Source organism: Quercus robur, chromosome 3 (genome assembly GCF_932294415.1).
Source record: "Quercus robur chromosome 3, dhQueRobu3.1, whole genome shotgun sequence".
Lineage (NCBI taxonomy): Eukaryota > Viridiplantae > Streptophyta > Magnoliopsida > Fagales > Fagaceae > Quercus > Quercus robur.
Genome location: NC_065536.1, coordinates 9,910,805 through 10,031,318, shown reverse-complemented (window position 1 = coordinate 10,031,318; position 120,514 = coordinate 9,910,805). Strand labels below are relative to the sequence as shown.

At 35.8% G+C, this 120,514-nt stretch overlaps 5 protein-coding genes and 1 pseudogene across 61 annotated transcripts; 5 read left to right on the top strand and 1 right to left on the bottom strand.

The window, feature by feature from the left end:
* The first annotated feature begins 1,290 nt into the window (after positions 1-1,290).
* Positions 1,291-105,213, top strand: LOC126716982 (putative disease resistance protein RGA1). 50 transcript variants are annotated; one of them, XM_050418099.1, is made up of 35 exons: positions 1,292-4,514; positions 4,668-4,724; positions 4,869-4,940; positions 5,013-5,084; positions 5,157-5,228; positions 5,301-5,596; positions 5,682-5,773; positions 6,630-6,722; positions 6,839-6,894; positions 7,018-7,198; positions 8,044-8,388; positions 8,502-8,605; positions 9,894-9,956; positions 10,064-10,862; positions 11,423-11,488; positions 11,646-11,774; positions 12,564-13,252; positions 13,338-13,441; positions 13,868-13,954; positions 15,528-15,631; positions 15,751-15,810; positions 16,612-16,923; positions 17,527-17,618; positions 17,741-17,800; positions 17,917-18,041; positions 18,168-18,230; positions 18,337-18,522; positions 19,480-19,558; positions 19,916-19,995; positions 20,116-20,178; positions 20,294-20,482; positions 21,274-21,744; positions 100,336-102,365; positions 102,484-102,795; positions 104,914-105,213. In XM_050418099.1, exons 1-6 carry the CDS (start codon positions 1,443-1,445, stop codon positions 5,556-5,558), a joined length of 3,603 nt encoding a protein of 1,200 aa, XP_050274056.1. In that variant the 5' UTR covers positions 1,292-1,442; the 3' UTR covers positions 5,559-5,596; positions 5,682-5,773; positions 6,630-6,722; positions 6,839-6,894; positions 7,018-7,198; positions 8,044-8,388; positions 8,502-8,605; positions 9,894-9,956; positions 10,064-10,862; positions 11,423-11,488; positions 11,646-11,774; positions 12,564-13,252; positions 13,338-13,441; positions 13,868-13,954; positions 15,528-15,631; positions 15,751-15,810; positions 16,612-16,923; positions 17,527-17,618; positions 17,741-17,800; positions 17,917-18,041; positions 18,168-18,230; positions 18,337-18,522; positions 19,480-19,558; positions 19,916-19,995; positions 20,116-20,178; positions 20,294-20,482; positions 21,274-21,744; positions 100,336-102,365; positions 102,484-102,795; positions 104,914-105,213. The 50 variants fall into 50 exon arrangements, with proteins under 50 accessions (XP_050274058.1, XP_050274057.1, XP_050274048.1 ...); XM_050418089.1 differs by having other exon boundaries at positions 4,668-4,796; XM_050418101.1 differs by lacking the exon at positions 4,869-4,940 and having other exon boundaries at positions 1,291-4,514; positions 4,941-5,084.
* On the top strand, positions 45,618-84,872 carry LOC126716986 (L10-interacting MYB domain-containing protein-like). Of its 8 annotated transcripts, XR_007652353.1 has the most exons (8): positions 73,242-75,475; positions 75,728-75,823; positions 82,001-82,181; positions 83,026-83,270; positions 83,389-83,498; positions 84,351-84,453; positions 84,578-84,637; positions 84,758-84,872. XR_007652353.1 is itself a non-coding variant. In XM_050418124.1 (4 exons), the coding sequence occupies exons 3-4, from the start codon at positions 76,823-76,825 to the stop codon at positions 77,584-77,586; spliced, it is 675 nt and encodes a 224-aa protein (XP_050274081.1). In that variant the 5' UTR covers positions 45,618-45,686; positions 49,123-49,319; positions 76,431-76,822; the 3' UTR covers positions 77,587-78,096. The 8 variants fall into 8 exon arrangements, 2 of the variants coding, with proteins under 2 accessions (XP_050274081.1, XP_050274080.1); XR_007652352.1 differs by lacking the exons at positions 84,578-84,637; positions 84,758-84,872 and having other exon boundaries at positions 84,351-84,548; XR_007652354.1 differs by lacking the exons at positions 84,351-84,453; positions 84,578-84,637; positions 84,758-84,872 and having other exon boundaries at positions 71,967-75,475; positions 83,389-84,189.
* LOC126719224 (protein SRC2 homolog) lies at positions 54,781-55,692 on the top strand (annotated as a pseudogene).
* Positions 67,093-68,165, bottom strand: LOC126719222 (uncharacterized). The gene is made up of 2 exons (XM_050421803.1): positions 68,043-68,165; positions 67,093-67,929 (listed from the first exon to the last, which is right to left on the bottom strand). Exons 1-2 carry the CDS (start codon positions 68,163-68,165, stop codon positions 67,093-67,095), a joined length of 960 nt encoding a protein of 319 aa, XP_050277760.1.
* On the top strand, positions 80,127-81,445 carry LOC126716987 (protein ALP1-like). Its single transcript, XM_050418125.1, has 3 exons — positions 80,127-80,580; positions 80,664-80,895; positions 80,974-81,445. The coding sequence occupies exons 1-3, from the start codon at positions 80,218-80,220 to the stop codon at positions 81,423-81,425; spliced, it is 1,047 nt and encodes a 348-aa protein (XP_050274082.1). The 5' UTR covers positions 80,127-80,217; the 3' UTR covers positions 81,426-81,445.
* On the top strand, positions 96,399-100,311 carry LOC126716985 (putative disease resistance protein RGA3). The gene is made up of 4 exons (XM_050418121.1): positions 96,399-98,565; positions 98,692-98,794; positions 98,953-99,012; positions 100,009-100,311. The coding sequence occupies exon 1, from the start codon at positions 96,409-96,411 to the stop codon at positions 98,503-98,505; it is 2,097 nt and encodes a 698-aa protein (XP_050274078.1). The 5' UTR covers positions 96,399-96,408; the 3' UTR covers positions 98,506-98,565; positions 98,692-98,794; positions 98,953-99,012; positions 100,009-100,311.
* Positions 105,214-120,514: the final 15,301 nt, after the last annotated feature.

Sequence of the window (120,514 nt, the reverse complement as noted above, 5' to 3'; positions counted from 1 at the left end):
TTTTCTACCATTCTAAATATTTCATGGGTCCAGTTAATGTGTGCCTTTAAGATGCACATTAATAAAATCCATGTTTCATGATGAGAAAAGGTTGAATCTCTAAATCATCACCTCATTCCTTTCCAAACATATCCTGATTAGATTGATTTTGAACTTGTGTGGATTATTTATGAGATTGCAGGAAATTACTTATCAGATTATAGGATTCAAGTCGAATTTCATTCTTCCCAACCAATGAATTTTCTTAGCAACACGGACCCCCTTCCATTCCAGTTTTTTTTTTTTTTTGAGTAAAAAAACAAAACGGAGAAAAAACAACGGAAAAAATAAAACTTTATGTCAACATTTCACATGCATATGTCGCTGAAAGTGTGGACATGTTCTCTATAGTCTTCACGCGGAGTCAAATAATTGCAGCTGTGAAGCTTTTTTCTCAAGTGGAATCATTATTGATCAGTGGGGGGCCCTTTTTCATCTTTGGTAAAGCCCAACCTTCTCTCAGAGCAACTTCAAACTTATATGTTATTCCTTCTCTCACGTACTTAAGAATTGCTTCGAAAAAACAAGGAATGAATATAACTAAACGATATATAATTTAACATATTTCTACTCAATCATTGTTTCTATTAAAAGAATATATATATAGAATAATTGTTTCTTAACATATTTCTACCCAATTATTTGTGATCGATCTATTAAAATGTAACTAAACAATAATTTAAATTGCTACAATCATCTATAATTAATTCTGTAATTTCCCATTTTATGTATAAAATTAAAAATATCATTATAAAATCATATTTTATTTTGTTGCAATGTCTAGTCTTTGAATTTTGACACCATTAATTATTGAAAATATTTGTTTTGTAATTACAGTAAAAATTAGAAAAGTAAATAGAAGTAAAAAAAATATATAGATATTCAATATAATTATATATCCAATATTATTCTTATTAAAAAAATTAATTAGTGTCGTTAAATAATTTTTAAAACTGTTAGGAACCATATTTTAATCCCTTTCAATTACTCTAAAAATAAACTTGTGAGGTATGATGTTAAGAAAGTGTGTTTTCCTGTAACTAATTGATTTTTAAATAGAAGGACACAACTTGCGTTGGAGATGCTATCAGAGTCAATTTCAACAATCTTAAAAAAAAAAAATACACAGACAGAAAAGTAAAATGAACTTGAACAAAATGACAAGAACGAAAAAGTGACACTGCCACGTTCACGCGGAGTTGAATGGTGAAGCTTTTTCTCAGGTAGAATCATTATTAAGCTTTGTAGTGGGGTCCCTTTTATGAATACTTGTGAACCTGAGCAACTTCCAAGCCTTTGATTCCTTCTCACACATTTGGCATTTCAACTTCAACCACTACTGCTTTCTGCTCTCTTGTGATCTAATCTATCTTTCACTGTTTTCTTTCGCTTACCAAGAAGAAATGGCCGAAGCAATCCTGTATGGCGTTGCGCAGACGATCATTGAAAATTTGGGCTCTATGGTTTTCGCAGAGATTGGATCCATGTGGGGTGTCGAAGATGAGTTCGAAAAATTGAAGGATACTGTTTCCGCTGTTCAAGCTGTACTTCTGGATGCTGAGGAGCAGCAGGTCAAGAACTATCAAGTCAAGCACTGGCTCGTGAGGCTCAGGGACGCAGTCTATGATGCGGATGACTTGCTGACCGAATTCTACACTGAAGATATGCGTCTAAGGGTGATAGGGGATGATGAAATGACAAAGACGGTACGTACTTATCAGTCTAATCCTATTACTGCTTTCTTTACAAGTTCAAGCCAACTTCCTTTTTGTCATGATATGGCTAAAAAAATAACAGCGATGAGGGAGAGATTTGATGCAATAGCAAATGATATGAATAAGTTTCAGTTTGTAGTACATCCATCAGAAACAAGGGTCGTGACTAGGGAAAGGGGTCAAACTTGCTCATTTGTATGTGAAGAAGAAGTTATAGGGAGAGAAGAGGATAAGAAGGCCATTATAGATCTATTATTGGACTATGATGTGCAAGAGAATGTTTCGTTTATATCCATAGTGGGGATTGGGGGGCTGGGGAAGACCACACTTGCTCAATATGTATTCAACGATGAGAAAGTGAAGAATTATTTTGACTTGCGCATGTGGGTGTCTGTCTCTGATGTCTTTGATGTAAAAACAATTGCTGAAAAGATAATTAGATGTGCAGATGTTTCGAAACATGAAAACCTTGACATGGAGCAAGTACAAAATAAACTTCGTGAAACACTCAACCAAAAGAAGTATTTACTTGTGTTGGATGATGTGTGGAACGAGGATGAGGAAAAGTGGTGTAATTTGAAAAGACTTTTGATACGTGGCTCAAAGGGAAGTAAGGTGGTGATAACAACACGGACTAAATTGGTTGCAGCGATTACTAGCACAATCTTACCGTCGTATCATCTAAAAGGCCTCTCGGAAAACCAATCTTGGTCTCTATTTAAGCAAATGGCATTTAGAAAAGTGCAAGAGATGATTAATCCTAATCTTGAAGCAATTGGAAGGGATATTGTACAAAAATGTTGTGGAGTGCCTCTTGCTATTAAGGCAATAGGCAGAATATTATTCTTCAAAAAGACAGAGGATGAATGGTTATATATCAAGAATAAAGAACTTACAAATGTAACTCAAGAAGAAAATAATAGTGGTATTTTACCGATTCTAAAATTGAGTTATGATCATCTCCCATCACATTTAAAGTGTTGTTTCGCTTATTGTTCATTATTTCCTAAAGATCATGAGATTTCAAAGTTTTCATTGATAAATCTATGGATAGCACAAGGATTTATCCAATTATCAAACGAAAAGCTACATATGGAGGATGTTGCTAATGATTACTGTATGGATCTACTTTGGAGGTCCTTCTTCCAAGAAGCTAGAGAAGATAGTTTTGGGAATGTAATTAGTTTTAAAATGCATGATTTAATCCATGATCTTGCACAATCAATCTCAAGAGTTGAGTGCACATATATTGATTCAAATATAGAAAATGTCAAAAAGAATGTTCGTCACCTATCAATTGCATCTCACAATGTGCTTAAGAAGGATTTAAGCTCATTATTCAAAGCAAAGAAGATACGCACGTTGATTTTAATAACTGGTGAGAAAGAATCAAGTTGTCAAAAACCACCTCTTGAAATACTTTTTTCTAGTTTAAGATGCTTGCGTGCATTAAGCCTACGTGGCTCAGATATTATTTACGTGCCAAATTCCATAGAAGAGTTGACATATTTAAAGTATCTTGATCTTTCTAGGAATAAAATTAGAGTTCTCCCTATTTCTATTACTAGATTGTTGAATTTGCAAACATTAAACCTTAGTTATTGTGGTAAGCTTAAAGAACTACCGGGAAACGTTCAAAATTTGTTCAACCTCCGGAATCTTGAGTTAGAAGGTTGTGACAGTTTGACTTACATGCCACCTGGATTAGGACAGTTGACTTCTCTTCAAGTATTACCGTTGTTTATTGTAAACGAGGGACTTACTTGCGGTGGTCTTCCGGAATTGAACAAGCTAAATAACTTGAGAGGAGAACTAAGAATAGAAATTAAGGTACGGGTGGAAGATGCCACCTCTAAAGCCAAGGCTGCGAATTTGAAGGACAAGCAGCATCTTAGAAAATTGGTATTAATATGGGATGAGGAGCTGGGTAACGATGTCGCAGGTGTTTGTGAAGATGAAAATTTAATGGAAGGTCTCCAGCCACACCGGAATTTAAAAAAGTTGAAGGTGGAAGGGTACCAGGGTGTGAGATTTCCGAGTTGGCTTCGTTCTCTGACTGGTCTTGTGATGTTAAAAATATCAAATTCGATGTGCCAATATCTATCGCCAATGTATCAACTCCCAAATCTCCGAGATCTATCTCTAGAACATATGGATGGCCTGGAATACATATCAGACCGGGAAATCACTGAAGGGATCTCTGCTTCATCAACATTTTTCCCATCCCTAGAGTCACTCAAATTGCAGAATTGCCCTAATCTAAAGGGATGGTGGAGGAGGGCTACAGTGGGTGTGGCAACATCAAGTCAACAATACCAGCAGCATGTATCTTTTCCTCGTCTTTTACAGTTGGAAATTAGGGGTTGCAAAAACCTGACTTGCATGCCGTTGTTTCCAAATCTTGAAAAACCGCTACGACTGACAGAATGCAGTTGCAATCCATTGCAACAAACAATGAATATGAAAGCAATCTCTTTGGTTCCCTCTGCTTCGAACTCCTCCCCTCCTCTCTCCAAATTAAAGATTCTATCTTTGTCTGGGATTGAGGACATAGAGTTTCTGCCAGAGCAGTGGTTGCAAAACCTGGCTTCTCTCGAGGAGCTACGGATAGAGAAATGCGATAGACTAAAATCTCTATCTCTGTCTCTATTTATGCAACATCTCACCTCCCTCAAGACGCTGTTTATTAGCGAGTGCAAGGAGGTTGATCTATTCTGTGATGAAGACACACAATCTGTTGGTGTCAGTCCTCAAATTACGGTACTTGAAAACCTTAAAATTTTTAGTTGCTTCAATCTCATATCACTCCCCGAAGGGATTGGCAACCTTACTGCACTTCAGAATCTTAGAATTTTCGATTTGCCCTGTCTGGTATCACTCCCCGAAGGGATTGGCAACCTTACTGCACTTCAGGATCTTGAAATTTTCGATTTGCCCCGTCTGGTATCACTCCCCGAAGGGATTGGCAACCTTACTGCACTTCAGGATCTTGAAATTTTCGATTTGCCCCGTCTGGTATCACTCCCCGAAGGGATTGGCAACCTTACTGCACTTCAGGATCTTGCAATTTCCGATTTGCCCTGTCTGGTATCACTCCCCGAAGGGATTGGCAACCTTACTGCACTTCAGAATCTTCAAATTTCCAATTTGCCCTGTCTGGTATCACTCCCCGAAGGGATTGGCAACCTTACTGCACTTCCGAATCTTGAAATTTCCGATTTGCCCTGTCTGGTATCACTCCCAGAAGGGATTGGCAACCTTACTGCACTTCCGAATCTTAGAATTTCCGATTTGCCCTGTCTGGTATCACTCCCCGAAGGGATTGGCAACCTTACTGCACTTCAGGATCTTGCAATTTCCGATTTGCCCTGTCTGGTATCACTCCCCGAAGGGATTGGCAACCTTACTGCACTTCAGGATCTTGAAATTTCCGATTTGCCCTGTCTGGTATCACTCCCCGAAGGGATTGGCAACCTTACTGCACTTCAGAAACTTCAAATTTCCAATTTGCCCCGTCTGCTATCACTCCCCGAAGAGATTGGCAACCTTACTGCACTTCAGAATCTTGAAATTTCCGATTTGCCCTGTCTGATATCACTCCCCGAAGGGATTAGAAGTCTCACATCACTCAAAAGATTTCACGTCCGTTCATGCGCCAATCTGACATCGCTTCCATCAGGAATGCATCGGCTCTCCTCTTTAGAAACCCTGATAATCAGTAAGTGTCCCCACTTGAAAGAAAGATACCAGAAGGGAATTGGCGAGATTGCTCATGTCCCATATTTTCAATATTATGATGATTAAATTCTTGTTCGGCAACCAATATCCTTCGGCTTCTTCGGGTAAGAACTACAACTTGTAACATTTGTTTTCTTTTTTTGCCAACTTCTTTGTCTTCTTCCAATTTATTTGCAATTTAATATGCAGATTTATTCAAAGCACTGTACAAACAACTGAAAGGATGCAAAGGAAACATGGGACGATAGCCTAAAATTGCTCACTGATGAACCCAATTCTTGGTATGCCCAAAAACATTTGCATTTATTTCATATGTTGATTTTTTTTGTTTTTTTGGCTATGTGAACTATGAAGTATAAGGATTAATTAAACCCACCAGGAAGGGTGTGGATGCCACGGGTACCACTGCTCTCATATGCAAAAGCAATTGAATCATAGAAAAAGTCCCAATGTTGTACTTTTTTTTTTTTGTTTAAAAACTTTTGGGCACTGCAATTGTGCGAAAAGTCAACAACTAGGAGGTGAGTACCTTCTTTTTCTTTTGTTTTCTTCTCTCACAAAATTTGTCATTTGAGATAATGACCTCTTGCCATACCAGTAGGTGAAAAGAAGAAATTAAGGCAGATATATAAACCCAAGTAATTTCTATTGTATCTCAAAATATATGTTGTTAAAGTGATATACTTGATTTGTTTTTATTGATTTAGGTGCATAAAAAGATTGGAAAGTCCCACTTATTGGATTGATATTGTTCGGGAAGATCAACTTGTATAGCTAAACAGGTATTTAGATGCTGAAATTCATTTTTATGTATAAGCTTCTACCATGCTATTTTTTGCTGAAATTTTAAGATATTTTAACACATAAATCTCAATGCGTTCTTGAATTATAGTTGTGTAGCATGATTGGATTAAAAGCACAGCTTGAAATTTTTAGCTTAGAAATGCACTAGATTTTTTATGGATTCCACTTTAACTGAAATATTAAATTTTGAATAAATTACTCTTTGGAATTGGGGAAACCAAAACCCAAGTGAATTCAAGCAAAAAAATTAGTGTTTTTCTGTAAACCAGCATAAAACATAGAGTTGGAAACTTTCTAGTATTTTATTTGCCTTACTTGACAGCTTCATGCTAGGTGGAAATAGGTGTGGACTACTCCAATACTGCTCAATTATCCATGAGATTTGAATTGATTTTTGAAGGATCATACACTCCACTATTTCTAAAGGTTCATACATCTCCTTTAAGATTCAATCCTTTTGTGTTAATCAAATACCCAACTTTCTCTTGTTTTCTTTTGTTTAAATTTAGTTAAGGTTCTCAATAATTTGATTCTGTATCCAGATATGAGACAAGGTTTGAACTCTAAATTAGCTAGAGTCGGTGTTTCTTCAAAAAAGGTTGGTACTACTTTTGCATCTACAAGCAAAACAATGAGTCTTAATTATCTCAATCCTTATCTTGTAATAGCTTTCGTAAAAGTCAGATTAAGAATCCTTATCTTGTTTTCTTTCCATTGGCAGATTTAGTTAATCAAAATACAAATCCTCAATTTGCACGCAAGATGCTACGGATGTTAGTCTACCATACCAATACCTTTTTAAGGATAGCTTCAGTTTTTGTCAATTGCTAGTTGCTACGTGGGATGTTCTATGCCTACCCTTGGAGCATCAATTTTTTTCTTCATACCAGAATATTACAGGGGTAATCACTTCACTTTTTACTTCCTATTTTTGTTTTGCAAGTGAAAACTGTAAAATGTGTTGCCTATGAGAGTCAATATGATGCATTACTTCTATAACTCTATTCCACCTACACAAATAACAATATTCATAAAGCCTATGTTTGAATTTCTTAGTTACAACAACTATTGAGAAAAAATATTTTATCCTGGTTAAACAGGTGACTTATAATATTAACAGGTTGTGAAGTTGATTTATATTTTCTATACCTTTATATTTTGGCATATTCTATAAAAATATGGGTACATATTAGTTTGTAAACAAAGCCATCAAAAGCATAATTACCAAGCTTGTACCTTTGGATTAAAAGCATAATTCGTTAATTCAACAAACTAGGAAGAATAGATGGATTATTACCAATCTTATGTTTCATAGACTGAGTAGCTGTTGTCCTGCACAAATATTCCGTTAAGATGATTATCAAAAGTTGAGACATCATAAGAGCTTTGTATAGAATATGGTTTTCACTTACATAACATGAATTTCCTTTCATTTTTGATGTAGTCTTGAATTCTTAGGGCTGCTTAACTAACCATAAAGGCATAAAGTTTTAATCCAGCCTTTGTTTGACATCTAAAAAAAAACATATAAATTGGAATCTTGAATGTGCTATGTCTAGGAAATCATTTTTACCAAACAAAAATAATTAAGTTGAATGCTTAATAGAAACAAATAAAATAACAAATAGATAGCAGTCAAGGAAAAAACATATAGTTGTAAAGAAATGTGAACCCTGAGTGCAATTCTAGTGTAACCAAGTTCCTTGTTTTATACTAATTTCTTATTTTTGATATCTATTATTCCTAGGAAATTTGGAGTGCCCTAGAAAGAAATGTTGTTGCATTGGGGAAATAATTTGGCAAGGAAAAACTGAACACCTATGCTTTCTCATAACCTGGCTTCTCTCTAGAATCTCTGGATTCAGAAATGCCGTAAACTAAAATCCTTGTCCATGTCTCTATCCATACAACATCTCACCTCCCTTAAGTCGCTAGAGATTAGGGGCTGCAAGGAGATTGATCTATTTAGTGATGATGGCACGCAATGTGTTAGTGTTATCACTCTGCAAAGCCTTATAATTTCAAAAGTTCCCTGCTTGATTACATTACATCACTTCAAATACAACCAATATGCTTCTGCTTCTTTGGATAGGTACTACAACTCTTCTTGTACTTTCTATGCAATAAAAAATACAATCTTTTTTTCCCTTCTATGCCGACTTCTTTGTCTTCAATATTGATGTTTGTGGTGGATTTAATTTGCAGATATTTTCAAAGCACTATACAAACAACTGAAAGGGTGCAAAGGAGTCATGGGAGGATTGCCTAAAATTGCTCACGTGGATGAACCCGATTCTTCAAATTTTCAGGTAACAGTAGTCCCAATTCTTTCTTTTCTTTGGGTCTTTCTACTGAAATACGTTTGCATTTATATATAAGGAATTAAACCCAATAGGAAAGGGGGCATGCTACTGGTACCACTGCTCTCAATGCAAAAGCAATTGAATCATAGAAAAAGTCCCAATGCTGTACTTTTGCTTGCTTAAAAATTTTTGGGCTTTGCAATTGTTTGAATAGTCAACAACTAGGTGGGTTGATACCTTCTTTTTCCTTTATTTTCTTCTCTCTAAAAATTTGTCCTGAAAGTGTTGTACATAAACCTATCTTTTCCTTCTTCATCCAAATAATTTCTATTGTATCTCATAAATAAGTTGTTAAGGTGATACACTTGGCTTATTGATTTAGGTGCATAAGCAGATTGAAAAGTGCTGATATTGGAGTGATATTGTTGTTGAAGATCAACTTAGATAACTAATTCAATACCAGTATTTAGTTGCTGAGATTCATTTTTATGTATAAGCTTCTACCATGCCATGTTTTGCTCAAATTTTAAGATATTTTTACACAAAGATCTATATGCTTTCTTGAATTATTGTTGTTACTTGTGTAGTGTGATTGGATTAAAAGCACAGCTTGATTTTGCGCATAGAAATGCACTAGATTTCGGATAGATTCCACTTTATGCATTTTATTACCACAAAAAAAGGATGACATGAAATACTAAATTTTGAATGATTTATTCTTTGAAATTGGAGATAACAAAACCCAAGTGATTCAAACAAATAATTAGTAGTGCTTTTCTGTAAACCGGCATAAAACATAGCGTTAAAAAATTTCTAGTATTTTCTTCTCCTTGTCAGCTTGATGCTAGGTGGAAAAGGTGGGAACTTCTCCAACAATGCTCAATTAACCTTGAGATTGGAATTGGTTTTCGAAGGATCATACACTCCACTATTTCTAAAGGTTCATACTCATACATCTCCCTCATAAAAGTCAGGATTAAGAATCCTTATCTTGTTTTCTTTCCTTTGGCAGATTTAGTTAATCAAAATACAAATCTTTTTGAGGATAGCTTCAATTTTAGGCAATTGCTACTTGGGATGTTCTACCACTACCTAATGGACCATCGGGTTTTTTTAGGAATCAGAATATTACAAAGTTAATCGCTTCAATTTTTCCTCCTTATGTTTGTTTTGTGTGAAAACTGTGAAATGGGTTGCCTATGAGAGTCAATTTGATACATTTTTCTATTTCACTCTCTTCTACATAAGAAAATAACAATATTCATAAAGCCTTTTGAATTTCTTGTCCTCACAGGGTGTGATAAGGAATTCCCCCACTTCGATGAAGGATTCACAGGCCCAGATTATGCAAACTGTGGTAATGCTATCAAAAATCACATTTTTGTTTGTTGTCACTGAAAAGTTTTCCCAAAATATATAATGATAAGAGTGGAAGCTGATTGTCAACTTGTGTATATGAATTAGTTCTATTCAATACAGAAAATTGGATTTTGAAGAATTTTGTGCGGCTGCCTTAAGTTTGCATTAGCTGGAAGGAATGGAGTGCTGGGAACAACACGCAAGGCATGCCTATGAGCTGTTTGAGAAGGATGTCAACAAGCCAATTATGTTTGAAGGAACTTGCCTTTGTATTCTCGTCAGTTTCAAATGGAAAATTGATTTTGGTTTCTTTTTAATGTTTGAAGATAAAGTTTAATGATATGTGCACGTTTAAACTTTAATGTTTTCATATTATTGTTATTTGCAATCAAAGTCGTATTATCCAGTCAGTCTTTTCTTTTTTGATAGGTAACGAAAAAATTTTAATAAGAAAAAACTAGCCAACCCAAGTACATTGGGGATGTACTGTGGGGGCAAAAATCAAGATCCAAAATTACAATGATCAAGTCAGTCATACACTCGTACTACAAATTCAATGTAAACTCCATCAAAAGAAGGGTTTGTCTTCTTTAACTCTGTCCTACTGTGCTTCTTTTAAACGATCCCACCCATTGACAAACTCCATCTGCCTATACTAATAGTTGTAGAACTTCAAGTTCTCAACTTTATTTTTTTCCCTAATTGTAAACCAACCTCCTCTCATCTCTATTAACTACCCTCCTTATAATTCTAATCATCACTGCACATAAAGTATCTCAAAATCAAGTTGGTTAGGTGATATACTTGGTTTATTTATTGGTTAGGTGCATGAACAAATTCGAAAGTCACACTTGCTGATATTGAAGTAACACTGTGTTCTTACGTTATTTCAAAAAGTAATCAGGTATTTTGTTGCTTAAATTATTTCTATTTGTGTAGGGCTTTTACCAAGTTTTGTTATATTTGTAGGAGATTTTAATGCAGAAATCTCTATGCTTTCTTAAATGGTCGTTCTTTAGCTTCATTGATTAAAAGCATAGCTTGAAATATAGAGTTTAGAAATGCAGTCAATTTCAGATGGTTTATGCATTATGTATTTAATTATAAAAAATGGCTGAATTGAAATATAAAATTTTCAACAATTGGAATTGGGGATACCAAAATTAATCAGGAGTGTCTTTTTGTAAAGTGGCATAAAACATGGAATTGGAAACTTTGTAGTATGTTCTTTCCCTTACTCTTTAACATGATGCCTAGTGGAAATAGTTTGGGATTGCTCTAATCCTTGAGATTTGAGTTGATTTTTAAAGGATCATACAGTCCATGATTTTGAAAGTTTCTCACAACTCGTTTAAGATTCAATCTTTTTCTGTTAAGCAAATACCCAAGTTTCTCTTGTTTTCTTTTATTTATTTATTATGTTTAATTTGGTTAAGTTTCTCAATGATTTGATTCTGTATGCAGATATGAGACAAGGTCAGAATTCTAAACTAGACAAGAGCAGTGTTTTCTACCAAAAAAAAAAAACTGGTACTACTTTTGCATCTACAAGAAAGAAATTTGAGTCTTACTTCTCTCAATCCTTATGTTGTAATAGCCTTCCTAAAAATGAGATTAAGAATCCTTTCTATTATCTCTCCATTGGCAAATTTTGTTTAATACAAGAAATATTCAATTTGCATTCAAGATGCTACAAATGTCACAAGTTTCATCTTCTACCAGTGCCTTCTTGAGGATATCTTCAACTTTAGGGTAACTGTTCTACTTCTACTTGGGATGTTCTACCAGTATTTCGTTCATATCAAAATATTGAAAGGTAGTAACTTTACACTTTCCTCCCTATAGTTGCTATGCTAGTGAAACAGATTGCCTATGAGAATCAGTTTTATGCATTTTCTCTATAATTATTTTACCTATAAAAATAACAATATTCGAAAAGCTTATATGTGTTTGGAGTTTCTTATTCACAACAACAATTAAGAAAAATATTTATCCAGTAGGTGACTTATTGTACAACAGGTTGTAAAGTAAATTTATATTTTTTGTAACTTCAGCTTTTTGTATATTCCAGAAGAGTATGGATGCATATTTGTATACAAAAGCATAGTTTGTTTATTCAATATACTAGGAATAATAAATGGATTATTACCAATTTTATGTTTCATATTTTGAGTGGCTGTAGTCCTGGGAAAATTTTTGGTTGTTTCATTAGGATGGATCTTTAGAGTTGAGAGTTAAGACATCATTAAAGCCATGTATGGAAACTGGTTTTGAACTATGAATTTCCTTTCATCTTTGATGTAGTCTTGGAATTATTATGGCGCTTAACATACCATAAAGACATGGAGGTATAATCCTGTCTTTGTTTGAGATCTATAAAAATCATATAAATTTGGAATTTTGTAAGTGCTGGTCTAGGACTTAATATTAATTAAAAAAAAAAAAATTGAATTGAATGCTTGTTGGTAACAGATAAAATAACATTGGCTAGCAGTCAAGCAAGAAACAAATGGTTATAAAGAAATACAAGACATTAGTTTATTTCTATTGAAATCAAGTTCCTTGGTTTCTACTAATGTCTTATTTTGATATCTGCTATTGCTAGGAGCAAGTGCCCCTTGTAGAAAATATTGTTACATTGAGGAAATAATTTGGCAAGGAAGAATTGCACACCAAAGCTTTCTCAGAACAATGTTCTCTAGAAGAAGTCATTCAGAACTCAGCAAAAGATGACATTTCCATATTGCCCTCAAAATTTGAAATCAGTCTTCATTGATTAACTAGAGCATTGGAGAAAGGTTCAATGTTCTCAAACCACTCCCCGAAGGGATTGGCAACCTTACTGCACTTCAAATACTTGAAATTCGTGACTGCAACTTTCTCAGATCACTCCCCAACGGGATTGGCAACCTTACTGCACTTCAAATACTTGCAATTTGCAAATGTCCCTTTCTCAGATCACTCCCCGAAAGGATTGGCAACCTTACTGCACTTCAAAAACTTGAAATTTTCTATTGGCCCAATCTGATATCACTCCCCGAAGGGATTGGAAGTCTCACATCACTCGAAAAATTTGAAGTCCGTTCATGCCACAATCTGACATCACTTCCATTAGGAATGCATCAGCTCTCCTTTTTACAAACCCTGATAATCACTGACTGTCCCCACCTGAAAGAAAGATACCAGAAGGGAATTGGCGAGATTGCTCATGTCTCAGATTTTCAATATCGTGATTCTTATTATTTTTAAGGATTAAATTCTTGTTCGGCAACCAATATCCATCGGCTTCTTTGGGTAAGAACTACAACTTGTACTATTTCTTTTCCTTTTGCGTCGACTTCTTTATCTTCTTCCAATTTATTTGCAATTTAATATGCAGATTTATTCAAAGCACTGTACAGACAACTGAAAGAATGGCAAGGAAACATGGGACAATTGCCAAAAATTGCTCACTGATGAACCCAATGGGTAACCCAATTCTTGGTATGTCCAAAAACATTCGTATTTATTTCATATGTCAAATTTTTTTTTTTTTTGTTTTTTTGGCTATGTGAACTATGAAGTATAAGGATTAATTAAACCCACCAGGAAGGGTGTGGATGCCACAGGTACCACTGCTCTCATATGCAAAAGCAATTGAATCATAGAAAAAGCCCCAATGTTGTACTTTTTCTTGTTTAAAAACTTTTGGGCACTGCAATCATGCGAAAAGTCAACAACTAGGAAGTGAGTACCTTCTTTTTCTTTTGTTTTCTTCACTCACAAAATTTGTCATTCAAGATATGACCTCTTGCCATACCAGTACGAGAAAAAAAGAAATTAAGGCAGATACATAAACCCAAGTAATTTCTATTGTATCTCAAAATATAAGTTGTTAAGGTGATATACTTGATTTGTTTATTGATTTAGGTGCATAAATTGATTGGAAAGTCCCACTTGCTGATATTGGATTGATATTGTTGGGGAAGACCAACTTGGATAACTATGCAAAAGCAGGTATTTAGACGCTGAAATCATTTCTATGTATAAGCTTCTACAATGCCATGTTTTAATCAAATTTTAAGTTATTTTAACACATAAATCTCTATGCTTTCTTGGAATATATTGTAGCATGATTGGATTAAAAATGTAAAAGCACAGCTTGAAATTTTGAGCTTAGAAATGCACTAGATTTCTGATGCATTCCACTTTAATTGAAATATTAAATTTTGAATAAATTATTCTTTGGAATTGGGGAAACCAAAACCCAAGTGAATTCAAGCAAAAAATCGGAGTGCTTTTTTGTAAACCAGCATAAAACAGAGTGTTGGAAACTTTCTAGTGTTTTCTTCTCCTTACTTGACAGCTTGGTGCCAAGTGGAAATAGGTGTGGACTACTCCAACACAGCTCAATCATCCATGAGATTTAAATTAATCCACTATTTCTATAGGTTCATACATCTCCTTTAGGATTCGATCCTTTTGTGTTAATCAAATACCCAACTTTCTCTTGTTTTCTTTTGTTCAAATTCAGTTAAGGTTCTCAATAATTTGATTCTGTATCCAGATATGAGACTTGGTCAAAATTCTAAATCAACTAGAGTCGGTGTTTCTTCGAAAAAGGCTGGTACTACTTTTGCATCTACAAGCAAAACATTTGAGTCTTAATTATCTCAATCTTTATCTTGTAATAGCTTTCATAAAAGTCAGATTAAGAATCATTATCTTGTTTTCTTTCCGTTGTCAAATTTAGTTAATGAAAATACAAATCCTTAATTTGCACGCAAAATGCTATGGATGTTAGTTTCATCTTCTATTTGAGGATAGCCTTAGTTTTAGGCAATTACTACTTGGGATGTTCTACACTTATCCTATGGAGCATCATTTTTTTTTCTTCATATCAGAATATTACAAGGGTAATCACTTCACTTTTTCCTTCCTATATTTATTTTGGTAATGAAAACTGTAAAATGTGTTTCCTATGAGAGTCAATATGATGCATTACTTCTATAACTCTCTTCTACCTACACAAATAAACAATATTCATAAAGCCTATGTTTGAATTTCTTAATTACAACAGCTATTGAGAAAAAATATTTTATCCAAGTTAAACAGGTGACTCATAATATTAAAAGGTTGTGAAGTTAATTTATATTTCTGTACCTTTCGATTTTTGTATATTCTATAAAAATATGGTTGCATATTAGTTTGTAAAAAAGGCTATCAACTTGTATAGCTAAACAGGTACTTAGATGTTGAAATTCATTTTTATGTATAAGCTTCTACCATGCTCTTTTTTGCTCAAATTTTAAGATATTTTAACACATAAATCTCTATGCTTTCTTGAATTATAGTTGTGTAGCACGATTGGATTAAAAGCACAGCTTGAAATTTTGAGCTTAGAAATGCACTAGATTTCTGATGGATTCCACTTTAACTGAAATATTAAATTTTGAATAAATTATTCTTTGGAATTGGGGAAACTAAAACCCAAGTGAATTCAAGCAAAAAAATCAGAGTGTTTTTCTGTTAACCAGCATAAAATATAGAGTTGGAAACTTTCTAGTGTTTTATTCTCCTTACTTGACAGCTTCATGCCAGGTGGAAATAAGTGTGGACTACTCCAATACTGCTCAATTATCCATGAGATTTGAATTGATTTTTGAAGGATCGTACACTCCACTATTTCTAAAGGTTCATACATTTCCTTTAAGATTCAATCCTTTTGTGTTAATCAAATACCCAACTTTCTCTTGTTTTTTTTTTTTGTTTAAATTCAGTTAAGGTTCTCAACAATTTGATTTTCTATCCAGATATGAGACAAGGCCAGAATTCTAAATCAGCTAGAGTTGGTGTTTCCTCAAAAAAGGCTGGTACTACTTTTGTATCTACAAGCAAAACATTGAGTCTTAATTATCTCAATCCTTATCTTGTAAATTTGTAATAGCTTTTGTAAAAGTCAGACTAAGAATCATTATCTCAATCCTCAATTTGCACGCAAGATGCTACGGATGTTAGTTTCATCTTCTACTAATACCTTTTTGAGGATAGCTTCAGTTTTAGGCAATTGCTAGTTGCTACTTGGGATGTTCTACACCTACCCTATGTAGCATCAGTTTTTTTTGTTCATTCAGAATTTTACAAGGTTAATCACTTCACTTTTTCCTTCCTATATTTTTTTTGCTAGTGAAAACTGTAAAATGTGTTGCCTATGAGAGTCAGTATGATGGATTACTTCTATAAATCTCTTCTACCTACGCAAATAACAATATTCATAAAGTCTATGTTTGAATTTCTTAATTACAACAACTATTTAGAAAACAAAATTTTATCTAGGTTAAACAGGTGTCTTTATAATATTAACAGATTGTGAAGTTGATTTATATTTTCTGTACATTTGGACTTTTTGTATATTTTATAAAAATATGGGTGCATATTAGTTTGTAAACAAACCCTCAGGTTGATGGATTAAAAGCATAATTCGTTGATTCAACAAACTAGGAAGAATAAATGGATTATTACCAATCTTATGTTTCATTGACTAAGCAGCTGTTGTCCTGCACAAATATTCCATTAAGATGGATATCAAAAGTTCAGACATCATAAGAGCTTTGTATAGAAAGTGGTTTTGCACTTACATAACATGAATTTTCTTTCATCTTTGATTTTCAAAGCACTATACAAACAACTGAAAGGGAGCAAAGGAATCATGGGAGGATTGCCTAAAATTGCTCACGTGGATGAACCCAATTCTTCAAATTTTCAGGTATGAGTAGTCCCAATTCTTTCTTTTCTTTGGGTCTTTCTACTAAAAGACATTTGCATTTATATATAAGGAATTAAACCCAATAGGAAAGGGGGCATGCTACTGGTACCACTGCTCTCATATGCAAAAGCAATTGAATCATCCAAAAATTCCCAATGTTGTACTTTTGCTTGTTTAAAAACTTTTGGGCTCTGCAATTGTGCAAATAGTCAACAACTAGGTGGGTTGGTACCTTCTTTTTCCTGAAAGTGTTGTACATAAACCTATCTTTTGCTTCTTCATCCAAATAATTTCTATTGTATGTCATAAATAAGTTGTTAACGTGATATACTTGGCTTATTGATTTAGGTGCATAAAAAGATTGAAAAGTTCTGATATTGGAGTGATGTGTTGTTGAAGATCAACTTAGATAACTAATCCAGTACCAGTATTTAGTTGCTGAAATTCATTTTTATGTATAAGTTTCTAACATGCCATGTTTTGTTCAAATTTTAAGATATTTTAACATAGAGATCTCTATGCTTTCTTGAATTATTGTTGTGTTACTTGTGTAGTGAGATTGGATTAAATGCACAGCTTGAAATTTAGAGCGTAGAAATGCACTAGATTTTGGATAGATTCTACTTTATGCATTTTGTTACCCAAAAAAAAAATGAATGAAGTCAAATACTAAATTTTGAATGATTTATTTTTGAAATTGGAGGGTAAAATGCAAGTGATTCAAACAAATAAACAGGAGTGTTTTTTCTATAATCCAGCATAAAACATAGTGTTAAAAAACTTTCTAGTATTTTCTTCTCCTTACTTGTCATCTTGATGCTAGGTGGAAAAGGTGGGAACTACTCCAACAATGCTCAATTATCCTTGAGATTGGAATTGAGTTTTGGAGGATCATACAATCCACTGTTTCTAAAGGTTCATAATCATACATCTCCTTCAAGATTCAATCCTTTTGTGTTAATCAAATACCCCACTTTCTCTTGTTTTCTTTTGTTTAATTTCAGTTAAGGTCCTCAATTATTTGATTCTGTATGCAGATGTGAGACAAGATTGGAATTCTAAAATAGCTGGAGTTGGTTTTCCCTCAAAAAAGGCTGGTACTACTTATGCATCTACAAACAAAAACTTGAGTCTTAATTATCTCAATCCTTATCTTGTAATAGCTTTCGTGAAAGTATTAGGAATTCTTATCTTGTTTTCTTTTCATTGGCAGATTTAGTTAATAAAAATAAAAATCTTTTTGAGGATAGCTTCAGTTTTAGGCAACTCCTACTTGGGATGTTCTACACTACCTAATGGAGCATCAGGTTTTTTTATTAAAATCAGAATACTACATAGGTAATCACTTCAATTTTTCCTCCTTATATTTGTTTTGCTAGTGAAAACTGTGAAACGGGCTGCCTATTTGATGCCTAAGAAAATATTATATTCATAAAGCCTTTTGAAATTTCCTGTTTTCTCAAGGTGTGATAAGGAATTCCCCTTAATTGATGAAGGATTCACAGGCCCTAGATTATGCAAACCATGGTAATGCTGTCAAAAATCACATTTTTGTATGCTGTCACTGAAAATTTTTCCCAAAAAAGTAATGATAAGAGTGGAAGCTGATTGTCAACTTGTGTATGTGAATTAGTTCTATTCAATACAGAAAATTGGATTTTGAAGAATTTTGTGTAGCTGCCATAAGTTTGCATCAACTGGAAGGAATGGAGAGCTGGGAACAACATGCAAGGCATGCCTATGAGCTGTTTGAGATGGATGTCAACAAGCCAATTATGTTTGAAGGAACTTGCCTTTGTATTCTTGTCAGTTTCAAATGGTAAATTTTGATTCAACTGTTTAGGCACGCATTCACTATTAACTAATAATGTTTCTATGGTTATATATTCCTCATGTCATCGCATGATGACTTGGTTGATATGATGGTTTTTGGAAATTCTTTTGCTAGGATTTTGGGTTAGTCTCCAATTGAGATACTTGGAAGTACTTTTAGTTTTCCTGGCCTCAAGTAATATGAACAAAAATGAAGGATCTTTTGCGATGTCACTATGTCAGTATGATACATGAATCGTGATAAAATGTGTCATACTCACTAATCGCAAGATGGTAAAGTTGGCTTGTTGCACTGATTTTTATTTTTATTTTTTAATTTTATTTTGGGGAAAATTTGTGTCTTTTTTAAAAAAAAATAATAGTCCCTTTGTGTATCATGAGTCTTCAGCTAGTTAAGCATAGTCTCAAATCTGCCACAGAAATGGTATTTTTATCAGAAATTAATTGTTAAAGTACACAACTCTCTCCTGTATTGTTGAAGTGTTAAACATATAGTTTAAATATTACCATTCCCTTAAGCATATATTTGTTTCTATTTTTCATTTGCTTTTTAATGTTTGAACTCTGAAGATAAATCTTTAACAATAGGTAAGCATTTAAACATAATTATTTTCAAATTATCTGCATTCTAATTCATAGTATCCAGTTAGTCATACACTCAAAATACAAATTCAACATAAACCCCACCAAAAGAAGGGTTTGTCTTCTTTAAATCTATCCTGTAGTGTCACACTTCAACAATCCCACACATTGACAAACTCCATCTGCCTAGATTAACTTATGCAAAACTTCAACTTCTCATTTCTATTATATTCCTTAAATGGGAAAAAGCCTCCTCTCATCTGGGTCAACTGCCCTCCTTAAATTTCTAATCATCACTGCACATAAAGTATCTCAAAATCAAGTTGGTAAAGTGATATACTTGGTATGTTTATCGATTTAGGTACTTAAACAGGTCGGAAAGTCTCACTTGCTGATATTGGAGTAACTCTGTGTTGTGAGATCATTTAAAAAGTAATAAGGTAATTTGTTGATAAATCATTTATTAGTTTTATTTATTTATATATATTTTTTGTATAAGTTTCTACCATCTTTTGCTTGGTTTGTATCAACTTTCTTGAATGATTGTTTTGTAGCTTCATTAGATTAAAAGCACTGCTTGAAAAATATAGTTTAGAAAAGCACTTGATTTTAGATGGATTACACAGTATGCATATAATAATATAAAATGGATGAATTGAAATTATACTTTTAAATAACTGGAATTGTAGATACCAAAATTAATGAGTTTTTTTTTTTTTTTTTCTTCTTCTATAAACCGCCTTATAACATTGAAACTTTGTAGTATGTTCTTTCCTTAATCTTTAACATGATGCCAGGTGGAAATAGGTTGGGATTGCTCTAATCCATGAGATTTGAATTGATTTTTGAAAGACCATACAATCCAGGATTTTGAAAGGTTCATACAACTCCCTTAACATTCTCAATCCTTTTCTGTTGAGCAAATACCCAACTTTCTCTTGTGTTCCTATTTGTTTGAATTTGGTTAAGTTTCTCAATGGTTTGACTCTGTATGCAGAAATGAGACAATGTCAGAATTCTAAATCAGACAAGAGCGGTGTTTCTTCGGAAAAAAAATCTGGTACTACTTATGCACCTACAAGGAAAAAATCGACTTACTTCTCTCAATCCTTATATTGTAATAGTCTTCCTAAAAGTCAAATTAAGAATCCTTTTTGTTCTTTCTCCGTTGGCAGATTTTGTTTAATACAAGAAATATTCAATTTGCATTCAAGAATTTGCTATGAATGGAACAAGTTTCATCATCTACCAGTACCTTTTTGAGGATATCTTCAGCTTTAGGGCATCTGGACAGTAGCTACTTGGGATATTCTACCAGTATCTTCTGGTGCTTCAGTATTTTGTTTATATCAGAATTTTGAAAGGTAGTAACTTCACACTTTCCTCCCTAAAGTTGCTTTGCTAGTGAAACGATTGCCTATGAGAATTCAGTTAGATACATTTTCTCTATAGTTCTTTTATATATGAAAATAACAATATTCATACAGCCTATATATGTTTGGAATTTCTTATTCACGATAACTATTAAGAAAAATGTTTATCCAGTAGGTGACTTATTGTATAACAGGTTGTAAAGTAAATTATATTTTCTGTTGCTTTGTTTTTCTGTATATTCAAGAAAAATATGGATGCATATTTGTATATGAAAGCATAGGTTGTTGATTCAACATACTAGGAATAATAAATGGATTATTACTAGTTTTATGTTTCATATACTGAGTAGCTGTAGTCCTGGACAAAATTTTGGTTGTTTTATTATGATGGATCTTTAAATTTAAGACATCATTAAAGCCTTGTATGGAAATTGGAAAGTGGTTTTGAACTTACATAACATGAATTTCCTTTCATCTTTGATGTGGTCTTGGAATTATCATGGTGCTTAACATACCATAAAGACATAGAGGTACAATCCAGCCTTTGTTTGAGATCTATAAAAATCATTTAAATTTGGATTTTTGTAGGTGCTGGTCCAGAAATTCATTTTAATAATAAAAAAGGTTTTTGAATTGAATGCTTGTTGGTAACAAATTAGATAACAATGGCTAGCAGTCAAGCAAGAAACAAATGGTTATAAGGAAATATGAGGCATTAGTTCATTTCTATTGAAATCATGTTCCTTTGGTTTCTAATATTGTCTTGTTCTGCTATTGCCTAGGATCAAGTGCCCCTAGCAGAAAATATTGTTACATTGAGGAAATAATTTGGCAAGGAAGATGATACAAACACATGGGTAGAACTCGCCCTTGAGATCTGGCTTGCAAGTGGAGGCTACCCAAGAGTTTAGATACACACTTATAAGTTTACACTTCATCCATATTAGACACTAGGATCATAATAGAAGAACTGCACGCCAAAGCTTTCTCACAACAATGTTCTCTAGAAGAAGTCATCTAGACTCAGCAAAAGATGAGCTTTTGTGTTCAAACAGATTGTGAGATTTCCATTTTGTTATCAGGATTTGAAATCGGTCTCCATTGGTTAATTACACCATTGATAAAAAGCTTCAATTTTATTCTTTTTCCCAAGCGTGTTCCATTGATCAACCTGCTTAATTTGTATAATTAAAATCTTTGATTCAGTTTTTGTACTCACTTGTCATTGGGTCTTGAAATCAAAGTTCATATGGGTGTTTGAGAATATTTATGTTCACCCATCTGAATTTTGAATTGTATCTTAAGTAAATTATGGTGAACATTATGTCAAAATTCTATTTGATGTAGTATTAATGTTGCTTCAGTCCTTGTTTCTTTGTTTTGGATGCCCCTTGATCCCCTTGCTTATTGTTTCTTTTCTACAAATGATGAAATATGTGATTATTTTGAAGAATATCTTCAGCAGTACACACACCTATTGGCTGGTTATGAATTTTTCAATAGGTCTAGGCAAGGACAAAGCAAATTCTTTAATTTCACAACTGGAAATGCTTTTGTTTATTTGGTATTCAGTCTCTGAAGGCAAATGCCAAAATGAAAATGAATTGATTGATTCCTTTAAATGGACTTGTTTATCTCGTTGCCCAAGTCAACGAGCTTTGGGGTCGATTTCATCAAACTGTGGGCCAGTTTAATGGCCTTTGAAAAGGAATCTGTGGGCCCATCTTAATTGCTCCCAAATGTTTTTTGGGTCAGCCACATAGAAAATTTCAAGTGCTAATTCGAAACCATGTGGACCAAGTCTACGTGAGTGTTTTCGATGGGCTACGGCCTTAAATGACATTTGTGGGCCTTGGGGACTACTTGTGATTTGCCGCCCAAAAATATTGCGATTCTTGTGAACATCAACGAAATAGGGCTTGGTTTGATGTTATGCTCTGATCATGGCACTAAAAAAAAAACATGGCTTTTGAAGGCCAAAAGTTTAGGTTGAAGTGAATCGCGTATTATCTCCGTTAATAATAAATAGACTAAATATTGACTTGGGTCTATTAGTAATAGAACAAAGTTACTGTATCAAATTGAAAATATTTTCTTTTTCTTTTTTGGTCTTTGTGGGCCAACAAAAGATTTCCCTACTTGTTGGAAGATAATTATTTCAGTTTTTTTTTTTTTTTTTTTTTTGAATTACTGAATGATTAGTTGAAATTACTAATTACCCATTATAAAGTATAGGTTATTTGCAATGTCCACGGTAAATGATAAATTTTACTATTACAATTAATATTTTACTTTGAGTTGTGGGTTCCAATTAGCTTAATTGTTAAAGTTTGTTGTTATCAAATGAAAAATTAGATGTTCAAATCCCACCTACTTAAGTAGAAATTCTACCTTTACCACCAAAAAAAAAAAAGAAAAAAAAAAGAAGAAGATATTTTACTTCGGTTAGACTTTAAATTATAAATTGTAATATCCATATCACCATTTTAAATCAATATAAAAAAATTATCAAATTAGTGAACTAATTAGAACGGTTGTTACAAATTAATAGGAATTAATCTATTAATTTTGAAATACTAATACATCTTATCATGGAACCAATCTAATAATTTGTTAATCATGACACTAATTTTTTGTTAATTTAATTGACCTTGCGGAAAGGTAATATTAATTGTATTGTATTGGATATATATATATATATATATTTTGGTTGCTAGGTAAAAAGTGGGGAAATTAAGGGAGAGAATGGATTTCAAATCCCAAACACAAGGTTCCAATCAAGGGTGCCGATTGTAGGAATTTTACTTAAAAATTAATTCAATTAACAATTATATCACGGGCATATATGTAATAAAAATTAACAATAAGATATGAGAAATTTACATACTAAATTATATAATTCAAGAACCTCAAAAGCAATCAGGATGCTCTTTTCAACTAATCAGGATTAACAAGAGCTTTCTTTTTTCTCTTTTCACACCCCTAGCAAGTGTGGCCTTGACAATATTTAGAAAGGACATGACCAGCCATAAAATCATTTCTATCATAATAACAATTCTTGTAATAGATATATTACATTCATTAATAAACAACTTTATTAATTAGATTCATTAATGAAGAAGTTCATTAATTTGTCATTACTTTTATAACTCCATACCAATGCATGGATTCATTTATCATTCATATCTAGAATCACTGTAATGACAACACCTCTTATAGAAGGCCAAGTTACTAGCAATGACACGATAGATTTATTAAGGCCAATGCTCAACGTGCATGAATCTCATTATGGAAGGACTGTTGAGATTATTATGCACTAACCAATGAATGACTGGCCCTTAATATTTTCCATAATCTGAGCAATTTTAACTTGCACCTCCTTTCTATCATGGTCCAACAATATACCTATAAGAACAGACTACATCATGATGGATATGGTCAAGTCAAGGACTATAATGAATGTATTCATAATCTTAGTCAACTAAATCTAGATATATTTCAATATACCAATATTTTACATCATAAAAATATTGTAAAATTTCACAAGAAATTTTGAGTAATTATTTATTGATAATAGAGCCATCATAAAATATCATGTTGGGCCACATTATTCTAACACCAATACCATTGATCTATCCACTTGAATATTTTATATTATTTATTTATTTTGAGAATCCTATCGGCTTGAATTGCTCTGTGATAATATTGGTTAATTGTAAGTATTTATAATATAAAATATTGTATCAAAGTTTTGCAATATTTTGGTAGAATACTAGGATTGAGATAAGGTGATGCAATTGCCCCATTCCTCTCACAAAATTTTTTAACTTCTTTCACTTTTTACTTTTCAGTTTTTTACTTCTTTTAATTTTTTTTTTTAAATTCAATGGTTGAGATTAAAAGTTTCTCTTTTCAATACTCAATTTTAGTTGACATTGAAAACAATTGTATCAAGTAAAATACCCTATGTATTACAATACTCTTGATCAAATTATTGCACCTTATCTAAATCCATGTGGGTAAACTTTTATAATAAAAGTGACAATTTCTTTATCATTTTCCTTATCAGAAGATTAGAGGAAGTGAAAGAAAATGCACTGTTAAAGTGGGTGAATAAAATTAGAGTGCATGGATGTAGTTATTCTTATGCAAACCGATTGATCAAATGGAAAGTGGATCTTTAGAGTTAAGACACCATGACAGCCATGTATGGAAAGTGGTTTTGAACTTACATAACATGAATTTCCTTTCATCTTTGATGTAGTCTTGGAATTATTATGGTGCTTAACATACCATAAAGACACAGGAATAATCCAGTCTTTGTTTGAGATCTATAAAAATCATATAAATTTGGAATTTTGTAAGTGTTGGTCCAAGACTTCATATTAATTATAAAAAATAAAAAAAGAAAAAGAAAAAGAAAAAAGAATTGAATGCTTTTTGGTAATGGATAAAATAATATTGGCTAGCGGTCAAGCAAGAAACAAATTGTTATAAAGAAAGTGAAATGTTAAGTGCATTGGTTTAGAAGCTATTTTTATAAACATTTTATTAGGAAACTAATAAAATAATAAATGTTGTTGATAGCTATAAGGGCGCAATTTGGTGTCCTAAGCCCAGAAGTTAAAAGGATCTAGGCCAAAAGAGCCCAATACAATGAATTTATATAGAATAAGTTGGAAAACTAGGCTCTAATGAGTTGTGTCACGATTATAATGGATCCAAATGACAATAAAGTGAAAGTGGACTGGTTGTATTTGATGAAAATCATCCTCGTCATAGTCTGAGAAGATCAGTTCTTGTATATAATTCTTGAAGTTGGTTACAAGTACAGTTCTTATAACTACAGTGTTTCTCTCTTAATTCTCCGATCCTTTTCTCTCAGGGCCTCCCTTATATTTTATACTATCTTCCCTTTTCATCTCTACCCTCCCCATGCAGATCAGATTATTGGTGTTGGTCATTGTCCCATCAGCACCTTCTTGAAGTCTTTGGGTAGTAACTGTAAGGCTGAAAACTATTGTTCCGGTATCACTTCCTCATTAATACGGCCAAAGGGTTAGCTGTAGAGCATTCATTGCGGTGGTAGCAGCTTTCCCTTAGATATTTCATATCTTTTCTCTGTCTTTCTCCTTCCTAATACTTATCCTCATCCATGGAACGGTTCGGAACGTTACTCTTGATGGCAGACCGCACCCTCTGATCTTGGCTTTGCCCAACCAAGGAAGCATTTCTCCTCAGACCGCCCTCTTTGATGATCATGATCAGACTTCACCTCTTCACTTACTAACATGGATTCTTAGGAAAGTGTTTACCCGTCCTCGGACTACTTAATGTCCTCGGATCCCCTGACCCAATAAATACATAGATATGTACTCCCGGGCCTATCACCCCTACAATAGCCCCTCGAGATTCTTCTTTCTGGCTCCTTGGGAAGAAAGAAGGATTTTGATGTCACTATAATTACTCCGTGCTCATCATACATCACCTCTGACTATGCTGATACCTTTTTAACTGCCCAAGGCACGCTCCTGACGCTTTGGCATATGAGATGTGCCTTCATTAAATTTTTACGGCTCTATGTTCCTCACATTCTACAACGCGATGCGGATCTAACAACTGAGGATTTTGCTGGAACCTGGGCGGGAATTTTCCCGCTTGTAACTTTCTTTTTGATATAAATACTACCCGAATCAATCATTCATCTCACTTTAGCACTCATACACTGAACCTGCAAACTTACTCATTTTACTCGTGCCCTCACACCTACCAAGAGCCAGTCCGAGGAGAGTTTTCTTCTTCGTGTAAGTCTTTATAAATCTTTTCATTTATTTTTCCATCTACATTTCTTTTCTCTGTGTCTTTTTCTCCTCGGCTCTTCTTCCTTCTTTTTATCTTCTTAGCACCTCTAAATCACTCTTAGGAATGGGCAGATTCGCCTATTTGGTAGACTCCAAGAAGGGTATAGAGAGCTTTAAAGTCAGTATAGGATCCTGCCAGGAGTCTTCATTAGGTATTGTAAGGAGAGAGAATGATACGAGGCTAGGCAAGAGGGAGAGGTGGTTATCCCAATGATTGCCTTCATAGAGGGAGGGATGAGAATCCCTATGGGTACAGTAACTAGAGATTACCTAAGGGCTCATAGGTTAGCTCCCACCCAATGTGCCCCTAACATGTTTAGAACATTAGGTAGCGTCAATGCCCTACATGAGAAAATGGGTCTCAACCTCCCCCACCATGATGTCAACTGGGTCTATAACCTTCATCACTTGAAAGGGCAGGGGTACTACCTAAAAACTGGCACATTGAGGTTAGACTTATCTCTTGCCTCCCTTATTCCAACAAGGGCATGAACAAGGATTTCTTGATCATCTTAAGGGAGTGGCACGATGGCCTCCCCTACCCGACGAGAGAGGGGCAACCAGGTGGGCTTTAGGTCTAGGTTTATTTCTTCAAAATTACCCTTTCCTTACTTTGACACCTTATGTACCTATTTTCTTCTTTTTGTGTTAATACTTGAAATTTCTCTTGATTTGTACCGTTCCTTTTTTTTTTTTTTTTTTTAATATTGTGTTTCTTAATGGTTTTGCAGGTCATCACGCCACCATTCCTAACCTTAGTCTTGTCAACAAGCAAAGTTTAGATAAAATACTTCAAGCCAAGGTGTTTGTACACAAAGACGGTCAACTCCGAGCGGTCCACCTGATCCTTGAATACGCCCCGCTTTCATTAAGTTTTTAGGTGCCAAAGTCCGTCATAAGAGCAAAGGATCCTAGCCTACACCTAATTAACGTAGTTGCGCTAGGCTTCCTAAATCTGGGCCCTGTACCTCAAGGTGTACTAAAGGTAGAACCAATCCTTCCGTACAAAGCTGAGGATGAGGCCACTCCTTCTCAGCCAGTCATCAAGGAGGAAGAGGAAGAAAAAGAAGAAGAAGAAGAAAATGAGCAAGTAGTTGAAGTGCTGACTCCAAGGACAAATCCGAGGATGATTTTGCGGTCTTCAACTAACCTGAGTCCCCAGAATTCCCCATCGGTGATTTCAACCACTTACTTTCAGCCGAACTAAGCCAAACGCAAGGAGACCTCCCTCCTTCTAGAAGCTATGGGGATCCAACGTGAACAGTGGACTGGCTTTTGGGAGGTGATGAAGTCTTCAACTTGGGGCAAGGTGCCCGAAAAGACCACCCAAGGCAAGCTCCCTCCCCCTTCATCCACTCAACCTCTCCGACCTGGCCCTGCTAATCCACAAGAGGAAAAGGGATCAGAAAGGCCCCAAAGTAGTGGAAGGAGGGAAGGGCCCTTTACCCAAGGAGGCCGAGCTCCAGAGAGGAGCTAAACAAGCTAGGGTAGGATAAACCTTGGTGGATAAAAGAGCTCAATCTCAAGTTAGGGCCCCCGCCTGGACGCTGGCTTTGATACTGGACAGAGCTGCCCTGCCTGCTGATGCATCCATTAAGGATTTCCAGCAGGGTACGTTGCTGATGCTGTGGAGCAGGCATTACTGCTCCCCGCAGATATGGCCGACTTGAGGACCATGAGGAAGTGCAAAGTGTTCCTCGGTTTGAAGAGGGACCTTGCTCTAGTAAGTCCACCAACAACCCTTCTCACCTCATTCTCACAGAGATAATTTCTTCCATACTTATACTCGCACTTGATTTCCTTAACATATGTATTTTCTTGTTGTTGTTATTGTGTGTGTGTGTGTGTGTTTTTTTTTTTTTTTTTTTTTTTTTTTTTTTTTTTTTTTTTTTTTTTTTTTTCTAATATAGGCTGTCTAGGCTACCCACAGAGCTAAAGAAATAGTCATTAGCTCTCACAGATTAATGAAGAAGGAGAAGGGTAGGCGCGTTGCCGCTGTGAAAGCTTTCGAATTAGCAGAGAAGAAGCCACAAGACCTCAATGCCAAGTTAATTGAAGCTAATCGAGACAAGAAAAGCGTTAAGGCCGTTGTGGACGTGGTGGAGAGGCGGGCAGACTTTGGTGGATAAAAGAGCTCAATCTCAAGTTAGGGCCCCCGCCTGGATGCCCACTTTGATATTGGATAGAGTTGCCCTGCCTGTTGATGCATCCATCAAGGATTTCCAGCAGGGTATGTTGCTGATGCCGTGGAGCAGGCATTACTGCTCCCCGCAAATATGGCCGACTTGGGGACCATGAGGAAGCGCAAAGTGTTCCTCAGTTTGAAGAGGGACCTTGCTCTGGTAAGTTCATTAACAACCCTTCTCACCTCATTCTCATAGCGATAATTTCTCCTATACTTATACTCACACTTGATTTCCTTAACATATGTATTTTCTTATTGTTGTTGTTGTTTTTTTTTTTTTTTTTTAATTTTATAATATAGGCTGCCTAGGCTACCCACAGAGCTAAAGAAATAGTCATCAGCTCTCACAGATTAATGAAGAAGGAGAAGGGTAGGCGTGTTGCCGCCGTGAAAGCTTTCGAATTAGCAGAGAAGAAGTCACAAGACCTCAATGCCAAGTTAATTGAAGCTAATCGGCATAAGAAAAGCGCTAAGGCCGTTGTGGACGTGGTGGAGAGGCGGGCAGAGGCTCAGCGCAAGCAGCTTCGCCAAGCCAAGGACGATCTCTTCGCTGCCAGAATCCAAATCAAAGTCCTAACGAAGAAGTTAGAGGAGGCCGGGAAGGCCAAAGAGCAAGCCGAGCAAGACGGCTATGACATGGGCGTGGTAGAGACCAAGGATGCCTTCAGGGCTAGGTCTCGGAGGTGTGCAGATTCTATTGCCTCCAAGTGTGGAACGAGGCCCTCGACTGAGCTGGGGTTGAGGCCTTCTCTGCCCTTAGGAGAGCAGAGAATGTGTACTACCCTCCAGCCATTCGCGCCTCGAGCTTCGAGGCTGACTCGGTTTCCAAAGAGGTAGATGAAGGCAAGGAAAGCCCAAACAAAGCTCTTCCCATAGCCAACATCTCCTCCATGACGGTAGAGCAACCCGGGGATGTTGAGAAGGTAGCAGACACCACCAAGGAAGTGGCCCAGGATGCCCACCTACCTCCACACGCCCCCAAAGAGCCCCCTAAGGAGAAGAAGACCTTAAAGGAAAAGGACCTGCATCCACAACGGCGACTTCCACCCATACCCTCCAAGGAAGGCCTCAAAGGAAAAGGACCTGCATCCACCACGGCGACTTCCACCCAGCCTCCCAAGACTCAAAAGGATAAGCTTTTAATAAAGATAAAGCCTTAGGCTATCATCTTTTTTTTTTTTTTTTTTTTTTTTTTTTTTTTTTTTTTTTATCTGTTGTTTTTGTTCCCTAACTCTGTAATTCATTCAACCTTTTTGTAATCTATTTGCCTTTCTCAAAGGCTTGGTTTAATGATAATTGCAAGCTTTTCTTTTATACTTGTGGTGTTTATATAGATCCAAATATAATCTCTATTTCATTTAACACTTAATCAATGTGACAATGAGATTTAACTCCACTTATTTATCTGTATAAGTGGCGGCATAGTTGTCATACCTCATATGATCAGTTGCAAGACAGGTTAAACCTACTAAGTCCACCATCTCGGCAAAGTATAACTTTAACCTTAAAAACACACAATGATGTAGTATCCATACATGTCTAACTCCACTTAATCCCCTACTTATTAAAAAGTCTAAGGTACTAGATGGACAATTGATTCTCAAAAAGATATAGGTATTCCTGCAAATGCTTTAAGTGATGCTCATGAGCATATATTTGAGCATGTTACTACAGTGAAGATTTCTACCATTTGGAGTGGCTGATTCTATTTAACATTTAAATAATTAATAAGAAGTACTAATTTACCTCAGGCATGTGGTCCGAGGAGACAGAAATGACTAAGGCTTTGTTTGATACTTGACAGAATGATAGGAAGTATTAATTTACTCAAAGTATGTGATCTGAGGAACCAGCCATGACTACAGTTCTATTTAACACTTAAAAAAGATGTCACAGAGTGTTAATTTACCCAAAGCATGTGGTCTGAGGAGCCAAACATGACTAAGGTTCTGTTTAACACTTAGAAAAATGTCATTAAGTATTAATTTACCCAAAGTATGTGATCTGAGGAACCAGGTATGACTAAAGTTCTGTTTAACATTTAGAAGAATGTCACAAAGTGTTAATTTACCCAAAACATGTGGTCCGAGGAGCCAGGCATAACTAAGATTCTGTTTAACACTTAGAAAATGTCATTAAGTATTAATTTACCCAAAGTATGTGGTCCAAGGAACTAGGCATGATTAAGGTTCTTTTTAACACTTAGAAGAATGTCACAGAGTGTTAATGTACCCAAAGCATATGGTCCGAGGAGGCAAGCATGACTAAGGTTCTGTTTAACACTTAGAAGAATGTCACCGAGTATTAATTTACCCAAAGCATGTAGTCTGAGGAGCCAGGCATGACTAAGGTTCTGTTTAACACTGAGAAAGATGTCATTAAGTATTAATTTACCCAAAGTATGTGGTCCGAGGAACCAGGCATGACTAAAGTTCTGTTTAACACTTAGAAGAATGTCACAGAGTGTTAATTTACCCAAAACATATGGTCCGTGGAGCCAAGCATGACTAAGGTTCTGTTTAACACTTAGAAGAATGTCACAGAGTGTTAATTTACCCAAAGCATATGGTCCGAGGAGCCAAGCATGACTAAGGTTCTGTTTAACACTGAGAAAGATGATTGAAAATATCGATTTACCCAAGGTATATGGTCCGAGGAGCCAGGTATGACCAATGTTCTGTTTGATATTCAAATATATAATAGGAAGCACAACGTACAATGTAATAAACAAGAATATGACAAGGAAAACTTTCATTAATAATAATACTTTCTCAGGTTGTTTACATTCTAGGGATGTGGTACAACATTTTCATCTAGATCTTCAAGATAATATGCACCTATCTCAGCCATCGAGGTGATGCGATATAGCCCTTCCTAGTTGAGCCCTAACTTTCCCCATGCTGGGTTCTTTGCAGTACCTAAAACCTTTCTTAATACCAAGTCTCCAGGCGCTAGTGGTCTTAGCTTCATGTTGACATCAAACCCTTGCTTAAGCTTGTGTTGATAATACGCCAATTGGACCATGGCATTTTCTCTTTGCTCTTCAATTAAGTCTAAGCTATTCCCTAACAGTCCATCATTTTTGCTTGGAGTGAAAGAACTCGTTCTCAGCATTAGGAATATAGTCTCCAGAGGGATAACAGCCTCAGTTCCATAAGTCATTGAAAATGGTGTCTCCCCTATTGACCTACGAGGGGTGGTCTGATATGTCCAAAGGACATGTGACAACTATTCCACCCATTTTTCCTTTGCATCATCCAATATTTTCATAGATCCATTCACTATGACCTTATTGACAGCCTCAGCCTGTCCATTCTCCTGTGCATATGTCGGGGTGGAATATCTATTTGTTATGCCCAGGTCACAGCAATACCTCCTGAAGGCTTTGCTCTCAAACTGAAGACCATTGTCCAAGATGAGTGTACGAGGGATTCCAAACCGAGTGACAATATTTTTCCAGATAAATCTCTTAGCATCCATATCTCTAATACTTGCTAGTGGTTCAGCTTCAACCCATTTGGTGAAGTAATCTGTGTCTACCAGCAACCATCTCTTATTCCCTGCTCCTTTAGGGAAGGGCCCCATTGAGCAAAAAGCCATGGGCTGGATAGAGGATTAAGGACACCTCTTGGTTGGTGAATGTTTGGGGCAAATATTTGGCATTGGTCGCATTTCTTCACATACTCTTGTGCTTCCCTCTACATATTTGGCCACCAATATCTCTAAGTAAGGGCCCTGTGGGATAAAGATCTGCCTCCTGTGTGGCTTCTACAAATCCCTTTATGTAACTCTTTTAGGAGTAGTTCAACTGCTTCAGGGTGTATGCATAGCAAATAAGAGCACTTGTACAACTTTTGGTCATTGGACAGCCAAAACCGAGGAGCCTTTCTCCGTACCTTGTCAGCCTCGGACTTACCCTCGGGCAAGATGTCTTCCTTAAGGAATAGCACAATAGAGTCCATTCAACTAGGACCCACCCTAATCTGATGAATATGAATCACGTTTCTCCTTATTTCAATAGGTTTACACAAGTCTTCCACAAGGTTCACCCGTGGTAAACTTTTTGTCGAAGAGGTTGTGAGCATGGCAAGAGAGTTAGCATATATATTTCTACTTCTAGGGATCTGCAATAAAATGAAAAACTCAAATCCTGACTGTAAGTGTCTAACTTGGTTCAAATATTCCTGCATTCTAGGATCTCTGGCTTCCAACTCTCCCCCTAACTGGCCTACAACCAATCTCGAATTTGAAAACATCTTCACTGCCTTTCCTCCCATTCTTTGAACCATAGTTATCCTTACCAATAGAGCCACATACTCGACCTCATTATTGGTGGCCGAGAAGCCCAACCTTAAGGATTTTTCAATAATGATCTTCTCAAGAGAAATTATAACTAGCCCCACCCCAGATCCTCTTTGATTCGCTATACCGTCAATGTGCATTCTCCAGGGTAAAGGCTCTTGCAGGGAGACCATGCCAATTGATTTTCCATCCATGTTCTGCTTCTCTACTTTTTCTTCAAATGGGGTTTCAGCAAACTCGGCCACCAGATCAGTGAGGACCTGACCCTTGACAGAGGTGTGAGGCATGTACTTGATATTAAAAGCCTCTAGGATCGTACCCCACTTAGCAATCCTCCCTATGTAATTGGCACTCCGAAGTAGAGATCTAAGTGGAAGTTGGGTTAGGACAACAACTATGTGTGATTGGAAGTAATGGGAAAGCTTACGCGTAGAATGCACCACTGCCAAAATGGCCTTCTCCAATGGTAGGTAACGGACCTCAGCCTCATGTAATGACTTGCTCACATAATAAACTGGCCTCTGTACACCACTATCAAGCTATACAAGCACTCGGCTCACCGCATGGGAAGCCACTATAATGTAAGCAAACAAAACCTCATCCACCTCAGGTCTGGACATAATGGGTGGCCGAGATAGGTATTCCTTCAACTATTGGAAGGCCAAGACACACTCCTCGGTCCATTCAAATCCCTTCTATTTGTTCAAAAACTGGAAGAAAGGCCTACACCTATCTGCTGACCAAGAAATGAATCAGTTTAGAGCAGCAGTCATCCCTATCAACTTCTAGACCTTTTTGGAATTCCGAGGTGGCTGTAAATTGTTAATTGCTTTAATTTGATCAGGGTTGACTTCAATTCTGTGGTGAGTAACCACGTACCCCAAGAACTTCCCTGATCTGACGCCAAAAGAGTACTTAAAAGCATTAAGTCGCAACTTATGTCTCCTCAGGATCTCAAAGATATTCTCGAGATCGTTAATATGCTTGAATTCCAACTTACTCTTAACCACCATGTCGTCTATATAAATCTCAATTTTTTTTCCTAGCTGTAGCTTAAACATCCTGGTCATCATCCTCTAATAAGTAGAACCTGCATTCTTTAGACCAGAGGGTATCACCTTGTAGTGGTAATTCCCAGTAGAGGTGACAAAAGTTGTCTTCTCTTGATCATCCAAAGCTAAAGTTATCTGATGGTATCCTTGAAAGGTGTTCAGGAAGCTCATCCAGGGATGGCCTATAGTGGCATCCACTAACTGGTCTATTCAAGGCATGGAAAAAGGATCCTTTGGGAAAGCTTTATTCAGATCTGTAAAGTCCACACATACCCACCACTTCCCATTCTTCTTCTTCACTACCACTGCATTGGCCAACCAATCAGGGTAGAACACTTCCTTAATAACCCCAGCTTGCTTAAGCTTGTTCACCTCTTCCTTGACAGCATCAGGATGCTCTTTAGATGAGCGCCGATGTGGTTTCTTCCTAGGGAGGACAGCTAGGTTGACATTCAGATGATGGCAAATGAAGTATGATCCACCCCAGGAGCTTCGAAAGCATTCCATGCGAACACATCAATATTCCTCCTTTGAAATGCTAAGAGTTCTTCCTTCTCTTGAGGAGGCAATTGAGCTCTAACCTAAAAGAACTTCTCCGGAATCCCGGTTCACCATCTATAATGATTTCTTCCAACCTTTCACACTTTGCCTCTTCCGACGCTGCACCCGTAGATAGGACTGGAATCCTTGATTGCTATGAGCCCTCCTCAACAGAAGCAGAGGACTCAGCTTCAGGCTGATGCATAATTGCAGCCACCAAGCACTGCCTAGCCATGAATTAACTCCAAACAAGCTCTTCAACCTGGTCCCCTAACGAATACTTCACCTTCAAATGCAAAGTTGAAGAAACGGCCCCTAGGGCGTGAAGTCAGAGTCTTGCCACAATAGCCGTGTAGGGAGAATAAACATCCACCACAATGAAGTCCACCTCCACTACCTTCAAACTTGCTTGCACGGGTAGTCTAATCTGACCCCTTGGAATAACAACTTTCCCATCAAAGCTTACCAAAGGTGAATCATAGGCTGTCAAATCCTCAGGCTTCAAGTTCAGCCCCTTGTACAAGTCAGGGTACATAATCTTTGCACCACTGCCCTGGTCTACCAACACCCTTTTGACATCATACCCTCCTATCCTGAGCGTAACCACTAAAGTATCATCCTGTGGCCGTACGGTTCCAATCTTGTCATCGTTTGAAAAACTCAACGCCGGTGGAATCTCCATTTTGGCTCTCTTCGGCTTAGAATAAGAGTCCTTCGTAGGTGGCCGAGCTATAAACATCGCCTGGAGGGATGGGAACCATTTCTCCCAGAAGCAGCAAAAATGACATTAATTGTGCCCAAAGGGGGCCTTGAAGAAGCATCCCCTGAGCCCTTGACCCTGCTTGGTCTACCTGCCTATTGTGCCAATACAAAAACTGTTTTAACCTTTCATCTTTAACCAGTTGCTCCAGAGGATTCCATAAAGTTCTAAGTCCTTGATGGTATGTCCTTGTTCCTGGTGGTACCGGTAATGAAGACTTTGGTTGTGCCTTATGGGGTCTCCTCCCATCTTGTTTGGCCATTTGAAGTATGACTCATTCTTGATCTTCTCCAAGACTTGATGTATTGGCTCTCGAAACACCGTGTTGACCACTTGAGGAGCCACAGACCCAGACTGCCCAACAAAATCCCTTCAGGGTTTGTTATTATTGTATCTATCCAACCTGAAATCCCTTCTGTCTTGAGGGATAACCTTGGCCTTTCCTTTCCCTTGCTGCTAGTCTTCCTCAACCTACTTGTTTTCATCAATACAATCCATATCCCTTCGCCTGTACTCGTCGTCCTTTTCGTCGCTGGTATTCGGACTAGAGGAAGGACGCCTTCGTTACGCTCGGCGTAACTTCCTCTTCAGGTCGTCGATTTTTTGCTGTAGAGCCCTATTATCGTCCCGCTTTTGGGATGCATGACCTTTCCCTTTCAAGGGACTTCTGCTTATGTGGGAGGTATTTACGCTACCCTCTCGTCGCTTGTCTTGATCTCTTTCCCGTTCGAGGTTCAGAAAGTTATCCTACAATTGGGAGTCTGCAGGTCTCGTTTGGCGCAGACCTGATCCTTCCATTTCTAACGGTCGCACTTGCTGAGGCACAAGTTATTCCCACAGATGGCGTCAATTGTAGGGTCACAATTTGGAGTCCAGGCCTGACAAGTATGGGGTTCTGGTCCAAGGAGCTCGAAAACAATGAATTTGTAGAGAGTGAGCTATAGAACTAGGCCTCAACGAAGTATATTCTAGCTAAAGATGGGCCATGCAACAAATGAAAATTCCCTTCATGTCGATAGATTCTCAGTCCGGAGACGTAGGGAATGCATACGGGTCCCAGTTCAAAGACTATGGTTCTTGCACTGTTCCTCTACTCTAACTTCCTTTTTTCTGTCCCCCTCTTCATAGGGACTCCCCTTTCTTATATAGTCTTCTTGAAGTTATCAGGGCCTTACACTTGTTGATTATCTGGACTCTCATTTGAGTGCTTGTCCTATTGGACATCTCTCCCCATCTTTCTGTGAGTTGTGGTAGCCAAGACAGCACTGTTCACAGGTCCTCTCCACATTAATGCAGCCAGAAAAGTAGCCGCAATGCATTTAATGTGGCAGCTGTAGCCTCTCCTTAGACACCCTACGCTTCCTTCCTTCCTACGGGCCTGTGGGACTCATCTTTGTTACTAATGCCCGTTGGGGTAGGTCCTTCTAGTAGGCAGAGTGCATGTTTAAGCCATATTTGTTACGTTCAAGGAGACATTTTTCCTCGAACCGCCTTCTAAACATCTTCAAGCCCACAAGAACTGGGCTGGGAGCCCTTTTGGCACTCACGTCTTCTCCTCGGACGTGGTTGGTCTTCCCATACGGGGCCTAAGGCCCATTGTATGATCTTGGGCCTTTGCCCCCACAGAGATAAAATAGCAAGATTTCAACTTCAACATGGAAAAAATTGTAATGGTTGAAGAAACTTGTTAAAATAAATAAAACAAATAAGGAATCACTGTTTTCAAAAACAATTAATAAATATAAAATAAAATAATAAACATTAAATTTAAAGATGAAACTTGTTAAGCAAATATCATTTTACACAACATTTACTAAAGCAAAACAAACAACAGTGATACATCCTACACATAAAATGCAAGCTGTACAATACAATACACACTTATCAAAACATTACACAGTTTAGTCCTTTATTTTTGTTTCACATATACCCAGACCCACAATTAGCCATAGCCCATAGGCCATAGTTATTCACAAAACAAACTTGTAATCTCAAACACTATAAACAGAGAGAGCGAGAAAGACATTAGTACCACTGCAAACAAATGACTGATCTGGATGGAGCTAGAGACGGTAATCGAGTGGAGGCTTTAAGCCTAGATCGAAGTCTGGCTACGGCTTAGGCAGCAATTTGGACATTTCACATTTGGGTTTGGATACTTTAGCGGTGTAAGGGAATTTTTTTTTTTTTTTTTTTTTCACATTTGGATTTTTTGTTTAGTAAACGGCAGAGATTTGTGCTCTTTTTTTTAATGAAAAAAATGGATATTACTCATTTGAGGATTTGTTAAATATGGTTTGGTTGTTCGTATTTAGAGGAATTATGGGCTTAGGAATGAACCAAAGTTATTTTGTTCTTTCGGTTAATTTTTTTGGGCTTTTATGAATCAATTCTAAAATTTGAGGAGGCCCAAATAAGAGAGGATTAACAAATTTTTCAATGAATTTTACGGTAGCTTCACTATAGGGATTAGGGGTGTCCAACCAGACCCGTCACCCGCCCAACCCGCTCAACCCGGCCGACCTGGCTCGAAAACCGGCCGACCCGACGCCGGTGACAGTCGGCGGCGGGTCTTCGTCCCCAAAACCCGATAACGGCGGGTCGGATAACGGGTTTGAGCATAAAAACCGAGATCTCAACCGATCCGACCATCTGTGCACTGGAAATTACTTTTTCTCCACCGCTAGGTGTGTTTCGCCGGTCGTTTTGCCCGTTAAGTCGAGATCCGGCCTTATCTCTTCGAGATCCACCGAGATCTCATTGAGATCCGGTGAGGTCTCGTCGAGATTCGGCCTATTCTATGCGAGATCTTGCTGAAATCCGGCAAAATCTCTCCCAGTTCGGCCTGATCTCTTCGAGAACTAACCAGATCTCGGCAGATTCGGCCCAATCTTAACCAAATTTGGTGGTTTCCGGCAAAAATCTGAAATGGTTTCAAAATTTTCAACTTCGACCGAGGACCGACCGGTATCCGAGGAAGTCCAGCCACCCGAACCGATTCCGTTCACTGGTCGGCGGCGGGTCCAGAAATGAGAGACCCGAACTTATCGGGTCAGTTCCGGGTTGGGCACAAACCCGACCCGGACCGACCCGTGGACAGGCCTAATAGGGATAAGCATATCTTATTTTTATAGTATAATAAATACATTTGTATCTTTCTTTTTATTGATGTTGCTCAACTTAATATCATAAAAGAGATGATTAGATAGTTCTACTAACCTAAACTATAACTAAAATAATCAAAAATATTGTTACTCAATTGGTTGTTACCTTAAGTTGCTCTATTTATCAATTTCATCTTGACAAACCTAGGCTTCTTAGCAGTTGACAAAACTATTTGATAACAGAATTTGTCCATATCATCTAAACAATTAATGAGGCTTTGTTAGCCACTCAATGTATAAAACATATGGGAAGAACGGAAAGATATTAGAAGAATATTTCTTAGTCCTTGGCCATTAGCAAACTTTGCTATTGGAGGTAAATAATTCAATTATAAGCAAAATTAAATCCTTACAATGATTCTTGGGAATTGAAATAATTTTTTTTGCCATAGGTGATTCTTTGAAGCAACAATAAGGAACAAAGCAAAGTCACTCATAGTAGTTTTATCTAAATCTGATTCATAACAACAACTTCTATTCTAGTTGGTCAATGCCAATGGTAGGTAGGCAGCATTCCAAAATTACTTCTATTCCAGTCTTTTTCACTTTTGGGTGTTTTATGATCAACCTTTGTTAGCAAAAAAAAAAAACTGAGTGATGTGGAAGCTGATACATAAATCTGATTTATATCATATCTATTATCACGGCTCAAAGAATATCTGTATCTTCATTCTATTTGGCCCATCAGTGTAACAAGCTTTTAAATGCTAATCCTCACTGATCTAACAATATTGATTGTTTTAAGCATGTGAATGTGGAGGTCAGCATTTGGGGGTTGGATTGGTTATCTTTTGGTTAGGTTTTGATCACGTTGTATGGAGCGGTTCTTCCAGTTCTTTTTAATGGTCGATGAGATATAATCCATATGATAACATTCCAAGTTTTAAGTCTGTTTTCACTATCCATTTAGAGAGAGCAGAGAAAAAAGAAAACGAAAGTGAAAAATGAATGAATTTCCTCACTCTTTTCTATTTCCTTTTTTCCCATTTAGCTGAGCTGATGAGTATTTGACTCAAAACTTTTCACCGAAAGTTCTCTCCTTAATTAGGCAATAGGTTTATTTATTTGAAAATATAACGGCAAAATAGCAATTCTTAGTGTTGATTGGAACAATATTTCGTCAAGTTACTATACTTAGGTTTCCTTTAGCTCCTCATACCCTGTACAAATGTTAGCACAACGTTACATCATTTGCAATCCTAATTCCTAAAAGTGTTGAATATTGTTATGTTTCTTCCGTTATTCTTAAAATATATTCTTATATTTCAAATTCCGGAAACAAAAGGCTCAAACCTCTGATATTTACACCATTCTTTTCCAACATATTTTGACTGCATTGACTTAAAGCAATGAAATTTTTTTTAATTAGGTCACAAGAAATTATATATTAGATGATAGGAACCATATAAGGATCATAGGATTTTAACATATTCTAAAAAAGATTCCCATCACCTTTCTCATGATTTGATTTTCCCTTCTTAAGGTCTCTTCTTTTTTGCTTGTCATTCTCAATCTCTCTTCTAATATCTTTTGAGTGGATGAGTTTCTCGGTTCATGATAATTTGTCAAGATTAACCTAGAATGAGCTTGCCAACATATAGAAAGTAAGTATTATTTGATTGGTAGGCCCAACCAATTTATTTTATCCCAATCAATTAACTTTCTGAGTAGTACAGACCCCTTAATTCCCATTCAATTTGTTTAAAAAAGACAATGAAGAAAAAAAAAATCTCTTGAGAATTCCTAGCAAAATAGAATAAATTTAAGAGATCAAAGGTTTTTTTTAATAGGTAAGAGAAGAAAGTAAAATTGAGTAGAAATCATCTAGAATTTGTCATTAAATTCTAATACTTAACTTTATTTGAGCCATGAATAGAGTTATTATTTGTTTATACAATATCCTTGATCTGAAACATTGGATATAATGGGAGGAGACGTGTGATTTTTTGCCATCGTGATAGGCTTTTGCAAAGACATTAATTGTAGCTCAGTTAGCGTATCTGCAGGAACAATTCACACTATTAAGACCTAGCATGAGTGATTTCACCTCTTTATTGTAAACCTTTAAGATGATCAGATGTTTTCTAATCTTGTCTTCTCTTATTTTAATTCTCTTGAGCCATTAGTAATAATGGTAGATCTAGCAGCAGGCTGTGATAAAGAACTCTAATAATGCAATGAATTTTTCACAGGACCTAGATTATGCCAACATGGTTATACTGTCAAAATTTGTATCTCTGTTTGTTAAAACTGATTGCCTTAATAAAAATTTACTTCCTAAAATAACGCTATAATGATAATAGTGGCTGCTGATTTTCTACTTGTGTATGTTGCATATTAGTTCTATTCAATACAGAATATTGGATTTTGAACAATTTTGTGTGGCGGCCATAAGTCATCTGATGGAAGGAAATGGAGAATTGGGAACAACATTCAAGGCATGGCCTATAAGCTGTTTGAGAGAAATGGGAACAAAACTGATTATTATAGAGGAACATGCCTTGATATTCTCGTCACTTTCAGATGCAAATTTTGATGCCATATCTTAGGTAGGCATCCACAATTAACTGAAGATGATTAAGTGATTATAAAGTATGATAGCATATGGTTTCATCATCTGCAGCATGATTTTCTGCAATGAACACAACTATAAGAATTGAAAAATGTCCGAAAAGGAGCTGTGTGAATTATATTGTCTTGGTATACATAAACGGCTGAACAGTTCAAGACATCATGTTCACTGGTTAGCTAGTATATCCGATAGTCTTTCACAAAGAAAATTCAAAGCCACAAGCTACTTCTCCCGATACAGTAACTTTTCTTCTACTTTCTCTGTGTCTGCATTGTCATTTGCATTGTGCTTTATCAATTTCTATTAATGTGGGGGATTATTGGAAAAATAGCATAGAGTGAATAAGAAATTGATGTGTTCTATATTCACTTGAAGATGTTATTATAAGTGGTGAAAATCCTTGAGTCCCACATTGGAAATAATAGAAAATATGAACTTTGGGCTAGATATTGGGTTGGGCTTTAGGCTTGTTAAATCCCTTTATGGATTAAAGCAAGCTCCAAAGCAATGACATGAGAAATTTGGCAATGCAATGATGTCAAATGGGTTTAGAATCAATGAGTGTGACAACTGTGTGTATATTAAAGATACTGCAAATGGCTATGTTATTGTGTGTCTCTATGTTGATGATATGCTCATTATAGATAGCAATAATGATATCATTAAAGCTACCAAGAGAATGTTGACTAGTGAGTTCGACATGAAAGATTTAGGTGTTGCAGATGTGATATTAGGAATGAAAATTTCTAGAAAATCTGATGGACTTGTCTTATCTCAATCACATTATATTAAGAAAGTTCTTGAGAAATTCAAGGAATATGATGACAGTCAAGTGAGAACACCTGTAGATGTAAATTTACATCTAACTAAGAATAAAGGGCAAGGCATATCTCAATTGGAGTTTTCGAGAATAATAGGTAGTCTTATGTATATAATGAACTGCACTAGACCGGACATAGCATATGCTGTCAACAAGTTGAGTAGATACACTAGTAATCCAGGGGAAGACCACTGGAAGGCATTAGTTAGGGTTTTGAGGTATTTGAAATAAACCCAAACTATGGGTTGCACTACACTCGGTATCCAGCTGTACTAGAAGGGTATAGTGATGCTAATTGGATATCCGACACAAAAGATACCAAATCCACAAGTGGATATGTCTTCACACTTGGTGGTGCAGCGGTATCTTGGAAGTCTTCTAAACAAACATGCATTGCTAGATCCACAATGGAATCAGAATTTATCACATTGGACAAAGTAGGAGAAGAAGCAGAGTGGCTTCGTCATTTCCTGGAGGATATGCCAATGTGGATGAAACATATGCCCTCTATTTGTATACATTGTGATAGCAAATCAGCTATTGGTAGGGCACAGAGTCATGTACAATGGTAAGTCTTGACATATACGTCGAAGACATAATACCGTGAGGCAGTTGCTCTCTAATGGAATTATTTCCATTGACTTTATAAAGTCAAAAGAGAACATAGCGGATCTGTTAACCAAAAGTTTGAGTAGAGAGCAAGTAAACTGCTCATTGAGGGGAATGGGGTTAAAGCCTATTATTTAAAAGTCTCTGGGATGGCAACCCAACCTAGTTGACTGGAGATCCCAAGATCTAGGTTCAAAGGGACAACCGAATCGTGGAGACTATTTTTTATCACTATGGAGATAACATCTCCCTCTCATTCCTATGATGAAATAGTGATGCCTGTAAGCGATGTTCAGGATAAGCTTTGCTTTTAATGATTCTTATATCTTGGAATTCCGAGTGGGGTATAGCAGGATACTCTTAATAAGAATCACCTATATGAGTGTGAAGTGGGCCGCTTCTATGAGAGTTTTTAAGGTTGAATTCTCTAGAGCACTTCATGAATTTACCAGGATATGTTCAGGGCCGAAATGAACACAACTATAAGAATCGAAAAATGTCCAAAAAGGAACTATGTGAATTCTATTGTCTTGGTATACATAAACGGCTGAACAGTTCAAGACATCATGTTCACTGGTTAGCTAGTACATCCGATAGTCTTTCACAAAGGAAAGTTCAAAGCCACAAGCTACTTCTCCCGATACAGTAACTTTTCTTCTACTCTCTCTGTGTCGGCATTGTCATTTGCATTGTGCTTTATCAATTTCTATTCATGTGGGGGATTGTTGGAAAAATAGTATAGAGTGAATAAGAAATTGATGTGTTCTATATTCACTTGAAGATGTTATTATAAGTGGTGAAAATCCTTGAGTCCCACATTGGAAATAATAGAAAATATGAGCTTTGGGCTGGATATTGGGTTGGGCTTTAGGCATATGTGGACTAGGCCCATTTATCCATTTAATAATAATATTTTATTATTTTATTATTGAGTCAAAGTCTGTATACAGCAGTAATATCTGAAATAGTGTTTCAGGTTCAAGTAACGTATAGTCTCATTGTCCCTCATTCATGAAATAAGAACTTTTCAGAGAAAACTCTCCCAGTGTGAGATTTTTGTCCATTCATTTGTGTCAAAGAGAGAGAAAGAGGCATTGAGTAGTTCATAGAGCACGACCCTGAGTGCTTCATCTTCGTGCTGTTTGATCATTTTATCTTGGGAGGCAGAAGTCCACGAATCTCAAAGCACCACAGAGAAAGTGTGGGGGGCGAAATCTGCTTTAAGGAAATTGTGTAAAACACAAGACTTGATCTCAATTGTTCATCCTTTTACGCATTGTTCATCCTTTCAAACATCTAGTCTGTGAGTCTTCAATTATTTGCAAATTTCTTATTATTTATATGCAGTATTTGTTTATTATTTTTGCCTATTAAATCTATCTGTGTTATTGTTTAATTTTAGATTTGTATATTGTTCCTTTTGCTTTATCACAAAAGTAAATTGTTGAAATATATCCAGCACTTACTTGCACTGGTCTTCCACTATTGGACAAGCTAAATAACTTGAGAGGAGAACTAAGTATAGAAATTAAGGTACGGGTGAACGATGCCGCCTCTAAAGCCAAGGCTGCAAATTTGAAGGACAAGCAGCATCTTAGAAAATTGGAATTAATATGGGATGATGAGCTGGGTAACGATGTCGCAGGTGTTTGTAAAGATGAAAATTTAATGGAAGGCCTCCGGCCACACCAAAATTTAAAAATGTTGTATGTGGAACAGTACCAGGGTGTGACATTTCCAGTTGGCCTCCTTCGCTGACTAGTCTTATGATATTAGAAATATCAAACTCGATATGCCAACATCTATCGCCAATGTAACAACTCCCAAATCTCCGAAATCTTTCTCTAAAAGAGATGCATGGTCTGGAATACATATCAAACCGAGAAATCACTAAAGAGATCTCTGCTTCATCAACATTTTTCCCATCCCTAGAGTCACTCAAATTGAGGAGCTGCCCTAATCTAGAGGGATGGTGGAGGAATAAAGTGGGTGTGGCAACATCAAGTCATCAATACCAGCAGCATGTATCATTGCCTTCTTTTCCTCGTCTTTTAAAGTTGGAAATCTGGAATTGCAAAAACCTGACTTGCATGCCGTTGTTTCGATATCTTGAAGAACCACTACTACTGACATTTTCCAGTTGCAATCCATTGCAACAAACAATGAATATGACAGCAATCTCTTCGGTTCCCTCTGCTTCGAACTCCTCCCCTTCTCTCTCCAAATTAAAGTTTCTATCTTTGTCTTGGATTGAGGATTTAGAGTTTTTGCCAGAGCAGTGTTTGCAAAACCTGGCTTCTCTCGAGATTGCTCATGTCCAAAAATTTTCAATATCGTGATTCTTGGTATTAAGAATTAAATTCTTGTTCGGCAACCAATATCCTTCGACTTCTTCGGGTAAGAACTACAACTTGTGCTATTTCTTTTCTTTTTGTGCCGACTTCTTTATCTTCTTCCAATTTATTTGCAATTTAATATGCAGATTTATTCAAAGCACTGTACAAACAATTGAAAGGATGCCAAGGAAACATCGGACGATTGCCTAAAATTGTTCACTGATGAACCCAATTCTTGGTATGTCCAAAAACATTTGCATTTATTTCATATGTCGATTTTTTTTTTTTTTTTTGGCTATGTGAACTATGAAGCATCAGGATTATTTAAACCCACCAGGAAGGGTGTGGATGCCACAGGTTCCACTGCTCTCATATGCAAAAGCAATCGAATCATAGAAAAAGTCCCAATGTTGTACCTTTTTTTGTTTAAAAACTTTCGGGCACTACAATTGTGCAAAAAGTCAACAACTAGGATGTGAGTACCTTCTTTTTCTTTTGTTTTCTTCTCTCACAAAATTTGTCATTTGAGATAATGACCTTTTGCCATACCAGTAGGGGAAAAGAAGAAATTAAGGCAGATATATAGACCCAAGTAATTTCTATTGTATCTCAAAATATATGTTGTTAAGGTGATATACTTGATTTTTTTTTTTATTGATTTAGTGCATAAAAATATTGGGAAGTCCCACTTGCTGATATTAGATTGATATTGTTCTAGAAGATCAACTTGTATGGCTAAACAGGTATTTAGGTGCTGAAATTCATTTTTATGTATAAGCTTCTACCATGCTATTTTTTGCTCAAATTTTAAGATATTTTAACACATAAATCTCTATGCTTTCTTGAATGATAGATGTGTAGCATGATTGGATCAAAAGCACAGCTTGAAATTTTGAGCTTAGAAATGCACTCAATTTTTGATAGATTCCACTTTAACTAAAATATTGAATTTTGAATAAATTATTCTTTGGAATTGGGGAAACCGAGACCCAAGGTTGTGTTTGGATGGCAACATTTGGATTTGAAATCCATTGATTTAAAATGTCTTGATTTGAAATCCTTTGATTTTAAAATTCTTTGTTTGGTTTTTTTTTTTTAACAATGAAGGATTTAAAATTCATCATTTGAAATTTCATTGTTTGAATACCTAAATTTAGATTTGGATTTGGATTTAAGATCAATAAAATATATATTTTTAATTATTATTTACTTAATCCTTCTGCATTTTAACTTTAAATACATGAGGTAATATTGATAGTCCAATTGACAGGTCGATGACTAAATATTTAGTCATAGCCAACTAAAAAAATATCTTGCCAACTATTAACAACTAAAATGTTTTATATCAACTAGAAAGCACACCTAAATGAATGGGTTTTTTTTTTTTTTTTTTTTTTTTCCACAAAATTCAAAATATCAAACTAAAAAATTATTCTATAATTGTCAAATCGTGAATCGTATCGTGAATCAATTTTTAATTTTTATGTATCATATATCGTATCAAATCGTATATCGTAAGATACACAAACATTTAAGAAAATTATAAAATAATTATAGATATATATATATATATATATATATATAAAAGATATACTCATTATAAATTTGAAATATATTCAATTAAATACCAATTTAATCATTACTTATGCAATAAAATTTAACAAAGCTAACTAACTAAATCAAATTAACTTATGTTTATAACATGCATATTCAAATTGATTAAACTCAGAAGTGAAAATACATGATATATGAAACAAAATATAATATCTTTTCATCATCTTATCTAATCAATTCCATCTAAGTCAATGTTATCATCATGTTCAGCATCTTGCAAAATTATTTTTTCATAGACATTTTTTTCATTATTATCAACATTTACTATTTTTGTTTTGTTTTTCTATTCTAATAATTTTTTCTTGGCATTCTAGCTTTTTAGACTCATAATAATAATAACAAAATAAAAAATAATTATATTTTCATTATATTATTAATAGCATAGAAAATATATTTGCATATATGAAAGTGAGTGTTACGAGTATAGTCTAAATTTTGTAGGAGAAAGAGAAGGGAGGGAAAACAAAATCATGGGAATTAGATTCAATTAAGTTTCCCAATATTTTTGTGTTAAAAAAGCCTAACAACTTGTTTAAATAAAATAAAACCACAAATTTTAACAAAAAAACCCATTTCAAACCCATATGTCTGTGTATCGTTCGATATGTACAATTCACCGATACGATACGATTCATATGATACACACTTATGTATCGGACGATTCAAGAGCACTTACGATACGTACTTACGATACGAAACTTTTTGTATACGATACGATACGTATTGTACGATACGCTTACGATACGAAATTTTTTGTACACAATTCGATACGTATCGTACAATACGTATCGCATATCGTACGATACTGACAACTATGTTAACAACTAAAAAGTTATATATCAAGAGAGACATATTAAAAACCCAAAATATGTCTTTTACACAACTTCCAAAAGAACAAATTAATGGAGACTAATTAAAAATTGTATCCAATCCTTTTTATCATCATCATTTGAAAGACTTTTAAAAAACTTAAAGTCCTCTACATCTCCATACATTAACTTCTCAACTATTTTGAATATTTCAAGCCGTGAGTCCAAACACTTTTGAAACCACGACATGTATCTCTTCACCAGAAGGTTATGGTTGCTCTTAATTTTTCTTTGTTATGAAGTACTCTTTGAATCAGTATTTGCAACAACTTCAACGAGTTGATCTTTCCTATTCTTTTCTTTGGTGAGGCTTAGAAGCAGAACTTATTGATACAGAATGCTGACGTGATTGTTACCTCATTTTCTCATTCCTTAGCCATAACTTTAACTGCTTCGTTCATATGTTCTACACCAATGCCAATAGCTCTATCCCTCCCACACAAGATCTCAATGTCCTCCCAATTGTCAATAACTTTGTTTTTATAAGCACCTGCTTTTGCATTTTTCTAAATAAGTAAAAAAAAAAAAAATAGCAGATTATTTTACATAGTCTAAGCAAATCAGTGTAGTGAATGCATCAGTATAAATGTCCCCATGGGCTCATAGTTTCATTGACTTAGTGCGTTGGTAATTTTTGAAGAAAAAAGATAGTACACCAAGGTTATGGGGGAGGAACAGAACACTTGAGCCTCCATTTTGCATTTTCTACCTTTTCACTGAATTTACTAGTAATAAAAAAACCCATAACTCAAAAAATTATAAAGAAAACAAAGGAAACAGGAATATGACAGAGGTATTGGTCAAATGTATCTAATTTTAACACCAAGAAATCATGTCAAGATGAAACAGTTAGATAACTCTTGTAAGGTTCTAGCACTAATTGTTCTTCTCTCTCTGAGTTTATGTCTTCTCTTAGCTTAGTTTCCTGATTTCCCTCTTTTTGTTGTGCTGTGTGCCCTTTTTTTTTTTTCATCATCATGAACATCTTGTTCTTTTCTCTTAGTTTTTATCATTAATATTAATTTTCTGTTTACCTATCAAAAAAAAAAAAGGTTCTAGTACTGTGAATTTGAAAATTTTGTATTAAGGATTCTGAACTATAAACTTAATCCCAACAAATTCAAGCACATAAGCATATATGATTCATGTTTGACTGCAATCCTATACGTAAGCCATGCTCATAAATAGCTTAATAGCAGGTGTGAAGACTATAGTGGGACATTCTACAATGAAAGCACCTCAAGACTTTATTGTTACATTGATTTTCCATTAGAACGCATACCATTCAGATCTATTGGGATAATGGGATGCTTTTCTTACAATCGTGAAACTGTTTCTGCATAATATTCCAACTACCTCAAGTAAAACAAGCTATAAGACCCACCTTTACAAAACCAAATAAACAGTGTCTAAAAATATATAGTAATTAAATACCACCCTAAAAAAAAAAAAAGGCAAAGAAGCCAGTTTGGAAAAACCTTTGGAGCACCACACTTGAGAGAATTGTTGTCCACCAATACATTTACTATCCATTTACAAAATGGTACACTAATTGTGTAATTGATCAACCATATAACGTAATGTTCCATAAACTTTTATTCTTTCTAATTTTTTAGAATACAACAGAAATAGAGAGGTCAACGAAGAAGAGAAAAGTTAGAGTGATGAACCTGTGTTGCCGTGAGAAATAGAGAAAGAAGAAGAGCTTGTGGCACCGAGGAAGAGAGAGGTGGAGAAACATGAGAATAGTGAAGAGTGTGTAGTGAGGGATTTAAAATTCCATGGTTTGTGAGAGGATTTGAAATCAACAGATTTGGACCCCTGAAATCCATGATGGATTTGGACCAAATCCAAATTCTTCTCATTTTAAGTTATCCAAACAAAGAATTTTGATTTGAGCCCTCTCAAATCCAAATCCAAATCAATGGTATCCAAACAGACCGCAAGTGAATTCAAGCAAAAAAATCAGTGTTTTTCTGTAAACCAGCATAAAACATAGTGTTGGATACTTTCTAGTATTTTATTCTCCTTACTTGACAGCTTCATGCCAGGTGGAAATAGGCATAGACTACTCCAATACTGCTCAATTATCCATGAGATTTGAATTAATTTTTGAAGGATCATACACTCCACTATTTCTAAAGGTTCATACATCTCCTTTAAGATTCAATCCTTTTGTGTTAATCAAATACCCAACTTTCTCTTGTTTTCTTTTGTTTAAATTCAGTTAAGGTTCTCAAAAATTTGATTCTGTATCCAAATATGAGACAAGGTCAGAATTCTAAATCAACTAGAGTTGGTGTTTCTTCGAAAAAGGCTAGTACTACTTTTGCATCTAGAAGCAAATCATTGAATCTTAATTATCTCAATCCTTATCTTGTAATAGCTTTCATAAAAGTGGGATTAAGAATCTTTATCTTGTTTTCTTTCCATTGGCAAATTTAGTTTATCAAAATAACAATACTCAATTTGCACGCAAGATGCTACGGATGTTAGTTTCATCTTCTGCCAATACCTTTTTGAGGATTCAGTTTTAGGCAATTGCTAGTTGCTACTTGCAATGTTCTACGCCTACCCTTTGGAGCATCAGTTTTTTTTGTTCATATCAGAATACTGTAGGGGTAATCACTTCACTTTTTACTTCCTATATTTTTTTTTGCTAGTGAAAACTGTAAAATATGCTGCCTATGAGAGTCAATATGATGGATTACTTCTATAACTCTCTTCTACCTACGCAAATAACAATATTCATAAAGCTTATGTTTGAATTTCTTAGTTACAACAACTATTGAGAAAACAAAATTTTATCTAGGTTAAACAGGTGACTTTATAATATTAACAGGTTGTGAAGTTGATTTATATTTTCTATACGTTTGGTTTTTTGTATATTCTATAAATAAAAAAAATGATAAGTAACCACAAATAAAAATAAAATGTATATTCTATAAAAATATGGGTGCATATTAGTTTGTAAACAAAGCCATCAGGTTGATCGATTAAAAGCATAATTCGTTGATTTAACAAACTAGGAAGAATAAATGGATTAATACCAATCTTATGTTTCATAGACTGAGTAGTTGTTGTCCTGCATAAATACTCCATTAAGATGGATATCAAAAGTTGAGACATCATAAGAGCTTTGTATAGAAAGTGGTTTAGCACTTACATAACATGGATTTCCTTTATTCGTCTTTGATTTTCAAAGTACTATACAAACAACTGAAAGGGAGCAAAGGAATCATGGGAGGATTGCCTAAAATTGCTCACGTGGATGAACCCAATTCTTCAAATTTTCTGGTATGAGTAGTCCCAATTCTTTCTTTTCTTTGGGTCTTTCTACTAAAGTACATTTGCATTTATATATAAGGAATTAAACCCAACAGGAAAGGAGGCATGCTATTGGTACCATTGCTCTCATGTGCAAAAGCAATCGAATCATTGAAAAAGTCCCAATGTTGTACTTTTGCTTGTTTAAAAACTTTTGGGCTCTACAATTGTGCAAATAGTCAACAACTAGGTGGGTTGGTACCTTCTTTTTCCTTTATTTTCTTCTCTCATAAAATTTGTCCTGAAAGTGTTGTACATAAACCTATCTTTTGTATCTTCATTCAAATAATTTCTATTGTATCTTATAAATAAGTTGTTAAGGTGATATACTTGGCTTATTGATTTAGATGCATAGACAGACTGAAAAGTGCTGATATTGTTGTCGAAGATCAACTTAGATAACTAATCCAGTACCAGTATTTAGTCGCTGAAATTCATTTTTATGTATAAGCTTCTACCATGCCATTTTTTGCTCAAATTTTAAGATATTTTAACACAGACATTTCTATGCTTTCTTGAATTATTGTTGTGTAACTTGTGTAGTGTGATAGGATTAAAAGCACATCTTGAAAGTTAGAGTGTAGAAATGCACTAGATTTCAGATAGATTCCACTTTATGCATTTAATTACCACATAAAAAAGTGTGACATGATATACTAAATTTTGAATGATTTATTCTTTGAAATTGGAGAGATCAAAACCCAAGTGAGTCAAACAAATAATCAAGAGTATTTTTTTGTAAACCGGTATAAAACATAGCATTAAAAAGTTTCTAGTATTTTCTTCACCTTGTCAGCTTGATGCTAGGTGGAAAAGGTAAGAACTGCTCCAACAATGCTCAATTATCCTTGAGATTGGAATTGATTTTTGAAGAATCATACACTCCATCATTTCTAAAGGTTCATACTCATACATCTCCTTCAAAATTCAATCCTTTTGTATTAATCAAATACTCAACTTTCTCCTCTTTTCTTTTGTTTAAATTCAGTTAAAGTCCTTATCTTGTAATAGCTTTCATAAAAGTCAGGATTATTAATCCTTATCTTGATTTCTTTCCTTTGGCAGATTTAGTTAATCAAAATACAAATCTTTTTGAGGATAGCTTCAATTTTAGGCAACTGCTACTTGGGATGTTCTACCACTACCTAATGGAGCATCAGGTTTTTTATAAATCAGAATATTACAAAGGTAATCACTTCAATCTTTCCTACTTATATTTGTTTTGTGTGAAAACTGTGGAATGGGTTGCCTATGAGAATCAATTTGATGCATTTTTCTCTTTAACTCTCTTCTACCTAAGAAAATAACAATATTCATAAAGCCTTTTGAATTTCTTGTCTTCACAGGGTTTGATAAGGAATTCCCCCAATTTGATGAAGGATTCACCGGCCCTAGATTATGCAAACCGTGGTAATGCTGTCAAAAATCACATTTCTGTTTGTTGTCACTGAAAATTTTTCCCAAAACATATAAGGATAAGAGTAGAAGCTGATTGTTGACTTGTGTATTTGAATTAGTTCTATTCAATACAGAAAATTGAATTTTGAAGAATTTTGTGTGGCTGCCTTAAGTTTGCATCAGCTGGAAGGAATGGAGTGCTGGGAACAACATGCAAGGCATGCCTATGAGCTGTTTTAGAAGGATGTCAACAAGCCAATTACGTTTGAAGGAACTTGCCTTTGTATTCTCGTCAGTTTCAAATGGCAAATTGATTTCTGTTGTTTTTTAATGTCTGAAGATAAATTTTAATGATATGTGCACATTTAAACATTAATGTTTTCATATTATTGTTATCTGCATTCAAGGTCGTAGTATCTAGTCAGTCATACACTCATACTACAAATTCAATGTAAACTCCACCAAAAGAAGGGTTTGTCTTCTTTAACTTTGTCCTGCTGTGCTACTCTTAAACAATCCCACCTATTGACAAACTCCATCTGCCTATACTGATTGTTGTAGAACTTCAAATTCTCAACCCTATTTTCTTCCCTAACTGGAAACCAACCTCCTCTCATTCTGTTAACTACCCTCATTATAATTCTAATCATCATGGCACATAAAGTATCTCGAAATCAAGTTGGTAAAGTGATATACTTGGTTTGTTTATTGATTAGGTGCATGAACAAATTCAAAAGTCACACTTGCTAATATTGGAGTAACATCATGTTCTTAGATTATTTCAAAAAGCAATAAGGTATTTTGTTGCGTAAATTATTTCTATTTGTTAGGGCTTCTACCAAGTTTTGTTAGATTTGTAGGAGATTTTTAATGCAGAAATCTCTAAGCTTTCTTAAATGGTCATTCTTTAGCTTCATTGATTAAAAGCACAACTTGAAATATAATAGAGTTTAGAAATGCACTCAATTTCAGATGGATTATGCATTATGTATTTAATTATAAAAAATGGATGAATTGAAGTATAAAATTTAAAATAATTGGAATTGGAGATACCAAAATTAATCAAGAGTTTCTTTTTGTAAAGTAGCATAAAACATGAAATTGGAAACTTTGTAGTATGTCCTTTCCCTTACTCTTTAACATGATGCCAGGTGGAAATAAGTTGGGACTACTCTAATTCTTGAGATTTGAATTGATTTTTGAAGGATCATATAGTCCAGGATTTTGAAAGGTTCACACAACTCATTTAAGATTCAATCCTTTTCTGTTAAGCAAATGCCCACGTTTCTCCTGTTTTCTTTTGTTCAAACTTGGTTAAGTCTCCCAATGATTTGATTCTGTATGCAGATATGAGACAAGGTCAGAATTCTAAAACAGATAATAGCAGAGTTTTCTTCAAAAAAAAAAAAAAGGGTACTACTTTACATCTATCAATTCTTATATTGTTATAGCCTTCCTAAAAATCAGATTAAGAATCCTTTTTGTTATCTCTCCATTGGCAGATTTTGTTTAATACATGAAATATTCAATTTGCATGCAATATGCTACGAATGTCGCAAGTTTCACCTTCTACCAGTGCATTTTGAGGATATCTTCAGCTTTAGGCAACTGGCCAACTGCTACTTGGGATGTTCTACCAGTATCTTTTGGTGCATTTGTATTTCGTTCATATCAGAATATTCAAAGGTAGTAACTTCACCCTTTCCTCCCTATAGTGGCTTTGCTATTGAAACAGATTGCCTATGAGAATCAATTTGACGCATTTTCTCTATAATTTTTTTACCTATGAAAATAAAAATATTCATAAAGCCTATATATGTTTGCAATTTCTTATTCACAACAACTTTTTAGAAAAATATTTATCCAGATTAAATAGGTGACATAATATATGACAGGTTGTAAAGTAAATTTATATTTTTTTGTAGCTTTGGCTTTTTGTATATTCCAGAAAACTATGGATGCATATGTGTAAACAAAATGATAAGGTTGATGGATCAAAAGCATAGGTTGTTGATTCAACATACTAGGAAGAGTAAATGGATTATTACCAATTTTATGTTTCATACATTGAGTAGCTTTAGTCCTGGACAAAATTGTGGATGGTACATTAAGATGGATCTTTAGAGTTAAGACTTCATTAAAGCCTTGGTTGAAATGTTTTGAACTTACATAACATGGATTTCCTTTCATCTTTGATGCAATCTTGAAGTATATAATCCAGATTTTGTTTGACATCTATAAAAATCACATAAATTTGGAATTTTGTAGGGTCTGGTGCACAAATTCATTTTAATAATAATTTAAAAAAAAAAAAATTGAATGCTTGTTGGTAACTAATAAAATAATAATGGCTAGCAGTCAAGCAATAAAATCAAGTTCTTTTAGTTTCTTCTAATTTCTTATTTTGATATCTCTGCTATTGCTAGGATTCAAAGTGCCGTAGGTAGAAAATATTGTTACTTAAGGAAATAAATTGACAAGGAAGAACTTCACACCAAGGCTTTCTGGCAACGATCTTCTCTAGAAGAAGTTATTCAGGACTCGGCAAAAGATGCCCTTTTGGGTTAAAATAGAAGGTGACATTTCCATAATGCTGTCAGAATTTGGAATTGGTCAACATTGATTTACTAGAGCATTGGAGAAAAGCTTCATTTTTCTTCTATTCCCCACAGAGACATATTCCATTGATCAGACTACTTTAATTTTTATAATTAAAATCTTGTGATTCAGTTTTTGTACTCACTAGTCACTACTCATTGGATCTGGAAATCAAAGTTCATATGGATGTTTGAGAATATTTATGTTCACCCATCCAAATTTTGAAATGTAACTTTTAAGTAAATTATGGTGAACGTTAAAATGTTAAAGTTTGTATTTTGATGGGTGACTAGTGAGAAAAAACTCGCTGGCGACAAAGAAGTCGGCGAAGTCCGCGTGCCCATCAAAGAGCTCCTCGAGAGCTACGGCGAAGAATCGAAGGACGAGAGGCGCGCGAGCTACAGCGTCAGAACCCCATCTGGAAAAGCCAAAGGGGTGTTGGATTTCACGTACAAGTTTGGCGAGAAGTTCACCGCGACGCAACAGAAGGCAAAGAACAGGGACACGGACACGCCTGTTACAGCGTATCCGGTAGGATACGGGGCGGCGGGGCCTAGCGGTGGCCCTGCTCCCGCGTACCCTCCGCCGGGAATGCTGGCGGCTGCTTATCCGTACGCGCACCAGCCGCCGTCTATGTACGGCGGGTACCCGCCTTAACCGGCTTATAACGGTGGTTACCCGCAGTTTCCTCACCAACCGGCCCCACATCCGCAAGCCGGGAACTGCGGGTATGGCGCCAAGCCGCCTAAGAAGAGCGGCGGCAGTGGTGGGAAGATGGCGTTGGGACTAGGAGCTGGATTGCTTGGTGGGTTGCTGGTCGGAGATATGATCTCTGACGTGTCTGAGATGGGCGCTTATGATTCTGGATATGATGCTGGGTTTGATGATGCTGGTGGTGATTTCTAAATTCTTAGGGTGGTTTCTTGGGGTTTGATTTTGATTCTTGATTTTAATGTTTTTTGGGTTCAGTTTCGTTTAGGTAGATATGCTGGCTGTGAATGTAAATGGCAGTATGAGGATTTGATAAATTGCCGGATTTAAGTCTGTATTTTCTTTTGGATGATTTTTTTGGTTATTGTACATAGATTTTGGTTTTTTGCACACTATTCATGTTCTGTTTATTTTGATGTTCTTAAATCATGTGTTGGCTATTGAATCCCTGATCTGATTTGTGAAGGGGAACATTATTATCTAGTTCTCACCCTAAATTGTTAACAATTCATGGAAAACTGCTGGAGTTTGTAGGGTTTATGATGGATATTTGAATTTCTCTCAAGTATTGATGGGGAATATTGAGAGGTTTTTTCTCAAATTCCTCAAGTTATTTTGTTAGGTTTTAGTTGGATTGGTTTTGCTTTTGCACACTAATCATTCATGTTGCAAATTTTAATGTTCTTTAATTAGTGTTTGCTATTGAATCCTTGATCTGGGAAGCATGATTATCTAGTTTCTCACCCTATAAAATGGTAAAAACTTCATGGAGGGGATATTGGATTTTGTTGGTTTTATCATTAATGTTGGGTATTTGTTTCTCTTTTCTGGGTGTGATGTGAATTGGGGGTGAGTTGGGGGTTGGGAAATGAAAGGCTTTATCTCAGGACAATTCTATTCAAATTACGCCACCATTGCCAATTCAATTCATGTAGGCATGGCTAATTCTGAATCTTCCTTGTGTTCTGTATTCATAGTCAAGTTTTGATGTGGGCATATCATGAGTTTTTTTTTACCAAATTCCTTGAGTTCTTTTGTCTACTTGGATTCATTCCTTGAGTTCTTCCGTCTACTGGAATTCTTGATTGCTTGGGGGGTGATTGTCAACTCATTGTGTTTGGAATATTTACTGGCATGCAAGATGGGGAAAGGCGGGGACCTTAAAATTGGATTTAGAATATCACTCTGGTGTGAGTTGATGCTAACAATTAGTATTACTATTAAAGGAGTGATTTAGATTTTCACTATTTTGACATTAATGATAGAGAGAGGTGATACTCCTAATATTTTTTTTAGAAACAAAAAATTAAAGGTATAAACTCCTAATCCTAATAGTACTGTAGTAATTATCAAAATTTAAAAAAAGAAAAGATATGATAGGATTTGAAGGATGTACACATGATGGATAGTTACGGTAGCAGAATAGTTGTGGATTGGATAAAATGAAATAACAAGTAGTATTTGCGGATCAGGATTGCATTTTATTTTTTCTTTTCAAATATATTCAGTTTGTTATTTTCAATTTGTATTCAAATCTAGACAGGAGTTGGGTCCTATGGTTTAAGATTAGATTAGGATTAGATTGTGATGAGAATATCTCGTCTAAGAATTGGCTATTTATGTACTGAAGAAAAGATCAATGAGCTAAGCACAGATAATTCCAACTCTGAATTTGCCTCTCTATTCTAGGAGGAGAATGGCATATTCAGCCCCTCACTTGCTTTAACACCAAATCCACCCACACATCCTTGTTCATAACAAGCATATATAGCCATTAAACCAAGAAAGGGTTGGACAAAGTGAAAGTCCTCTCTACCAATAGTGGATCTTGTTGCCTATATTCCTCAACTGAAGAGTCACCAGTCACCACCATTGGTGGATGTCGCTGCCTATTCCTCTTTTGATCATTTAGGTGTAATGATGCTTAGACAGAGCTTTAAGGCTGGTGTGGAGAGCATTTATTCGATTTAGGGTTGCATTTTTATGTGTTTGGCACCCCTTGATGATTATGTCAACTTCCAATTCGGTTCCTCTCCATTAAATCATGAAAGATAAAAAGAAAGAAAGAGGTAAAATTATTTAGGGCAGAGTGTGTATTTGTCTTCCTTTATATAAGAGTGTACTTTATCTGTGAGTCTAATATACGAGACACTTAAAAAATAAAAAAATAAAAAATAAATAAAAAAAATGAAGAAGAAGAAGAGTATATGAGACAAATTCATATGTGAGAGAGAAATGCAACACACTTGGGGTATGGAACCAATAGAAACTTTCAAATTTAAAAAGGAATGATGTTTTAAATCCATTTCCTTTTGATGTTTATCTTTGAGTAAATATTGAAATTTAGCATGGCTACTTGTACATTCCTTTCTATTTGAAAATGGATGAGTTGCAAACATGAAGTGTTGGCTGTTTTCGTAACTTCTTGATTTTTGTTTTTTGATAAATTTGATAATTACTTCTTGAATATTGAATTTAATAATAAAAAAATGAAGGTGCCAAGATTTTCATTCTACACTTCGTAAGTTTGAGCATAATTTGGAAGTGAAAATTATGCAATAATAAATGAAATCAATTAAAAAGGACCAGAAAATTTTAGGGAGAAAAAGTAATTGGTAATTGTTGTGCTGAGTGATTCATAGTTGGCAATTCAAAAATACTAATATTTTACTTTCACTTTGATGGTCCACGGATGATTCTTGCACAATGGCCATGTTTTTTTTTTTTTTTTTTTTTTTTTTTTTTTTTGAATGAGTTTCAACTTATGGCGTCCGCTCCTGATGCTCTTTATCATCAAATCAAGACACCAATCAATTTTTGGTGTAGGTGAAGATTGAACCACAGATTTCTTGTACAATCATCAGAGACTTCCAGTTGAGCTAGACTTGGTCGATTTTAGAAATTTTTGTTTTTGAATTGCTTTTCTCTAGAACATGGTAGCAATGAGAATCCTTTTTGAAATCTCATTCTCTAGGTAAAATATCATAGTTTGAAAGAAAATGATTGAGAATCCTTTTTTTAGAGATTATTCTATTGAAATTGAATTTCACTTCGCATAAATATTTATATAAAATTTTATGCGTCACTGAGAAGGATGGAAAGTGGAAGCTGTAACTATTTATATGAGTATTTCAAAGGAATACAATATATTAGAGTAAAATAATGATAACTATTCATCTGTTTGGTGATAAGTTGACAACATTATAAAATAGTAGAATGCAATCATATTTTAGTCAAATTTTCTAAAATTCCCTTATATATATATATATATAGGGTAATTATTGGGTACTTCCGGAGTACCATAAATATGTACTCCCTCCTCTCATACAACTATAGGTCCCACTAATTAAATTTATGATAGGACCTACAATTCATGTAAGATGGGGGAGTACGTATTTATGGTACTCTCGGAGAATTCAATAATTTTCCCTATATATATAATTTAAATAATTTTATAATTAAAAAAACTGTCCATTCAAAATTAATATTTTATATATATAAAAAACATTTATACCATCTTCTATGAACATTTTCTTTATACCATTTTTATGAACATAAAGTCTAAATTTACCTATATGAATATCATGATGTCATACAAAACAAATTTGAAAGTAAAAAAAATAAAAAAATTGGTAGACTTGGTAGAACTAAACTACATTATTTAAAAGGGTCATTGAAATTAAAACAATCATTGAAACCTATTTTAAATAAGAAAATCTTAAAGAATTATTGAAAATAAGGAGAAAAGGTATCTATGGAGTTCGAAGAAGCACTTCTAAGGAAAACACAATCAAACAATATAATAACTATTCATTAGGAATCAAATACAATTAAGTAACAATTTCGAGCGTTTTTAATCTTTGAAATTTCGAAGAAATCTTTTAATTCTTATAATACTCAAAGTTTTCGCTATATTGAGAACTATCGTAACTCTTTTAATATATAGATAAATTTTTTTATTGGGTTTTAAGAAACCTAACCACTTTTAATCGTGTGAATAAGCATCTTTTTTACTTCACCTTAATTTCATTGATTTTGCTCAACTCAATATCATAAAAAGGGGATTTATCTAATCTACAAGCCCATTTCTTAGCCCAATGGGCAGCTCTTTTGCATTGGACTGGGCATCCAAAATTTTTAAAGGGGATGGACCCAGAAGGCTCCTTCTGTCACGTAACTCATCTTCAACAAAGTGACGTGTGCATGTGTTCTTTTCTCTAGGAAGAAAAGAAAAATGTATTAACTCCAATGAATAGTAGTACAATTACAAGATACAAATATTATTTCCCAAAACTAAGTGAAATGAATTTACAAAAAATTAGGTACTGTTTGGCTTCAAATGTGGTGTATTCAGTTTTCATATTCTTTATTTTATATTCAAATCCTAAATTTGAATATAAATAAAAAAACACTTATTTTTATATTTGGTAGTGTTTGGTAAGTTGTTTTGAATACATATTTTAGATATAGAATACATTATACCTGTGTTTGGTTATTGCCTTATAGGTTCGTTTGGATACAACTTATTTTTGCTGAAAACTGAAAACTGAAAATACTGTAGCAAAATAATTTTTAAATGTGTAAATAGTACCGTGTGACCCATTTTTAATAAATAGTTGCTGAATAGTACACTGGTGTGCACTGTACACTAACAGAAAATCAAAAAACACGGCTAACCAAAAAAAAAAAAAAAAGAGAGGCAAAACGCAGACGTAGTAGATGCAGATGCAGCAAAACGCCAATCCAAACGACACCTATATTTAAAAATATATTGTGGGGCCAAAGAATTTGACAACCCCGACCCATTTTATACTAAGCCCAAAGCCTATGCCGAGGAGGAAGGAATGGCCAAGGACGAACAAATAAAGCCCACATAGCCTAGAAACGTTGCCGAGGACGATATTGTTCTCGGCCTCCCAGATCCCAAAAGGAAAGAACGGCACGCCGTCAAAGGCAGCCTCCCAGAGCGCCCCCAGAAAAAGGACAAGTACAGTAGGACACCCATGGGGACATGGTGTAGGAGCGATTCAAGGAGAAACTGTCACCTCCTCATTAAATGCACCTAACTAACATTCTGGCCGCATTAATGAAGGAATGACCCCTAAACAGTGTGGTTTTGGTCGTCGCAACTCACAGAGGGTTTGGGAAGGTGGCTGATTGGACGAGCACTCGAGTAATGACCTGCATGATCAACAGATGGAGGGCCAAGATCGATTGTAAGGGGATATATAATGTGGGAGATCTTCCAAGAATGGGGGATGGGATCCTCAGGATAGAAGAAAAGAAAGAGAAGACTGGAGCAGTTTGCATGATTCCGGAAAACCTTTATAGCCTAACACCGAAGAAAGAATAAAAACACTAAGTTCCTCGGATGAAAGACCCTAGGACAGAATTTTATATTTTGGTCCATGTCCTTGTTGTTCAATCCGTTCATAACCATGTCTGGTTGTTGTAATCTTCACTAAAACCTAGTTCTTGAACCTACTCTCTATAAATTTATTATATTAGGTTAGTTGGGCTTGAGTCCACTCATCCAATAGAAGAAGCGCTCGAACCTAGCCCCTACAATTGGCGCTGTCTATGGGAAGAGCTTGTGTGTTAGTGAGTGCAACAATTAAGCATGGTAGGATTAGACCCTCATCAAGCAGGCTCCCATCAACCCGAACCGGCTAGATCCCAACAACAGGGTAACTTTCCTAACCCTGAACGTGATCAAAATGAAGAGAATGAAAGGTTTCAAGAGGGAAGTGTAAACACCACTCAAACCAGCAAAAGCTATTCTCGTGTGGGCAGTCATATGCTTTAGAGACAAAATAACAGCTGGGCCATGCAACCAGAAGAAGTTAGGAGTCATGTATCCTAGAAACAGAACGATAAGCAGGCCATGCAGTGAAAGATAGACGATTTGAAGAGAAAGCTGCACCATGCACAACGAAGGCGATCTCATTCTAGGCCTGACATACTCTTTGATAATGAAAGTGACGATGACTATAGACAAAGATCAAGGACTCCCTCAAGTGAGACCTTTTCTCAAGAAGAAGAGCTCTACTGGAGGCATAAGCATAAAAGCCCATCTCCTAGGGGCTTGGGAAACGATGCCATTAGCAGGGCATTGGATCAACTCCAAGTTGTCTTTCATGCACCACATAGAAGGGGCTACACTTCCTTGACGATTCCAGCAGCTAACTTTCGCCATTTACAACGGTAAAACAGACCCTGTGGAGCATGTGAGCTAGTTCAACCAAAGGATGGCTATCCATTCTAAAAACGAGGCGCTGATGTGCAAGGTTTTCTCATCTAGCTTGGGACCAGTGGCGATGAGGTGATTTAATGGCTTAAAGGCTAATTCCATAGATTCGTATAGGCAGCTAACCCAAGCTTTTGGCTCACGCTTCGTTACAAACAGCAGAGCTCCTCGGCCTTTGAATGCTTTGTTGTCGTTATCCATGCATGATGGAGAAACTCTAAAAGCCTACTCAAACAGATATTGGGAAATGTATAATGAAATAGACGGCAATTTTGACGATGTTGCCATCGACACCTTCAAAAACAATCTCCCAGCCGAGTACGGCTTGAGGAAGTCTCTGACTGGCAAGCCTGCCACCAGTGTGCGCCAATTGATGGATCGAATCGATAAGTATAAACGAGTAGAGGAAGACTAGTTGCAGGGAAAGGAAAAAGTGAAGGTTATCCTTCAGGAGATGAGTGATTTCAGGTCGGACCGATATAATAGCAGCCGCCAGAGGAGAGATTTCGTAGGGCAATCCAGAGCAACCAACACGCAGATTGTCAATGCTGTATTCCGAGAACCGGTACATCGGGTGTTGGAGAAAATCAAGAACGAGCCATACTTTAAGTGGCCAAATAAGATGGCGGGAGAGTCCACGATGTGTAATCAGAACTTTTATTGCCAATACCACCAAGACCACGGACATACTACGGAGAACTGCAGGAACCTCTGGAACTATCTGGACCAGCTAGTCCGAGAAGGAAAGCTGAAATACCTTCTACATCACCCCAGTGGTCATCAAGGCCAGACCTATCAAGAACCCCAGAGGGATACTACCCTAAGGTCACCCGTAGGAACGATTAATGTAATCTTGGCCGCGCTAGGAAGAACAGGCACGTGCCCTTCACGAGTGTTATCTGTGGCCTAGCTACATGCCGAGAAGTCCCAGCCAGAGCCGAAAAAGGCCAAAATGAATTTTCGCCCAATCTTGAGTTTTTCAGAAGAAGACAAGATCGGAACCACCCAGCCCCATGATGATGCACTGTTGATCACTCTTAGAATCGGGGACTACGACGTGAAAAGAGTAATGGTGGATGGTGGCAGTGCTGCCGAGGTCATGTACCCCGATCTCTACAAGGGGTTGAGGTTAAAACTGGAGGATTTGATGCCCTATAGCTCTCCTTTGATGAGCTTCGACGGGAAGCTTGTTATTCCAAAAGGCATGATTAGGCTACCCATCCAGACTGGCCCAGAGATAGTGGAGGTGAACTTTATCGTGGTGGACACCTACTCTCCATACACAGCCATCGTCGGTAGGCCCTAACTCCATACCTTAGAGGTTGTTGCCTCCTCCTTGCATCAGAAGGTGAAATTCCCATTAGGAGACCAGGTCCTTGAAATCCGTGGGTGCCAATCCATGGCAAGGCAGTGTGTGGTGGCTGGCATCTCACATCGGCTCGATGCGGAGTCCTCGGCCTCTGCTGAAAAGAGCTTATAGCAATCAAAAGCCCCGTTGTCGCCTCCTGATACAGCTGTCGAGGAGGCAAAATGCGAAGATCTAGAGGAGGTGGTCATTGGCGATAACCCGAAGAAGTTCTTTCGGGTGGGGGCCTAGTTGCCTCTTCAGGAGAAGGGGGAGTTGATTGAGTTTCTTAAAAGAAACATTGACGTATTCGCATGGGATGCCTGCGATGCTCTAGGGATTGATCCAGCCTTCATCTGTCACCATCTCAATGTCAACCCGTCCATCACTCCCAAGAAGTAGCCACCCCATCGCCCATCAAGAGAGCACACTGATGTGATTAGGGACGAAGTGGCGAAGCTTAAGCATGCAGAGGCTATTAAAGAGGTTTTCTACCCCGAATGATTGGCCAATACCGTGGTGGTCAAGAAGAAAAGCGGAAAATGGTGGGTTTGTGTGGACTTCACGGACCTAAATAAAGCATGCCCAAAAGACCCGTTCCCTATGCCTCGGATAGACCAGCTGGTGAATGCAATAGCGGGCCATCCTCGGATGAGCTTTTTAGATGCCTTTCAAAGTTATCATCAAATATCACTAGCCCTGGGGGATCAAGAGAAGACAGCCTTTGTGACACCTACTGGGAACTACCACTATAAGGTAATGCTTTTTAGTCTGAAAAATGCAGGTTCCACTTATCAAAGGATGATGACGAGAATGTTCAAGCCATAGTTGGGCAAGAGCATTGAAATTTATGTCGGTGACATGGTGGTGAAGAGTAAAGCGGTATCCGAGCATTTAGGAGACCTCGGCGGCACCTTTGATGTCTTAAGGAAGCACAAACTACGCCTAAATACTTTCAAATGCTCATTTGGCATGGGATCAGGCAAGTTTTTAGGCTACATGGTTACTCATAGGGGAATTGAGGTTAACCCCGACTAGATCAAGGCTATTAATGATTTAAAACCACCGCAAAATGTAGAGGTCCAAAAGCTTACCGGAATGATCGCAGCCCTAAATCGATTCATTTGCCAGTCGGGCGGATAAATGCAGATCATTCTATCTCTTAATCAATAAATGGAAAGGATTCGAGTGGTTCGAGAACTGTATTGTGGCCTTCCAGCAACTCAAGGAATACATATCAGGGCCACTTATCATATCCAGTCCTGAGGCCGATGAGGTCCTATACGCCTATATTGCTGTGGCCCCTCATGCTGTGAGCTTGGTGCTAGTACGGGATGATAATAGCTTCCAAAAACCAGTCTATTGCGTGAGCAAGTCACTGCATGAAGCTGAAGTCAGATACTAACCCTGGAGAAAGCCATACTGGTTATGGTCCATGCTATGCGGAAGCTTCCCCACTATTTCCAAGCCTACACGGTGGTTGTTTTAACCCAACTACCCTTGAAGTCCATACTTCGGACCGCTGATTACACGAGAAGGATTGCCATATGGAGCACAATCCTGGGAGCTTTTGACATCAAGTACATGCCTCGGACCTCCATAAAAGGCCAGGTCCTAGCTGACTTGGTGGCCGAATTTGCTAAACCATCAGTAGAAATAGTAGCAGAGGAGCGCAACATGAATGGAAAATCGGTGGGAGTAATCTTTACGCCAGGGCCCCCATGTTGGAAGGTGTACGTTGATGGCGCAGCGAATCAAAGGGGGTCTGGAGTGGGGCTAGTCCTAACATCTCCTGAGAAGACTATCATAGAGAAATCCCTGAAACTTGGGTTCTCGGCCACGAATAACGAAGCCGAATATGAGGCCTTGTTACAAGGAATGGCCATGGTGCAGAAAATGGGAGGGAAAGTAGTAGAGATGTTCTCGGACTCAAGACTAGTAATGGGCCAGGTAAAGGGAGAGTTAGAAGTTAGAGATGCAAGGATGCAAGAGTACTTAAGCCAGATCAAACGCTTGCAGTCAGACTTCGATCTTTTCAACCTGTCACACGTCTCCAGAAGTGGAAAACCCTATGCAGATTCATTGGCCACGCTCGCTACCTCCTCAGTAGGGGGCTTGCCTCGAATTATTCTTGTCAAGCATCTGGATAGAGCAAATGAGGTTACAAAAGGCATGGTCCATATCTAGGAGGTTAGAGTAGGTCCTAGCTGGATGGACCCTGTAGTGAGGTTCCTCAAAGATGATATCCTAGACACAGGAGGAAGATCTCTGTCGCACCAAGCCATTACCCAGGGATATTGGTGGCCGGGGATGTAGAAGGAAGCCGTAGAGTACACCAAGAAATTTGACCAGTGCCAAAGGTTTGCCCTGAATATTCATCAGTCAGGATGGGTCCTCAACCCTCTGTCTAGTCCATGGCCATTCGCCTAGTAGGGCTTGGATATTGTAGGCCCTTTCCCCAAGGCAGCAGGAAATAAGAGATATCTGTTGGTCGGCACAGATTACTTCACCAAATAGGTCGAAGCTGAGCCACTGGCAAACATCAGAGATGTGGATGCTAAGAAATTCATCTGGAGAAACATTGTTACACAATTCGGGGTCCCACATACCCTTATTTTAGATAATGGACTCCAATTTGACAGTAAAGCCTTCAGAAGATACTGTTGCGAACTGGGGATCACTAACAGGTACTCAGTTCCAACTTATCCCCAAGGAAATGGACAAGTCAAGACTGTCAACAAGGTCATAGTTAATGGGCTTAAGAAGAAACTGGATGACACCAAGGAAAGATGGGTAGAGGAGCTGCCACATGTCCTATGGACTTATCGAACTACACCCTGGCGGTCAACAGGGGAGACACCTTTTGCCATGACCTATGGGGCCAAGGCTATTATCCCTCTAAAGGCAAACTTCCCAACGCTGAGGACGAGCTCCTTCACTCCAAGCAGTAATGATGAACTATTGGGGAAGAGCCTGGATTTGATCGATGAACGTAGAGAAAAGGCAGTGATGCCAATGTGAAGTTGAGACCACTAGTCCCAGGAGACTTAGTGTTGAGGAAAGTTGTGGGTACTGCCAAGAACCTATCCTGGGGAAAGCTGGGACCCAATTGGGAAGGACCATACCGAATTACTTCAGTAGCAGGAATAGGTGCATACTACTTAAAGGACTTAGATGAAAAAGCTGTACCTCGTCCGTGGAATGTAAATAACTTGAGAATGTATTATTATTAATAAAAGCATTTCTTTAATTCGAGTTTTAAGTCTATTATGGTTATATGTTTGGTATTTCGACAACCATCTAAGTACTAGACAGAACCAAGGTCTTGCATGGTCCTCAAACTCAAACCTATGGGAAAACTAGTTACTTCAAGAAAAACCTAAGTACTAGACAGAACCAAAGTCTTGCATGGTCCTCGGACTCAAACCTATAGGGAAACTAGTTACTTCGAGAAAAACCTAAGTACTAGACAGAACCAAGGTCTTGCATGGTCCTCGGACTCAAACCTATGGGGAAACTAGTTACTTTGAGAAAAACCTAAGTACTAGACAGAACCAAGGTCTTGCATGGTCCTCGGACTCAAACCTATGAGGAAACTAGTTACTTCGAGAAAAACCTAAGTACTAGATAGAACCAAAGTCTTGCATGGTCCTCAAACTCAAAACTTTGGGGAAACTAATTGCTTCGAGAAAAATCTAAGTACTAGACAGAACCAAGGTCTTGCATGGTCCTCGGACTCAAACCTATGGGGAAACTAGTTACTTCGAGAAAAACCTAAGTACTAGACAGAACCAAGGTCTTGCATGGTCCTTGAATTCAAACCTATGGGGAAACTAGTTACTTCAAGATTAGTAAAAGTTGTGAATATGGCCTAAGTACACACTCGGTACCTCGGATCATATACTCAACCCCCTAAAAATATGGGTAGACGCAAACTAAGCGTCCCCTTAATGCTGGCGAGTTAGAATTTAAAGGTTTAATTTCAAATATGATATGTACATAGCCACTCCTACCCATTAGGATAACCAATTCATGAGACACAAGGTTCACAGCAATAAACAATAGCAATAATAACAATAAACACATAATGTAAAAAAAGAGAAGAGGAAGAAGGAATTTCATACATTTTATCTAAAAGTTTAAGTACAACGATTCCAATGTTAAAAAAAATTTAAAAAAAAATAACTAACTAACTAATACAAAAGAAAGTCGGGTCGCCTATTTCTTCAACTTTATCTTGACCCCTTCCTTGGGGACCTGAGCAGGAGCAACCTTGGGAGCCTTGGAGACATCACCCGGGGGAACGACCTGAAGGGGCTGAACCAAGAGCTGGCTCCTTGGCATGAGAGGCCTGAGCATTGGTTGCAGACTCTGTAACCTCCTGGGGCGCTTCAGGATTCGGATCTCCAAGTGTTTCAGCTGCCTCAGGAAGCTCACCCCCCTCGGTTGGCTCTTTGGGAGTAGTTATGGCTAGAGCAGCCTCAGGCCGAGCAGCCTCAGCCTCCTCAAGAGCACTCTCAGCCTCGGAGTTGGCAGAGGCAGTTTCCCGGATGGCCGAAGGGTAGTATACATTCCCCACCTTCCATAGATCGGATGAAGCCTCAACCCCAGCTTGTTTGAGGACTTTATTCCAAACTTGGGAGTAGTAGAGCCTGCATACTCCAGGGACTTGAGCCTTGAGAGTGGCCTGGGTCTTGGCCATTCCCAGGTCATAGGCCTCCTCCTCGGCTTTCTCCTTAGAGCTCTTGGCCTCCATCCTGGCGAATTTCATCTCTATCTTAGCCCTCAAGGCTTCATCTTGGGCCCATTCCGCGACGCTCTTAACCCCCTCTGCCTCAGACAGTTTCTTCTTTAAATCATTGATCTGCTCATTGGCAATCTTTAATTGGTCCTCGGCTTCGAGTAAGTGCCTCGTCTGGTCCTCGACCTGCTTTTGAGCGCCAGCCAGGCCTGCTTCAGTGCTGTCCCTGGCCCTGGTCATCTCCTTCAACTCCTCCCTGGCCTTCAAGAGATCAACCTCAGAGTTTTTGAGGATCCGCGTAGCATCCAAGCGCTTGTCACGCTCGAGCTCCAGAGACCTGCTCTGCTCCTTAACGTCCTTTTCTAGCCTATAGGTGACCTGGACAGCCTGCCAATTGGAACAAACACACATTAAGCTGGAAACTAAAGAACAAAGACCAACGGAGTCACGATTGTTAGAAACTTTACCATGCCTAAGTATCTCTTGATGCTGAGAAAGACCTCCTGCCTCCTCAAGTTCCCCAGCTCGGCCATGTCGGTGGGAAGCAGCAGGGTCCTCTCCAGTGCATCAGCAACATAAGTGCCTTCGCCCCCTTGGAAGTCCCTAAGGGAGGGGTTGTCCATCAAGGGCTCCCCGTGAAGCATTGGGGCAGGAAGCAGGCCTGGGGCTCAGACTGAGTGTCAACCTCTTTCTCCTGGCCCTTATGCTCGATTTTTAATAGCTTGGAAGCTCGCAAGGCTTCATCTTCCTCTCGAGAGGGGTGAGACTTCCCCCCATCCATGGACTCCTTGCCTTTGGAAACTCTCTTCCTTTTCGAATCGGCGGGCTCGAATCGAGGAGGCAGGGTCGATTGGGAAGAAGGAGGAAGTCTGGATCGAGGGGGCGATGGCTGCAGTTGGGCAGAAGATGGCCTGGTCTGAGCAGGCTAAGGCTGGGGTGGAGGAGGAGGAAGTTTGGATTGCTGCTTCCCCAGTGTGTCCCTCCCTGGCTGGCCCTCAATCAGATCGAGCAGGCTAGATGAAAGTTTTCTCTTAAAACCCATTTAGGGCTGAGAAGAAGCCCTTGCTGATAGGAGATCCGCTTCAGTCAAATTGGGGTCGCCCTAGTCACCAGAAGGATCCTCAGATGGACTAACTCGATCAAATACGCCAAATTCTTTCTCGGACGGACCCAAGTCACCCTCGGCCTCCACTGTTGGGTGGGATGAAAAAGTGCCTTCCAAAGGGATGCCTTCTGGGACAGGAGATCCCTCAGGAATCAAAAATTCGTGTTCTGCTATAGTGATCTTATGAAGCTGAGGATCGTTGGCTATGATCACGTGCTTCGGGGCGGGAAATGATTTTTGGATGGGATCGTACCCTAAGATCTTGTGAGCGGCCTTAACTTGGTTGTCAGCTTCATTCACAAAAACCGCCGCCTTTAGAACAGTTTCTAAATCTCCCCGGTTGACGAGGTGAAAGTGTCGCTCAAAAGTGTGTGGATCTGCAAAAAGAAAACACATTCACATTAGTAACCAAACAATGCAAATTATGATGGCACAAAAGATTAGCTCTCTCCTACTCTCGATACCCCACCGGGTTCCCCCTCCTCTGTTGGGCAATGAAGGCTATCGTGCCATTCCCCAAACACAATGAGGAAGTCCTTATTCAACCCTTTGCTGGTCTCACGGAGGCACTGAATAAGCCAAACCTTATCGTCCCTCGTCTTCATATAGTAGGACTTACCCCTTAGGTGTTGGAGGTTGTAGCACCAGTTTACATTGTGATGGGTTAAACTCAACCCCATTTTCTCGGTTAAGGCATCCACACAACCCAGGATCCAAAACACGTTGGCAGCGCACTAGGTGGGAGCTAACCGGAAATGCCTAAGGTAATCCCTCATTACCGGCTCCATAGGGATTCTCACGCCACCTTCTATGAAGGCGATTAGGGGAGTCACTACTTCACCCTCCTTCCTCCTAAAATGCCACTCCCCTTCCTCATAATACCTCAAACCTATATTAGGGGGTATCCTATAATCGGTGATGAATTTTTCCATCGTCTTTCAAACTCAACCAACTTTTTTAATTTACCCATCCCTAGAAACGACTAAAAAGACTCAGGGAAGGACGAAAGAAGGAGAGGAGTAAGAGGGGAAGAAACTTAGAAGAAAGAAAACGTGAGTTAGAGAGAGAAGAAAACTTATAGAAATGAGGAAAAGCTCTTCGGACAGGGTTTTTATGCTGGAAAGAGACGTGAGTTTAGTTGGAGATTTGACTGAACTCAGGATATGTGCGCAAGAACTCTTGAGTGCAATAGTAAAGAGAAAAATCGATTCAAATGGGTATTTATACCTCCTATTAAAAGTAACTATGCAGGTTTTCCTGCCCCTAAGGTTAAGGAAATCCCCACTGTATGATTACCATCACACCGTTGAATGTGGAGAGCACAGAGCCGCCAGAATTTAATGAAAACGCGCTCCGTATACCAAGGCTCCAAGAACATGCCTTAGACAAGTGAAGAGGCTCTGGCACTAATGGAGGAAAAGACTTGAGAAGCCATGATATAGGCCCGAGGACACTAAAATCCTCCCCTCCGTCCGAGGAGCCGGACAGCAGGATTTTGAGGGGCTATTGTGGGGCCTAAGAATTTGACAACCCCGACCCACTTTATACTAAGCACAGGGCCCATGCCGTGGAGGAAGGAATGGCCAAGGACGAACAAAAAAAGCCCACATAGCCTAGAAACGTTGCCAAGGACGATCCTGTTCTCGGCCTTCCAGATCCTAGAAGGAAAGAACGACACGCAGTCAAAAGCAGCCTCCTAAAGCACCCCCAGAAAAAGGACAAGTACAGTAGGACACCCATGAGGATATGGTGTAGGAGCGATTCAAGGAGAAACTGTCACCTCCTCATTAAATGCACCCAACTAACGTTCTGGCCACATTAATGAGAGAATGACCCCTGTACAGTGTGGTCTTGGTCGCCGCAACTCACAGAGGGTTTGGGAAGGTGGTTGATGGGACGAGCACTCGAGCAATGACCTGCATGATCAACAGATAGAGGGCCAAGATCGATTGTAAGGGGATATATAATGTGGGAGATCCTCCAAGAATGGGGGATAGGATCCTCGGGAAAGAAGAAAAGAAAGAGAAGACTGGAGTAGTTTGCATGATTCCGGAAAACCTTTATAGCCTAGCATCGAAGAAAGAATAAGAACACTAAGTTCCTCGGATGAAAGACCCTAGGACAGAATTTTATATTTTGCTCCATGTCCTTGTTGTTCAATCCGTTTATAACCATGTCTGGTTGTTGTAATCCTTACTAAGACTTAGTTCTTGAACCTACTCTCTATAAATTTATTGTATTGGGTTAGCTGGGTTGAGTCCACTCATCCAATAGAAGAAGTGCTTGAACCCAGCCCCTACATATATATATATATATATATATATATATATTTCTCACTCACACACATCACATTACTAAAAAAAGTAATTTTGTGTTTTCACAATATTTGCAAATATGCCACTTTCTTCATATTCATAGAATACGAAAACGTTAAAAAGTTATATTCATTTTTTGTATTCAAATCCAACTTTTAGGAGATTGAGTGTTCGTTTGGTATGAATAATTTTGCCCGCTTATTTTACTATTCACCTTATTTTTGCTACTATTCATGGGTCCTAATGCAATTTTTGGTACAATTCATAGGTCTCACTGTACTATTTCAGCTAACTTTTACCTTTATCTACAGTACTTTCAGTAAAAAGTTTTCAGTTTCAGCAAAATAAGTAGATTCCAAACAAACCCTGAAAATGAAAACTGAATACAAATGTTAAAATCAAACCAATTTTTTGTTTATAGGACTAAAAACTGAAAATGAAAACAAAAAATGGTGTTTTTTTCATAACCAAACAGGCGTTAAGGCCTGTTTGGTTTTTTATTATTGCTCTTTGGTTTTTTGCCTTTGTGACTTTATCTCAACTTTTTGTCAAGTGGAATCATCCTTTCTAATATTTGGGCTTTGGCTGACCAACTCTTCCTTTGGTGCAGCTTCAAACTGTTAAGGTACGGTTTAGATTTACGTTTTGCACGTTCACGTTTTGTCTTTTTTTTTTTAGCCGTCCTTTTTGACTTTTAAGTAACTTTTCAGCAAGACCAGTGGATCTGTGTATTGTTCACTAAACCCACAAACCTCATTTTTCAGTAATTTTTTCATTAAAAATGAGTCCTACGACACTATTTACACATTTAAAAATTATTTTGGTATAGTATTTTCAGTTTTTAGTTTTCAATTTTTAGCAAAATAAGCTGTATCCACACATTTAAGTCTTCACGCAGAGTGATTATTTTATTTGTTACGTGGAATCAATCATTATTTTATTTAGAGCAGTTCAACTACTTTGGATCTCAACTTCAACTACTGCTTCTGCTTTCCATCCAAAAACCAGTTCAACAACTGCTATTTGCTCTCTTGTGATCTAACCTATCTTTCAGTGTTTTCTTTCTCTCACGAAGAAGAAATGGCCGAAGCAATCCTGTATGGAGTTGCGCAGACGATCATTGAAAATTTGGGCTCTATGGCTTTCGCAGAGATTGGATCCGTGTGGGGTGTCAAAGATGAGTTCGAAAAATTGAAGGATACTGTTTCCGCTGTTCAAGCTGTACTTCTGGATGCTGAGGAGCAGCAGGGCAAAAGCCATTGAGTCAAGCACTGGATCATGAAGCTTAGAGATGCAGTCTATGATGCGGATGACTTGCTGACCGAATTCTACACTGAAGATATGCGTCAAAGGGTGATGGGTGGTGATCAAATGGCAAAGAGGGTACGTACTTCTTTTACTACTTTCTTTTCGAGTTCAAACCAACTTGCTTTTCGTTATGATATGGCTAAAAAAATAACATCGATGAGGGAGAGATTTGATGCAATAGCAAATGATATGAATAAGTTCCAGTTTGTAGTACATCCTTTACAAACCGGGCTTTTGACTAGGGAGAGGGAGCAAACTTACTCTTTTGTATGTGAAGAAGAAGTTATTGGGAGAGAAGAGGATAAGAAAGCCATTATGGATCTATTATTGGACTATGATGTGCAAGAGAATGTTTCGTTTATATCCATAGTGGGGATTGGAGGGCTGGGGAAGACTACACTTGCTCAATATGTATACAATGATGAGAAAGTGAATAATTATTTTGAGTTGCACATGTGGGTGTGTGTCTCTGATGTCTTTGACGTACAAAAAATTGCTGAAAAGATAATTAAATGTGCAATTGGTTTGAAACTTGAAAACCTTGAAATGGAGCAAGCACAAAATGAACTTCGTAAAACACTCAACCAAAAAAAGTACTTACTTGTGTTGGATGATGTGTGGAATGAGGATGAAGAAAAGTGGTATAATTTGAAAAGACTATTGATGGGTGGCTCAAAGGGAAGTAAGGTGGTGATAACTACACGGACTAAATTGGTTGCAGAGATTACTAGCACCATCTCACCGTATTATCTACAAGGCCTCTCGAAAAACCAATCTTGGTCTTTATTTAAGCAAATGGCATTTAGAAAAAGGCAAGAGATGATTAATCCTAATCTTGAAGCAATTGAAATGGATATTGTACACAAATGTTGTGGAGTGCCTCTTGCTATTAAGGCAATAGGGAGAATACTATACTTCAAAAAGACAGAGGATGAATGGTTATATATCAAGAATAAATAACTTACAAATGTAACTCAAGAAGAAAATAATAGTGGCATTTTACCAATTCTAAAATTGAGCTATGATCATCTCCCATCACATTTAAAGTGTTGTTTCGCTTATTGTTCATTGTTTCCTAAAGATCATGAGATTTCAAAGTTAACATTGATAAATCTATGGATAGCACAAGGATTTATATCATCATCAAACGAAAAGCTACATATGGAGGATGTTGCTAATGAGTATTGTATGGACCTACTTTGGAGGTCCTTCTTCCAAGAAGCTAGAGAAGATAGTTTTGGGAATACAATTAGTTTTAAAATACATGATCTAATCCATGATCTTGCTCAATCAATCTCAAGAGTTGAGTGCACATATATTGATTCAAATATAGAAAATGTCAATGAAAATGTTTGCCACTTATCAGTTGCATCTGTTGGTGTGCTTGAGAAGGATTTAAATTCGCTATTCAAAGCAAAAAAGATACGCACATTTATTTTGGTGGATCCAAAAAAGAATTTCACTAAAATTTTAGGAGAGGAAGAATCTGGGGAAATACTTTTTTCTAGTTTAAGATGCTTGCGTGCATTAGACCTACGTAACTCATATATTACGGTGGTGTCAAATTCTATAGAAAAGTTAACATATTTAAAGTACCTTGATCTTTCTGCGAATAACATTAAAGTTCTCCCTAGTTCTATTACTAGATTGTTGAATTTGCAAACATTAAACCTCAATGGTTGTACTCTTCTTAAAGAACTACCGGGAAACATTCAAAAATGATTCAACCTTCGGAATCTTGATTTAAAAGCTTATTACAGTTTGACTCATATGCCACTTGGATTAAGGCAGTTGACTTCTCTTCAAGTATTACCGTTGTTTATTGTAAACAAGGAACTTACTTGCATTGGTCTTCCGGGATTGAACAAGCTAAATAACTTGAGAGGAGACCTAAGAATTAGAATTAAGGTACGAGTGAAAGATGCCACCTCTAAAGCCAAGGCTGCGAATTTGAAGGACAGGCAGCATCTTAGAAAATTGGAATTAATATGGGGTAAGCTAGGTAATGATGTCGCAGGTGTTTGGGAAGATGAAAATTTAATGGAAGGCCTCCGGCCACACCAGAATTTAAAATGGTTGACGGTGGTAGGGTACCAGGGTGTGAGATTTCCGAGTTGGCTTCCTTCGCTAACTGGTCTTGTGATATTAGAAATATCACAATCAATGTGCCAACATCTATCACCAATGTATCAACTCCCAAATCTCCGAAATCTATCTCTAGAATTTATGGATGGTCTGGAATACATATCAGACCGGGAAATCACTGAAGAGATCTCTGCTTCATCAACATTTTTCCCATCCCTAAAGTCACTCAAATTGTGGAGCTGCCCTAATCTAAAGGGATGGTGGAGGAGGGATACAGTGGGTGTGGTAACATCAAGTCATCAGTACCAGTCGCATGTATCATTGCCTTCTTTTCCTCGGCTTTTACAATTGGAAATTTCTTTTTGCGAAAACCTGACTTGCATGCCATTGTTTCCAAATCTTGAAGAACAGCTACGACTAACAGTTTCCAGTTGCAATCCATTGCAACAAACAATGAATATGATAGTTATCTTTTCGATTCCCTCTGCTTCGAACTCCTCCCCTCCTCTCTCCAAATTAAAGTTTCTATCTTTGGATAGGATTCAGGACATAGAGTTACTGCCAGAGCAGTGGTTGCAAAACCTGGCTTCTCTCGAGGAGCTAGAGATAAAGGGATGCGATAGACTAAAATCTCTATCTCTGTCTCTATTTATGCAACATCTGACCTCCCTCAAGAAGCTATCTATTAGCTGGTGCGAGGAGGTTGATCTGTTCGATCATGAAGACACAATCTGTTGGTGTTAGCCCTCTGCAACGCCTCACAATTGATGGATGCCACAATCTCATATCACTTCCCGAAGAGATTGGCAACCTTACTGCGCTTCAGACACTTGAAATTTCTGGTTTGCCCAATCTGATATCACTTCCCAAAGGGATTAGAAGTCTCACATCACTCAAAAGATTTGAAGTCCGTTCATGCCACAATCTAACATCACTTCCATTAGGAATGCATCGGCTCTCCTCTTTACAAACCCTGATAATCGCTGCCTGTCCCCACTTGAAAGAAAGATACCAGAAGGGAATTGGCGAGATTGGTCATGTCCCAAATTTTCAATATTATGATTCTTAGTATTAAGAATTAAATTCTTGTTCGGTAACCAATATGCTTCGGCTTCTTCGGGTAAGAACTACAACTTGTACTATTTCTTTTCTTTTTGTGCCGACTTCTTTATCTTCTTCCAATTGGGAAATTATTGTATACTCTTGGAGTACTATAAATGCATACTCCCTCCTCTCATATGAATGGTGGGTCTCATTAATTAAATTCATGGTGGGACCCACCATTTATGTGAGAGGTGAGAATACGCATTTATGATACTTCGGGAATACCTAATGATTTTCCCTTCCAATTTATTTGCAATTTAATATGCAGATTTATTCAAAGCATTGTACAATTGCCAAGGAAACATGGGACGGACGATTGCCTAAAATTGCTCACGAATGAACCCAATGGGTAACCCTATTCTTGGTATGTCCAAAAACACTTGCATTTATTTCATTTGTCGATTTTTTTTTTCTATGTGAACTATGAAGTAAAAGGATTAATTAAACCCACCAGGAAGGGTGTGGATGCCACGGGTACCATTGCTCTCATATGCAAAAGCAATTGAATCACAAAAAAAATCCCAATGTTCTACTTTTTTTTGCTCAAATTTTAAGATATTTTAACACATGAATCTCTATGCTTTCTTGATTTATAGTTGTGTAGTATGATTGGATTAAAAGCACAGCTTGAAATTTTGAGCTTGGAAATGCACTAGATTTCTGATGAATTTTGAATAATTTATTCTTTGGAAATGGAGAAACCAAAACCCAAGTGAATTCAAGGAAAAGGTCAGTGCTTTTCTGTAAACCAGCATAAAATTTAGTGATGGAAACTTTCTAGTATTTTCTTCTCCCCAATCTAACATCACTTCAAAAATCAATTCAAGCAAATAGGTGTGGATCGACTCTCTGCATATTTCAACAGGTTCATACATCTCCTTTAAGATTCAATCCTTTTGTGTTAATCAAATACCCAACTTTCTTTTATTTAAATTCAGTTAAGGTTCTCAATAATTTGATTACGTATCCAGATATGAGACAAGGTCAAAATTCCAAATTAGCTAGAGTTGGCGTTTCTTTGAAAAAGGCTGGTACTACTTTTGAAAAAGGCTGGTACTACTTTTGCATCTACATTTTCAACTTTGTCACCATTCTCTGTTGATCAAAGCTTTTGAACTTATATATTTTATCACACAGACCATTTGTACTAACCATATTTTATCAAACAGAAACAGTTATTGTAAATAGATCATTTGTATTAAACCTCTTTTCTATGTTTATAACTGATAAGGTATCAAGATTGTGCTAGTCTTTCTTAAAGAACATCTATTTTGTGGAACACAATATTGTCCTTAAAACTTGAGGTGAAACTGTTTGATTCTTTGGCTGAACATTAATATTAACAAACTTATGTTTTTTTTAGATGGGTAAGCCATCCCAAAATAGCTCAAATGTTAGATCTCAATGGCCATCAAGAGTAACAACTATCTTTTGCGAAGCTTGTGTGGATGAGGTATTTAAGGGTAATCGACCTAATACCCACTTTAGTAAAAAGGGTTGGACAAATATTATAGCAACTTTTGAAAAGAAAACTGGAAAGGAATATCCTAGGTCGAAGTATAAGCATAAATGGGATAGTTTGAAGAAAGATTGGGTACTTTGGAATAAGTTGAAGGGAAGTGAAACTGGATTGGGATGGGATGCAGCCAAAGGAACAATAGCTGCAACTGATGAGTGGTGGGAGAGGAAACTAATGGTATGTTTTGTATAACCCATTGTACATATTTTGTATTAGTAGATAAACCATGCTATTTGAGTTATTAATGAAAATATTCCAAATTGTAGGAGGTTCCTGAAGCTGCAAAATTTCGAGAGAAAGGTTTGGAGAATATTGACTTATTAGACATTATGTTTAAGGACATTGCGGCCACAGGAGATTTAGCATGGGCCCCCACTTCAGGTGTGTTACCTGATGATCTTGAGACACCTAAGGAGGGGTTAGGTGATACTTCTGCTGACTCATCTTCTCCAAATGGTGATGATGACATTCATGAAGATGAGACTCCTAACCCTACACAACCACCTAACCCAACACAAAAAAAAAGGAAAGAAGCGAGTTTTACCATCATCCACACAGAGCAAAGGGAAGAAAGGAGGAACGGCATTATAGTTGACACAACAACTTAGTCGTATCTGTGATGTTGTGGAGTTAAGGAACTCAGCTTTTTCAGTGGAGCCAAGTAGTACTATTCGTAATGTCATGGAACGCGTGTGCACCTTAGATGGCATTGAGAAGGGTTCTGAACTCTACCTTATGGCAGCACATATTTTTCAGAAACGAGAGAAGAGAGAGATGTTTGTCGTGATGGAAGAACCATATTTACAACTTCAGTTTCTGCAAGAGGAGGCAAGATTGTTAGGAGGGCACTACTTTGGCACTTAGGGCGTTTTATGTTTTATCCTTTGAATAATGTTTTATGGAAGAGAGAGATGTTTTTCATGGTTTGTTGTTTTATCCTTCGAATAATGTGGTTGTTAGGGTGTTTTAACTTGTTGGGCTGTTAGGGTGTTTGAATCACAAAGATAGAGTATTACATGGAGGGTAATTTTTTATATGGTGCTTTTGTAGTGAATCTTATGGAAGTTTCTGAATTTGATTAGAGGTCCTCAGTTTATCTAATATCTTTGATTGTTTAATGCATGCACATATATATATATATATATATATATATATTTATATAGTTTACCACTTACTAAGAGTAAATATATAGAAGATTGTGAGGATCAAGCCATAATACAGTCACTGTTCACAGCACCAATTCAGTCCTGGGAAGATTAAACATATGGTCATTCTATCGTGCTCAGCTATTTATATGCCTAAATAATTCTCTTAAATAGTGGTGGAATTAGATGTTTAATCTTAACTCTCATGTTAGTTGCCATAAAGGGCAAAACAAATTTAAACAAGACTCATGTTAGCCTCTGTTATTGAGCTTCCAAATTACCTACTGCATAGTTAACCGTGGGGGCAAGTATGATTTCCTTGTGTTCTCAACAGCTCAGTAGGATGCAGAAGTATACAGCCCCTACATATCAAATCAAATCACCTGGTTTCTCGATATATACAGCAAGCCAATTTGAGTGTTTGACTATGTTGACTCATATTAGCCTGTACTTGGTAGCTAGGGTGTGTATTTTAAATTTTTAACATGGTTCTTATCCTTATAATTAGTATGAGGAAAGGTGTAACAATGAAAGTGCATATATTCTTCTTTTCAACAGCTGAGAAGGAAGCAAGAAATTGAGTTTCAGATTAATTATTGTATTCCTTACTCTAGAATATGTGTTATGCCTTATGCTTTATGTAATGACTTTTAAAATCTCCTTTAACGTGGAGTTTTAATGTGCTTTGTAACTTGTATTAAATTGATTGTGAGATTAACTTGTATTAAATTGATTGTGAGATTCTTGACAGTGATGACAGCTCTAGTTGGAATATTTCTTGTATTAATTTGTCAACCACTATTACACATGTAATTATGAATTTGAATTTGTATTCATTTTCTGCTTCTGCAGAAAGTAAGCATAATTGCTGCAACAATTACTAGCTCTGCTGAGAGAAGAACATTGTTTGCCCAGATAAATAGTTTCATTGCTGCTGTTTTGTCTTCAATAATGAAACTAGTAGGCCTTTTGAGTAACATTATAAAATACAACTCATTTAAGGCCTGAAAAAAGGACATGTATTGGGTTGGCAGCTGATGGATATATAACATGGAATCTATGTTTATATGCTGAAAATCTCTTAAATGGAATTTCTCTCTTTCTCCACCCCTCCTCCCTTTTTTATAGAGTTAACAAAGAAACAAATGTAGAAAAGAAGAATCTAAGGAGTATGCAGGTTGTATACCCATATTTTTTTTAGAATTACATAAGCATAGCATTTTGTCCTCCACTCCTATTTGGAGCTGGAATGAATACAGACTTTGGGAAAAAAATGAGCAAAATTTGTAGCTCCTAATCATGAGTACATCTCACAAACATGGGGATCCACTAGATTCCTCCATTTCTTAGTGGCGGAACCCACTTTAGACACATGAACCTGATTCTTTGGTCTAACATGGGAGGTACTGACATGATGGTTATTGCTATATGGGAGGTACTAACATGGGAGGTACTGACATGATTGTTAGACACATTTCTTTGATGCTTTGGTACAACTTTAGAGGTTCTGACGGTACCATTATTGCCAATATGTAGTCTTAAGGAATTTGGCCTATAAGAAACAAAGTTTATAATACTTTTGTATAAGGTAGTATTATTAGGAGGCTCTGACAATAGTATTATTGCCAAGTATTATTGCCATTTTGTATAAGGTGCTCCTAAAGTACTTTTTATTTAAGAACACATCCACTGTACGGTGCTCTTAAGATAAGTTGTCTTTAAGTTATACGTAGGGGGGTTTTTGTCATAGACTAACTATGGGGGGTCATGACTATTAGGTAGGTACTTTTGTGGGCTTTTGTTGTATGATAGATACTTATTTTGATTTATCCAGTTACGTAATTTTAAATGTTTGCTCATTTTCTTTATTGTGATTTATCTAATTTGTTGCTATAATATTTTAGGTGACATTCCTATGGATTACAATGATCATATTGATAATAGTGATGAAGATAATTCTTATGATGTTGAAGCGATGAATATGATGATGAGGAATTATATGATCTTGCTGTTGCTGGATGTCATGATGCAGTGACATATTATATAAAATATATTGATAAACAACCTTGTAGAGATTCTGAACAAACTGGCTATATGTGGTTGATGGATTGTTTGACGGGTAATGAAACGAAATGTTACGAAATGTTTAGAATGAAGCCACATGTTTTCCTTCAATTGTGTAATGTTTTACAACATACATATGGACTTCAGCACACCGGGCATATTAGGCTTGAAGAGTCAGTAGGTATATGTTTAATGATACTTGGACAAGGAACTTGTTATAGGATGGTTCAAGAAAGATTCCAACATTCTGGTGAGACTATGCATAGACATTTTCATAGAGTTCTGAAACGCCTTAACATAATGTCAATAGATATCTTCAAGCCTTCTGATCCTACATTTAGTGTAGTTCCAAGACATATACAAAAGAATCCATTGTACATGCCACACTTTCAGGTATTCATTTCATACATTCTAATTTGTTTATAATATTTGTTAGGATTATTTCCTAAGTAACTAAAATTTATATTCTATTTTAGGACTGCATTGGTGCCATTGACGGTACACATATCCAAGTTGTTGTTGGAGATGACAAGAAAGCTGCATATTATAATAGAAAGGGCGTGACATTTTTTAATGTGATGGCAGCATGCGATTTTGATTTACTTTTCACATTTGTTATGGCTGGATGGGAGGGTGCAGCACATGATACACGTATTTTCTTAGATGCTACCCGTCGACAATCTGTCAACTTTCCAAAACCACAACCAGGTATATAAATTTTTGTGTATTAAATATGTATGAAGGATATTATTTATGTACATCTTACATTTTTTTTTCTTTTACTAGGAAAATATTATTTAGTTGATGCTGGATACCCCTTAAGGAAAGGATACTTGCCACCTTATAAGGGACAGAGGTATCATCTTTCAGATTTTCGACGAGCTAGTCGAGGGAATCACATAGAAGAGAGGTTTAATTATGTTCACTCATCTCTTAGAAGTGCAATTGAGCGAACATTTGGAGTGTGGAAGAATAAATGGAAAATTTTGAAGCAAATGCCACCTTATGACATTAAGCACCAAAGAAACATTATAGTTGCTACTTGTGTTTTGCATAATTTTATCAGAAAACATGATAGGGAAGATGAGGGATTCAATTGGGATGAACATGACTTGGACAGACCAAGAAGCAATAGTAGTGGAGAAGGTAGTAGCAGACAAGCAAACGTTGAAAATATACAAGATGAGGAGATGAAATTTGTTCGTGACAAAATAGCTCGATCCATTTGTGGGTTGTAAACAATATTTTTATTATTTCTATTTTGGTGTTCTGGTTTTTGATTTTTCAAATAAGAACCTTTTTATTATTATAATGGATTGTCTAGTATTGATATTGTTGGCAATTAACATTTTAATATAATTATTTTCCTAATCATTTTAATATCTTTTTCTTGATGAGTTATTTTTATTATTTTAAATTTTATAAACTTCTCTCCATGAATTTCAATAATGAAAACATTATTATTATTGTTATTATTAATGTAATTGTTAAGCTTAATTACATATTTTCAATAATAAAAAAATGCTGATCATAGGAAAAATGACAATATAACCTTCAAAAAATAGTTAAGTCCTTTTTTGGAATTTACACTCAAAACAGCTATTTTTAAAACAGCTTATCCAAACGCTTAAATATGATTTTAAAAAAAGAAAACGCATATTTTCACATTTTTACCAAACACTTATCAGCGGTTTTTAAAATGGAGTTTTCAAAACGCACGTTTTAAAAACGCTAGTTTTAAAAACGCACATTTTAAAACAGCTTATCCAAACAGGCCCTAAGAATCATTATCTTGTTTTCTTTCCGTTGGCAGATTTAGTTAATGAAAATACAAATCCTCATTTTGCATGCAAAATGCTACGGATATTAGTTTCATCTTCTACCCATACCTTTTTGAGGATTCAGTTTTAGGCAATTGCAAGTTGCTATTTGGGATGTTCTATGCCTACCCTATGGAGCATCAGTTTTCTTGTTCATATCAGAATATTACAAGGGTAATCACTTCACTTTTTACTTCCTATATTTGTTTTGCTAGTGAAAACTGTAATGTGTTGCCTATGAGAGTCAATATGATGCATTACTTCTATTACTCTCTTCTACCTACACAAAGAACAATATTCATAAAGCCTATATTTGAATTTCTTAGTTTACAACAACTATTGAGAGAAAATATTTTATCCTGGTTAAACAAGTGACTTATAGTATTAACAGGTTGTGAAGTTGATTTATATTTTCTATACCTTTGGATTTTTGTATATTCTATGAAAATATGGGTGCATATCAGTGTGTAAACAAAGCCGTCAAAAGCATAGTTACCAATCTTGTACCTTTGATTTAAAAGCATAATTCGTTAATTCGACAACCTTAGAAGAATAAAGGGATTTTTACGTATCATATATTTCATAGACTGAGTAGCTGTTGTTCTGCACAAATATTCCATTAAGATGGATAGTAAAAGTTGAGACATCATAAGAGTATTGTATAGAAAGTGGTTTTGCACTTACATTTCATGAATTTCCTTTCATCTTTGATGTAGTCTTGAATCCTTAAGGCTGCTTAACTTACCATAAAGGCACAAAGTTATAATCCAGCCTTTGTTTGACATCTATAAAAAAGCATATAAATTGGAATCTTGTATGTCCTAAGTCTAGGAATTCATTTTTACCAAAAATAATAATTAAGTTGAATGCTTAATGGTAACAAATAAAATGACAAATAGATAGCAATTAAGGAAAAAGCATATAGTCAAAAAGAAATGTGAGCCCTTAATGCAATTCTATAGTAACCAAGTTCCCTTTTTTATACTAAATTTCTTATTTTGATATTTGTTATTTATAGAAAATTTGGAGTGCCCCTAGAAGAAAATATTGAAATTTATGAATGCCCAAATCTGATATCACTTCTTGAAGAAATGAGTTGCCTCTCCTATTTACAAACTTGACAATCATTGACTGTCCTTGCTTGAAAGAAAGATACCAGGAGAGAATGGCAAGGATTGGTTTGCTCATGTCCCACATGTTCACATACTTTTGAATTAAGGATTAAATTCTTGTTTAGCAACCAATATGCTTCTGCTTCTTTGGGTAGGTACTACAACTGTACTTGTACTTTCTGTGCAATAAAAAATACAACATTTTTTTTCCCTTTTATGCCAACTTCTTTGTCTTCGATATTGATGTTTGTGGCCAATTTAATTTGCAGATATTTTCAAAGCACTATACAAACAACTGAAAGGGTGCAAAGGAATCATGGGAGGATTGCCTAAAATTGCTCACATGGATGAACCCAATTCCTCACGTTTTCTGATATGAGTAATCCCAATTCTTTGTTTTCTTTGGATCTTTCTACTGAAAGACATTGGCATTTATATATAAGGAATTAAACCCAGCAGGAAAGGGGGCATGCCACTGGTACCATTGCTCTCATATGCAAAAGCAATTGAATTATAGAAAAAGTCTCATTGTTGTACTTTTTCTTGTTTAAAAACTTTTGGGCTCTGCAATTGTGCGAATAGTCAACAACTAGGTGGGTTGGTACCTTCTATTTCCTTTATTTTCTTCTCTCATAAAATTTGACCTGAAAGTGTTATACATAAACCTATCTTTTGCTTCTTCATCCAAATAATTTCTATTGTATCTCATAAATAAGTTGTTAAAGGTGATATACTTGGCTTATTGATTTAGGTGCATAAAAAGATTGAAAAATGCTGATATTGGAGTGATATTGTTGTTGAAGATCAACTTAGATAACTGATCCCGTACCAGTATTTAGTTGCTGAATTTTTTTTGTATGTATTAGCTTGTACCATGTCATGTTTTGCTCAAATTTTAAGATATTTTAACACATAGATTGCTATGCTTTCTTGAATTATTGTTGTGTTATTTGTGTAGTGTGATTGAATTAAAAGCACAGCTTGAAATTTTGAGAGTAGAAATGCAATAGATTTTAGATAGTTTCCAAATTATGCATTTAATTACCACCAAAAAAAAAAAAAAAAAAACACCCAAAGGATGACGTGAAATACTAAATTTTGAATGATTTGTTCTTTGAAATTAGAGAGACCAAAACCCAAGTGATTCAAACAAATAATCAGGAGTGTTTTTCTGTAAACTGGCATAAAACATAGCATTAAAAACTTTCTAGTATTTTCTTCTCCTTGTCAGCTTGATGCTAGGTGGAAAAGGTGGGAATTACTCCTACAATGCTCAATTATCCTTGAGATTGGAATTGACTTTTGAAGGATCATACACTCCACTATTTCTAAAGGTTCATAATCATACATCTCCTTCAAGATTCAATCCTTTTGTGTTAATCAAATACCCAACTTTCTCCTATTTTCTTTTTTTTTTAAATTCAGTTAAGGTCCCCAGTTATTTGATTCTGTATGCAGATGCGAGACAAGGTCAGAATTCTGAACTAGCTAGAGTTGGTTTTTCTTCGGAAAAGGCTGGTACTACTTACGCATTATCAAGCTAAAACTTGAGTCTTAATTATCTCAATTCTTATCTTATAATAGCTTTCATAAAAGTCAGGATTAAGAATCCTTATCTTGTTTTCTTTCCATTGGCAGATTTAGTTAATCAAAATACAAATGATCTGTTGAGGATAGCTTCAGGTTTAGGCAACTGCTACTTGGGATGTTCTTCTACCACTACCTAATGGAGCATCAGGTTTTTTATAAATTAGAATATTACAAAGGTAATCACTTCAATTTTTCCTCCTTATATTTGCTTTGCATGAAATCTGTGAAATAGGTTGCCTATGAGAGTCAATTTGATGCATTTTTCTCTTTAACTCTCTTCTACCTAAGAAAATAACAATATTCATAAAGCCTTTTGAATTTCTTGTCTTCACAAGGTGTGATAAGGAATTCCCCCAATTTGATGAAGGATTCACAGGCCCTAGATTATGCAAACCATGGTAATTCTGTCAAAAATCACATTTTTGTTTGTTGTCACTACAACTTTTTCCCAAAATATATAATGATTAGAGTGGAAGCTGATTGTCAACTTTTGTATTTGAATTAGTTCTATTCAATACAAATATTTGGATTTTGAAGAATTTTGTGCAGCTGCCTTAAGTTTGCATCAGCTGGAAGGAATGGAGTGCTAGGAACAACATGCAAGGCATGCCTGTGAGCTGTTTGAGAAGGATGTCAACAAGCCAATTATGTTTGAAGGAACTTGCCATTGTATTCTCGTTAGTTTCAAATTGCAAATTGATTTCAGTTGCTTTTTAATGTCTGAAGATAAAGTTTAATGATATGTGCACGTCTAAACATTAATGTTTTCATATTATTTTTATCTGCATTCAAAGTCGTAATATTCAGTCAGTCATACACTCAAACTACAAATTCAATGTAAACTCTACCAAAAGAATTGTCTTCTTTAACTCTGTCCTGCTGTGCTACTCTTAAACAATCCCATCCATTGAAAAACTCCATCTGCCTATACTAATTGTTGTAGAACTTCAAATTCTCAACTCTATTTTCTTCCCTACCTGGAAACCAACCTCGTCTCATCTCTGTTAACTACCCTCCTTATAATTCTAATCATCACTGCACATAAAGTATCTCAAAATCAAGTTGGTAAAGTGATATACTTGGTTTGTTTATTGATTAGGTGCATGAACAAATTCAAAAGTCACACTTGCTGATATTGGAGTAGCGCTGTGTTCTTAGATTATTTCAAATAGTAATCAGGTATTTTGTTGCTTAAATTATTTCTTTTTGTATAGGGCTTCTATCAAGTTTTTTTAGATTTGTAGGAGATTTTAACGCAGAAATCTATATGCTTTCTTAAATGGTCGTTCTTCAGCTTCATTATTAAAAGCACAGCTTGAAATATAGAGTTTAGAAATGTACTCAATTCCAAACGGATTATGCATTTAATTATTAAAAAAAATGGATGAATTGAAATATAAAATTTTAAATAACTGGAATTGGAGATACCAAAATTAATTAGAGTGTCTTTTTGTAAAGTGGCGTAAAACATAGAATTGGATACTTTATAGTGTGTTCTTTCCCTTACTCTTTAACATGATGCCAGGTGGAAATAGGTTGGGACTGCTCTAATCTTTGAGATTTGAATTGATTTTTGGAGGATCATACAGTCCTGGATTTTGAAAGGTTCACACAACTCATTTAAGATTCAATCCTTTTCTGTTAAGAAAATACCCGATTTTCTCTTGTTTTCTTTTGTTTAATTTGGTTAAGTTTCTCAATGATTTAATTCTGTATGCAGATATAAGACAAGGTCAGAATTCTAAACCAGACAAGAGCAGTGTTTTCTTCAAAAAAGAAAAAGAAAAAGAAAACAGGTACTACTTTTGCATCTACAAGAAAAAAATTGAGTCTTACTTCAATCAATCCTTATATTGTAATAGCCATCCTAAAAATCAGATTAAGAATCCTTTTTGTTATCTCTCCATTGGCAGATTTTGTTTAATACAAGAAATATTCAATTTGCATGCAAGATGCTACGAATGTCACAAGTTTCATCTTCTACCAGTGCCTTTTTGAGTTTATCTTCAGATTTAGGGCAACTGGCCAACTGCTACTTGGGATGTTCTACCAGTATCTTCTGGTGCATCAGTATTTTGTTCATATCTAAATATTGAAAGGTAGTAACTTCACACTTTCCTCCCTATAGTTGCTTTGCTATTGAAACAGATTGCCTATGAGAATCAGTTTGATGCATTTTCTCTACAATTCTTTTACCTATGAAAATAACAATATTCATAAAGCTTATATACGTTTGGAATTTCTTATTCACAACAACTATTTAGAAAAATATTTATCCAGATTAAATAGGTGACTTATTATATAACAGTTTGTAAAGTAAATTTATATTTTCTGTAGCTTTGGCTTTTTGTATATTCTAGAAAACTATGGATGCATATTTGTAAACAAAGTGATAAGGTAGATGGATCAAAAGCACCGGCTGTTGATTCAACATGCTAGGAAAAACAAATGGATTATTGCCAATTTTATGTTTCATATATTGAGTAGCTTCAGTCCTGGAAAAGATTGTGGATGTTCCATTAAGATGGATCTTTAGAGTTAAGACTTCATTAAAGCCTTGGTTGAAAAGTTGTTTTGAACTTACATAACATGGATTTCCTTTCATCTTTGATGTAGTCTTGAAGTATAATCCAGCTTTTGTTTTGACATCTATAAAAATCACATAAATTTGGAATTTTGTAGGGTCTGGTCCACGAATTCATTTTAATGATTTTTTTTAATTAAAAAAAAAAAATTTGAATGCTTGTTGGTAACTAATAAAATAACAATGGCTAGCTGTCAAGCAATAAACAAATGGTTATAAAGATATGTGAGGCAATAGTTCAATTCTATTGAAATCAAGTTCTTTTTGTTTCTACTAATTTCTTATTTTGATATCTGCTATTGCTAGGATTCAAAGTGCTGTAAGTAGAAAATATTGTTACATTAAGGAAATAATTTGACAAGGAAGAACTTCACACCAAGGCTTTCTTGCTACAATCTTCTCTAGAAGAAGTTATTCAGGACTCGGCAAAAGATGCCCTTTTGGGTTCAAATAGAAGGTGACATTTCCATATTGCTGTCAGAATTTGGAATTGGTCAACATTGATTTACTAGAGCATTGGAGAAAAGCTTCATTTTTCTTCTATTCCCCACAGAGACATATTCCATTGATCAGACTATTTAATTTTGTATAATTAAAATCTTAAGTGATTCTAATGAGTATCTAGACAGATTATGTGGTGAAATTTGAAAGTAAAAGGGTTCCTATTAAGTATACTAAGGTGACTGAGGATATGTTTAATGAAATTTTAATTTCTATGAGAACAAGTGAAGGCATTACAAATGAGTTTTCTATGAAAATATGTTTATATCAGGGATTAGCTTTAAGGTCATATCTCTTTGCATTGATTATGGATGGCTACTAGATCAATTCAAGATGAAGTCCCTTGATGTATGCTTAAAGCTCATACAAATGATATTAATATAAGTGGATGAAACTAGCCATAGAGTCAACGCCAAGTTGGACATTTGGAGAAATGTTTTTATTTTATTTTTTTAATGATGAGTGATGATGAGGAACCCCTCCAAGGTATGGGCCAATGGGACCATCCCTAAGGGTAATCACCAAATGCCTACAAACCCCCATTGAGCAGGCAGCAGGTGAATTGCAAAATGCCTTAGCTAGGAATCAAACCAAAGATTTCTGGGTTTACAATTAGTCTAGACACTCTCCTTTACCGTTGAGGCACCCCAGGTGGATTATAAAACTTTCTGGTCAAGAGATACCAAAAGAGTACATTTGATTGAGCTAGGACATGGGCTCATGCATCTTGTCATTCCATTTTTTATTTCCAAAATTCATTAGGACCTCTTTTGTAACTGTTTGAATTTTTTAATTACTTTGTGTTTATCATTTTGAACAAAAAGTGGAAATCGTTTTTAATAAAGTTTTGTACTTATCAAAAAAAAGAGCACAAACTATTATTATTAGATAAAAATTAAAGAGCACAAACTATTATTATTAGATAAAAATTAATGTTAATAATGAATTTAAATTAAAACTAATAACAAGGAACAACTAATTTCTTAAAATTTGTTGTGAAAATAAGAGTCGCCAATGTTCGCGCGTAGTCGATTTCTCTAACTATTAAGAGAGTCGCCAATGTTCACGCGTTGTCAATAATCAATATCTCTTTTTTTTTTTTTTTTTTGATAAGAGATCGGGATCCATCAATGTTCACGCGTAGTCAATATCTCTGACTATTAAGAGAGCCTTCAACGTTCACGCGTAGTCAATATCCCCTGACTATAATGTAGATCCGCCATTAAAACTGTTCACGCGTAACAATTAAGTGGAATCATTATTGAGCATGTGGGGGGCCCTTTTTCAAATGGGAAAAAAACTCTTTAAACACACTGTGAAAGAAACACCACCATTTTCAAATTTTGTAAAGCCCAACCTTCTTTCGGAGCAATTTCAAACTTATTTCTTCTCCATTTCTCAAATAAAATAAGAAAACAAAAACAAACAAACTTATTTCTTCTCCCACATACTAATGAATTGCTTCAAAGCTTCTTCTCTTAATATATTAAAATTCAAAATTAAATTAATTTATGAAATATAAAATTAACATTTAATATTAACAAAATAGAAACAAAAGAAAATATGTAAAATATTTTTTCTTAATATATTTCTACTCAATTATTTGTGATTTATCAAAATGCAACTGAACATTATTTTGAATCTTAACCATCATTTATGATTAATTCTATGTGAAATGTTGCAACAATTTACCTTTTAATGGATAAAATTAAAAATTTCATTATAAAATCATCTTTTATTTTGTGCGAAGTTTAGTTTTGACATTTGACACTATTAATTATGAAAAAAAACGGGTTTCATAATTACATTAAAATATCATATATCATATCATTATATGTCCAATGTTATTTTTACTAAAAAAAATTAATTAGTGTTTTAACTAAATTTTTTTAAAACAAAACAAATATAAAAAACAGAAAAAAAGGAAAAAGAACTCATACAAAATGATAACATACAAATTTTTTTTTTTTTTTTAGAGAGATAGTTTCAATCTATAGAATTTGCTCAAGATACCAAATTTTTTGCGCAGGCGGTAATTAAACCCCGGATAATTTATTCAACAATATGAGATGTTCTTGTTGAACTAACTATAATACATTGGCGATTCTTCGATTATAAGATACAAAAACTATCCTCTCAAAACTAAGGTGGAATGACTTTACTCAAGCTGCTAACCCACAGTTTGAACCATTTTGCCCTAAACCTCGAGCAATTTATGCATGAAGAGGTATTAATTAAGTTATAAAACTCAACTACAAGACCCAGCTACAAAGCTCTTAACATTTACTCAAACTTATGATCAACATCTCACATGCATATGTTACGGAAAGCTTGAGCTTACCCTACAATCTTATTATGGACAAAATGGGCTTCTGCCCTTTTTGGGCAAATTAATTAGCCTTTTGCCCTTATTCCCAAACTAAATAGGGAAATGCCCCTCTTTTGAAAATCGAGTTTCTCAAAATCGAGTTAAAAAAAAAAAATTCTGGAGCCCTATAGTGACGTTTTTAAGGACTTATAGTGACATTTTAAGAACCTATAGTGACGTTTTATAACTTGATATCCATAAAATCGAGTTATAGGCAATAAAATTGCCTATAACTCGATTTTGCCTATAACTCGATTTCATGGATATCAAGTTACAAAACGCCACCATAGGTCTTTATAAACGTCACTATAGGTCATTGAAAACGTCACTATAGGGCTTAAATTGATTTTGAAAAACTCGATTTTCAAAAGAGGAGTATATCCCTATTTAGTTTAGGAAGAAGGGCAAAAGGCTAATTAATTTGCCCCAAAAGGGCAGAAGCCCATTTTGTCCATCTTATTATAGTCTTTATAGTCTTCACGAGGAGTTCAACTGTGAAGCTTTTTCTTAGGCGGAATTATCATTGAGTTCAGAAGTGGGGTTCCCTTTATGAAAACTTGTAGATCTGAGCCACTTCAAACCTTTTTCTTAATTTCAAGGTTATAATGAATGAATTGCTTAGAAAAGAATAAGAAATGAAGCTACTTCTCTAAATATATATTGTCAAGGTTTCAAAGATGGATGGTTATAAGTTATAAGTTATAATTGTTTTTTCTTTTCATATTGTTTTTAGGTTAGTATTGATGTAGATAAAATTTCCAATGGTAAAATTTTAAAAATAATAGGCTAATTAAATAATTATATCCTTTAACTTTAACATATTTTCAATTCAGTTCCTTAACTCTCCTTTTTTTTTTTTTTTTTTTCATTTCAATTTTTTAACTTCCATTGATTTCTAAATCCTTTTAAAAAATTGTTTAAAAAAAAAATAGTGTTGAGATTGTACATAAGTAGTCAAATGAGTATACTGAAATCATGCATATTAAAATTAAAAACTGAAATGAAAAATAAAAATAAATTAAATTAAAAACAGATCTAAATGAGAAGGTGTAGTTTTTAATTTAATTTTTTTTTTTTTTTTTTTTTTTTTTTTTTTTTTTTTTAAAAAGGGCGAAGGTGTAGTTTATAATATTGTACTCTTTAGAATTTCCGGTTGGGTTAATGGTTTGTTCTTATAATTTACGAATCACCTTTATGCTCAAACCAAACAAGCACTTCTAAGTCAAGAAAATAGAATCAAAATCATTATTACCTTAATCAAGGTCAGGTAACGGTATGAGGCAAATAGCCAACCACCTAAGGACTTCCATGAAAAAAAACCCCTAAATTTTATCCAATAGATTTATGTACCAATGAGAGTATTAATTAAGCCCCAAATATTAGCCAATAAATAAAAGCGTAAATTGCAAAGTACACCCTTAACGTTTAGGGATGATTGGATTTTACACCCCAATGTTTCGGAACTTTGATTTTACACCCCAACATTTGGTGCCGTTAGCAAATCACCCTCCGGTTAGTTTTTACTGTTAACTGCCATGTCATCTTGCTGATTGTTTTTTTTTTTTTTTTTTGCCAAACAAGCCCCAAAACGACACAGTTTCAAGGGCAATAAGTGATGAGCTGGCTGGCACATGCAACGGTGCCGTTTGCCAAAAAGAAAAAAAAATAAAAAATAAATAAATTCTGCAACTTCACCGTTTCCCCCACCAAACAGAAAATCTCAAAATCCTAACCCCACGAACCCAAGCCTTGCCTTCCTAACACTGGGAATAGTCTGTCTCTATTGCTCGGTGGTCTAGTGTCTATGATATTGGGGAAAGAAGAATTTGAAGCAAAGATTGAAGGGTTGAAATCTGCACTCAAATGGGCCAGTACTGAAGAAGAGGATTCCTTGGTGATAAACAAGATTGTCACTGTGCTGGAACATGCCATAGTATTGAATAAACCGGTGAAAAAAACCTGGGCTGGTATGGAACAAAGAGAACTAGATGAAAGCAATCAGGAGAAAAGCTGAAAGAAAAGAATCAAAATTGATGATGAATGTGATCAATTCCTCAAGAATGTTCTGCCTCTTCTCCTTAATAAATTCTTCAAATTAGCTGCAGAATTGGAATCTTTTATGAGTCATCCACAACTTCCAATAGCACAAAACTTAACATATATGGATCTGTCAACATTTGAATGTGATCTCAAGAAATCTGAGAATAAGCTGAAGGGTCTACGGAAGTATATTGATATATTGAGGGATTTTGAGATTTTCTGTTTGGGGGAAACGGTGAAGTTGCAGATTTTTTTATTTTTTCGTTTTTTTTTTTTTTTCTCTTTGGGCAAACGGCACCGTTTTGCATGTGCTAGGTCATCACTTCATTGCCATTGAAAATGTGTGGTTTTGGGGTTTATTTGGCAAAAAATAAAAAAAAAAATAAAAAAAACATGTTAGTAAGATGACATGGCAGTTAACAGCAAAAACTAACCAGGAGGGTGATTTGCTAACGGAATCAAACGTTGGGGTGTAAAATCAAAGTGTCAAAACATTGAGGTGTAAAATCCAATTACCCCCAAACGTTAGGGGTGTACTTTGCAATTTACCCTAAATAAAAAGAAATTTTTTTCTCAAAGAAAAACTATAAAAAGAAAAATATTTTTCATTAGATATGGCAATGGTTGTTCGTTTTTCTCAGTTTTAGAGTATAAAACTCATTAATCTCCCACACAAATGCCAAAAGATCACTCTCTATGTCTCTCTCTAAAAAAAAATGAAATAAAAAAAATTTGGGAAAGTGATTTTTTTAAAGCTTCTAAGAGCATCTCCAGCAGATTAGGCAAATTTTTGTATTGTTTGGAGAATGAACAATGACTTTTACCTTTTAGCTACCCACTTTTTTAAATACACTTTTCAATAGATTCTCTATCTCATTTAAATATTATTTCTTCATTCATTATTTATCCCTTTTTTAACAACTACACATCTTCCAACATTTTTTTATTCAATACCTTATTATTATAATAGAAGAAAAAAATATTTGAAGAATGAACAGTAGCTCATCAGACTTTATGAGCTACTGTTCATGAGCCAAAAAAAAATTCAGGTATAGAAAGTCTGTTGGAGAGTCATTTTGTGGGTTTACTCTCTATAATAGAGAGCATTTTGTGTTTAGAGAGCCTATTGGAGATGCTTTAAGTTGTGCTTCCGACCATCTTCTCCATTGAGCTTTGTGATGAGTATACTTCATTTCAAGTTTGACGGTTCTTTAAAAACTGTAGTTCTTACTTTTCCTTTGTTTTATTCTTGAAACTTAGCTCTTAGTTTTTTTTAATAAATAGATTTTCACCTTCACTTTTTTTTTTTTTTGGGTCCGCATCAACACTTCTATATAATAAAAAAATTGTAAAAAAAATTAAATAAATGTATAACTAATTAATGGTAAATAAATTTATAGTCAAATTTTATTTGAAGATATTAAATGTATAATTTTATTAAAATTTTCAATTAAACTTTTTTAGTATTTGGTTGCTTCACTCAATAGATAGTGCTTATTTTAGTTGTATAGTCATTGAGTATTGCAATAGATTAGTTTTAATTTGTAATTTTGCATCAAAAAAAATATTTTTTAAATGAAAAAAAACCAAAATTTAAATAAATCTTTTATTAATATTTAAGATATAAGAATAGGGTCTCATTTGAAGTAACCACTTTAGGCCTCACAATGCCTTAAGCCGGCCTTAGTACTATTAGGGTACATTTGATAGTAACAATGATTAGATGAGAATAAAATATATTTAGTGCTTTTAGTCTTTGAAGTTTTGAATGAATGCTTTTAGTCTCTATGGTACTTAAATTTTTGATATATCAAGAATATATAATTTGTAGAACTCTTTTGATATATAGTTAGTTTTTTTTAATGGGTTTTATAATACCTAACCAAAAGCCTTGATGTTGTGGCAAGTGATTTCCACGAAAAGCAATTGGTCAATACAACTTCTACTTTTTAAACGATATCTAACCTCTTCTACATGAATAAGCCTTGTGACTCAATGAGTTTGCATCTCATAGCATTTCTAATGGAGACATTCAAAATTCAAATCTTCTCACCTCCAATTATCGATGTATCAAACAAGCTTTTTTTTTTTTTTTGGTTTTGACATTAATGTTTTCTAGAAAATGAGTCATTTTTCAAGAATTATTTTTTAATAAAAAAAAATTCATTTTCCTATGTTTAATAGCAATGTTAAATGAGTTAGGAAATGATCTCCTAACTTTCTTTATTTAGTTTGCAGTGAGATAGAGTTGGAAAACGATCTCCTAACAATCTCTAAAAAATAAGTAATACTTTTTATGTTGACCACTTTGACTCATTTTTTTATGCTACCAAACATTAAAAAAAAAAAAAAAAAAAAAAAAAAAAAAAAAAAAAAAAAAAAAAAAACCTACTTTCATACAAGGTTTTCCATCAAAATAAACGAAATAATACAAGGATTTTGCTCAACTCAATATCACAAAAGGGGATAACTATTTTATATATAAACAAATTGAAAAGAAGTGACCAACGTAACACAAGTAGAGTGAACTGACATACGAGGGGCATGAAGAGGATATGACAGATACTACTCTGCCAACAAAATCATTGTGGAACGCCCACTTGCCAAGACCATGAACAATGCACATACCCAAACAAAAATTACAAGATACAAAAGTTGCCACCCAAAACTAAGTGAAATGAATTTACCAAACTAAAACATTTAAGTGATTTCACAAGCATATGATTTGTGGCCCGAAGTGTGTCTAATAATAATAGGTAAAAATTGACAGATGTCATAAAAGCATTATTGTAGAAATTATTTTTAAAAACATTTTATTTGAAAAGAAAAAAATAACTAAATTTTTTAACCCTTTTTATATTTTAGTTATATTAAAGTTGCCTAAGCTTTCAAAAAAAAAAAAAAAAAAGTTGCCTAAAAATAATTTATTAATAATTGCCTTAAAATAAAAGACCCGTATAATAATATAATAAGAAAAACTAAAAAAGAATACCCTCCCATGTTCTGTTTGTCCTGTTTTGTTTGTCAGTGGAGTCAACCCTCATTTTATTTGGCTAAAACCTTGCTTCGGAGCAACTTCAAACTATTTCTGCTCCCACTGACATTTCAAGTTTAACTACGGCTTTCCATCCCAAAAAGTTTACTACAGCCTTCAGCTTCCTTGTAATCTATCTTCCTGTGTTTTCTTTCACTGACCAAGAAGAAATGGCCGAAGCAATCCCTTTTGGTGTTGCACGAAAGATCATTGAATTATTGGGCTCCACAACTTTCAAAGAGATCGGATCCATTTGCGGTGTCAAAGATGACCTTGAGAAATTGAAGAACACGGTATCCACTGTTCAAGCTGTGTTTCAGGACGCAGATGAGTTGCAGGACAAGAGCCATCAAGTCAAGGACTGGCTCATGAAACTCAGAGACGCAGTTTATGATGCAGATGACTTGCTGACCGATTCTCCACTCAAGATTTGCGGAGAAGGGTGATGGGTGGTGATGAAATGGCAAATAAGGTTCGTACTTTCTTTTCAAGTTCAAACCAACTTGTTTTTCGTCTTAAGATGGCTCAAAAATTAAAAGCCATTAGGGAAAGACTTGATGCAATAGCAAATAATAGGAACAATTTCCAGTTTGTAGAAGTTCCTTTACAGGTGAGGGCTGTGACTAGGGAGAGAGACCAAACTCACTCTTTTATAAGTGAAGAAGAGGTCATCGGGAGGGAAGAGGATAAGAAGAACCTTACAGATTTATTATTGAACCATGATGTTGAAGAGAATGTCTCATTCATATCCATAGTGGGAATCGGAGGTATAGGAAAAACCACCCTTGCTCAATATGTATACAATGATGAGAAAGTGAAGACATATTTTGAGTTGCATATGTGGGTGTATGTCTCTGATGTCTTTGACGTGAAAACAATTGCTGAAAAGATAATTGGATGTGCGACAGGGAGAAAACCTAAAAACCTTGAAATGGCAAATTAAACTTCGTGAAATACTCAACCAAAAGAGGTACTTACTTTTTTTGGATGATGTGTGGAATGAAAACGTGGAAAGTTGGTGTAACTTGAAAAAACTTTTGTTGGGTGGCTTGAAGGGAAGTAAGGTGGTGATAACTACACGGATTAAATTGGTTGCCGAGATCACTAGCACAGTCTCACCAATTTTTCTAGAAGGCCTATCAGAAAATAAATCTTGGTCTTTGTTGAAGCAAATGGCATTTAAAAAAGGGCAAGAGACCATTGATCTCAAACTTAAAGCAATTGGAATGGACATTGTACAAAAATGTTGTGGAGTGCCTCTTGCTATCAAAACGATAGGTAGAATATTATACTTCAAAGAGACAGAGGATGAATGGTTATATATCAAGGATAAAGAACTTTTAGATGTAACTCAAGGGGAAAATGATAGTGGTATCTTATCAATTCTAAAATTAAGTTACAATCATCTCCCTTTACATTTAAAGTGTTGTTTTGCTTATTGTTCATTGTTTCCTAAAGATCATGAGATTTCAAAGTTAACATTGATACAACTATGGATAGCACAAGGATTTATCCAATCATCAAACGAAAAGCTAAGGCTGGAGGATGTTGCTAATGAGTACTTTATGGATCTACTTTGGAGGTCTTTCTTCCAAAAGGCTAGAGAAGATCGTTTTGGAAATATTGTTAGTTTTAAAATGCATGATTTAATCCATGATTTGGCACAATCAATCTCAAACATTGAGTGCACGCTTGTTGATTCCAATGCAGAAAATGTCAATAAAAATGTTCGTCATCTATCAATTGCATTTGAAAATTTTTTTGAGAAGAATTTAAGCTTGTTATTCAAAGCAAAGAAGGTACGCACATTTATATTGACATTCACTTCCTGGATAGATCTAGATAAGGATCTCTATGAAGATCTAGGCAAGGAAGAATTAGCTCATCAAAAATCAACTCTCAAAATACTTTTTTCTAGTTTTGGAGGCTTGCGTGCATTAGACCTACATGGCTTAAGCATTGTTGCGTTGCCACATTCTATAGACAAGTTGGTTTATTTAAAGTACCTTGATCTTTCCAAGAATAAAATTGAAGTTCTCCCTGGTTCTATTATTAGATTGCTTAATTTGCAAATATTAAATCTTAGTGATTGTTCTCGGCTTAAAGAACTACCTGAAAACATTCAAAAATTGGCCAACCTCAGGTGTCTTGAGATAAATGGTTGTCATAGTTTGACTCACATGCCACCTGGATTAGGGCAATTGACTTCTCTTCAAGTATTACCATTATTTATTATGACCCAGGAACCTGAAGCTGATTTCTTCTCCAAGTATTGTAGTGGTCTAGCGAAACTACTCATTATGAACGAGAAACCTAGAGCTAATTTCTTCTCCAAGCATTGTGGTAGTCTAGCCGAATTGAACAAGCTAAATAACTTGAGAGGAGAACTATGTATCATACTTAATCTGGCGCGGGTGAAAAATGCTGCCTCAAAAGCCAAGGCTGCGAATTTGAAGGATAAGCAACATCTTAGAAGGTTGAAATTACAATGGGATAGGCAGAAGGCTAAGAAGGGTAAGGATGTCGAAGATGTTCGTAATGATGAAAATTTAATGAAAGGCCTTCGGCCACACCCAAATTTAAAAAATTTGTACGTGGAATGGTACAAGGGTGTGAGATTTCCTAGTTGGCTTGCTTCATTGACAAATCTTGTTGAATTAGAAATATCGAATTCAATGTGCAATCATCTACCACCAATGTATCAACTCCCGTGTCTCCGAGATCTATCCCTTAAATATATGCCTAAACTAAAACACATAGCAACCTCTTCGCATTCCTTTTCTTCATACCCCTCCCCTTCTCTCTCCAAATTAAAGTCTCTGTATTTGATTGAGATTCAGGACCTGGAGTTTCTGGCAGAGCAGTGGTTGCAAAACCTGGCTTCTCTCGAGAATCTAACAATTGAGGCATGTGCTGGACTAAAATCTCTGCCTCTGTCTCGATCCATACAACACCTCACCTCCCTCAAGTCGCTGGAAATTAGGGGCTGCGAGGAGGTTGATCTGTTCAGTGATGATGACAGACGATTTGTTAGCGTTACCTCTTTGCAAACTCTCAAAATTTCAGATGTTCTGTGCTTGATTACTTTACCGGTGTGGATTGGTAACCTTACATCACTTCAAGACCTTGAAATTGAGGGATGTCCCAACCTGAAATCACTTCCTGAAGGGATCGGCAATCTCTCCTCCTTACAATCCCTAATAATCAATGGTTGGTGTCCGCTTCCGCTTAAAAGAAAGATACCTAAACAGAGGCGAGGATTGGCGTAAGATTGCTCATGTCCCATATTTTCAAATCAGCAACTAATATGCTTCCGCTTCTTTGGGCAGGTGATACAAATGTATTTGTACTTTCTATGCAATCAATTTTTTTTTTTTTTTTTTTTTTTTCAAATTGTGCAGACTTCTTTTATCTTCTCCAATATTGATGTCTTGGCCAATTTATTTGCAATGCAGATTTTTTCAAAGCAGAATTAAAACAACTGAAAGGTGGCCGAGGAAACATGAAAGGATGGCCTACAATTGCTTACGTGGATGAACCAATTCTTCAAATTCTCAGGTATGGGTAATCCCAGTTCTTCATAGACTCTAAAATCCCAGTTAGGTTCATACATCTCCTTTAAGATTCATTCCTTTTGTGTTAATCAAATAACCAACTTTCTCTTTTCTTTTCTTTAAATTCAATTAAGGTTCTCAATTATTTGATTCTGTTTGCAGATATGAGACAAGGTCAGAATTCTAAACCAGCTAGAGTTGGTGCTCCTTCAAAAAAATCTGGTACTACATTTTCATCTACAAGCAAAAATATTGAGTCTTAATTATCTCAATCCTTATCTTGCAATAGCTTTTGTAAAAGTCAGATTTAAATAATCAAAATACAAATCCTCTATTTTCACGCAAGATAATACGATGCTAGTTTAATCTTCTACCAATACATTTTTGAGGATAGCTTCAGTTTTAGACAACTGCTACTTGGGATGTTCTACCACTACTTAATGGAGCATGTTTTTTTGTTCATATCAGAACATTACAATCACTTCACTTTTTCCTCCCTATATAGATGCACTTTTTCTCTATAAATCCCTTCTACCTGCAAAAATAACAATATTCATAAAGCCTATGTTTGTTATTTCTTATTCAGAACAACTACTGAGCAAAAATATTTTTTCCAGATTAAACAGGTGGACATATAATATTAACACATTGTAAAGTTCATTTATATTTTATATACCTTTGGTTTTTTTGTATATAGTATTAAATTATGCATGCATATTGGTTTGTAAACAAAGCCATCAGGTTGATGGATTAAAAGCATAAGTTGTTGATTCAACAAACTAGGAAGAATACTTTGATTAATACCAAACTTAGGTTTCTGCCCAAATATTCCATTAAGATGGATAATAAAAGTTGACACATCATAAGAAACTTGTTTAGAAAGCAGTTTTGCACTTACATAACATGGATGTCCTTTCATCTTTGATGTAGTCTTAAATTATTAAGGCTGCTTAACTTACCATAAAGCCATAAAGTTGCAATCCAGCCTTTGTTTGACATCTATAAAAATCATATAAATTGGAATATTGTATGTGCTAAGTCCAGGAATTCATTTTTACCGAACAAAAAATAATTAAGTTGAATGCTTGATGGTAACAAATAAAATAACAATAGATAGCAGTCAAGGAATAAAGAAATGTGAGGTCTTGGTGCAATTCTATTGAAATCAAGTTCCTGGTTTTATACTAATGTCTTATTTTTTATATCTGCTATTTCTAGGAAATTCAGAGTGCCACTTGCTTTGGGAAAATAGTTTGGCAAGGAAGAACTGAATGCCAATGCTTTCTCGTTACAATTTTCTATTGAAGAGGTTTTTCAGAATTTAGAAAAAGACGCATTATTCTGTACAAATAGAAGGTGACATTTCCTTATTCCTTCAGTATTTGAAATCAATCACCACTAATTACTAGAGCATCAGAGAAAAGCTTCAGTTTTTCTTTTCCCACAAAGGTACGCTCTGTTGATCTGACTGCCTAATACTATATAGTTGAAATATCTAAGTTTTTGCACTCACTGGATCTGAAAATCAAAGTTCATATGAAAGAGATGTTTGAGAATATTTATGTTAGTCCATCTGAATTTTGAAATATATCTTATGAAAGTTAAGGTGAAAATTCTGGTAAAGTTCTATGTGATGTGGTTTTAGTGTTGCTCGAGTCCTGTTTCTTTGTTTTAGATCCGTGTAGTCCCTTTTCCCTCTGTTTCTTTTCTAGAAAATGTGAAGTCAATATTAAGACATGTCAATGGAATGATTTTGTTGCAAGATCTCTGGCAGTACACCTAATGGCTGGTTGTGGATTTCAGTAGTTCTGAGTTAGGTCAAGGCCAACTCTTTAGTTTCCCAACCTGAATTGCTTTTGTTTCACTGGTATTCAATCTCTGAAGCAAAAGGCCTGGATAAGATGCCACTTAAAATGACAAATATGTTGTCAGAATCCCAACGTATTTAGGTGATCATTTACAAGTCTAAAGCTATTGCTAATTCATATAAAAGTGATAGAAAGACAATTTTCTCTCATATCTGTTTATATTTTGTTTCTTGTGGATTTCAAGATTGAAAGACACTAGTCTTGGCAAATTGACAATTAGTTTTTCTTGTCTTCAAGTCATATGATGATATTAACAGAAACCGAGAGTATATTTTCTGATGTCGGGTATGTACTGCAATTGAATTACAAGAATTTAAAAAGCTTATACTGAAGAAGAGGAATACAAGCTTATACTAAAAAGTCTTTTCTTTTAGCACTCTCATTAATTGGAGGGTGGCTTTGTCTCATTCTTCTTGTCTTGTCCATCCTGTTTTACTTGATCATTGTAATTTTGGTTCCTGATTTGTGCCCCCATAGTAAATCCCCAATGTACCCAGGTTGGCTTTTTATTATTAATAATATTTTTCGTTACCTATCAAAAAAAAAAAAGTTGATATTGTAAATACAATTCTTGTAATACATAAAATTGTGATAATTATGTTGCACTGATTTGTGTCACACCCCCTAATCAGTGTCATTTCGCCTCTACACTTTCACCATTGCACTTCTTGACAAACTCCATCCGGCCATACTCATTTATGAAGATATTAAATTTCTGAACTCTATTTTAATTCCTAACCAAAAAAAAAAAAAATCTGAATCCCTTCCTCCTCTCATCTCAGTTAGCTCTCCTTACAATTTTTATCATCATTGCACAGCAAGTATGTATTATCATCCTTTTGACATTGATGTTACATATATGGCAGATTGGGCCTCAAATTCATGCATGTTTTCAACAAAAAACGCATATGCATTGTAGTCTTCATCATAGGCAACTCGCCCTCAAGGCAACAAACCCTGGTTGGAGAATACTTAGGTGTCAATCCCACATTGAATTTCCCAGAGGCAAAATTCATAAGAACCATTTGGTGCTCATCATTCAACTCCAATAGAATCGATTCTTAGGAGGGGATAACAGAGTTTTCATTCCACTTAAAAGAACTTTTTGACAATTCTGGCGATACAAAGGATACTCATTGGTGCTCATAAGGTTGTGACAACAACCAGGAAGCCTGAAGTGTTAAGAGTGAGGCATCTAACTGCCCAATAATGCAAGCTCAGCAGCCTGCAATGACAGTGCTAACAGCATGTGCAACATCTCATGCAATGCAAACACAAAGTGCCTCATGCAGCAGCAGTCTTAGTGCAGTAAAGGCTAACTCAATTAGATCAGCATGTGGAGTTAGTTCTGGTGTAACCGAAGGCCTTTAGAGCAGTTAAGTGAGTTTGTTATGGGTTGTTTGGAGATTAGCTATTGTAATTGTAGCATGTGATGTAATTCAGTGTAGTTTTGATCAATATTAAATTTTGAACGATGTATTCTTTGGAATTGGAGAGACTAAAACCCAAGTGAATTCAAAAAAATAATCAGGTGTGTTTTTCTGTAAACAGGCATGAAACATAGTGTTAAAAACTTTCTAGTATTTCCTTCTCCTCACTTGTCAGCATGCTGCTGGGTGGAAATAGGTGGGGACTGCTCCAACACTGCTCAATTATCCTTGAGATTGGAAGATTTTTGAAGGATCATACACTCCACTATTTGTAAAGGTTCATACATCTCCTTCAATATTCAATCGTTTTGCGTTAATCAAATACCCAACTTTCTCTTGTTTTCTTTTGTTTAAAAATTCAGTTAAGGTTCTCAATTATTTGATTTTGTATGCAGATACGAGAGGTGGTCAGAAGTCTAAACCAGCTAGAGTTGGTGTTTCTTCGAAAAAGGCTAGTATTACTTATGCATCTACAAGCAAATATTTGAGTCTTTATTATCTCTATCCTTATCTTGTAATGGCTTTCGTAAAAGTCAGATTAAGAATCCTTGTCTTGTTTTCTTTCCATTGGCAGATGCAGTTAATTAAAATACAAATCCTCAATTTGCACGCAAGATGCTACGAATGTCAGTTTCATCTTCTACTTCAGAAGTTCTACCACCTAAGTGGACCATCAATTTTTTTGTTCATATAAGAATGTTGCAAGGGTAATCACCTCACCTTTTCCTCCCTATAGTTGCTTTACGAGTGAAACAGATTGCCTATGAGATTCAGTTGACACATTTTGTTTCTAGATAATTCTTTTACCAATGAAAATAATGATATTTATAAAGCCTATATAGGTTTGAAATTTCCTATTCACAGCCATCGTTGAGAAAAATATTAGTCCAGGTTAGATAGGCAACTTATTACATAACAGGTTTTAAAGTTAATTTATATTTTCATAGCTTTGGCTTTTAGTATATTCCAGAAAGATATGGATGCATATTAGTTTGTAAACAAAGCCATCAGATTGATGGATTATTAGCATAAGTCGTTGATTCAACATATTAGCAACAGTAAATGGATTATGACCAATTTTATGTTCCATAGAGTGAATAGCTGTTGTCCTGGACAAATATTCCGTTAATATGGATCTCAAAAGTTGAGACACCATAAGAGCAGAGCCTTGCTTTGCACTTACATAGCATGGATTTTCTTTCATCTTTGATGTAGTCTTGAATGCTTAGGGCTGCTTAACTTAACATAAAGGCATAAAGTTATAATCCAGCCTTTGTTTGAAATCTATTAAAATCATATAAATTGGAATCTTGTATGCGCTCAGTCCAGGAATTCATTTTTCTGATTAAAAAAATAATTAAGTTGAAGATGGTAACAAATAAAACAACAATAGATAACAGTTAAGGAGTAAACAAATGTTTATAAAGAAATGTGAGGCCTTAGTGCAATTCTATTGAAATCTAGTTCCTTGTAATACAGTAATTTCTTATTTTGATATCTGTTATTTCTAGGGAATGCCCCTAGAAGAAAATCTTCTTGCATTAAGGTAAAATTTTGGCAGAGAAGAACTTAAAAATAAGGCTTTCTTATAAGAATATTCTCTAGAAGTGGTGAACTTTCCATATTCCTTCAAAAATTGAAATCTGTCTTCATTAATGTACTAGAGCATTGGAGAAAATCTTCAGTTTTTTGTTTTTTTCCTACACAGGCATGTTCCCTTGATGAGACATTGAGACTGCTTAATATTATAGAGTTGAAATCTTTCAGTTTTTGCACTCAAGCTCTGGAAATTAAAGTACATATGATATAGAGGTTTGAGAATATTTATGTTAGCCCATCTGAATTTTGATAGTTTAAGAAGATTAAATTGAAAATTTTGACCTTCCATTTCTTTTCTAGAAAATGTGAAGACAATACTAAGACATATGTCCTTGAAATGATTTTTTGCAAGATCTCTGGCAGTAGACCAAATGGTTGATTATGGATTTCAGTAGTTCTGAATTAGGACAAAACCAACTCTTTAGTTTCACAACCTGAACTTGCTTTTGTTTCACTAGTATTCAGTCTCTGAAACAAAATGCCAGGATAATGTGCCCACATAAAGTGACAAAGATGTTGTCGAAACTCAGAAGCCCAATTTTTTTAGTGGATCATTTACATGTCCAAAGTTATTGCTAATTCATGTTAAAAAAAAAAAGATGGAAAGACAATTGTGTTTCTTATCTGCACCAAATTTTGCTTCTTGTGGATTTCAAGATCTAAAAACACATTAGTTTTGGCAAATTGACAATTAAAGAATTTTGGTATCAAGTTGCAGTTTTTATAATTACTCTAACATCAGTAAGAGTCAAAGAAAAGGTGCTTCAAATTGGCAAGCTGCTATGGGAAGAAAGAAGTTTAAGTCTTAATTCTTTCCCTAGCAATGCATGTTGTTCGATGGGAGAGGGAGGAAGGTATCACCTTCTGCATTGTGCCCCTTTGGAAGTAACTATACGGCATATTTGTCTGTATTCATTTTCTTTTTATGTTCAATGGGAGAGGGAGGAAGGTATCACCTTCCATCCTGCCTCCATTATTCAAGTCTGAGAATTTGACATTGTTTTCCTCTCTTTTGAGTTATAGTTTGTCCCTACATCTGAACTTTGTATAGTTTCCTGTTTCCACTGTATTACTCCCATTCTAAATCATTTACTTATGTTGATACTTGTATTATAAATATGCAATGTCTAAATCATTTTTCTAAATCATTTACTTATGTCAATATCTGTATTCTAAATCATTTTCTCTCTTATTTCTTAACTTGTGCCTCATTCTCATGTTTGCAGGCTCTGTTAACTACTGAACTGTATCCAACATAAGAAAATAAATATTTTAGAAAAAAAGATTCTTGGCCCTTGGACAATAGCAGGCTTTGCTAGTACAATTGATAATGAAGTGAAGCAGCAATAAGGGATAAAAAAACTCGTCATGATTTTATTTAAGTCTGAATTGTAATGACAACTTCAATTACAGGAGACCAACTGTAGGCTGCATTTTAGAATTGGTTATTCACAAAGACATTCACTGTAGCTCAGTCTGTGAGAACAATTTACACTATTAAGGCCTAGCATCAGTGGATTCATCTCTATGCAGAACTTTATGATGGTTAGATGTTTTTGTAATCTCATTTTCACAAGCTGATTGGGCTATGAATACCAAAGAAAAAAATAAAAATCTATAAACTGAACCGGGCTTTAAACTTCAAGGAGAGCTTCTCAATGTAACCTGGGTTCAAATGTATGGGCTTTCAAGTATTCAGTCTTAAAGCTAAACTCCATCAGAGAGTTGAAAAATATCATCAAGTGCCCGGGCTAATTTCTCCAAGCGCTTTTTTTTTTCAATCTTATTAGAGCTTCTTACCCTTTCAAAAAAATTTTATTAGAGCTTCTTAGTTTAAACAAGGCTAAAATGATTTTGAATTTAATACTCCTGATTGAATTTCAGCCTTAGGAGATTTAACATAAACAATATAATAATTTTGGTTCAATTCAAATGCAACTTCTGATTTTCTACTGAATTTCAAATTACATTACCAATTTGTATTTATATATATTTAAAAATTGAAGAATAACATTTATTGTTATTACGATTATGTTGTTAGCCATATCAACGACCATGTATAAAGACTAGGTAACTAACTTTTCATTTCCCCTTAATATATAGAGATTTAAATTTTGAAGAGGTGGGCTAAATTTTAGGAAAATGAGGGGAATTTTGTATTTTAATTTTACACTAATTTTGTAAATGACTTTTATACCCTCACTTTTTTTTTTTTTTTTTTGAAATAACGTTAGCTAAAGATTATGGATGGTTCAGAGAATCCAAAGAACATATTGTCCCACATTGAAAGATGGTCTCTTTCTACCTTATAACATAGTTTTGAAACCTGACTGGACCATACGGTCCAACCGAAAAAATCTCAAACCGCTCATTGTTGCAGTTCTTTAAGGAAAATGAGGTGAATTTTGTATTTTAATTTTACACTAATTTTGTAAATGACTTTTATACCCTCACCTATTTTTTTTTTTTTTGAAATAACGTTAGCTAAAGATTATGGGTGGTTCAGAGAATCCAAAGAACATATTGTCCCACATTGAAAGATGGTCTCTTTCTACCTTATAACATAGTTTTGAAACCCGATCGGACCGTACGGTCCGACCGAAAAAATCTCGAACCGCTCATTGTTACAGTTCTTTAAGCTTCAAGAACCGTTTTATAGAAAAAAACAGGATCCGTGCGAACCGCGGTCAGACCTCACAGTTCTGAAAACCGTGAACGGTTCTCGCGGTTCTCACGGTTCTTTTTTTTTTTTCATCAAATACCAGCTGAAATGCACTTTGGACTTTTTTCAGATCTGGAACCAAAAGATTTGTGAGGGAAAAAAAAACAAACTGAGAAGAATAAGATGACAAAGTAGGGACTATGCGAAGTTGAAGCATTAAGCTAGCAACCCAGCACAGATCGCCAGTCACGGCCTTCATCTTCGTCTTCAGCTTCTATTTCTTCTTCTTTCTTCTTTTTCTCCTTCTTCTCTTTCTTCTTTCCGTCTCCATTGCTGTGGTTTCTGAGTTTCTCACACTTCTCTCTGTTTTACTTTTTGCTGCAAAGAGTAAGGGTCCGTTTGGATGGAGGAGTGGAAAAGTAGGAGGATGGAAAATTGTGGGAGGATAGAAAAGTGGGAGGATGGAAAATATTTAGTTTTCCCTCTTGTATGTTTGGTTGGAGGAGTGGAAAAGTGAGAGGGTGGAAAACTCTTTTGTTTGGTTGGAGAGAAAAAGGAAAGGATGAAAAATGTAATTTATATAAATTGACTATTATACCCTTGTTGTATAATATGTAAGAAATAAATTTATTTATACTTATTGCATAATATTAAATTTATCACATCACATATATAAATTTATATTATTATTTTTATTATTATAATGTAAAAATTAGATCAAGTCATATTTGAAAAAAAAAAAAAAACATTCAGGTCACGTTGAAAAAAAAAGGTTCAGGTCACATGAAAAAAAGAAAAAAAAAAAAAAAAAAGGAGAACATTTCAGGTCACAAAAAAAAAAAAAAAAAAAAAAAAAAAAAGAAGAGAGAGAGGAAGAAGAAGAACGTTTCCAGGTCACGTGAAAAAAAAAAAAAAAAAAAAAAAAAAAAAAAAAAAAAAAAAAAAAGGAAGAAGGGAGGGCATTACCGTTAGGCAGTTTTTCCCCCCTTGCTTTTCCTCCCAATTTGGGAGGAAAAAATTTGTGGGCTCAGGGAGAAAATTTTCTCCCTAGTTTTCCACTCCCCCTATTTTCTTCTCATTCCCAAACAGTGGAAAACTGAGTTTTTCACCCCATTTTCCATTTTCCCTCTTATATTTTCCATCCTCCCTATATTCCACCCATCCAAACACAGCCTAAGAGTGGCTGTGGAGCATAGAAGAAGCAGTTTTGGCTTTGGAGCCTTCAGAGATGGGATCGGACTAGACTAAAGGATAGAAGGAAAAAATTGAAGGGTACATTAGTGGGGTTTGGTGAGGTAGGTGTGATATTTAATTGGGAGTGTATTTATTAACTAATACTTTTTTTTCTTTGTACTTCCTAGACCTAGATACCCACGTTACTTTACAGCCCATATGTTTGCATGCTAATCCTAGAAAACCACAACACTGACACTGGATTTAAACCAAAAAAGAAAAAAAACCAGAGGGACTAATGATATAAGTAGCGAATATATAAATATAATAATAAACCAACCCTACTATAATTTTACTAAGTGTCCTTCTAATATCTATATTATTACAATATTACTATCACGAATTTAACTAATCAACATATAAATAAATAAATATTATATCTATGTGTGTTTAGGATATAATATTTTTTATTTGTTCTGTGAAAATTATGATAAGAAAAAATACATTTAAAAGATAGATTTTTATATTTAATTGGGTCATTTAATTTAATTTTTCTATTTACATTAATTTAATATATTTATTTATATTTAAATAATTATTAAATTAATTATGACGTCATCATGGTTCAATCCCGATTCAACCTCAGTTCAATCTTAAAAACCTTGAACCTCTCCCTTTTACGGTTCAATGAACGATCCGGGTCTGAAAATCTTGCCTTATAAGGGATGAGCCAATGAGAAAGAGTATCACTAGTTTAGTTATTGTGGGAGCATTTTTTGCTTCAAGGAAACTCATGTACTCTTTAGGCAATCTTTCCAATGTGGGATAAGCAAAAATACATTGGAAAGATTGCCTAAAGAGTACATGAGTTTCCTTAAAGCAAAAAATGCTCCCACAATAATAATAATGGAGTAATAGTGTAGAAAAAAATTTTAATGATAAAATTTCAAAAATAATAGGCAAAATTAAAATTATACCCTTTGAATTAGACATATTTTCTATTTATTTTTTTTTAATATTTAGTCTTTCCGCTCAATCCTTACCATTTGTTTCATCAGAAACAACATCGTTTTGGAAAATAAAAATTATTAAAATTAACGTCAAGATTGGATAAAAGTAGATAAAATTACTAAATTGAATATAAATTAAAATTAAACGACTAAAATGAAATAAAAAAATTGAATAAGAAGGTGTCGTTTATAATTTAGCCAAAACATCCATATTATATGGTATTTAAGAGTTTCCAATCAGATCTTGTGTCGATCATATCTAGCGTGATAGTTATAGATGACAAATGGTTTCATTTATATTTTATGTATCATGCTGACTCTCAAACTGAAAAAGCATTTCTAAGACAAGAACATAGAATCAAAAGAAAGAATCAAGAGTACTATTAGCGGGCATAACATTATTAGGCACATTTGATACACTATAATTATAACGATAATTATATGAGTATTAGTAGATTACAAAAGAATTCAATAGACTAGAATAAAATTACTATAACCATTCATCTATTTGGTGATAAGTTGACAACATGATAAAATGGTAGAATGAAATTATATTTTATTCAAAGTTCCTAATACTAGTATTATTTATAATTTATATTTATACTCTTTTGTGAGGGATTTTTTTTTTTTTTTTTTTGTTTGGCAATTTAACACCAAATGCTAACAATTTCGTTAGTTAACATAGTTTCCAAACTATTTAGAAAACTAACATCCCAAATCTCTTAGACTTAAGTTCATTGTAGAAACTTGAGTCTCAAAGTCTCGAGTTCCATGAGATGGCAAAGCTGAGGTGGAAAAAAATTCACGTGGAACTCAAGTCTTAGAAACTTGAGTTACTCAAAAGAAAAATCCACAACAATTCTTCTTTTCTTTCTTTCTTTCTTCTTCAATTCATACAGTTTCTTCTTTTCTCTTTCTTTCTCTTCTCTTTGACTCTATTATTCCTCTGAGAGGAATCCTCTCTTCTCTCTTCTCTCTTCTTCATTTTTTTTTTTTTTTGCTTAAATTGATTTTGGCCATTAGTGGTAAGATCGATCACTCTTTCTCTTTGATTTTTCTCTCTCACTATTTGTTCGTCCCCTCTCTCTCATGCCTCACTCTCTGTTTGAAATTTTGGGTAGCCGATTTAGTGGTGGCTGTGGTTGTGGTGTGGCTGTGGATGTGGATGTGTGACATGAGCCAAATCTAATCAGAGCCATGGTTGGTTTGGGTATTGTGAATTTTCTGTGGGTTTGAGTTTTGTTTTTGTGAATTTTCATTGGGTTTGGGTATTGTGAATTTTCTAGGTTTGTTGTTGTGCATGATGTGTTTTTAGCAATGTTGTCAATTCCGTACCGTACCGGGCGGTACGGCCGGAATATACCGTACCAGCCAGTAATCCGGTACGCTCTATCCCCCTGTTTCGTACCGAAAAAAATACCAGCCGTATCGGCCAATTTCAGGCAATACCGGCTGGTACAGAAAAAAGTTTTTTTTTTTTTTTTTTTTATTTTAAGTTTTGTAATTTTTGAATTTTTGTTAGGAAAGAATGGTAACTTATTTGCATTAACTTATTAGTATTATTTGTTTTCTTAGTATGCAATGGTAACTTTTAAGCTTTCTATTTTATTTTTTTATTTTTTTTCCCTTTTAATTGATACTAAAGTTTAAAATCATGAATAATTAGTTTTGAATTGAGGAAATGTTTTATGGTAAACTTTTATATTATATATATTTATTTATTTATTTATAAATATAAAAAATAGTGGTAAACCCGAAACGGTACACCGGTATTGACCGGTATCCGAAATATATCGTACCGGTGGCCAAACCGGTACGGCCTCCGGTACGGTATTAACATCCTTGGTTTTTAGTTTTGATTTGCTGTGTGGGTGTTTGGTTTTGTTGTTGGGTTTTTGGGGTTGGAAGTAGGAGAGAAGAAGAGGATTAGTTGGGTTTTTTTTCCTTCTTTTGGTGTTCTTTTGTGGAACTCGAGTCTCCGAAACTTGAGTTCCACGTAAATTTTCCAAATCCCTTGTGTAGCATGGGTTTTGGCTTTCTTTTGCACATATTATTTTTTAACTTTTTGGTGACACCACAATCACATGGAAAAGTGTAATTACTAATTACCCTCTTGTTAATATATGCAACTTGAAATTACAAAAACAGAAAAGAGCAATATAAAATTTTAGCAAGCTTAATATGGTTTTGATCCTCAACTTTTGGGAATGGTTTCATTTTGGCTTTCACAAAATGTTTTGTTTTAATTCAATCATTATTTTTTAAAATGTATTTTATTGTTATCATTGTTTTTTTTTTTTTTTAAATGAAAATTTTCCTAGTCCCTTTCGTAGCATGGGTGTTCAGCTAGTTAAGCATAGTTCCAAATCTGCCACAGAAATGGTATTTAAATTAAGAAATTAATTGTTAAAGTACACGTCTCTCTCCTTGCATTATTTTAGTGTTAAGCATATAGCTTAACATATTACCATTCCATTAAGTATATTTTGTTTATATTTTTCGGTTGCTTTTAAATTTCTAAAGTTAAGGATTTGTTTGGATACTACTTATTGCTGAAAATTAAAAACTAAAAACTGAAAATATTGGAGTAAAATAATTTTTAAATATGTGAATAGTACTGTGAGACTCAATTTTAACTTAATATTTGTTGAAATTCATACTTGCATTTTCGTAAACAGTACACGAGACCCATAAAATAACGTGAGAGGCACCATCAAAAGAATATCAGCAACATCCGAACTCACACTAAATGTTTGAAAGCAAATTTGATTTGTAGGCACAACCAATTAATTTTCTGAGCAGTATAGACCCTTCCCATTCAATTAAAAGAGAGAGAGAGAGAGAGAGAGAGAGAGAAATAATATATAGACCAGAAATGATAATGAGGGAAAAAAAAAAATCTAGTATGGCGGGTACCCACCTCAACCGGCTTATAACGGTGGTTACCCGCATTAGCGTCATCAACCGTCCCGTACCCGCAAGCTGGGTACGGCGGGTATGGCGCCAAGCGGCCTAGCGGTGGCGGTGGCGGTGGCGGTGGCGTTGGGAAGATGGCGTTGGGACTAGGAGCTGGATTGCTTGGTGGGTTGCTGGCTGGAGATATGATCTCTGTCTCTGATGTGTCTGAGATGGGCGCTTATGATGCTGGTGGTGATTTCTAAATTCTTAGGTGGTTCTTGGGTGGGTTTATGTTAGATATTTGAATTTCTCTCAAGTTTTGTGATAGTTTTTTCTCAAATTCATCAAGTTATTTTGTTAGATTTTAGTTGGATTGGTTTTGCTTTTGCACACTATTCATTCATGTTGCAAATTTAAATGTTCTTTAATTTTGTATTGGCTATTGAATCCTTGATCTGATTTGTGAAGGGAAGCATGATTATCTAGTTTCTTACCCGAAAATGCTAACAACTTCACGGAGGAGATATTGGATTTCGTTGGTTTTATGACTTTTATCATTTATGCTGGGTATTTGTTTCTCTTTTCTGGGCGTGATGTGAATTTGGGGCTTATGAGTTGGGTGTTGAGAAACGAAAGGCTTGGACAATTCTATTCAAATTACGTGAACTTTGCCAATTCAATTCCTGTAAACATGGCTAATTCTGAATCTTCCTTGTGTTCTGGATTCATAGTCAAGTTTGATGAGGGAATATCATGAGTTTTTTTTACCAAATTCCTTGGGTTCTTTTGCCTACTTGAATTCTTGATTGCTTAGGGGTGATTGTCAACTCATTGTGTGTGGAATATTTACTGGCATGCAAGAAGGGGAAAGGAGGGGACCTTAAAATTGGTTTAGAATATCACTCTGGTGTGAGTTGGTGCTAACAATTAGTGTTACTATTTAAGGAGTGATTTAGATTTTCACTATTTTGACATTAATGATTAAGAGAGGTGATGCTCCTAATATTATTTTTAGAAACAAAAAATTAAAGGTATAAACTCCTAATCCTAATAGTACTATAGTAATTATCAAAATTAAAAAAAAAAAAAAAATATGATAGGATTTGAAGGATATACACATGATGGATAGTTAAGGTAGCAGAATAGTTGCGGATTGGATAAAATGAAATAACAAGCAGTATTTGCGGATCAGGATTGCATTTTATTTTTTCTTTTCAAATACGTTCAGTTTGTTATTTTCAATTTGTATTCAAATCTAGCTAGGAGTTGGGTCCTATGTTTTAGGATTAGATTGTGATGAGAATATCTCGTCTTAGAATTGGCTATTTATGTACTCAAAAAAAGATCAATGAGCTAAGCACAGATAATTCCAACTCTGAATTTGCCTCTCAATTCTAGGAGGAGAATGGCCTCCCTTCCACATTACTACATAATCAGCCCCTCACTTGCTTTAACACCAAATCCACCCACACATCCTAGTTCATAACAAGCATATATAGCCATTAAACCAAGAAAGGGTTGGACAAAGGTGAAAGTCCTCACTATAGTGGATCTTGTTGCCTATATTCCTCAACTGAAGAGTCACCAGTCACCACCAGTAGTGGATGTCGCTGCCTATTCCTCTTTTGATCATTTAGGTGTAATGATGCTTAGACAGAACCTTAAGGCTGGTGTGGAGAGCATTTATTCGATTTGGGCTTGTATTTTTATGTGTTTGGCACCCCTTGATGATTGTGTAAACTTCCAATTCAGTTCCACTCTCCACTAAATCATGAAAGATAAAATGAAAGAGGTAATGAAATTATTTAGTAGCCATTTCTTAATTTAAATATGGCCGTCATCGCTTGTTGGTAAGTTGCACCGGCATTTTTTAACCCAAAGGGCATCATAGTGTAGTAGAAGTTGCCCATGGGTGTTCTAAAAGCAGTTTTCTCCACATCCCTTGATGCCATTCTGATCTGATTGTATCCACTAAACCCATCCATGAATGAAAACATGGCAGTTCCTGCCGCAGAATCTATTAGTAAATCCATGTTTGGCAATGGAAACTCATCCTTCGGACAGGCTGTATTGAGATTTCTAAAATCTACACAACATCTTATCTATCTATTCTTCTTCTTTATTGGTACTATGTTGGATAACCAGCGCGAGTGTTGAATAGGCTTGATGAATCCTGTGGCCAGCAATTTCTGTACTTCTTTGACTCTTTGCCCTTCTATATCAGTGTGGAAAATCCTGGCAGGCTGGGCCACTGGTTTGGCTTCTGGGTCCACATTTAACATCTGCGCCACTAACCCAGGGTCTAACCCTGGCATTTCACTGTAATCCCATGCGAAGATGTCTTTGAACTTTTTCAACAGCAGTATCAGCTCTAATTTTTCATTTCCTATCAGACTTGCACTAATTGAGATAGGCATTGGTCCTTATGAAACAGACCCCAGGTCAACCTCCTCCAATTCTTCTTCTGCCACAACTTGGACCTCCCTTTCTGCCATGATCTTTTCATCTTTCTCTTTATTACTTTCTTCCCCTGAACCTTCTTATGCCACGCAACATGCCAAACTCTCGTACTGCCACTCTTGGGTGGGGCCCGCTTGTATTTCACTAGTGGGCCCCGCGCGCCATTATAATTTGTACACAATCCTGCCATTAGGGTCTCAAACCCTGACACATTAGGGTGTGTTATCTGATTCTGCAGCGGGTGCTTCTTTTCTTTTCTTTTTTCGTGCTAGCAACTCCCTTAGATCAGGCTCTGAGTCACCTTGGATGTCTTCCCACTTAGGTATGAAGGTACCTCGTGGCTTTGATATTGAGCTTTCCCCAGATGGAGCCCATTGGTCGTAGAACATTGTTTCTACGAAATGAACCTTCGCCTGTTCGAACGGTGAGGGGTTTGTTGCTATGTGTATCATTCTGCCATTCAACCTTCTTTTCACACACTGGTGATAGGTGGACGGGACCAATCGGTGGTTGTGCAACCATGGCCTCCCCAAAAGCACATGATGGGAGACCTCCATTTTCACCACATGGAACCAAGCTAAAGAAGCTATAGGCCCTACTTTCAACCACAACTAGATGTGGCCTGCGGTGTACTCACCCCTTCCGCCAAACCCTGTCACTTCCATTGGGCATCCCTGAATCTTTCTTTTCAAAATTCCTACTGTTTGTAAAGTGCTCAATGGAATGAGATTTACAAAAGCACCTGTATCTACCAAGGCTCTCTTGATAGAGATTTGATTTATAGATGCCGCCAAGTAGAGGGGCCTCCGGTGATTTGGGTATCCCACCTCCATATCCTTATTACTAAAAGTGATCTCAATCAACTCCTATAAGAAGGCTCTATCATCTGGGATTTCCGCTGACAAGCATTCTACTCCTACCCCGGAGGTGATGCTCACCAAAGCCTCCGTGGCTATCTTTCTTTCCTTTGCTATGAGCCCCAGTTGATCAAACAAATTTTTGAATTCGAAGCTTCACTGTAAAGTGGTAATTGCTACGACAGGCAAGGCTGGATTTTCTTCTTCGTCTTTCCCTGGATCTGCGCAAATTACTATCCCTGCTACACCCTTCCCTTTGTGGTTTGGGAGTGGCTTTCTTTGAACCTTTTGCTGGGATAGTTCTAGAGTCCCTTCTTTGATCCTGCGGTGCACCAATCTACGAAGCATCCAGCACTCTGCGGTAGGATGTTGCACATAATTGTGTAATTCGACAGAAGCGTGGGTCCCTCCACTCCTCTTCTGTGGGTTCTCTAGAAACTTGATTAGGTTTGAAAACTCCATCTGCTATCCACTTGTCTAGCATCACATCTAATTCTTTTGGAGTGCATGGTATTGGTGGGAGAGTATCATATTCCCTCCCATCAGTCTTCCTTCTCCGTTCGCCAGTAGATACTACCATAGCTTGTGGAGCGTTTCTTTTGTCCGAACTTGGCTTCACAGACTGGGCAGTCTTTTTGGCCTTTTGCAACAACTGTGCAAACTGGAAGATTTCTAAGTTTTCCAGGACTGCCCTGTACTCCCTAATCATGTTTGTCATACACATTTCCATCAATGTTCTTCCTTCACAATGATCATAGCAATCAAGTGCTATGTCTCTGAATCTTTTGATGTATTCCATCAAATTTTCGTCATTCCTTTGCTTATTTGCTTGCAGGGTTGCAAGCGTTACTGTTTCTTCTCCGTGGAAGTACTTAGTGCAAAATACGTCCACCATGTCATCCCAAGTTGGGATTGATCCTGGCTTTAGGCCGATGTACCAAGTGTATACCCAGTCACATAGCGATTTGGAAAATTCTCAAAGACGTAAGTCTTCGTCTGCGGCATAAGGGCTAAGAGTATCAATAAACTTACTCACATGCTCAACTGCACTTCCCTTCCTGCCATCGTACTGTGCAAAGGGTCGCGGCTCATACCTCTCGAGGTACAGTTTGCTGAGTACCCAGAATCTCTCCTTAGGTGCTCTAGTTCTCTCTTATTCCAGGAGAGCCGCTACTTCGGCCATAGTGATGAAACGTTGTTCCGCATTCTGTGGGACACCTCCTGCTGGTGTCTCTTCTTTATCTGCCGCATGTTTCGAGTCATGCTGGCTTCCTTTTTCCTTTGTTTTGTCTGTTTTCAGCTGACGAATTTCTTCCATCATTTTTTGCTATGAATGTTGCAGGGACTGCAAAACTTCAATGAAGATATTGGCATTGTCAGTAAGGATTCTTGGTTGTGGCTGGGGTTCAGCCCCCACTCCATTGGCACCTTTTACCTAGTTAGGCTGCTGTTGGTGAGACGTTATTGGCCTAGACTCTACTTACGAGGGCACGACACTCATATTTCGCATTGTTCTGGACTATCTGCTTCTCAACTCCCCAATGAAGTCGCCAATTTAATGTAATGGGCCTTTTTTGTTATATCAGGCTGGGCTGCCTCCTACGGTACTGGGCCTAAATATTCTGAGTAAGGGAGTTGAGACCGGTCCAACTGCAACTCAATTTGGTCCGGCTTGTGCGCAAACTATACCTCGTTTACCAAGAGCGTGCTTACGGCAAGCAGAACTATTTTAGATGAGTCGTAGCAGGCAGATATGATAATAATAAGACAAAAGAAAGTACTTTGACCTCTTAATTGAAGTGAATAGATAATCCCTAATTAAGAAAAAATAATCACAATTTAACATTAATTGCTTTTATAAAGAAAGTAAGGGGAACAAGTGAGTAATATATGGTTAATTAAATGAAAAAAGAAATTAGATTAAGTCTGATCCGCAGGACCAAGACCAGAGAGGGAAGAACGCCTTTCCTCAAAGTGAATAATCTCCCAGGGAAATCCTGCCGTGGAAATTAATTACTTTGAGAGAAGTGGACCTGAATGGTTGGTCCACAAGAGAACTCTTTGTTTCCGGCAGAGAGCAGGACTTTGAGAGGGAGAGAGGAAATCAACCTATCGGTACATGCCTGCCACTCTAACTCTCTATCTTTTTCTTTCCTTCTTTTCTAATATTCCCCTTTCTTATCTTTTTTCTTTCTTCCTCTTTTTCTTAATACTTGTTTTTTATTTCCAGGTTTTCAAATTCCTAATACCATCCCCTATACACGGCATAGGCCTCTTTTTATAGTATCTGCTGTGACTGGATTTTACTATTTTAGCCCTCAACCACTGGTCTGTCTGTGTGCCACTCCCCGTCACCAGACAAAAGAAAACTATTTTGTTTGTTTGTCTGTCATGGCACCCTTCCCTGCTATGGTGTGGGTGCCTTTTCTCTCCCTATCTCTCATGGCATGCACCTAGTTGTTCCAACTCAGTTTTGCTTCTTTTGGGTGGTATGTCATCCCAGCAGGACACTTCCCCCAAAAGAGCCCGAGCAGGAACCTCAAAATAGATTTTTCCCTCTCCCCACTGCCAAACCATGCCCTCTTACCTCTGACCCATGACCTCACCATGTCCTATATTAGCTGGGTACAGTCTGGTAAGGCCTGGGCCTTATGCATGCCTTTCTTCCATGTATATCCAAAATTTGTCTGCTGCTCATGCGTTTACCATGATTGGCCTACACAGTCTGCCGTCCGTTTTTTACTATTTTCTGGTTCCCCTTTCTTTTATGGCCTGCCCCACTTAAGGGTTGGGCCTTGCTTGATGATGGGCTTTGCCTTTCTTCAGCCCAGCCTTTTTCCTACTACCATCTCCTACCATACCACTCTATCATTCCTGCTGCGAAGTTGTTTACCTCAATCCTGTTGGGCTTTTTTGAGCTTGCTGTTTATTCTTCTCCCAATGGCCCAATACGACTATTGGTTCTTTTATTTCATCATTGGCGGGCTCCTATGTCCCATTTGTTTTCTCTTAGGCATTCCTAGCCCATTTGCTTTCCTTGGGCTTCCTTGGCCATTTTCTTAACTTTGCATTCCTATGGGTTTTTACTGAGTTCTTTGGGCTTCCCCGGCCCAATTGCATTATCCCTTATCCTTGGGGCTCATGGGCTTGCCATTAACCCTTTACTTTCTTTACTTTCATTACTTTGACCCTGCTGTGGTCCATTCTCACTTTTTCACATCATATACTGCCCATGGTTTGCTTTTTTCTCTCTTTCTAGACTCCTTTAAGCCCATTTACCCCCTCAAGGCCCATTTGTTCATCTCATGAGCCTGTGATCCATTATTTCTACCACTTGAACTTAATGGGTTTTCTATCCATTTACCAATTCTTTTCTGTCCACGTTGCTAAGCTTCTCCTTTCCACTTGGGCTTCCAAAATGGCCATCAACAGATGACAACATGATGAAATAGTAGAATGCAATCATATTTTAGTCAAATTTCCAAAATTGACTATATATAATTTATATTTATACTTTTTTTGTGAGTATAGCTTAGCATCCTATTTCTTTCTTAAAAAAAGAAAAAGAAAAAAGCCTCGCATCCCATTATATACTAGCCTCATCACACATGCTTTGCACGTGTGATGAGTCTCTTTTTTATTTTTTATTTTGAGTTTATTGTATAAATGCTATTTAAAAATAAGACAGAGATAATGCCCTAATTCTTAGGATTTTTACCTAGGTGATTTTTTTTTTTAAAATTAGTTATTTGTACATGAAAAAAAAAAAAAACCTAAAATTTAGGAATTAAAAAAAAGAAAAGTAAATTACTCTTTCAACCTGTTTGTATTTTTAAATTTAAAATTATTTAACTAAAAATATATGTATTTTAGAGAGTTTAAGAATTTGAATAAGGATATTTTAGTTCACAAAATGATGAAACCCAAACAAAAAATCTTGTTATTAGTAATATAGGTATAATTAAATTTTATAGCTAAAAATCGTCGGTTCAAAATTAATATATACATTATTTTATATAAAAAAAAAACATTTATACATTATACCATCTATTATGAACATTTTCTTTATACCATCTTTATGAACATAAATTCTAAAACAATCATAATAAAGAATTATTGAAAATAGGGAGAAAGAGTATATATGGAGTCCGAAAATTCCTTATGGCTTACATAGAAGGAAAAGACAATCAAACAATATAATAAATATTAATTAGGAATCAAACACAATCAAGCAACAGTTTTTAGTTTTTTTAATCTTTGAAATTTCCAAGTAACCCTTTTAATTCAATTTTTTTATTGGGTTTTACGATACCTAACCACTTTACTCATGTCCATAAGCATCTTTTTTTTAGTTCACCTTAAGAGCATATCCAATGGTGCAAAATACTCTCTATAATAGAGAGTGAGAGCAAAAAAAGGGGCTCCAACAGCCTGTCTATACATCAAATTTTTTTTTTTGCTAATGAACAGTAGCTCATTAGGTCTGATGAGCTACTGTTCATTCTTCAAATCTTTTTTTTTCTATTACAATAATTGGGTGTTGACTAAAAAAATGTTTGAAGACGTGTAGTTGTTAAAAAAATAATAAATAATGAATGAAGAAATAATATTTAAATGAGATAGAGAATGAGATAGAGAGTCTGTTAGAAAATGTATTTGAAAAAATTGATAGATAAAGGTAAAACTTATTGTTCATTCTCCAAACAGTACAAAAATTTACTGATTCTGCTGGAGATGATCTAAGTTCATTCATTTTGGTTAACTCAATATCATAAATAAGGATAATTTATTCCCTAAAAAAAAGGAGGGATTTTGCTAATCTACAAGCCCATTTCTTAGCCCAATGGGCAATTCTTTTGCATTGGACAGGGCCCGTGCCCAACTTTTGTTTGCCTTCTATTGTAATCCAAGCTTTTTGGAAGAGAGATGGACCCAGCAGGCTCCTTCTGTCACATAACTCATCTTCAGCGAACTGATATGTGCTTGTGTTTTTTTCTCTATGAAGAAAAGAAATATGCATTAACTCCAAGTCCAAGGAATAGTAGTACACTTATCAGCTGCTAGAGCATCAAACAAGTTGAAGGGCATGGAAGAGAGAGCTCTATTCGATTTTACACCGAAGAAGTCAATACCGTACCGGAGGCTGTATCGGTTTGGCCAGTGGTACGATATATTTTGGATACCGGTCAACACCGGTGTACCGTTTCTGGTTTACCGCTATATTTTACTATTTTATACAATATACAATGTTATATTTCTAATAACTCAATATATCACTTTGGCAACTTTTTATATTTTTTGGTGGAGTTAGAGCATTAGCAGCAGTGAAGCTGTATAGTTATTTTAGTTTCACCAAAACACAAAAATGCATGTTACCATAGTGAAGCTATAGCTAAAATTTTTAAAAATTTTATTTTAAAAATTATAATAAGTTACTGACTCACCCAGTCAACTACTAGAAGTCCTAACTCATTAGGATTTTTTTTTTTTTTTTCGTTCTTTTTTTTCACTCCACACATCTTGCTTACAGTTGTAGCCCATTAGTCTTTCATTATAAGTATTTTTTTTTTTTCATTCTTTTTTTGACCTCCACACGTTTTGCTTTGAAGTCTTGTCACTTGCTTCTTGACTAACTACTTTTCTACTTTCAAGTGAGTGTACCAAAACTAAAAAGAGAGACAGACACACGTTAAATGAAGAAGATGAAGGGGCTATAGAAACAAAGGCCGGGGAAACAAAGGAAAAGAAGAAGAAATGCGTAGCAGGG

What these genes read in the sequence shown, in the direction of transcription:
- LOC126716982 (XM_050418086.1), top strand. Translation starts at nt 1,443, where the DNA reads ATGGCCGAAGCAATCCTGTATGGCGTTGCGCAGACGATCATTGAAAAT. An exon ending in TCCCCGAAGGGATTGGCAAC is followed by an intron (nt 4,869 to 4,940) that starts CTTACTGCACTT and finishes GGGATTGGCAAC; the next exon opens with CTTACTGCACTTCCGAATCT. An exon ending in TCCCCGAAGGGATTGGCAAC is followed by an intron (nt 5,085 to 5,156) that starts CTTACTGCACTT and finishes GGGATTGGCAAC; the next exon opens with CTTACTGCACTTCAGGATCT.
- LOC126719222 (XM_050421803.1), bottom strand. Translation starts at nt 68,165, where the DNA reads ATGGACAACCCCTCCCTTAGGGACTTCCAAGGGGGCGAAGGCACTTAT. An exon ending in GGAACTTGAGGAGGCAGGAG is followed by an intron (nt 67,930 to 68,042) that starts GTCTTTCTCAGC and finishes TCCAATTGGCAG; the next exon opens with GCTGTCCAGGTCACCTATAG.
- LOC126716986 (XM_050418124.1), top strand. Translation starts at nt 76,823, where the DNA reads ATGGGTAAGCCATCCCAAAATAGCTCAAATGTTAGATCTCAATGGCCA. An exon ending in GGTGGGAGAGGAAACTAATG is followed by an intron (nt 77,156 to 77,244) that starts GTATGTTTTGTA and finishes TCCAAATTGTAG; the next exon opens with GAGGTTCCTGAAGCTGCAAA.
- LOC126716987 (XM_050418125.1), top strand. Translation starts at nt 80,218, where the DNA reads ATGTGGTTGATGGATTGTTTGACGGGTAATGAAACGAAATGTTACGAA. An exon ending in TGTACATGCCACACTTTCAG is followed by an intron (nt 80,581 to 80,663) that starts GTATTCATTTCA and finishes ATTCTATTTTAG; the next exon opens with GACTGCATTGGTGCCATTGA. An exon ending in CTTTCCAAAACCACAACCAG is followed by an intron (nt 80,896 to 80,973) that starts GTATATAAATTT and finishes TTCTTTTACTAG; the next exon opens with GAAAATATTATTTAGTTGAT.
- LOC126716985 (XM_050418121.1), top strand. Translation starts at nt 96,409, where the DNA reads ATGGCATTTAAAAAAGGGCAAGAGACCATTGATCTCAAACTTAAAGCA.